The sequence below is a fragment of the Carassius gibelio genome, chromosome B9 (genome assembly GCF_023724105.1).
Source record: "Carassius gibelio isolate Cgi1373 ecotype wild population from Czech Republic chromosome B9, carGib1.2-hapl.c, whole genome shotgun sequence".
Lineage (NCBI taxonomy): Eukaryota > Metazoa > Chordata > Actinopteri > Cypriniformes > Cyprinidae > Carassius > Carassius gibelio.
The window spans coordinates 13,595,995-13,739,408 of record NC_068404.1 but is presented as its reverse complement, the minus strand read 5'-3'; the positions used below and the strand labels follow the sequence as shown (position 1 = coordinate 13,739,408).

General features: G+C 37.2%; 6 protein-coding genes across 10 annotated transcripts in view; 4 read left to right on the top strand and 2 right to left on the bottom strand.

Moving 5' to 3' along the window:
* LOC127965215 (uncharacterized) overlaps positions 1-11,586 on the top strand; it is a 231,803-nt gene extending 220,217 nt beyond the window's left edge. The window contains exon 2 of the mRNA XM_052565892.1: positions 11,287-11,586. The gene's annotated coding sequence lies outside the window, so the exon portion shown is untranslated. The remainder of the gene's footprint in view (positions 1-11,286) is intronic.
* Positions 11,587-24,421: 12,835 nt separating this feature from the next.
* On the top strand, positions 24,422-33,275 carry idh1 (isocitrate dehydrogenase (NADP(+)) 1). 2 transcript variants are annotated; one of them, XM_052566325.1, is made up of 9 exons: positions 24,422-24,583; positions 26,596-26,725; positions 29,298-29,589; positions 29,780-29,885; positions 30,319-30,496; positions 30,710-30,861; positions 31,858-31,998; positions 32,094-32,256; positions 32,489-33,275. In XM_052566325.1, exons 1-9 carry the CDS (start codon positions 24,550-24,552, stop codon positions 32,580-32,582), a joined length of 1,290 nt encoding a protein of 429 aa, XP_052422285.1. In that variant the 5' UTR covers positions 24,422-24,549; the 3' UTR covers positions 32,583-33,275. The 2 variants fall into 2 exon arrangements, with proteins under 2 accessions (XP_052422285.1, XP_052422286.1); XM_052566326.1 differs by lacking the exon at positions 24,422-24,583 and adding an exon at positions 25,898-26,065.
* Positions 33,276-37,701: 4,426 nt separating this feature from the next.
* On the top strand, positions 37,702-85,287 carry plekhm3 (pleckstrin homology domain containing, family M, member 3). 3 transcript variants are annotated; one of them, XM_052565908.1, is made up of 9 exons: positions 37,702-37,773; positions 39,081-39,109; positions 40,628-41,507; positions 46,960-47,895; positions 56,657-56,802; positions 56,977-57,170; positions 66,143-66,206; positions 78,958-79,115; positions 82,608-85,287. In XM_052565908.1, the coding sequence occupies exons 3-9, from the start codon at positions 41,054-41,056 to the stop codon at positions 82,777-82,779; spliced, it is 2,124 nt and encodes a 707-aa protein (XP_052421868.1). In that variant the 5' UTR covers positions 37,702-37,773; positions 39,081-39,109; positions 40,628-41,053; the 3' UTR covers positions 82,780-85,287. The 3 variants fall into 3 exon arrangements, with proteins under 3 accessions (XP_052421868.1, XP_052421870.1, XP_052421869.1); XM_052565909.1 differs by lacking the exon at positions 37,702-37,773 and adding an exon at positions 37,835-38,133; XM_052565910.1 differs by lacking the exon at positions 39,081-39,109 and having other exon boundaries at positions 37,724-37,773.
* Positions 85,288-91,114: 5,827 nt separating this feature from the next.
* Positions 91,115-95,309, top strand: LOC127965138 (frizzled-5). 2 transcript variants are annotated; one of them, XM_052565739.1, is made up of 3 exons: positions 91,115-91,365; positions 91,551-91,683; positions 91,778-95,309. In XM_052565739.1, the coding sequence occupies exon 3, from the start codon at positions 92,044-92,046 to the stop codon at positions 93,820-93,822; it is 1,779 nt and encodes a 592-aa protein (XP_052421699.1). In that variant the 5' UTR covers positions 91,115-91,365; positions 91,551-91,683; positions 91,778-92,043; the 3' UTR covers positions 93,823-95,309. The 2 variants fall into 2 exon arrangements, with proteins under 2 accessions (XP_052421699.1, XP_052421700.1); XM_052565740.1 differs by lacking the exon at positions 91,551-91,683.
* A 158-nt stretch (positions 95,310-95,467) lies between these two features.
* On the bottom strand, positions 95,468-104,971 carry LOC127965140 (cyclin-Y-like protein 1). Its single transcript, XM_052565741.1, has 10 exons — positions 103,990-104,971; positions 99,533-99,607; positions 99,303-99,337; positions 99,108-99,208; positions 98,887-98,922; positions 98,727-98,778; positions 98,079-98,198; positions 97,141-97,307; positions 96,172-96,334; positions 95,468-96,070 (listed from the first exon to the last, which is right to left on the bottom strand). Exons 1-10 carry the CDS (start codon positions 104,141-104,143, stop codon positions 95,954-95,956), a joined length of 1,020 nt encoding a protein of 339 aa, XP_052421701.1. The 5' UTR covers positions 104,144-104,971; the 3' UTR covers positions 95,468-95,953.
* Positions 104,972-107,138: 2,167 nt separating this feature from the next.
* Positions 107,139-119,467, bottom strand: LOC127965540 (cyclic AMP-responsive element-binding protein 1). The gene is made up of 8 exons (XM_052566372.1): positions 119,314-119,467; positions 113,420-113,532; positions 113,110-113,256; positions 112,815-112,915; positions 112,602-112,741; positions 112,215-112,397; positions 111,856-112,009; positions 107,139-109,466 (listed from the first exon to the last, which is right to left on the bottom strand). The coding sequence occupies exons 2-8, from the start codon at positions 113,522-113,524 to the stop codon at positions 109,322-109,324; spliced, it is 975 nt and encodes a 324-aa protein (XP_052422332.1). The 5' UTR covers positions 113,525-113,532; positions 119,314-119,467; the 3' UTR covers positions 107,139-109,321.
* Between the last annotated feature and the right edge of the window lie 23,947 nt (positions 119,468-143,414).

Below are 143,414 nucleotides of genomic sequence, written 5' to 3'. Positions count from 1 at the left end.
CTTTAACATTGTCATGTACATTACCATGCCAATTCCTCTGAGAGTTGTCATAATAGAAATATATAGACGGCAACAACATTAAAAAAATGCATGTGCGCTTTTGTGTCCCTAACTTAACTTCCAGTAGACTTCCAAATAGAATCAATAACAGCTAAGTAGTCCCTCTAGAGTAGATTATTTTTGATAACAAGCCAAATATGTTTGCTGCTTAAATCAGATTTACTGAAAATGCTAATTCAGTCTCTGCCAGCAGGAGGTGCTTTAAAGCGGGAAAAACAGAGGTTTCCCCAGTTACTTAAATTACACAATGCAGGTTTAAGCTCACAAACGCTGCTTTATCAGGCATACAACATGCAAGATGAAATGAAAATGACATGAAACATTTTATAGACTAATTAAAGATAGTCTTCTTTCAGAAATACAGTGATATAAAAACACCAGCGCCTCGTTTTGATTTTGAAACGTGCAGTGCGTGCTCATGATTATTCAATGAAGGCATTTGGAAAATTGGTCAGTTTTGATATTGTGAGCGCCGCAAATAAATGAATGTACTGTATGGTAAACACATCTCACAGCGCAAGGCTTTCTTCATCTGTATCTTGTTTTGCTTTTTTTATTTCATGTTAACTAGGGTGAGTTTAGGAGACTATTCTCCTCTGCACTATTCCAGTTCATTCCAGCTAGTTAAAGGGAATTATCAAGCATGTCTCAAACCCCAATTTGGAAACACTCTTATTTGCTGAAACCAATTGAACGTGACCTGATCAGAGCAATCTCAAGCGCAGAACAAGCACAGAGAGACAGACAGGTCCTCCTTAAATACAGAGGGATTCTTTAGTTGTTGCTAAGTCACATGGTTACACAGAGCAAAGTCGTTCAGTGAGTATCTGCAGAGATACTCATTCCCCATAGGCCCATGAAGAAAATCTGGTTGGTTCGATGATTTGTCCTCTCTGTTGTCAACAAAAATGAATAAGAATTGACAAATGCTCCATAGGATTATGATTATTAGCAAAATTAATGGATATTCCTGAACTGAGTGTGGCTGTAATAATTGTCCGGTGAAATGCATTGTGAGTTTTGAGGATGATTCTCCACTGATAGATATGATGAACAGGCCTTAGCTTCCAAAACCGACATGCCCCATGGTTAAAAGCATTCAGCCAAACAAAGAGCTATATTGTGCAGGCTAAAAGGAATCATTGTCTGCAGTTTACATATTTTTTGTCCTCCGTATTATTCCTCAAAGCAGAGAACAGAGGCTACTGTCAAGAGGTGTAAGTTTGCAAATGGATCTTAAGTAACAGACTTAATTGGATCTACCCGCTGTGGCTGGACTGACATGCATCATGAACACAGCGTGGCCCTGTCCCCCCAGCCATGGGGTTTGCCATGGTAACTCATGAGATTAGTGCAGGTGGCAGACTCACTCGGAGGTACACACCGTTAGTCTTTTTCTCAAGAAATGAGGTCAAATGAAGTTGCCTCAAATAAATCCCTGCTTTGCATACTCTTTTTCAGATTCACAGCATTTGAATTCAGTGAGAAGAAAAGCTAAAGAAACCTTGGGTAAACTGATGATGTCAGAAGGCAGTGCTGTAAAGCATTATGTAATGACAGTGTATTGATTATGCTTGGTATTGATTAGCTGCCCGAAAAAAAGATGCCTTTAATTGGTTACTGAACCAATTGATGAAAAACCAAGAATGCATTAGCCTGAACAGAAACAGACATTACACTTTCCAATTAAAGGGGTCATGAACTGAGAAATCAAAATTCCCTTCATCTTTTAACACGTAAGAGCTACTTTTATAAAAACATCCTGTAAGTTTCAGAAATCAAAACTTTCTCGAGGGCATTATTACTTCTAAATAATGATGTTTTTTTTTTTTATGTAAATATCTTGATAACATTATAAGTGGACCTCAGAGAACAGTACAATATATTTTTAAAAAAGGCAGTTCATGAGCGCATTCAACAAGCTGTGATCATGGTAAAAGGTTAAGCTAGAGCATAAAATTGACAACCGGATGTCAAGAGAAAATCACAAGGTGGCTAATTTGTATGAAATCGTATGGAAACTTATGATTTTGGGGAGAAAAAAAAATAGATAGCAGATCACATGAAAACATAGAAATAATATTATACATATTAGCCACAAATTCATCAAAACACAAAACCTTAACAAACTGTCATGAGAGTGTGTTGAAACTGACAACATCGGCTTCTCAGAAAAATCTCTCATAACCTTGAAAAGATGTACTTCAACTACAGGACACAATACCAAGAACTCTCCTCATCTACACTCATCTGCTGTTCTCTATTAAATAATAGAGAGCCACATTAAAGGTCTATTTGAGTTAATGTTCCTGATGAGACTGTTCCCATCAAATGGACGGTTTCTTTAAAAAAAAAAAATGAAACCGGCATTTTTCATAAATTACAATAACACAAAGAACATTCACATCCTGACAGGTATACCATTATACAGATCAAATTATAGAGTCTGCAGTAAGAAAACACACTAAATAGACCAAACAGGAAAGAACGTTATGCTTTGAATTAATACACGGTGCACAGTGCAGGTCAGCATTACTGAAAATCAGACATGACAGAACAAGAGCCATTTTAACGAGAGCCCGATGAGAATGCATTGTAAGTTAAGGTAAGGTAAGGTAATATTACCACTGATGAAAGAGCAAAGCACATTCTGTGTATTCAGCTCACAGTATAAATGATGTCCTAAAGCCACAAACAGCATAATGGTAGATGGCAATATGACTGAATATAATGAACATGACATAATACACAAATCAGAATAGAGAACAAAATATGATAACAGCTTGGAAAAATATACAAGGTGAACGTTAAGAGTAGAGTGTTGCAGAGATTCTGTACTAATGGAGCTTTTAGTCCATGTCTAGCTATAGAGCCATCTATATGCTAGTGTACTGTTAAACATTGACACAATGCACTTTTAGCAGATATACACTGCTGTTAAAAAGTCTGGGGTATGTAGAAATGAATTCTTTTAGTCAGAAGGGATGCGATAAATTGAAGACTTTTAATCAATGCTGTTCTTTTTTATTTACGAAAAATAGATTGGAAAAAAATACCATGGCTATGAGAAACTGTTTGGTTACCAGCATTCTTCAAAATATTTTTTTGTGTTCAGCAGAAGAAAGAAACTCATACAGGTTTGGAACAACTTGAGGGTGAGTAAATTATAATACTGTAGAATTTTTATTTCTAGATTAAGTGTTCCTTTAATGAAGCACTGTTTGATTGTAACAGTGGAGAACCTGTAACGTCAAGTTCAGACTGTCCGTGATGCATCAGACCTGCTTGTTGTTTTGATTCTGTCACTGACTTGGATAAGAGAGATTTCCTGGATCTTACTCTGGCTTGGACGTCTAACCACATCAATGTTCCATGCTGGAGTTCCACAGAACCAAAGCAAGTGTCTGCCTTTGCATTTCTGTCTACATACAGCCCGAGGGAATGAGCAGAAAGCACCCACACACATACATTGTCCTTAGTGTGTGTGTACATCACATCCAAAGGGAAAGGTTGAGATGAGAGATCTATTAGATTTCTGATTCACATCCGCTGACAGACACATAATACTGTCATCACTCTTGTCAGCCCAGTGTTCATTTTATCCTTGACATATGACTTGTCAAGATGCAGCTGAGTGACAGCTGCTCCAGTAGCACAGGAATACCAAAATAACTAAAAGAGAGATGAGAAAATCAGATGTAAATATTTATTTCTTAAGATGATAACTCTTATTGTCCATATACTATATGTGATGATATTTGAATGTACTGTAAGAAAGCAAGATTTCTCCTGAAAAACAATTAAAATTTGAGTCTGAGAAAGAGATCCAAGAACTCTAAGTTAAAATATCAACTCAAAATCTAAAGATAGACAGTACAAAGACATTAAAGAGGAAAAGGTAAGAATCAAATACACTGAATAGATTGTTAGGCTCAGTTGTAGAGCATTGCATTAGCAGTGCAAAAGTTTGTGGGTTTGATTCCCAGGGAACACACATACTGGTAAAAAAAAAAAAAAAAAAAAATGATAGCCTGAATTCATGTTTGATTATGCTTGGTATTCGTTTGCATTCGTTTGCATTAATGTAAATTGTTGAAAGGGAAAAATATGATACTTGATATTTTATGAAATAGAATATTATTAAAAAAAATATTAAAATCACATATACATAGACAAATCAATACAAGTAAAAATGCTTTTAAATAACTTATGCTTATCAATATTAATCAAAATACAGTAAAAACAACAATACTGTGAAACTGTATTTATCAAAGGTTAAAGTAAAATGCACTTATTTTACAAAATATGTCTACTTGAAAGAAATTGTGTCCTTTTACACTTTCTACATCTCAAAGAATCCTTGAGCACAAAATCAGCTTATTATAAAAATTCAGCTGCTAGTGTTTTAACTTACACACCATCCTGCAGTCATATCACTCCTGTGCTTTCTCAACTACTCTCAGCTTCTAGTTCAATCACATACTGAGTTCTTATCTTATAAAGCAGTGCATGGGCTGGCCCCAGAATATATTTGTAATTTGGTCACAGTCTCCACACCATCTCGCTCTCTCCGCTCTGCTGGTTCTTTTACTCTGTACCATCCTCAGTGTAAACTCCAAACTATTAGTGGGAGGTCATTCTCTTTTATATTGCTCCCAGGTTGTGGAATTCTCTGCCACTTCCTATTTGTTTTAACAATTTCTCAACATATCTCTTTAGTGAAGCTTTTAAGTTATATACAGTTGTTGTTGTTATTGTGCTGTCATTGTGATTGCTATCATGTAGTGTTGTTTCTTTTATTGTTTTATACTGTTGTAGCGCCTTGAGTGTAAGAAAGGCGCATTACAAATAAAAATATTATTAAAATGATTTCTGAAGGATCATGTGACACTGAAGACTGGAGTAATCCTGCTGTAAATTCAGCTTAGCCATCACTAGAATAAACTTGTTAAAATATATTCAAACTGAAAACTGTAATAATATATCACTACTTTTCCTATATTTTGATGAAATAAATGCGGCTTGGTGAGACTTCTTTTTTAAAAAACATAAAAATCTAAATTGCATTCTTAATTTTTTATTTTCTTTCCTGATTGTTCTTTTTTCACCAGAGCATCAATTTAAAAGGGCACAGTGTCTCCTAAACAAAATACTTTGGAGAGAAAGACAAGGATGCAGTCGGACCAATGATATGAGAGGAGTGGGAAGAGGAAGGCAGGAAAAGATGCAGAGAAATACAGCACTCTTTCTGTTTCACAGTCTGTGCATCACGGCCGTACGACCCTTCGATCTGTGGTGGCAGGCATGAACACTTCCTGCTGGGCAGGTCAATGGAGGACACAAAAATATATCAGGGGACACCATTGTATTTGTGGTGGAAGATATCTACCCACCCACCACAAAGGGCTTTTTTTAACTAATCACCACACACGAGAGAATCCCTGGTGTCCATTTAGGGGGATGTCCTTGCTCAAAAGTCTAGAACATCCTCTAGGGAATAATTAGTATGTTTTTCTATCTATCAAGACTTCTTGTTGCTAAATGAGGCCTTTAGGTGGGCTTTGTCATGAACTAAATTACATTTATTCACCAGATGTGCTCTTTCAGCAGTTTTTGTGCTGTATGAGGTCATATGTCAGGTTGGTCCAGGCCTTAGTTAAAGTGAATGGACAAACCTGCAATAAAAGGTGGTCTTGTTTATTGTGTGTGTGTACAAAAGAGACAGGTTTTCTTTTTGGTCCTTTCAGCTCGCTCACTCTTGTTCTTCAGTCTCCTATTAAAGAAGAGAGCATGCTGCTTTCAGATAGCACAGGGCCAGAGAGGGCACAGCACCTCAGATCTGACAAAAACACATAGAAACCCATCTGGAGAACAAACACACCTGGAGAATTGTGCAGAAAGCCAAGACAGACACCCCAGGCATATGTTGTTGAGGTTAATGAAAAGTATTAAGCATGTTGTGTGTGTATTTGGGAATGTTTACTTAACTATACTTTGCCAACAAAATTGCTCATTTGGGATGTATATTTAATGGTAAATACTAAGAATAATGTTGTTTTTATTCTAAAAATATAAAAAACATTGTAATTATAATTGCCTTTATTAAAAAAAACTGAAGTCTAAAATATGTCCTCTTTTTAGACACTGAAGGTAAATGTGTGGGTGGGTTAAAACTGACCAGTTTAATCACTCCTTAAACTTAAATGTAATAAAATGTATTAAAAATGAAAAAAAAAAAAACATTGTTTAACTATGTATTTAATAGATATATTAACATTTATACACACACACACACACACACACACACACACATATGCTATGTCTATTATAATAGATTAATATCTATTTTAAAACGTTTATGTAAGTACAGCTACAAAATGGTACATCATCTCACATGTGAGCATAATAAAAAGCTACAATAATGTTCATATTAACAGATATTATCATCATTAAAAGTAAAACAGTAAGGAATATAATCATTAAGGCCTTTGAAGGTCAGTCTCAGAGACTTTTTAATATGCTTTCATCATCAATTTCCTCTTTTTAAATGCTTTTTATGTGCATTTATTCTAATTTCTAAGTGCTTTAAATAAGAGTCTGCTAAATGAACAATACATAATAGTTTGAACCTTGTAAGATCAGACTTTCAGTCTATAAGACTATATTATACCATATGAAGAGTTTATTTGCAAAAAACAGTTTACTATAAAAAATTCTAAAATAAAAAATGTTTTTATTATGATATCATGTTTTTATTGTGTTTTATTGTGTTAGTTAGCTATTTTAAAGATATTTTTAACCTAGTTAAAATAACCCAACTGCAGTTTGACTGAGATTGATTGGAATGCACAATGGAGCTCCGTCACTATATTCTTTTCATTGACTATTTTTAACTTAAAAATCAATTTTACACATCATTGTTTCCGTTTATATAACGCGTGAATATATCCTCTATTGTATTCTACAACAAAAACAATCAGAGCGCCTCGCTATCACTAGTTTTATTTTGATCTCCCGGGTCCGCTATTAGCTTTTAGCCAGTTAGCATCAGCAAGCGTGGTTGCTGCTAACTGCGCTTACATTGCTAATACTCTATTCTCACACATTACCACTGCTGTACTCACTGTTACTTGCTTTAATGGCGGATGAATGTCTCCACTCTTTGCAGCTCGAGCTCGAGGCCGTGGGGAAGCAGATTCGCGACCTGGAACAGAAGCAGGCCCAGCTGAGAGAGCGGAGAGCTGCGCTGGAATCATCCCGGGCTGACGCTCACAAGTCCGGGGTAAGTATACAGAGTGCTGTTAACAGTCCCACCACGTCTACTCCGTGTGTTTCTCTGCGCAGGCCCGGTGCACCCAGGACGCGATCTTCCCAGATGTCCTTCACTGCGACGCCGGGACACCACGGACCCTGGGTGCATCCACAGCGGAGGACGCGAGCTGGGTCCCGGGCGACGACTTCTCCCCCTCCTGCCTTCGAGATCTCCATCCAGAACCGCTTCGCTCCCCTCCGCGAGACAGGACGCGACGCTGTGATCATCGGAGACTCCATCGTCCGACACGTAAGTGCTACGTTAGCCGAAGGTAAAGTGCACACTCATTGTTTGCCTGGTGCTCGTGTTCTCGATGTTTCTGCGCAGATACCCGCGATCCTGAAGGACGACGAGAGCCCGAGAGCGGTCGTGCTTCACGCCGGGGTTAACGACACCACGCTGCGGCAGACGGAGACGCTGAAGAGGGACTTCAGGAGCCTGATCGAGACGGTTCGCAGCACGACGCCCGCGGCGACGATCGTCGTGTCAGGACCACTGCCCACGTATCGACGAGGACACGAAAGGTTCAGTAGACTTTTTGCTTTAAATGAATGGTTGTTGTCATGGTGTAAAGAACAGAAACTGCTATTTGTTAATAACTGGAATCTTTTCTGGGAGCGTCCTAGACTGTTTCGCGCTGATGGATTACACCCCAGCAAAATTGGAGCGGAGCTTCTCTCTGACAACATCTCCAGGACACTTCGCTCCATGTGACTAGTAAGACAATTCTCAAATAACCATTATGATGAGTTTTGTTCTAACCGCTTAAATGCTAAAGGTACTTGCGCTGTAAAACCTATTAAGACTGTGTCTGTTCCCCGAATAGTGAGGTCAAAATATAAATATAATGTAGGATCTAGAAAAAATCTTATCGTAATTAAACCAGAAAAATGTAAAGTAAATGAACAAAAACAATTTTTAAAGTTTGGGCTCATAAATATTAGATCACTCGCACCAAAAGCAGTTATTGTAAATGAAATGATCACAGATAATAGTTTTGATTTACTCTGCTTGACTGAAACCTGGCTAAAACCAAATGATTATTTTGGTCTAAATGAGTCCACCAAACTACTGTTATAAGCATGAGCCCCGTCAGACTGGTCGTGGCGGGGGTGTTGCAACAATATATAGTGATATTCTCAATGTTACCCAGAAAACAGGATACAGGTTTAACTCTTTTGAAATACTTCTGCTAAATGTTACTCTGTCAGACATGCAAAAGAAATCTAATGTATCTCTTGCTCTGGCTACTGTGTATAGACCACCAGGGCCGTATACAGAATTCCTGAAAGAATTTGCAGATTTCCTCTCAGACCTTCTAGTTACAGTTGATAAGGCGCTAATCATGGGAGATTTTAATATTCACGTTGATAATGCAAATGATACATTAGGACTTGCGTTTACTGACCTAATAAACTCCTTTGGAGTCAAGCAAAATGTCACCGGGCCCACTCATCGTTTTAATCATACACTAGATTTAATTATATCGCATGGAATCGATCTTACTGCTATAGATATTGTACCTCAAAGTGATGATATTACAGACCATTTCCTTGTATCGTGCATGCTGCGTATAACTGATATTAACTATATGTCTCAGCGTTACCGTCTGGGCAGAACTATTGTTCCAGCCACCAAAGAAAGATTCGCAAATAACCTGCCTGATCTATCTCAACTGCTAATTGTACCCAAAAATACACACGAATTAGACGAAATTACTGACAACATGGGCACTATTTTCTCTAATACATTAGAAGCTGTTGCCCCAATCAAATTGAAAAAAGTTAGAGAAAAACGTACTGTACCATGGTATAACAGTAATACTCACTCTCTCAAGAAATTAACTCGTAGTCTTGAACGCAAATGGAGAAAAACTAACTTAGAAGTTTTTAGAACTGCATGGAAAAACAGTATGTCCAGCTATAGACAGGCTCTAAAAACTGCTAGGGCAGAGCATATACACAAACTCATTGAAAATAACCAAAACAATCCAAGGTTTTTATTTAGCACAGTGGCTAAGTTAACAAATTACCAGATGCCACCTGATTCAAATATTCCACCAACGTTAAACAGTAATGACTTCATGAATTTCTTCACTGATAAAATAGATAACATTAGAAATACAATAGCGAATGTAGATTCTACAGCGTCTAACACTTCAGTTTCATCCATCGCACCCAAAGATAAACTGCAGTGCTTTACAACCATAGGACAGGAAGAGCTAAATAAACTTATCACTGTATCTAAACCAACAACATGTTTATTAGATCCTGTACCCATTAAATTACTGAAAGAGCTGTTACCTGTAGCCGAAGAACCGCTTCTCAATATCATAAACTCGTCGTTAACTTTAGGACACGTCCCAAAACCATTCAAGCTGGCGGTTATCAAGCCTCTTATTAAGAAACCAAAACTAGATCCTAGTGTACTGGCAAATTATAGGCCTATTTCAACTCTTCCATTTATGTCTAAAATTTTAGAGAAAGTTGTGTCTGCTCAATTGAGCACCTTCCTGCATAAAAATGATCTGTATGAAGAATTTCAGTCAGGTTTTAGGCCCCACCATAGCACAGAAACTGCACTTGTTAAAATTACAAATGACCTGCTCCTTGCGTCAGACCAAGGCTGCATCTCATTTCTAGTCTTACTTGATCTTAGTGCTGCGTTCGACACCATAGATCATGACATACTCATAGATCGATTACAAAACTATACAGGTATTCAAGGGCAGGCTCTAAGATGGTTTAGATCCTACCTGTCCGATCGCTACCATTTTGTTTACTTAAATGGGGAGTCATCTCATTTATCATCAGTAAAATATGGAGTGCCACAAGGATCCGTCCTAGGTCCCCTTCTATTTTCAATATATATGTTGCCCCTTGGTAATATTATTAGAAAATACGGAATTAGCTTCCACTGTTATGCTGATGATACTCAGCTATATATCTCAACGAGACCAGATGAAACTTCCCAATTATCTAAGCTAACAGAGTGTGTTAAAAATGTAAAAGATTGGATGACACACAATTTTCTCCAATTAAATTCGGATAAGACAGAGATACTAATTATTGGACCAAAAAACACTACACAGAATCTTGTAGATTACAATCTGCAACTAGACGGATGTACTGTTACTTCCTCTACAGTCAGAAATCTGGGTGTTATATTAGACAGCAATTTGTCTTTTGAAAATCATATTTCCAATGTTACAAAAACTGCATTCTTCCATCTTAGAAACATTGCCAAGCTACGAAACATGTTATCTGTTTCTGATGCAGAAAAGCTAGTTCATGCATTCATGACCTCTAGACTGGACTATTGTAATGCACTTCTAGGTGATTGTCCTGCTTCGTCAATAAACAAGCTACAGGTAGTCCAAAATGCAGCAGCTAGAGTCCTTACCAGGTCAAGAAAATATGATCATATTACCCCAATTTTACAGTCTCTGCACTGGCTACCTATTAAGTTCCGTATCAGTTACAAATTATCATTACTTACCTATAAGGCCCTAAATGGTTTAGCTCCAGCGTACCTAACTAGCCTTCTACCACGCTACAACCCATCACGCACCCTAAGGTCACAAAACGCTGGGCATTGGTAGTTCCTAGGATAGCTAAACGAGGTAGAGCTTTCTCACATTTGGCACCCAAACTCTGGAATAGCCTTCCTGATAATGTTCGGGGTTCAGACACACTCTCTCTGTTTAAATCGAGATTAAAAACACATCTCTTTCGCCAAGCATTCGAATAATGTATCTTTTTAATTGTGAGTGTAGTTGCATCTGATCAAAGGTGCATTTTTATTCATTAGCTTGGGTTAAACTAATTTTACTTTGTTGGATCAGCAGCTATGCTAATGATGTCTGTATTTTGTTTCTATGTTTCGCCACGGGATTTACATCCCGTGGTAACTAGGATTTAAACAAGCTCCAGTCTGGATCCAGAACACCTGAGAAGAGATAATGCTGACCCTCAGAGGACCCCAGATGATGCTACCTTGAATCAACAAACAGAACTAACAATTATTGCTAAATGTGTGACTGAATCATATAATAACTTAATTAATAATATTGATAGTTCATCGTCTAGCTGACTACGTCTTGTATTATTATTATTATTTTTATTTTTTCTAAAATCCTGTCAAATGTGCACAAACTACTAGCTACTACTAAATATTGTAGAAACATAATTTTCTGTAAAGTTGCTTTGTAACGATTTATTTTGTAAAAAGCGCTATACAAATAAACTTGAATTGAATTGAATTGAATTGAAAAAACATGACTTTTTAGAATTGTTAAAAACTGAGTTATCTGTTTTTGCCAATGAACTCTTCATACGTATATAAAAAGAAGAGCTACAACATCATCACAGCACATGTGAACATACTAAAGAGCTACTGTGTGTTTATGTTAGTGGACGTTGTCATCATAAAACAATAAGGAAAATAAGTATCAAAGCCATATTAAAACAGAGCAATAGCTCCATTCAAGGGAAACAAAATTCACCAAAGGTCTTTAATAACTAGCTATCATTTCTGACATAAACGCAGTGTTGAAACTGGCACAAGCAAAAACAATCGAGCTTCAAACGTCTATGTCATTCATAAATGATTAGTATTAAATAATTCACACTGTCTGGGGACCAGTGCCACTACTGGGCATTGCTATGTAATGTGAAGTCTTTATTGTGACTGGCTGCTTTCAAGTAAATCATAAAACTGCCTTAGAGAATAGTGATTTGTAAATATACACACTGTGTGGTCACTTTATCCTGGAAAAAAAAAAACACTATGACCTCACTTGAATACACACACACAAACAAAACCTATAGGCCAGCAGCTCGTCCAATTCATGCATAATGAACACACGGTGATGCTCAATATGAACATACAACACAGCTGCACAATAAAATCTCTATCTACCGAGTGTCTTTAAAAGGGCACTCTTGTTTGATGTGCTCTCATAATGCAGCTAGAACTGTATAGTTTTTACCAATAAAGACTGCAGTTAAAGAGCAGAAAGCTTTCACGAGTGGAAAGTCAAACTCGTTGAACATGCAACCTGACCTGGCATGCATTTCCCAAAAGCATATTTGCTAACCTGTTAGCAACTTAGTTGGTTGGCAATGGGAAATTGTATTGCAACCCACAAAGTTGCTAACTTAGTTAGTAACTATGCTTTTGGTAAATGCACTGACCGGTACACATTGCAAACCCTTATAACTCAGCTAAAGTGCTACCTTGATGTGATTGGTTCAGGAAATGCTCATAAATAGAGAAAAATGATCTAGAAGAAACATTCTGCCTGATTCTCTCAGTCAAAAAAAAAAAAAAAGGTTGTGTTTGGGAGTTATATATACATTCATGTCCAAGAGGTTGATTTTTAATTAATAAAGATAGCAGATTTCAACGTATTATTTTTTCTTCTATTTATATTTGAAGGTCACATTAAAACTGTCTCAGAGGCTTTTTAATATGCATTCATCATTTATTTATTCCTTTTAAATGCTTTTCATGTGGAGATCTTCTCATTTTAATATGTATTTTTGATTGTTTGGTCCCTGCCCCAAGGACAAAATTTTTATCTCTGAAAAGAAATAACATTTTTAATTACTGTATGTTGTATTATAAAATGTCATACAATTTCAATATTTATAAGTGAAAATTATTCCGAATTTTACACAAACTTTGACTGCATCCTTTCTATCTTGACCAACAAATTATGTAAATAAAATGTCAAGTAAATATCATGTTAATATCCATATAGTAGGATTTAAATTCATATTATTTTATCTTTTTAATAGTGCATCATTTCAGGTCAAGCTGAAATTTGTTATATATTTAGCATACATAAATGCTAACTATGTAATTGGTCTTTATGAGACAATGGAGATTTGTTAAGATGTAAAAAAAAAAAAAAAGAAGGAAACTCCACCCCCATCATTTGCAACACAAAATTATATATATATATATATATATATATATATATATATATATATATATATATATATATATATATATATATATATATATATATATATATATATATATATATATATATATATATAAACGTAATGTGCGATTTAATGAAAAGGACATTGTGGGGGAATACATTTCATTAGTTGCATAATACTATGCATAACCCACACATTAAAAACAACATTAACAGGACCATGGACAGCGACATTAGTCCACAAACAGGCTTTGTGCTTAATTCTGTGTTTACCCTTCAATGAATGTAACCGCATAATACATTTTTTAGGACTATGTTGTGTATGCGGTGATTAAAACCCTGCTGTAGCTCAATAAGCATTTGCATAATTAACTGCAAGTTCCTTTTTGTGCATTCAGAGCTGGAGCAGAGCAACAGAAGTCTGTATGGCAGAAGCATATCTTCTTCAAAAATCGAAAGCAAAGCGATGATCTGTGCAGAGTTTTCGGGTTTTGCAGTGTCGTTCTCTCCAGCGAGCTGGTGTATGTATTAAGGAGAAACGGTTCACGGCACATTCAACCCTGATGGAGCTGAGGATATTTAATAAAGCGAATTCCATCTGCTGCGGTAAGCATCTGCCCCTGTTCGAAGCGGGGCCAATTACCGACTGATTCGACGAAGCCTGGTCACAGCGAGACACGCAGAAGCGAAGGAACAACGAACGCTTAGCCGAGGCTTAGTGGTTTTTCTGCAGTTTACTTGCCACTTAAGAATGGCCAAGTGATTTCTAATTCTATTCTATGAAGTTTGAGTCATCAGTAAAATTGTACGAATCCAGGCACACATAAAACACATTTAGGTTATAGACAAAGATAGATGTTTTGTATCACAGATGACTGTTCAACTGATAGCATCTGGATTATTCTGTCTAAGGGAGCATATTTAAAGACAATTTTTCCTTTAAACTTAATTACACCCTTTAACCCTTTTCTTTTATGATTTACACCTAATGTCATAAGTAATGTAATAATGACATGAATATTCCCTCCAAACAGAAATAATGAAATACTGATGGCTTAAAGCAAGGAGGAATTACTCTCATGGAGTAAATCGCTGTTAAAGCTAATTAGTATTTCACTTTGAGGGCCTGACATGATGGCTCATGTCATTCAGAATAACACATCGCCATGGGTCTGCAGAGGGGTGTGTTGAGTGAGGAATGCAAAGCAAGGGAGCGTGGGTAGTGAAGTCAGGAGATGCCTGACATTTGGATTCACCATGGGTTTCATTCAAATCAACAGCAGGTTATGTTACGTAACACATGTCTCTTGAACATGGCAACCAGTGTAACTATTAATGACAAGCTAAAGCGAGGAAAATTACCCTCTTAAACACACAGCAGACTATCACCTCTGTATCCCCTGTGAGTTTTATGTGCACATATTCAGAAAACACTTCACACAATCTTCAATGTATTATTTCACTTACTCATAAAACAGATCAGCTTCCTCCACGCTTCAAAACTAAAAAACGCGGCAATGCTGTAATAAATACATTGATCTCAAAAACACTTGTATGCTAAAAATGTGTGACTGTGATATAAATGTCATTATATTGATCACATTAAATGCCAAAATCATGACAGTGAGTGTGTCATTGCTTTATACCATTGAGTAGACAATTCAGTAGACAAAAGTTAGTATTAAAGGACTAATTCACTTCCAGAATAAACATTTTCTGATAATTTATTCACCCCATTATCATACAAGATGTTTTTCTTTCTTCAGTCGAGAATGAATTAAGGTTTTTGAGGAAAACATTCAAGGGTTTTTCTCCATAGTGCACTTTAACAGTGACCAATAAGTTGAAGGTCCTTAGATAAGACTCCGGGATCACTGGGATTGTGTAAAGCCCGTTGCTGCATTGAAACTTTGCAGTTTGGACTTTCAAATCGTTGGCCACCATTGAAGTCCACTATATTGAGAAAAATCCTGGAATGACTCATAAATACAGTTACTTGATAAGTTCCCGAATGAATCAGTGTTTTTTGAATGAGTTGGTTTAATGAATTACTCAATTAATTGCTTATTGGGACACCTATTTGTGTATTGATGTATCCTGCATAAAGAAGCAATTTCAAATCTTAACAAGTTCTGTGTTTTGGTTGTTTGGAGACAGGTAAAGACATCTGTTTTCACAGTTAAAAGTTGCACTGCTTAAGGACTCTACTTCAACTTTTTTAAAAGCTACTTAACAAATTCTAGGATCGCTAAAGTGCTTTATTATCCTGTAACAAGCTCCTTATGTGAGAGATCAACTATTAATATTGCCAGTGAACCGCTGTGCTGTTCTCGTTCTTGTGGTTGATGGTGACTGTGATCCTGGATGACAAACCTGCAGTTGTCACTGCCACTTTTCCTGTCACCTCAAACACCCCTTTCCGGAGCGTTCACAAATATCTCCCTTCACCAGCTGTGAAGAAGCAACTTGAATCACAAGGAGACAAAAGCTAAAAACAGAATTTAACAGGTGCAGGTGTAATAACGTAAATCTAGTATAATTGTACACTGCAATTATGTGCATATTTTATGAATATATGAATATTGATATAGACAGATTGTAGGAAGAATATTTGTGTTTAGATGTCGTTAAACGTGTTAAGCAGAACTGAATTAGACTTAATCAATTTGATGAAATGATTAATGATTTTCAATAACTGACAAATTAGGGATGCTGTCTAAAGTGGATGAACGCTTAATGCCACAACAACAGATCAAACTGATTTGCTACATGGATTATTTGTTTATTTTAAAGTTTGTATTTTCTGTTCTGCAGAATTGCAAAAATAGAGACTTCTAAAAAGTCAGAACATCGACCTGTCTGCCCTTGGGCAAAAACAGGTAGTTCCATCCCTAACTTCACACCACTAGTCGAGCTTATGTTGTTATGTTTGGACAGCATGGTGAGGTTCAGATTTCACTTTTGGAGCTGTATAAAATAAGGAAATTTGAAGAAAAACAGATACAATTTTAGCCAAGATACCAAATCCATCTGGTGGTACAAAGTTAAACTAATAGTCTTGACCTTGAATATGCTCTCTCCCTCAGCATTCACAGCCCTAGGCATGAAAGAGCTTCAGAAGTTTTTATAAATATGGATTCATTGTGATTCAACGAAGCATTGCCTAGTGGAGCCAGGTTATCCCTTAGTGCCTAGAGACCCTGAAGTGCTTCCAAGTTCTTCTCTAGAAGCCTTTGATTTGTTTTCTTCAGTGCTCCCATCAATGACTGATACTTGGTTATTGGATAAAACATTTGGACATGGTTAAGAGTCTTTGTTTGAAGGAAATCCACAACACTGCATTGCATTAGCTTCACAATTTAATGTTATTGGTCCCTGAGAGATGTTTTTAAGGCTTCTGCCGCGCTTTGACATGCCTCTACATCTTTTGTTATATCTAGATAAGTCAGCAAAATGCCTCCCAGAGTTTGTGTAAAATTGCCATGCTAAAATGAACCACTAAAATGTCAAAAACAAGTAAGTTAATCAGATAAAAGCAGTAAAATATGAAGTAGTGAAATTGTAACCCAAAAGTGACAGTAAACAAAAGAGGATGTTGTAATCTTGCTATAATATACAGTAATCTACAGCCCTGGCCCTTTTTAGTGAATGCAATAAACAGGATTGCTTATAAAAATTAAAAAAAAATAATAAAAAAACTTAACTGTCTGCAAGGCTGAAGTCAGATTGCCAGAGGCATTAGAAACACTGCAGTATCATTGTAATTAGTCTCGTACCACAGTTCACAGTCCTGTTCCGAAGGCAGCCTGCTGGTTGTTTTTTTTTTTTATAGTTTCAATGCCATTAAAGTTTCATAGACTTTGCTCTGAATTAATTACATTGTACAGCATCAGATTGCCACAGTAAATGGAAACCTTTATCGATTAATTAAGGAAGTTTTGTCAGTGCTTTGCCAATAGACCAGTGAAAAGGAGTTCATTAATTCAAACCAATTAGAGTCACTGCGAACACTAACTGTCAACGGAATGCCGCCTGTTGCACGACATGTTCGCATCGTGAGTATTTATGTAAGTGTCATGATGTTAGAGATTTTTTTGGGTGAATTACACCACACAGCAGGCTCAGTGTCTCTCAGTTTGATGCTCGTTTTCTCCACTCAACTCTGTTTCTGACTCTTTGTGTATGACAGCCTGCATTTAGTGAGATTTAGCCTTGTACCCAGTCAAAGAATACAAGACACACTAACATATAGATAGACAGATTCTTGACTGGATTACTCAAGACTTTTCTATATAAAAACTATAGAAGATTTTCTTTGCACATGTAAAATTCTATGAAAATGATTTGAATGTGACTTAGGCAATCAACTCTGCATTTTTTAACTAGTGTTTTAATTTTGTGTTATTGGCTATTCCTGCAGCATTCTGCTTGTCGAGTCTGTCCTGAGTGCTTGTGCAATCAAGTGAATGTTTGGTTGTTTACACGTAGACCTCACATTCACAGTAACACAAAGGGTTCTGACAGGGATGTCAATTTTGAAGCTGTGCGTGTTGCCACAGAAGAAGGCTCTATGTGACTTGTCTCTCAGGTCATTCACAGCCTGTCTCTCTCGGTTTCGCTCTGAATTGTTTTCTCACCGGTGGCCAATGTTTTCTAGTTTTCTCTTTATAATGAGGGGCAGATTGTGCCTAACCATGGAGCCAGTACACCACCCTGGGGAGAAACTCTTAGCCACACACACATAAAGAAAAACTAGTAAAAAAAACTCAGATGTCATCATAACTTCATGAGACAGCTGTAGCCTGTGCTGAATCGCCTCGAAAGCAACAAATGGACATTTCAAAATTTTGATGATTACGGTTACCCTATCTCCTTCCATACATGCAGCCACTGCAACCTTTACAAAAATTCACCATGGTAACAATAGTTGCTGGCAAAACTTTCAAGTTTCTGTGCTGACCGGCTCATGTCCGGTTGCTAGTTGGATTCTAACAATAGTAGATTCTCGAACACACATCATTTACTGTAAATCCATCTCGTTTGTGAACTAAAAATCAATGTTGAGCACTGATTGCTAGGGTGTTCTGGATCCTAGGGTATTCTGAATGGTTGCCATATAGCTACTAATGAGCAGCCTAAAGAAAGCCTGTGGAACTGAAGGAGCAGACCTGACTGCTTCACACAGGTGCAAGAAAACTGGCCAAAATGGCTGACTGGAACGAATACAGAACGGGGGTCTCCAGGAGACTTGATGTGTTTAAGTCCGAGAAATGTGTGTGAGTGTGTGTGTTTTGCGACTTGCACACACACAGACAAACAGGAGCCAAGAAAGGGTCCATCTGGTGAACATATTCTAACCTGATTACAGAGAGCAGAAAAACAAAATTAATATAGACAATTCCCTAATACTTGCTGGCTCAATTAGGGTATTTCTGGCACCATGATCATAGCAAAATGGGAGCTGAGGTCTGAGATATGAAATACAGTATCTCTTAGACATTTGCTGAGCAATATGCAACTAATTACCAAATACAAACCATTTAAAAGTTTGGTGTTAGTATGTTTTATATATAGTATAGTATACAGTATATACACACACACACACACGTTGGTATATGTGGTTTATTGGGACTCTCCATAGGCGTAATGGGTTTTATTCTGTACAAACTGTATTTTCTATTGCCCTACCCCAACCCTACACCTAAACCTAACCCTCACAGGAAACTTTGTGCATTTTTGGATTTTCAAAATAAATAATTCTGATATGTATTGTAATACCTGTGTCATACCTATGTCATATACAAATTTGTGTCCTCGTTAACCACATAAACAAGCTCACACACACACACACACACACACACACAATTTTTCTTCTTGACAGATGCTAATGTGTACTTGATGTGGCCTTTTGATGAGTACCTAATATGTGACACACAATACCATTCAGAAGTTTGTATTTGTAGAATTATTTTAGTACTCTGGAAAAGCTTTTCTTATTAGTGTTGAAACAGTTTTCCTATTTTTTTGTTTTGTTTTGCTTTTTGTTTTTTTGGAGGATGTTGTGATGAATAGCACCAGCATTTAGAATAGCATTTGCTTAAAAAAAGTGTGTGTGTATGTGTGTGTGTGTGTGTGTGTGTGTGTGTGTGTGTGTGTGTGTGTGCAACTGTGCGATTAGACTCAGTCTATGGCTCACTCTGATGTTTTGTTCAGTTTCTTTCTCATCTGCTTTGCAGATTTAACAAATGCTCAGACAGGCCGAGATGAATTCTTGACACTGGCGGCTGTTAATTATGATGACTGCACTCGGTTTGCTAGGGGGGTGTAATTAGCTGTGTGTTCGGTGAATGGAAAGGCCTGCATTTATCCTGTCTGAAATGTACTGAATGCTCTGAATGAATGTTTGATTGAATATGGATGACAAAGACCGAATCACATCCTTTTTTTTATTCTCTCTGATTCCGAAGCTCTTCACTGCAAACACTTCGATAGCTAGATTTAGTTAGCTCATATCGAGAATGAGCAGCGGGATCAACACATCTCTGTCTGTCTGTCTGACATCTTCAGGCTCAAGAGGACTAACAAATGTAGACAACAACAAGCTCAGTCAGTATAATATATAAAGACAGGGAAATTATATGCATACTAGCGATATCCGTTAGAGCTAGGGTTAACCTATCAATCCAATACTATGTACTATTAAAGTTGTATGATTTCGGAGAGTAAAACTGATAATTATAGCCAACAAACTTTAAATAGCCCCAAAATAGACATAAACTATTTAGACATAAAATTAGAAGATGGTCTAATTTCCATTTATTAGCAATATATATAGTTTTATTAAAAAAGAAAAAAAGAGAAAACAGTAAGAAACTATAACTAAGACTATAATACAGGTCACATTTAGCTTTGTTGTCATGCAGTGGAGTAAAATAACAAATTATGTAAATGATGCTTCTTTTTTCCTGTCATTACCTCTGGCAAGCAGTGCTCTCTGTGACTGAACACTGTCTGACTGCTTGCGCTTTTGAGCATTTTTATACATGTTCACATGAGTGGAAGGACAGATAGTTTCTATGTTACGCAACTTTTTTAAACTAAGTTCTAACTTTTAACTAAGTTCATTATAAGTTGTTTTTTTTCACAGCTTATGCTGTATATTTCACTATTTATTACATTTGAATATCATTATAATAATAAAAAAGCTAATATTTTTACATTTTATATATTTTACTGTTTCTTATATTATCATTAGGATAAAATCTATATAATAATAGTAATAATAAAAATAAAAAAACATAGGATCAATATTGTGTCTTCTGGCCTCTTAATATCCTTTTCAGAAGAATCATATTTCTACAGATTGATCCGGTCATTCCCCAATGCATACTCTCAAAATATCAGCCACAATAAAGAGTCCATCACTTCCTGTTAGAATGTGTGAATGTGAGGAGCCCCAGAGCATTAATGAAGTCCAGTGTTTATCAGTGTCTACAGCAAATATGCCCTCTCTCTATGGGCCTGTCTTTGAACTCCTCTCAAATGGGAGCACGCCAGCAGCACAAAAGTCTCCTATCTCTCCTTTTCTCTGGCATCAAACAGCAGAATAAAACCTTTGATAGTGCACGTCACATTGAGTTTAAATGCAGCTGATCCCAACCTAAGCGAGGCGATAAAGTGGCAAATGATAACATGAGTTCTTGTCTTTACCAGCTCTGAGCGAAGAATCTCCAGAAGGAGCTTTACTGCAGGCTTTTATTCCAGTGCTATTTTCTATTAACCGTCATCAGAGTCCTTCTCTAAAAGCAGTCCCCCTCTGTGTTTCCATTTATCGCTGATGATCAGTTAAAGATAAAAGCAAGTGGGGATGTGATCTAGAGGCTGCACACATCTCTAATAAACTGATAGTGTGGAAAGTGATGAACCTTTGAGAGATTTCAATTACCAGTCCAGATCTTTAAATGAATATTCTAGTTCAATAGAAGTAATGGGGCCCATTTTTAGAGGATTTAAAAGCAGGACTGTAAAGTTTATAATTTTCCAAAAGCTGTTCAATTAATTCTTCTGTTAAAACTTAAAAGCTGAATAATATTAGTCATTCTGGGGTTACAGGGTTTATGGCAGTCCATTGTCATGGCAACAAAGTTGCATAATTTAAACAGAAAAGGTTAGTAAGCATTTTCTTTTCTTTTCACCACATCTAAATGGTATTAACCTGATGCATATTGTTTATGTTTTGGGCTATACTATTGAAGCAGTTTGTTTCAATGTTTACAGATAAGTTCCATTGCAAGCACCTAGCTAACTATTATTATATTTTTTTATTAATAATGAAATGTTTGTGTTAATTAACATTATAAGTTTGAACTTAACCCAGAGTATCCCAGAATATTAAACTAGACCACTGGACAGACATAGTTGTGGACGTGAAGCTGCATGTTAGCGACCCTCTGTCCACCAACACACCCACGCCTCAGCCGGACAGCACGCAAGTTACTCATCCCTTCTGTTCAAAAAACACATTACAAATCAACTAGATCTCCACACATTCACGCTGTGTAGCTTCAGATAAAAGATCGGCCTAAAGAATGGGAAGAGAGCTCAAAAGTGTGTCTTGTCACACTCATCTGCAGCACTGGAGTAGTGACAGAAACACGTTTTGCTCTTTAAAGGATTTTTGTCCTCTTTCACCCTCCAGATGTCAAGTAAAATGTATTCTTTAGAAAAACTGTGTTAAATCTTATTACGTTGCTTCTGTTCTTCAGATTATGTAATTATTTGAGATGAAGAGATGAAAATGCGACAAAATGTACTAGGGATGCCAGGGAACAGAACAGAACACACCACAGAACATCCCAAACAAGCAGATATGCAGCAGCCTGAACTCAGCAAGACAGGGAAATGAAACTATAAATCCCTTTCTCTAAGACTTAATAACTACAATCAAGAACTACTCAGAGCTCAGTTACACAATACTTGTAAGCTGACAAACGTGGACATTAACTTTAATTCAATACCAAAATGTAACGTATTTTCCATTTAAATATTTTATGTATGTTATGTATTTTAATATATTAACTATATTTAAATACAACTGTTTAAACTTGTTTAAAGTTTGCTTAAATTCTCCAGCAATGTGACAAGTAACGTTAGAAATATTCTATGCATTCTTCTAATTATATGAGGCCATAAAACTGCGTGCGTGCGCATAATTATAAAATATTGTCCAAAATAGATGTAGTATTGGCTGTAGTATGTGAGTATGACTGCTGTCTCTGGTTACCCTGAACAATGTTACGAAGCAATGACCAACCTGCTACACGAAAGGATTTCATATGTTCACGCGCGTGTAATAAGAGATTACAACTGTTCCATTTTACGCACTATTGTAAATAGCTTCGGGTGACTGATAAATTTGCCCAAAACACTTATTTGCATTTGACACTTTGGTGAAGGAACGGGAAGTTGGTACGGTCTGCGCACTTACGGGTGCCATCGAAACGGGTGGCGATGGTGTCGAGGAAGGTGTTCTGCGGGGCCAGCAGTCCTCTCATCACAGGCATCCTGGTGCGGGTCGACTGCGTCCTCCTCGAGCTTCTGCGCCCAGCAGTTGACTCCTGCTCAGCCCCGAACCCGGGTAAGAATCTGGATGTTCCGGGCGCGCATCCTAGACCCTGCAGGAGCGCCCCGATCCGTGATACGCGAGGCTCCACTTTGGCAGCTCAACAGTTACCATATCCTTTAACAAAAAGCCCACATATCTGCCTCACATCGTGTCAAAGAGGACAAAAATCCGCGTACGTGTCTTTGTAAGTCAGGTGCTTGGAGATGAGATGAACCTGTGCGTAACGGCAGCGCTGGAGACCGGAGCTCTGACTGGTAAGGCGACTGCGCACTGATGCCGTGTGGACTTCTGTGGCACCACGATCCTTCCTTTCTACATCTATATTACTGGCTTTCTCTAGTTGCTCATACCAGCAGGTGTCACGTCACGTGGGGAGCAATCTGGTAAGGAGGCTAGAACCCTTGCTACTCGTCTTTTTATAAAAGATTTTGTATTCAGATGAAATTATCTAAAACAAATCAAATTGCTGATTAAAAAAAAAAATCGAGTTTCTAAGGTTTCCTGATTTTACACATAAAAAGTGAGATTGTTTTATTTAAGGGTCAGTAACGCAATGATCATTTACTGGATCTAAGTTGTTAAAAAAATACATTGGCTAAAATTTACATGAATAGTCTACACCTCCATAATAATAAACATGTCTGTCAAGGTGGTGTAACCTTAACTTTTTTAAAGAAATGGTGGCATGAGTAGTTCAAAGAACCAGATAGAAAAAAAAAATCCTTAAAATAAAAATATTGTACAAAATGTAAATATTTTTCAAAAATGGATTTAACTATTTGCAAGAGTGTTTTACTACTACTATTTTTTTTTTTTTTTTTTTTTTTTTGGATTTAATTTTATATACGATCAATGTGTTTGTGGTCAATAATAATAGAACAGAATAATAAGGGAAAAAAGCTTTACTGTCATTTTTCTCCAGTGTGGTCGGAAAAAAATACATTGTCCCCATGGAACAGCCTTTAACAAGAAAAACAAGTGAACGATATGTAATTTGACACAGGCAATAAATACAATGAACTCACCACTTAGAACTCACTTAGGTTAAAACAATAGTCCAAAGTATAAAAAGAGAAGAAGAAAAATAAGTAATATATATGGCAACATTTTGTTATTTTTCTTTTAAATGTTGGTGTCTTGTTTCAGATTGAAAAGCTCACACCCTCAAACCTAAAGTTTAATGTTACCTTGGCCTGCAGACTCACATTCCAGATGCCCAAAATATTCCAAAGGACGACACACTTACATAGATTTTTTTTTTGGTATTGTATTGTAACTTGACTTTATCAGAAGTCCTTTACCATGTCTTGCATTGCTATAAAAATATATTAAATAAATAAAAGGTAGATTTCAAGTATGCTAAACCATTACAATAAACACCGGCATAAAGGACAAAATATTGTGGCAGTCAGAGGGGACTCTTACTACAGACTGAGTGATGGTATGGCGACATCTGCCGGTGAGTCTGAATCCTACAGGAGCTGCCAAACGACTGCTCAGTGCTCACTTTCACCCCCTTCCTACTCAGACAAACTCAGAGGATATGAGCACACCGTTTCAGCAGCACATGAAGGGCAGTGCTCTTGAAGTTGGATTGAGAATATGGACTACTCAAGAAACAGAATGCGTTTTGGAGGTTGGGTGAACCTGTATATATCTGTCTTACATTCATCTTCTGTTTCATCTGCTTTTGTTAATGAAGATTCGCTGGAGGCATGGAAACTAGAAATCACCCTTATATGATGTGTGCAGGGGAAGGCTGGTACAAAACCAAATCATTAACAGTTTGGTTTATGGAAATTGGCACTGGCGTCGCCCTTATTCTGTTATTTTGGTGGCGTCATGACGCACTTTTATGACGCGGTAGTACCAATTCTCTGCATAGCCTACTTGATAAATATATACCTAGGTCTATTTTTAATGAGTTTTAAACAGAACGAAGACCAAGTTTAAGTGGTTGCGTTAAACGACTGGTTTTTAATTTTGATAAAAGTGAGTGGAATTGCAGAGAGGTTCAAAATGGGCGTGGCTTATGGTTCTAAATAATATTTTAGTTCTAAATAAATAATAATCTATGTTTCATTCATTATAATGAATTCACTTCGTGAATAGTTAATTCTTTATTCATGTGTAAAATATTGGTCATATTGCTTTCAAAAATAACGCAGAAGTCACGTGGTAATTATTACTTTTCACCGTGTTGATGAGAACGGATTAATGCATGTTCTATTGGGAGAAATACAAAATGCAAAAAAATAAATGTAATTATAATATAAATAAATGTATGAAAACAAATACGACACGGGTTTATCATCACAATATTATAGGGAAACAGCTTGAAGGTTTTAATGATTTTAAGAAGATTGACAATTACATATGACATGGCCATAACCACAATATTATTATTAACCAACATTTAATATCATAATTCAGTGTGGGGAAATGTATTTGTGTGTGTGTGTGTAGTTTTTACAGCAGGTACTACATGTTTCAAATTTATTTATCATTGGTAATTTTAACGATTCTTGCAACTTGCATTTAATGGGCTAATTAAAAAAAAATCTAAAATTAATTTAAAATATACTGAATTTATACCTACTGCCTACATTTATTGGATATCAGAATATTAAAATGAGTTTTGTGTTCTAAGCTATTGTTTAAATTGATTTATTCAAAGTCATTAAATCTAAATTATTTTTTTCACTTTTTTACAATTGAAATAAAAATGACCAAAAATTTTGAACATTTTCTAACTATTGCCCATTTGATTTCAGTTGTAAAATGTGAATAAAATGGATTTGTGATCCTACAGTTCAACGAATGGTCCTCATTTCTGAGCTGCATAGCGTCTCCTAGAGGAAGACAAGTGTCTGTCTCAATGCAAACAGCTGTTCTACACAAACATATGCCTCTAATGAAGGAGGGACTAGTCGTTTGAGTGTAGTTCCGTCTTCTCTTGGATTGGTGGAGGATTATCTGATTGCAGAAGTACATGTATGAGCAGAGCTGGAAAGAGCCAATGCCATCCTCTCAGCTGATAGGAAACAGCGCCTTCCAAGACTCAAAGTCAACCATCAGATATCTCTCCATTTACTCCAATACAATCTCAAAAGAAAAGGTAGGCGTCGAATATTAAGCCGCGATCGTTCAAAATAGTCGTTAAATCATCTTACAGTCGCTGTTGCTTTATTTGACGTTTCCTGTAAATTGCTACCGGTATGCTAATAGTTCTAATGGTTTTGTTTCGCAACCGGAACTGCAATAAGACTTTGAAACATTTGTTAATAGTGACACAATTGATGCAATACGTCAGGTGTCAGGTGCAGTTACTTTAGTTGCATGAGAATAGCTGATCTTGTCTCTCACAAAAGCTGGTATATCAGTACATAGATGATAACACTATAATTATTGTACTTGCAAAAACTGGTATTAGTATAGCCATTTATGAAAAAAAAGAGACTTTTCACAGACTGAGATTTATGTTTATTAGTCTGCAGGCTCAAAACTGCTGTTCGTTAAAACAGGTTTAAGGCAAAAATGCTGATTCACTGGTTTTGTAACTTTTCTCATTGGAATCTATTCATTCTTCAGGGAGTAAGTACTGGCCTTACTATACATCATAACATCTAGCTGTCATCGGTCTTGCAGGGTCCAAAATGTCTCAGAAGATTAAAGCTGGCTCTGTGGTGGAGATGCAAGGAGATGAGATGACCAGAGTCATATGGGAGCTCATAAAAGAGAAACTCATTTTCCCTTATCTGGAGCTCGACCTGCACAGGTGAGATTAAATGTGTGTGTGTCACTGTCACAGCGGGTGAGCATTTTTTTCATTAAATCTGATTTCCCTTGTGAATACTCAGGTTTAAGCCTGTGTGCTAATCTGATTTAATGTCACTTTGCTGCCAATTAGTCGTTTCATACCCACAGCGCTAATATTAAGGCCATATTAATACTTTATGCACTATGAAATCATTTTGAAATAATTAGTAAACTCCTTTCATAATATATTATTTCTCTATATTATAAAATAATTAATATTCATTATAATTAATATATATATATATATATATATATATATATATATATATATATATATATATATAATTAAAATGTATCGAAATCTCAATAATAAATATACTGTTAATTTTATTTGTTACTATTTATAACCAATATAAACTTGCCACAGACTTATTTTAGTGAAATAACTGTACATTACTATTAATAATCATTCCACTGAGCAGGCTCCTGAAGTTTTACAAATATGACATTTCCTGTTGTACAAATGTGGTAATCCTCAAGGCCAAAGGGAAATGTTATCTTCCCATAATTTAGAACTTTTATTACCTAGCATTACTTTCTGTGCTTTTCTGTGTTCTGAATTGTCAGCATCTGTTCTTTGAACTTTATAAGTTATGGTTTGATCTGAATGGCTCTTTAACTATAATGACCAGCTTTTTTTTTTTTGTAAAAAAAAATCAATAGATAAATCAATCAAGTATTTAGCATTTTGCATGAACTTGACCTAGAGGTTTGAATAATAGTTGCAAGGTAAAAAGTCGGTCGGTTATTTGGCTGATAAGAGTATTATCAGTATGTTAGCAAACAGGGTTTCGTCACTTAAGGGGGGATCTCTTGACGCCTGTCCATTCAGTCACTTTCACTGAACTTTGGACTGGTCTTTGAGCTTGTATCGTAAGATTGTTTGTGTATGCTTACTTGTCGTTTGTGCTTTTGGTTGCATTGTTGAATGCCATCTTTGCATCACAGGTTTGCTTTGATAGATTGAACTAAGTCTATGGCAACTCTATAAAAAAAAAAAAAAAAAAATGCATGTTAAATTGTTTTGAAGTCCTCTAGCGCCACCAACAGTTTTCCAGAATCATTATAATAACAGGGATTGGAAAGAAAGTGGGTGAAAGGTCACAGCTTACTCAACACAATAGTGAGGACACAGAACAAGGAAAGTATGGGAAAGTTCTGTCTCCGCTGGCAGTGATGTGTTGTAGCTCAGGAACGCTCTCTCCAAAGTGTGTGTGAAGTCTGTCACACTCTTTCTAGCTAGATGTTGAGTCTCTGTGAGGATGCTGTGAGGATGCTTCATTAGTTTTAGAAATTATACATATGGAGATACGTATCATTTTGATATGTCGATTTTCTTCGACCCACTACGTGTTTAAGTATCTTGATTCTAATTGTTTTTTGAAATACAGTGGTGGCTGAAAAAATGGTTTTAAGTCAGTTATTTTCTGGAAAACGCTGCTGGCAATTTCAATGGACTGCTCGAGGTCAGCCTAAAAAGGTGCTCAGTACAGTTGACGGACCAAGTCTGCACATTGTCACAAAAGTAATAAAAAAAAAAAATTTAAATATGAAATATCTCCCTTTTGGAGTGGACTTCCCCAAACATGCACACTACACTCTGACTAAAATTCAAAAAGTGAAAAAGCATAAGAGGACCCCTTCAAGTCAAAATAAACAGTTAATCAGATGTGTATCATTGCATTGTCTCAAATTAATTTAATTTGGGATTTTCCTTAGCTCTAAGTTATAATCATCAAAATTAAAAGAAATAAACATTTGAAATATATCAGTCTGTGTGTAATAAATGAAAATAAGATAAAATAGGAGTTTCACATTTTGAATGGAATTAAGGGGGAAAAAACAACAACTTTTTGATGATATTCTAATTATATGACCAGCACCTGTATAAACTACAAACAAATAATAATAATAATAATAATAATTCCTTACATTTATTTACACAAATAATTTATTTGTAGATGATATAACAGCAACTTGGAAAACTAAGAAGTACTGATATAATAGCCATAGCGGAACTAACTTTACAAAATATATTCAAATTCAAACAGTTGTCTTAATTGAAATTTTAAAAAATCTGTTTTATCACAGTAAGAAATTAATTGTTCTATTTCAGTTCACTAGAACAGTGTGACTTTCTGCTACATTACCATGGCACTAGTTTCCCATTGACCTCATTTAAAGCGTGCCATGGGACGCCATCTGTCTGACTGGGAGCATAGTGTAATGTAGGTCTGAGTCCAACATCACCAATTTGGCTGCCACTGTGAGCTAGGTTGTAGGTTTTTTTTTTTTTTTTTTTTTTTGGACTCAAAGCAGCTCATAGGTGTACTACATGTATAAGATATGAAATGCAATTTTGCTTTTTCCATTTGATTCAACATCAATTAAATTTTCTAGAATAATAGACCTTTGGAAGTTGGAACTGTTTTTTTGTCCACTGAAATGGAATTTGCAATAAGAACATAATCGAATGATTTACATAGTTTAGCAAAACTCATGAGATTTCTGTTTTGCTCTCTGTGTGGTAGCTATGACCTGGGAATGGAGAACCGTGATGCCACTGATGACAAGGTGACTGTTGAGGCAGCCGAGGCTGTGAGGCACTACAACGTTGGCATCAAGTGTGCCACCATCACTCCTGACGAGAAGCGTGTGGAGGAGTTCAAGCTCAAGAAGATGTGGCGCTCTCCCAACGGAACAATCCGGAACATCCTGGGAGGAACTGTGTTCCGAGAGGCTATTATCTGCAAAAACATTCCCCGCTTGGTCCCTGGTTGGATCAAGCCTATAATTATCGGCAGGCACGCACATGGAGACCAGGCAAGCAGCTCTTACTCATTAGAATATCTGTAATTAAACCTAACTGCGGATTTGTATGAATCTTTTATCATACTTTCTGCTGTTTTATCAAAGTTCACATTATACCTAAGCAATCATTCTTTAATATCGGTGAAATCACATTACAGGTAAAAGGTCTCCTGAGATAATCTGTCCATTTCAATTTTAACAGTACAAAGCCACAGATTTCGTTGTTCCTGGTCCTGGAACCGTGGAAATGACATACACACCTAAAAATGGAGGGGAGCCAATCAAATTTGTTGTCCATGACTTTAAAGGTAGTCTACATTGATTCCAAATTTCCATTGGAAGTAGTAAGATTTTGCATACTATTTTATGAAAACTGTGAATTTGGACATACTATTCTTTTCACATACTGTTTTGCACCTACTTTATAGTCAGCAAGTATGTGATTTTAAATGTAGTCTTTCTGTATGTCAAAGATGTTTCTGTCTCTGAATGGTGATGTCATCACAGCGGATGGTCACCTGTGAGAGCATTGCTCTGTATGGTGATGTCATCCTAGCAACATTGAGCATGTTTGTCTCGTCAGTGTTACAGTTTGAGGCCCCATGGCCAGATTAACACTGATTTGGTGTTTGATTAGAAATTATTGGAACATATCCTAGTTGTTTCTAAATAGAACTGGCACAAGCTCATCTGCTTTTAGACCAGGTTTTCTTGACCGTATGTGTGATTATGTATGTTTAGGTACTGGTGGAGTGGCTCTGGGGATGTACAACACCGACAGCTCAATCCGGGACTTTGCTCACAGCTCTCTCCAGATGGGGTTGAACAAAGGCTGGCCGGTGTACCTCAGCACCAAGAACACCATCTTGAAGAAATACGATGGCCGTTTCAAAGACATTTTCCAGGAGATCTATGACAAGTGAGTCCTCAGGGAAACGGTTGTTTGTCATTTGTCATTTAATAAATTCCCCCTGGTAATCAATCTAGTTACTCAGGGTTTTTTGAACGAACGAAAACCAAACCTGTTTTAAATTTCAACTTACAGGCTTGCATGTATACGGCAAACACTGAAAAGTAAATTCAGGAAAAAAATTATGAAAAGCATTCTGACAGTGTGTGTTTGTGTGTGCAGAGAGTACAAGGCTCAGTATGAGGCCAAAGGCATCTGGTATGAGCATCGGCTGATTGATGACATGGTGGCTCAGGCCATGAAGTCTGAAGGTGGGTTTATCTGGGCCTGCAAGAACTACGATGGAGATGTGCAGTCAGACTCTGTCGCTCAGGGTGAGTAAAACTGCTGTAAAATGACAATTGATATTCATCTTTTCTTTTGCACCCCACCAATGCCAAAACATTGTCTGAAAACAGTTACATGAATGAATAGTTTAGCATTGATTGAACACACACACAAAAGGAGGATAAGCTCAATGTATGCTTCTGTTCAAAAGTAATAACATTTATTTTAAGTATTTATCATTTATTTATTTTTAAAATAAATTAATGCTTTTATCCAGTATATTGAAATAAAAAACAGCCTTTTAATTGTAAAAATATTTTGGAATATTAGTTATTACTGTATTTTGATTAAATAAATGGAGCCTTGGTGAACATTAGAACTTATCTTAACTTTTTATTGTATGATATTGTTTAATTGGTTTAAAGGATTAGTTGACTTCCAGAATAAAAATTTAGTGATAATTTACTCAATTTACTGGCTGTATGTGATCCCAGCCGAGGAATAAGGTTCTTCTTTAGTGAAACAATCAGTCGTTTTCAAACAAAGAACAAAAAAAATTAATATACTTATACAGTGTGAACGTGCAAAGAAAGTCAAATGTCATTTTCAAAAAAAGGTAAAACAATATTGGAATTTTTTGGTCACCCTACCTTTTGAACCAGACTACAGATGAAAAATCAACCACACGTGACGATGCCAACGTGATTATGTAATGTGTGAAGTCACACTAGTGCAAGATGAGCATTGTGGTTAAAAAGTATAGCAATAATTTTTTTATTAAAATTAAAATATTTTTTTTTATTATTGGCTAATCGTTTGGCTAGATGAGCCCTTTTTCCTTAAAAAACAAACCTTTGACTGAAGAAAGAAAGACATGAATATCTTGGATGACATGGGTGGGGGAAGGGGTGAGTAAATTATGAGGAAATTCTAATTCTGGAAGTGAACTAATCCTCTAAGACCTTGCATTTGCACAATATTACTCGCTGTAAAAGCATTCTGAAAGAATTATGAAATTTACAGAGTAAACATTCTGTTTCTAGGTTATGGCTCATTGGGTATGATGACCAGTGTGCTTGTGTGTCCTGATGGGCGTACAGTAGAAGCTGAGGCAGCCCATGGCACTGTAACACGGCACTATCGCATGCACCAGCAGGGCAAAGAGACGTCCACCAACCCTATTGGTGAAGAAAACACACTTCACTAACCACTCTTAATGATTTAAATACACAAATGAGGCACTGAAAACTGTTATTCATGATCTTGTATGTCCCATCAGCCTCTATCTTTGCGTGGACACGAGGGCTGCTGCACCGGGCGGAGCTGGATAAGAACGCAGAGCTGCGGGTGTTTGCTGAAGCACTGGAGGCCGTTTGTGTGGAGACCATTGAAGCTGATTTCATGACAAAGGACCTGGCCATCTGCATCAAGGGAATGTCTAGGTACAGCCATTATCTTGCTCTAAAACTTTTGGGATTTATTGAGGGCCTTTTTTATTTATTATTATTAGTTGGAGTGGGGTTAGATTTATAATAGACTGCATCAGTGTTAAATGCTTGATAAAAGTATAGCAACAAGACTTTATTAACATGTGTTAAGTTATTTTAGATATTACAATTTTTCCGAGTTTTATTATTTATTTATTTTTTTCATCCTTTCTTTTTTTTTCCACAGTGTCAAGCGCTCTGATTACCTCAACACTTTTGAGTTCTTGGACAAACTGGCTGAGAATCTGAAGATTAAGTTGTCAAGCCAACCCAAGCTATAAAGCTGCTGGGTGTTTGACGGGGTGTTCACCCACACACACACACACACACACTGACAATCAGCCCTCAACCCACCTCATGCCGCAGACTCTTTTAGTCTAATTTCCTGTCTTACTGGGAGCAAAGACAGAGAAATGATTGACTTCACCACTAAAACCAGTAGGGGGAGCAGTGCACTTACAACTGGACGATGAAAGTGCTATTTTAAATGCCAGGAGCCACTGTTATGCTGTAACCTTCATTATGCTTTTAAAAACAAATGAGAAACATTCATATAGTAAATTATATCATTGTTTATACATTTTATCATTGCAACAGTTATTTTCTTTGAGACATATTCCCTGTAGTGCATAAATGCATATTTGTGTGCTACTGCGATCTCTCAGGTGCTTGAACACCTGTTGCCTTATTGTCTGTGTGTGTAGTTGTCTTGTCTTTCGAGCAGCCACTCTCGAAGCCATCCCAGGTACAGTGAAATTAGGTTTTAACAATGTAAATACCTATTTTTAACTGAAATACTGGTAGTTTATTCCAGGTAGACATTCCTGTTCATTCTTCACTCAGTACAACTGTCTGTCACTGCATTACAAATGAATTTCCTTATATGGTTCTGTTTATGTCAGTCTGTGTGATTCTGTGATCAGGTCTTGTGTTATTATGACATCAATAATAAATTAGACTTTTTAAGAAGAAAATCTCATATGTTTTGACATTGTCTGATCGTGTTACGTTGGCGAGGATGCTTTAAATTGATCAAGAGTGATAGTAAAGATGTTAATAATGTTTAAAAGATCTTTTAGACCAGTGCCGTTCTTTTAAGATTTATATTTTTCGAAGAATCTTGAAAAAAATATATATATTACAGTTTCCACAAAATATTACAGTACAACTGTTTGCAGCATTGATAGTCGGCAATCACCAAATCAGCATCACAATTTCAGATGTCAGAAAGAGCATTATTGCCAAGTATGTTTCCACATACAAGAAATGTATAGTGTCTCAAACTCCCAGTACACCGAGACAACAACACACAGATAATAAAAATAAGAGTGAATTAAATACACGTTTAAATATAAATAAACCAAATATAAAAAGTATTTTCCAAAAAAAATAAGCCCGTCAAATGTTAGTAATAATTCACAATATTATTGGTTTTAATTAAATCATGTTGTCACTTAAGGAGGTTCACGCTTCATTCACTAGATGGCAGTACAATGACGTCAAGACGAACAGCCTTTTAAACGGAGCCTGAACGTTTTAATAGCGAATAATACAACAACGGAGAGTTTCTAATTAATTAATTTCAGTAGCATTATTTTATTATTTGTATTATTATTCAATATTAAATATATATATATATATATATATATATATATATATATATATATATATATATATATATATATATATTTGTTTGGATAAGTGTGTTTATAATGTTCTACTTGAAGGTAAAGTAAAGCAAAATATGAAAAGCTTCATGCACATAAACGTGACTTCTACCAAGCGACCGGTAAATTATTAGAGTATGTATGAGCACCAAACAGTCTGAACTCAGACTGCTACCTACACTTAAGTGTTCTTGACTTTATAAGACAATGGTTTACCCGAGAGAGAGAGAGAGAGAGAGAGAGAGAGAGAGAGATCATGCCTCAGACTGTCACCATTGTGCCGTGATAATTGGATTCTCCTTGTGTGAATGGACACTCATTCACTGGCTTTGTTAGTGTTAAGATTACTATTGTGCTGCAGGAAGTAAAGACTTATGAATATGAAATAGAGGCCAGTGGTGATTCCGACGTTAATGACGTAAAACATGCACAAGCGGAGGTCACTAAAGGTCACTGCTATTCAAACCCCGCCCACAAAATATCACATTGGGCAATTCAACTACTCATCACCTGACAAGAAAAGTTCAGACTATGGATTCAATTAAGAAAAATCTGAGAAATTGATCAAACTGCCACAGTAATAATGCTGTCTATTGGTACGTGCAACCAACCATATGCAACTGACATGACCAATGAATTCTTAAATGAGTTTTCACACTATTATAGATATTCTAACATATATTTAGACTAATTTTTTTTTCATATAATATATTTTGGCCTGAAAAAATGTTAGATGACAGATAATGATAAAAGCAAATGCAGGCCACTGAATCACAGATAGGCCTATATCTGATGGGACAGTGTTAAAAAATTTTCTCATAGGTCACAAAAACTGTCAACATCGAAACTGCATTATTTGCACCAAGCACCTCAGCATGACTCTTCAGAGCCTTAGGAAGGACATGCACATTGAAAATGAATAAACAGATGAATGATTGAGATATGGCTTGATGTTGTCTCTGCTCTCTCTTGTCTGAGAGCGCACCTTACCCCTGTAGAGACAGTGGTTTCCATAGGGACGCATAGCCACTCTACTCTTCAAAAGCGGGCCGAGCAGAGGCAGAGGGGCCCTTTGTGTTGGAGAGGAAAGCATGGAACAACGCTGGGCAGATGAAAGCCCTGCTATCCTTATGTCCAATCATAATTTAGTCATCAGTGCAGGAGCACAGAATCCAAATAGACACTGAAAACACAAACATCGAAAAGGAGAGGCTCATGGGTCAAGATTTGAGCAAGAGAGAGAGATGGGAGGCTGATATGAGGATAAATTTCAAAGAGATAAAGGAATAGTTGTGCTGTGGCTCAGACTTGTTATTTTTTTCATGCTGATGATCAATTCTCTGTGCTGTAGTTTGTGCTGAAATGATGCCGCCCACTTTCATCCAATTTGAGGAAATTATGATGAATCAGCTACATTGTTCAAACTAAAAATAGCAACCTTGTTTATCAGGACATACTTCTTTGTCTATACACAGAGTAGGAGTAGGAGAAAAGTAGAGGTGGCTTTGGCCGATAGATTTGTTTACTTATAAAATTAATTACTAATTAAAAGTATTATGTAAACATTATTAAATCATTACAAGTACAATCCATAACTGTTTATAACATACTGTAGCAGACTTATAGGGGTAGTGCAGCAACCAAAGCCTTAGAAGAGCAGCAAGATGTACGTATAGTACTGTATTAGTTATGATAAAGCCCAAAAAACTGTTATTAAATCAGAAATGCACCACCATTCAAAATGGGGGTCAGTAAGAATTTCTATATCCGCTTATGTTTCATTTATTACGGTAGGTCAAATATATATTTAAAATAGCAATATTGTAAAATATTATACCAATTAAAAAAGCTATTTTCTGTGCCAGAATTTAAACGTGTTTTTTTTTTTTAAACTATTGCTCCAGTCTTCAGTGTCACGTAATCCGTCAGAAATCAATACTGATTTAATGCTAAAGAAACTTTTTTTATCATACATTGTGGAAAGAGTTGTTCTGCTCAATGGGGTCTTTTTCAGGATTATTTGATGGACAGAAAGTTTAAGGAACAACATTTGGTTGAAACGGTGATATTTTGCATCATTATGCCCTTACCCTCACTTTCAGATCATAGAATTCTGAACAGCAGAGTAAGAGCTGAGTTCCAAAAAAATTAATCAAATTAAAACAACCAAAATGGTGTAAAATCTATGATAAAATTACTGAAGACCAGCAACATCTGCGGTATATGAGATGAAATGGCATATGAACCTGAATCATACAATAAATCACATTTAAAGATACATTTATTTTTATCAACCAGTTGGATCATTTCATTTTTGCTGCCATTTGACAAGGATAGTAAGGTCAACATTTCCCTACTAAACATTTATTGAAGATAACTTCATAACAAGTGGAGTAACATTTCAAAGAGTTGCTGCCATTTGTCTAAGGTTAAAAGGTTAACGTTGCAACACTGTTTGCTGTGTCCTTTTAATATATATATATTATTTTCTCCTCCCTCTCTACATGTGACTTACAACAGCGCAGCCTGTCCAACTGCTGACTCTGTCTCAGAACAGCATAAAATAAGATTGAAAAAAGAAAGCCTGAGTTTTCTGGGGCGAATAAGCATTCAGCATGGGTTCAGATGATGGTCTATGTAGGTCACGCACAATATGGCGCCTGCAAGTTTACAGCTGGGGCTCGTTCCACCATTATCCCACAACAATATCACGGAGAGGAACTTATTTGAGCCCATTAGCCCATGTCCCCTCCTCCTTCATTAACGAAGCCTTTCTTTAAACAAGCCAAGACAATAAGCTCTCAGAAAGGGTGGCAGGGGGGGGCAGGAGGACTGTAGGGGAGGTCGCCGGTTTAGCCTGGAGCCCACGATAATTACTGTGTTTCTGTCTGTTGCCTGAAAAAGACTTGAATAATGTTTCTTTTTCTGTGGGGACCCGAACAATACATGCAGGCCTGGCTTCAAGAGCGGCAAGCTTTTGGCTATTGGCTATTACAAAAAAATCTCATCTTTGCCACTCACGCCCAAACCTCTTGTCTTTATTATCACACAAAGTCTTAATGTCGACCACAATTTGCACATTAAGAATGCATAGATCTTTTATGCAGTTAGACTTCTTTTGTCAGAATTTGTATGGTAACTCTTTCCAGGCCCATGTGGGTTGCTAATGACTGTGATATATGTGCAGTTTGTCTGGGATGTTGGCGTGTGTGTTTGTGAGTGGAAAGAGTCTCTACAGAATTACAGTGTAGCTGATTTTACACACTCCTACACAACACCAACTCATGTCTTATTCAGTATGTATAACTGCTATTGATCGTAATGGAAGCTTGGTCACGTAATATTACCACTGTTGTTATGACTTTTAATACCCCTCATTTTATAATCATTATTTTAAGAAGGAGACAAATAAAATATATTGCAGCCTAAATAAAAATAAATAAATAAATAAATAAATAAATAAAACCCTTAAGAAAAAGTACTGTGGTGGCACCTTGATGCTGGGCTGGGGTGTCATATAACACAATTGATAATGAAATATTATGTCCATTAATTTAGTGGTAGTCCATGATACATTAAACAATATCAAGATACGGAATATATATATATATATATATATATATATATATATATATATATATATATATATATATATATGGAATAAATAATTTTAATCATGACATAAAATTAATTAAGAACTTGTTATAAAAAAATGTAGTCGGAACCACTTATCACAGGATGTTGTTTCACCCGGTGCGCATTTCCGCTGACGGAACTGAATGTGACAGATTGTAAACAGATGCGGGTGAGTCATTTTCACGTACAAATAACATATTATTCGCTCTTTGCATGCGTTGACTCTTTTTATAGTGATTCTCCGATTATCAGTGATACATATACATGTTACATTCGCTGCGAGTTAAACACAATCAGATGACACAAATGTCATTGGCAGATGATGTAGCGGACTAGCATCACGATGAAGTCATCGGCTGAATTCATAGAAGCAGCGACTTAGATAAAAACACAATCTCTGCCAGAAGAGGGGCAAACCTAAATATTAGAGTTTGTTCATCGTCTTTTTACTTCTGTTTTCGTTGATGTTGTATCTTGTTTGTGTGTGTCAGCTGCACTTGGATGAACTACCAGTCCGCATCAACTTACAGTAATATTATTCAGGATACTTCTCGATTTAAACGTTATCTGTAGTTTTTATTCAGTGAAGAATGCCTGGTGTTAGCAGTCAGCTTTAGAAGGCAACGTTGTTATTATTCAGAATCAGCAATTATACAGCTCAATTCATGTTAATATACAGTTTTATTCTCATTTGATAGTCTTAGTGCAGTCAAATTGATAATATTTCCTGAATGTCTTTCAAAACCCAACATAGCAAGGCAAAAGCAAAAGTAGCAAAGAACCAAAACTATGTAAATACTAAGTATTATGTTTATTTTATTCAATCTTTTTTTTTTCTTGGAGATTTACAATTGATTGTATTCTTTGAAGATGGTTGTATTATATTGTAACAAGTAAAAAAAGATAAGCAGTGTTGGTTACTGACAGGGTGACTGGTTTCCTCTCAGTCAGATCTATGATAATATGATGTCATGTTCCCAGATGATGACACATACCTTTTTGCTCATCACAGAATAACAATTATTCTTTGTAGCATCAACTTGAATATATTGTATAAAATGGCATTTAAGAATGTGCACATCTACAGTATTCTGCTGTTTTCACTTTAGGATTCTCACACACTACTTGCAGGCTGTAACTTTGTTTTGTCACTACCTCAGTGTGGAGATTGATATTTGCTGTGAGATGGCTAAAAATAAATAAAAAGGCAGAGAAGGGCCTCCACATCTCTGTTTGAATAATTTGTTTAAGCAGAGGTGTGAGCATCACCGGATCAGTTTTTTTTTTACTGTAGCAGATCTGGTTCTTAAGGCTGGCTGTTGTCCAAAAAAGTTTTGCTTTGACTGTTTTAAATGGATAGTTCACCCAAAAAGTGAAGAATCTGTTGTCATTTACTTTGGTGGCCATTGATTTCCATTGTATGGACAAAAAAAACACTGCAACTTAACTCAAGATTTCTTCTTATTTGCTTCACAGAAGTTGTACAGATTTGGAACAACATGATGGTGAGTAAATGTATATTTTTGGAGAACTATTACTTTAAGTATTGATAGTCAAAATATTTTTTTGGTGTCATTTTGAAAGCAGTTTTAATGACTCAATAGAAAACAGCTGTCTGTTGGTCTCGCTTTCTCTATTTTTCCCCATGGGACTGGAGAGTCTCTGATCTAAGATGATGTCATGGTCTTTTAATAATTGATGGTATAAAGAAAGTGAAAGACCCTGAGCTGGAGTGCAGAGGAAATCGATGTTAGTGTGGGAGGAGGTAGACATGAGTAAGATGAGAAGAGGCTGCAAGATCCTGTGAAACGAAAACAGAAAGAAGCTGTGCTCAGGTTTAGCGAGGCTGGGAACCCCGCCCCAAGCTGGAAACTTCCAGTGATGATGTTGGTTTGTCTGCGTAGCAAAGCTCTGAGGCGTAAGGTAGGCTGCTAAGTGGATTCCACAACCACCATGGTAGTTGCAAGAAATTAACGGTGCCTTTCTATGAGTGTTAACACAGGTCAAGGTAAGTTGAGTTCAACTTCTGAATATGTAGCTCTGTTCCAAAAGATAGAGAGCTGTTTTTGTGTAAGATGCAGTGGAATGGAAAAGAACACATGCTCCCAATACTTGAGCTTTACACAGAGTTTTATTTGATGTTTAAAAATGGCAAGATGTGATGCAACAGAGAAAGTTGGCTGTCTAGTGCATGTTTGCATAGAAAATGCTAACGGGACCTCATCTGAAATCCAATATGTTTTTGTTAAATATGTGTAATATGAACATAATCTAGATGTACTACTTTTTATCATGTTGTCACTGTTACGTAACCTACCTGTGTCACTTCCCTGCCTGGCCTCATGGAATAGTAAACTGTCCACTGGATGTGGATTTGAATTCTCAGCAGAAGTAGTAGGTCTTTCTGAGATTTTTGATATAAGTTTCACAAGTTCACACTTACATATAATTAGCTGAAGTATTATAATGCATATTTGGCGTGCTGTCCAGGGAAGGGGCTCCGAGCTCGGGAATGGCCTAAACCTAGAGTACCCCTCTGTATATAAAAGTGTAAAATGGAGGGGGGATGCTGATAAACAGTCAATGGAGACAGGTACGCTAATTCAGCTGTATTTATACCCTAAGGTTGATTATCTTATGTGACCACCTGTGCTAATTAATCTAATCTGACGTGCTCCTCCCAAACCTTGTTATGAAACTACATATTGTGAATGTATACATAATTGTGTGGTGCACAAAACCAGTCATTTAGGACCTTCTGTTTCATTTAGGATGCCACCTTAGAAGAAGGATATTGTCTATATAGGTGGTAGACAGCAAGGAAGCTAAAGCAACCTTTTTTTATTGTTTCCTTTTATTGTTTGTTTGTTTTTGTTTTTTTTGAGGGGTGGGGTTTCGACTGTTGTACAGTTCCTGTTGTCATACTTTTTGCTCAAAGGCTCCTCATACTAGAGCATAAGCTGTCCATGGAGTTGTATTTGCTGACCGTCATGTACTTTTATGTCTTGTTTGTCTAAATTCAGGATGTCGGGCCCTGGGGAAGGACGTCCTGGTGCCACATTGCATTTATCACTCGCTGAATTACTGCCGTACTACAGACTGCAGTGATTTAATTGAGGGACTCATCTGAATGAGGCAACACCTGTTCTAGACAGCACTGTTTGCACTCACCTTTCCCAGTGCTGATACTGATAGCTGGCACAGCAGCCAGTTCTCATTAGGTTCTTGATTAACAACATTGGCTCATAAAGTGACAGTCCTGGAAGGGGTTCAGGCCTTTGTGGACCATCTGTTTTGCTACACTTCTTTTTTGGGTTCAGACAGCAGATGTTCAGCCTGCGGTGCCCTCGGGCCTCACGATCTTGCTGTGTCTTCCCTCACACATGTAAGGAAACCGTCTGTTTGCTCCACCCCTCCGCTTCCTCTGTGACGCCGAAATTGTCAAGGTGATGGAGGGTCTTGAGGTTGAGGACATAAGCCCCGCCCTCGAGGCCACTGAGGAGTACTTGCACTGCCTCGATGACAATCAAGGAGATGGCCGGGTACATCAGCCCAAGCTTAAAGAGGCATCCACCATGGACAAGTTGAACTCCAGTGGGGTGTGGGGGCTACTGACAGGAAAGCAATCTGAAATATCACCCAAAAATATGGCCTGGGCGGAGCAGTCATCTTTCACTGTGCTAGGACTGCGACATGGAAAAAGGAACCGGGCCCGATCCACCAACGATTTGGCGGCTCATGCCAAAGAGACAAACTCCACCACCAATACATCCAGCGGCGGCTTCAAGCGTGGCCACAACCGCTCCCGTTCAGACGTCAACAACCGCACTTACACCGATAATGGCATGCCTGCCATTGACAAAAATACACTCAAGAACATGGCGTTGAATGACCACAGAGATGGTAAGAATGAACTAGTGTTTATTGTCTTTATTCATCATTTATGCATTTATCTTGAATCGATGTGTGGTGTGATCAAAGGTTAAATCAAATCTTATTCAAAACCAGGTGTTTCACTTACAAGATTTTGTCTACACTCAAAGTGAAAATGCTAAGTGATTCCACATAATCGCAGCCAATCAGAACTTTATTCAAATTTAGTAGTGGATCCACTTTTTCAGCACCCTTTTTCAGCAGAAGTATTCTTCCATTATTTTTCCAACAGGGATTTGAAAAAAAAAAAAAGTTAAAAAGGTACGAGGTGAAACACAGCATTGCAAAATTTAAAGCAAATGTTTAAGATTTGAGTTTAAATGAGGAAAAGAACTATAATCCAGTTAAATATCGCAAATTACATAATCAAATAAAAAAGTGGAAATGAATAAACAGATTCTTTGATAGTTGACAATGCATAATCATTGCTAATGTAGTTTTTTTGTTTGTTTTTTTTTAATCAAGAATTCCACTGTTAAACACATTATTAAAAAATTAAGTTTAAAAAAATGATGTGGGCTGATCTGGCTATACCATTGGTTAAAATACTCATAGCTCACAGTAGTTCTGCAAGTTATTGTTAGGACGAGAGGGGCACTCTCTCACTTGTCACGTGTTGTGAATGACAAAACATGAAAAAAAAACAACCTCCCTGAAAATAAAATTTACTTGCTAAAATTATAAAATAATTTCACTACTGTGTACACTTAAATAATAATAATAATAATGACAATAATAATAATAATAATAAAAGTAATGTAGTGTGGTAGCTTTTATCTCCTCACACCTGTGATTTGTTGTGTCTGCGTCTCTGTCAACACCGCTCACCTGCACTCTTTGCAGGAATCGCCTCCTTTTATGTCGAGGGGGTTCAATGAGTTTTGGCTTGCTTATGGTTTGCCTTGTTTGTTTGTTTCTGTTTGTCTTCATCTGAAAGGCTCTATTCAGACAAGGTCATACCAGAACAAGAACAGTAGAGATCTAGTGCAATATTAATAGAGATTAACGTGCTTGCTATGATTTAATACAATACGTTTACCAATACAAACCGTCACATTGTTTTAAAGCTTTTTATATCCACTGTAGTCTGGTTTAATTTTGTATTAACTCATTTTGAAAAGGCTGATTTATTTCTACATCCAGTAAATCAGCACTGATTTTGCAAAATGGCAGGTGATACCAATCCTCTTGGTTGTCCTTGCCTCTATGTTAAAACTTAATGGGGTAAAATGTTAATTACAGAAATGTGATTCTGTAAGGGAGCAACTGGAAAAGTTCCACGCTCGAATGCCCACCGTTTCTTGAGTGACTTGAGATTGAATCCTGGGTGACATTAAGATATTGGCAACCCACCCAGTGTCTAATGCTGATTGATCTACTGATTAAGACTGGAGAAACCCCAACACCCTTCACTGGACAGGTCTCCGTGTTTGTGTTATGCTTGACTTGCCTCTGTAGTTCATTACAAGCGTCAATTTTAATATAGTCTGCTTTGTTTTATGCTTATTATTTGATATCTACATTTTCAACTCAGAATGTTTTCACACCAGGAAAATTTGCTAGTTCACTTATTTTGGTTTGAGACCAAATACAATATTTTATTTGTTGTTGTTTGTTTGTTTTTTTTTGTTTGCTTTCACATTGTCCTTTTTGCAAGTGAATTAGAAGTCGTAAACAAAACCACACATGTGCTAAGGTCATCGATTCATTGGTTCATCCATTCAGCCGTACCAGAGTTTGTTAGGAACCGGATCGAGACCATCTTCAGCTAGGTCACAGTATGGTTGTTTGGTCTGCACCCGACGGGGTTGCAAGGTCCCAGAAAAATTTCCAGCCCAAAGCTTACTCAAAACCTGCCCAAAAGGAATGAAAACTAGCCCAATTTTTGCCCTGTACAATCATAGCTGACAGCAGCTTTATTTCATTAATGCCCTTTAAAATAAACATTTTGATAAAAAAATTTTGAATCTTAGCAAGACATATGAAATTATTTTATCTGTATTTTCTTTTTTTCTTTTACCCTTTCTTTCATTTATATTTTCAGCATTTTGTTATAGTAAAACGTAAAAAAATTACATTCTAAAAAGTGCTGGGTTAAATTAGGGCTGCACAATAAATTTGGCCGATAATTAATGCGCATTTCAACAGTAAAGCCGGTTCTCTAACAAGCTGTGCAAATTCACGTTCATTATATGAAAACACGGATGAAAAACATTTGGGTTGAATGATATTCCGTACAGATAATAGTATAGAATTGGCCTATTATTTTGAGACATACATTTTACTATATCATAATCAGTAATATATTCCTGTAAAAATTTCTTTGGATTTGTCGTAAAGTTTTTCTAATAATATGTTGAAAAGCTCTCTCGGAGATGTTTTGGAGATAAAGTTCATAAAGTGTAATGCAAATGCAGTGTTTGAGTTTGTTTAAATAGCTTAGTTTTGTCTACTACACAGAGACTCTCAAAACATGCAGAATTATAAGCGACATGCTTTGACTGGCTGTTGTGTTCATTTCTGCTGTGTAAAAACCTTAACATCTAATTCTCTGGGTGAAACTCGCGTACTAGTTTGTGATGTGACATCTGCCTCTCCGATCTCAAGTTGCCAGGTATATATTCCAAGTATAATACGCATTAGTAAAAGGATCTGTTTTAATTTTTATTTGTCTATAGATGCACTTTGTGTGGCCGTTGTACATTATAAAAGTAGGCAAAAAAAAAACAGCAACCTGCATTTTTAAAATAGCTCAATTGTGCGGGAAAACCATGACCCTGGCAACACTGGCACTTGAGTGCAATTGCTGTAAATAGAGCTCAAAATCTTAGGGTCAGTAAGATTATTATTATTAGTTTTTTTTTTTTTTTTTTTTTTTTAGCAAGGTAGCCGTAAATACATAAATAATGTTACAATAGATCACAATTAATCAAGCAATCCTGACAAATTAAAAAAAAAGTATAACATGGTCTACACAAATATATTAAACAGCACATCAGTTGATGATAATAGGAAATGTTTCTTGAACAAATCAATATATTAGAATTATTTCATGTATTCTGGCCTTAGATTAGTAATATTATTACCACACAAAAGTCAGTGATTGGCAGATTTATATTTATTTCATTGTGGTCTCTGACAGTCAGTACAATAGAACTTACTATTTGTCTTTAATTGAAGTGCAAAGTGGGTAGAGAATATACTCTTAGCTGTATTCATGATGTCAAAGTTATGTTGTGACTCTTCCCTGAGTGCTGCTTTCTGTGTTTGATTATAGAGGGTTTAAATTTGTGCCTACTCATTTGCATGTTTATTGAACCTTAAGCAATACAATTTTATTGTTATATTGTTGAATATAGTTATACAGGTCTTACTCACCCAAAACTCTTGACTGGTAGCGTACATTTAGAACTCGTTTGATTATGTTTTATATAAATAAGTTCCATAAAACCTTACTAGTTTGGCCTTTAAATTTGTCCAGATTAAAATTTCACTCAACTCAATTCTAGCCCACTGTGTGTATCTGTCTGCTTGTTTCCTTTTGAGTCATCACTGATTCCCTCATGCACATCCATGAGTGGTAGCACCACTAATACTGGTTTGTCTGTCTCAAATGGGTATTTTAGTCTTAGAAAGGTTCAGGCTCTGCAGGCAGACTGGCCTTCCACCAGCTCTCTAATTGGGTCATGTCAGCACGCCTCACGTCCTCTCTGCCGTGAAATTAGTAGTGACTCGTTCCATAGCTGCAAGCTATGCACCTTTGAAGACCTTCGAGTGCAAGGAGCCCCTAGTCATCCACAACGTCGCTCCAGAGTGGCAAAGCAGTTCATCTGTAGTAGCTTTTGCTTGCTACCCAAATGAACCCAACCCTCAGAGCTCACAGCTTATCAGCACAAGAGGGAGGGACTGTCCGTTATAAGTTACAGATGTATAGGAAGGTGCAGGCTTGACTGGTACATTAGAGATAAGTCTTAAAGAAAACAATACAGTTTACCCTCCTCCTGGCCTCTGTCTGTTTCTTTGGGTCTGGCCAGACCCAGATGGTCGGGGCACCCAGCAGGTTCCCGAGGGCTGAGAGGAAAATGGGCAGTTGCCAGCTAAGGAAGTGTAGGGATGAGGGGTGTTGTGGACCAAAAGAGGAAAGGAGATAAAGAAGGGTGTATGTTCAAGGAATGGACATGGAAAGGAAGGACTGAAAAGGAGTGCCAAAGATTAGGGGTCACTCTTTGCCATTTTGTTTGCACAGCAGCCTGACGCACAATAATGTTTCTTCCTGCTTTGAGGTGGCTGGATAGACTGCTATCACACAGCACAATAGCGTCCATCAAAGATGATGTGAACATCTCACACACACAGGGCTCCAGACTAACATGTTGCCAGCAAGTTCTGCAAAAGGAGGTAGTAGTGACGGGGTGATGGGCATATAAAATTAAAATGTATAATTAATTGATAGGTAGCAATATGTGGACAGAAAATCTAATTACTAAGGTTTTTCCTCATGCATACATTTAACTTTATAATTATTTCACACAATGTCTGCTAATTGTTCTAATGTTTATATATATATATATATATATATATATATATATATATATATATATATATATATATATATATATATATATATATATATATATATATATATATATATATATATATATATATATATATATATATATATATAATATAATATAATAATTTTCTGTTGTTCAACAATTCTTCTTATTTATTTGGCCAATTTTGCCTTTACGTTGGTAGAATAAAAAAAATAAGAAGAAAAAGAATAACCCTTTTGCTAAAGTCCTCTGAGAAATGTGATCCTCAAAAAAATCTCTCTTATAGTGGTTCTCATTTAGTTTTTTTTATTTTTGCTGATCTTTGTTGGTAAATTGTCTCAAATTATATATTTATTTAAAGTCATCTAAGGATCCTGAAAGCAATTCTTAAAATCATCAAAACAATCAGTTTTTTTTCTTCTTCTGTAATGCTTCTCATTTTTTGTGTGTGCCTTTTTTGTTGGTGAATTGGCTAATCAAAAATAATTGTACTTTATTTTCATTTATTAATTTATTAATTTTTTTGCTAGAGACCTCTGAGAAATGTAATCCAAAGAGAGCAGTGGTTAGTTCATTTTTGGCATTTCCTCCAGCATAAAAGGAAAATCTAATCATTTCGTTTAGTCTGATCACAAATTAAATTGTTTGTATTGTATAATTCGCCAAGAAGTACTTGATCCACAATAATTTCTTCCAATTTTCCTGTGCAATTACAGCTCTTGTTTTGCCATTAGCTTGACATGGTGTAGCCAAAAGCCCTAGTAATCATATTTACAGTTATTTAATAAACTTTTTTATTTAAACATTATTAGTCTTTAGTTTGTTATTGCCATTAAAGGTGCTCTTTCTGACTTTTTTTTTTCTAGCTCATAAGGAGAGCAGCCCTAGTCTGGTGAAGCAGGGAACGCTGGAGCACAGAGAGGGCCCATGGGGCCGTTGGACCACCTGTCACGTGGAGCTTACACCCTGTGAGCTGCGTCTATACAGCCTGGACAGCAGTGGCAACCAGCAGCTATGTGCCGCCCTCTCACTGTCCCATTGCCAAGGGGTGAGCGCACCGCAGCCGCAGGATGGACGTGTACTCCAGGCCGTCTTCTTTAACAGCACTCGTGTGCAGTTACGCGCACCCTGCCAGTGGGAGGCACTAGAGTGGCGTAGACTCCTATGGGACCGTGTCTTGGCTGCCCGTCCAGTCAATCGCAAAGGGGAGCCGGCCCGTGCCATCTCCCCTACCCCTCACGAACCTGATCCAGATGCGGCCACGGTGCCAGCCCCTCGACCCCTGGTACGTCCCACAGCCCTACCACTGTTCACCCAGCACTGTGCTGATGTTCTTAAGGCCGGTCTTCTGCACCAACTCACCGACCTCAATAACTGGAGGGCCTTCACGTTTGTACTGAGCCGCACTGAGCTGCAGGCCTTCCCGACTGAGGGAAGAGGCCCAGTGTCGGAGCCGTTGTTGAGTTACCCTCTGGCCTCCTGTCTGGCTGTGCAGCGGGATGATGAAGACGGAGACACCATCTCCCGCTTCCAGGCGGTCTTCCCTGATGATGTGCTGCGCTTGCGGGCAGAGACCGAGTCCAAGGCCCAGGACTGGGTGGAGGCCTTGCGCACGGCAGTGACGGCTCAGCGCCCACATTGGGAGAATAACCAAGTGGTGATAAGAAGTAAGCCAGGCAGGGAGCGACGGCACAGGGAGGCCCAGAGAGCTAAACGACAGTCCGTCACCACTAGCTTTCTCAGCATCCTCACCTGTCTGGCTGTAGAGAAGGGTCTTACTGCTCAGAGCTTCCGATGTGCAGGTGACCACTTTTTACAGTGCACTTTCCACATTTCCTAATATTGTAACGGCTGTTTTAGAATTTGGTTCCTCATCAGTAAAATTGTCAGTGAAACTCACTAAGATTCAGTTGGCTGATTGCACGTTCATTTTATATCCATTGTGGTACAAATATTTCTGAATATTTAGTTAATTAGTCTTGATCACAATGGGGCCCAAATGTAACACTAAGTTAATCATTCGAGAAATTAAAATAAATTAAAAGACCTATAAATGCTTAGAAATCTAGATCATTTTACATTAATTGAGGCCTATGTGCAATGATAACATCAAAAATGCCGTAGACAAATTGAAAAACCTAAAAAAGGTAAAATGAATTAAATGTCTTATTTTTTTGTTTTTGTATATAACTAATTGATAAACAGATTTTTATCATATTTCTTGAATATTAGTTATTTAGCATCAAATATTCTATATTTTCAATCTGCTCATTTATCTACAGTTTTTTACTAGAATATAATTATTATTATTATTATATTTTTATATTGTATTAAAATTGTGAAACTTTGTTTTGTTTTCATTGATTTATCAATTCCTCAGAAGAATATTACATCTGGTCCCTATAATAAGTTCAGTCCCTCCAGGATTTGCCGATTTTGCTATCGTTGAATTTATCGCAAAATCAAGCAAACTCCGCAATTTTCACAAAAGATTGCAAATTTTCATAATTGCCACAAATTTTACGCACAATTTGGGCTTAGAAGCGTCCCTTGACATCATCGTAGTGCACATTCAGTCAAAGAAAGGCCTTGCGTTCTCATCAGGTCCGATTTACAAGAGCTCCATTGGATAAACAAAAGCACAACGAATCCGTGCTACCAGTTCGGGCTGCACAGACAGTTTATGTGCTCGAGCTGGAGCCGCAACACTGTTATACACAGTTCTGGGAGATACAGTGAAGACAGCAGTCCAATTCACCACAGTATCAAAATCTCTGTGAAATCTTGTGAGAAGCATTCAAATTCGGTGAATAATTCCGTTAAAAAATCCACTGATGTAGAAATCAGGAAAAACATTGTTCAATAAACACAAAATCTCCACCATTCACCATGGATTTAACAGTAAACTACAGGGACAGCTTGTGGCAGAAATGGTCTAATGTTTTCGTTTTTTTATTTTAAATGCTTCACATAACTTTTCCTAGCACTTCAATGCTTTAAGTATTACCAAATTTCAAAGTTATTTATAATTTGACGATATTTGTTCATCCTTAATAGGTTCCCCCAATGTATAAAACTACAAATTTTTTAATGTAGGAAATCAAACACTTATTAAAAAAAATTATATATATATATATATATATATATATATATATATATATATATATATATATATATATATATATATATATATATATATATATATTAAATGACCAGTAGTAGATGGCTGCAGAGAAGTACTTATAGGCCTTTTCCACTCCCTAATGTAGCCTACATATTTTTGTATTCATTAAATTATATTTAGACATTATGAATGACAGTAATAAAAGTACATTTTATCAGATGTAATCTATTTATTACATCTGTAAGACGTCTGCTAAAGATTTGACAATCAGCTACTGTGTACTCTGATAAATGTCTCGGAAGCAGTTTTACATGCATACTAATAAATGCCTATTTGACATCTGAAATTGGATCTCTCTGAGATGTACATGTGTGATTAGGGTGAGTGCTTTACTGTCAGTTGCTGGAGACACCTTCTGTAGAACTTAATTGCACTAGTGCTGGTGTCCTCAAACGTTAGTTGTGAAAATTTTGAAAAAAAGCCACAGTAAAATAAATTTTGATCACAAAAATCACCAAAAAAAAATATTTGTGAAATCCTGGAGGGACTGAATAAGTGCTCTATTTATTCATGTGATTAGAAAGCTCCTGCTCAGTGAAATCCAGTGGGCACAAGACACATTTGAGATGTATATTTATATCAGGGTTAAGCACCACTTGTGGTTGGATCATTCATAACAAATGTATAAAAAGCAATTTTTCTCTCTGATCTGGATTTTTGACTCCTTAAATTTGATCTTTGCCATTCGAAAATGCCATGCCTGTTTGAACTTCAGACTTCTTCGATGAGTCAAATGAATCAACAAGCTCGCTCAAACCCCAAAGAAATAAATGTTCCACTCACTAAATAATTGTTTAAAACCAAATGTCACATTTTTCAACACATTCCACATGATCTGATCACCCAAATAAGCAGGCAACCATTATACAAAGACAACCCTCAACGTATGTCTGTAATTTGACATCTGTCATCTCTCCATTCCAAATACAGGTTATTTATTTTTATGTTGATGTCTTTGGCTTTGCAGTGGTGGCCTGGTAGATATCGGAGCCCTTATAGTTATGTGAGTTTAAGTCTATCACTTTCTTTCTCTGGTGTGAAATTTCCACCCTCTAAGTGGATATGAATGAAACGCTTTCCTGCCTGGTTGTAACAACCAGCTTTTTAATGCAGGACATTTGAAAGCCTCACCGAACAAGGACAGCAGGCACCTGACGATAATTGGCCCATATAAAGCGGAAAAAATCTCCTTTTAGAATCAAAGGCTCCCTGGATGCTGCGATCTGTGCGGAAGCTAATTGTTTGATTCAAGAGATTTTTTTGAATGGGACGTGTCGGGCTAAATAGAACAGAACAGCTGGGTACATCCCTGCGTTCGGAACTCCCTCTCTCTCTTTCTCTCTCTCACCATATTTTTTTTTTTCACCTAAAGAACGTACACTTTTATGAATCTTTCTTTTTATTTTTCCCCCCCAAACAGATTCTCACACGTTATTTTTCTTTTCTGTGTTGATGAGTTCTGTATTGCATTTGACATTTATATTGCGTATTTGTTTGAGTACATTTTTACAAATTTTAAAGGTGTAAATAGTGAGTGCTTATAAGGTAGAACTAGAAATTAAATAGTCTTCATTTTTTTCTTTTAAATTAGTATATTAGTAATATCTATCTCAGACCCTAACCCACATTCAAAATGTCACATAAAAGTGGGCCGATCATAACATGTTGTGGACATACGCCTTAAACATGCTACTGATAACACGTAATATATTGAAGAAATGTGCCTGAGACTCCTGTGTTCTAATGTCTGTTTTATTCTATAGTTGATGCTAAAATTAAACAATTATTGTGTGCATGTGCAATAAGAGGACTTTTATCTTATGTGGGAGAGAGCATCTCATCCAAATGCAGGGTAGATGGAAAGAACAACCGGTCCAGTCTGGGCTCAGAGGGCTGATGGTTAAAGGTGGTAGTGGCTCCTCAGTATGAAGAGTTTTGTCTCATTACTGTTGCAGTCTTTTATTATGTCCTGCTTTGTTCTCTGTCATTTGTTCACTTTGCAATACCTCTTGGCCCCAGTTTTTCTGCATTTACAAAAGGTTTTGTCAGCAAACCCAAATCCTATGTGGGTGTTACTGAAAGGGGTTGTGATACATTCACATTGCTTAAAGATGACCTGGAGATGCTAAGGAAGGGAAGAAAAGCTATTGGAGTGTGATAGAAAAAGAAGGAACATTAGTCCCTGCCTTAGTTTGAATATGCATATTTCAAACTTAAACCATCTGTTGTTTCTATTAAGAATTTGATTGAGCATTTTGCCAGTGTTCCTTCTCTTTTTTTTTTTTTTTCTGCAGAACAAAAATGTAAGTTTTGTCATCATTTACTCACCTTCAAGTTGTTGAAAACCTGTATGAGTGTCCTTGTTCTGATGAACATACAGTACAAGACATTTTAGTGAATGTGGTTAACCAAACAACATGGGGATGTCAGTGGGGAACAGATACTGTCTGGTTCTCAACATTCTTCAAAACATCTTCTTTCATCCAGTTCATTTTAATAATTTCTAATTATTTTCATAAGTATGGTGCATGTATTTTATTTCATTATTTTGTATTGTTTAATTTATATTGTTATTTATTTATATATATACATACATACATACATACACACACACATACATACATACACACACACACACACACACACACACACACACACACACACACACAGTACAGACCAAAAGTTGGGACACACCTTCTCATTCAAAGGTTTTCTTTATTTTCATGACTATGAAAATTGTAGAGTCACACTGAAGGCATCAAGGGCTATTTGAGCAAGAAGGAGAGTGATGGGGTGCTGCGCCAGATGACCTGGCCTCCACAGTCACCGGACCTGAACCCAATCGAGATGGTTTAGGGGTGAGCTGGACCGCAGACAGAAGGCAAAAGGGCCAACAAGTGCTAAGCATCTCTCGGGGAACTCCTTCAAGACTGTTGGAAGACCATTTCAGGTGACTACCTCTTGAAGCTCATCAAGAGAATGCCAAGAGTGTGCAAAGCAGTAATCAAAGCAAAAGGTGGCTACTTTGAAGAACCTACAATATGACATATTTTCAGTTGTTTCACACTTTTTTGTTATGTATATAATTCCATATATAATTCCACATGTGTTAATTAATAGTTTTGATGCCTTCAGTGTGAATCTACAACTTTCATAGTCATGAAAATAAAGAAAACTCTCTGAATGAGAAAGTGTGTCCAAACTTTTGGTCTGTACTGTGTATATATATTTGTTCAATATTACATTTTGGTTGGGTTGGTTTGAATTGGATCACAGTTGTCCAGTTCCCTCTAGATCATCTCTCATCAAAACACTGCTGATCAGCACTTAATGAGCAAACTTTATTCAAATCATTACAGAATAACAGACCTTTGTTTAAGAGGGTCATGCATGCCATCCATTTGAAGCAGAAGGGGAGACCATCCTCTTTCCTCCTCTGTCAAGTGCACACACACGGACACATACACCCTTTTTCTCAAGCCAAATCACATAGTTTGCTTGAACCCAGCTTGGGCTTTTTTTCCACACACTTCTACTGAAGTACCCTGTGGAGCATACAAGGACAGCAGATCAAATGGGAAGATCCAGCTCTAGGTGGGAAAAGAGGGAGTGTAGGGTCAGGTGGAGAGAATGGGGTCCAAGGGACTGCTGTTTACATCAAAAAGATGGGCAGTGCATCTGTCTCAAGCAAACACATGTGTGAACACACTTACGCACGCACAACCTTATGCCATCTTTTTTTTTTTTTTGAAGTGGATGTCAGCTTGAATAGGAGACATCAAAGCTGGGGCTTTGTCGTCTTTTACGCTTATGGAGCCACAAAGCCCCACCCTGGGGTTCTTGTCCTGTTGAACTCGGCGGGCTGCTTGAAAGTGGAGCGAGTCGTAGTCTTTGCAGCAAGAAAACTGAAGGACCGAACACCTCCTCAGGAGCCATAACGTCTATTCTGCTAGAAAACCATTGTGCAAGTGGCACCTCAGAGAACCCCGCTTCACCTTTCTTCTTCCTGCAAATAGTTGCCATTTTAGGGCAACAGGGTGCTGCTGAAAATGAAAGGGGAATCTTGCGGACAGTCACGGAGTGAACACATCAAACGCCTCTTGTTTGGCACAGCTCCCTATCTTTCCCACAGTCCCAGGCTGGCCCCACTTTTTGTTCAAGGAACATGCCATTCCCCTGCACTTATGCTTGGCTATGGGATTGGGAAACGTTGAGAACCATATTCAGTTGTAATTGAGTGGGTGTCACATTTGTGTCAGTTGGCTCAGAGTGGTTTGATGTCCATAGACATCACTGTACCTTCAACCTGGGGATATTTTCTGTGCGGTCTTTCTGTCTGGCTGTGTTGTGCAAACTTGCACCTTGTGTGTTTGAATGTATGTGGGAACTCATGCATGGGGCTGTGCTTTACTGGCACAGGCTGTGATGTCCACAGTACATAGAACCTGTGGTTTCCAAGTGGCCAACTCTTTCCCAGAAGTGATACGCTCTCTGGCCGCTGTCCAGAAGCTCTCTAGCCTGGAAATGTATCAGAACTTTGCTAGAAAGCTCGTTCAGATCATCTTGTTCTGTGGCTCATTCATACATAATTGTTTTGGCACTATGTTTACATGCAATTAAAACCATGCATTTGCATGCATTAAAAGTTCAGTAGTGGGACTAATTTGAAAGTCACATAATTTATTTCACAGTGATATTTAAAATACAGTGATATTGTTGGTTATATTGTTGAAGTTGGTCAAACAGACCTAGGCTTATTTTGTATGTTTAACAAAAGTGTGTTATATTGCTTTATATTGCAAACTGGTCTTTATCGTGTTATTTTAAAGAATAACCATAATCATAAATGGGTTTGTAGCATAAATAGTTTTACTGTTTACTTGAATATTCTTCTAGTTATTTACCTACAGCAGCAAATGTATTGGAAGTTTTACTTATTCAAAGAAAAGCACAGTGTGTTATTTAGTTCTTTAAAAATCCATCAGCCATCAGCCTAGTGGGCAGTGCGCCGACATACAGAACAAGAAAAACTGTTGTGGCGAGTGGGGCGGGGCCGAGAGACGTGGGACTCGATACTAGCGGTGGGGCTCAGGTGTAGCTCATCTCCAATCACTACACCTGGCCTCACTCCTCGTTCCCACGCCTCTCGGCCCCGACCCACTCGCCACAACTGTTTTATGCATTGTATCATGACGAAGATCAAGACTGTTGCTCATCTACTAACTCAAATTTGAACTTTGTTGTCCATATACTCTTTTTCATACCAGAGTTTGAGACATAAGTGAGCTGTTAGCTGCTGATTCTTCCGTTATCTTATACAAAACTGTGCCAATTGAATGGATACAGACATTGCCAGTTTTGAGTCAGTGTTTCTCCTTTAATTTTTGCACAATTTTTGTTTTTCTTTTGCTGAAAAGCACAGCCTCAACTAGCTCTCCCTTAATAACAGTCTTTGTAGCATGAGCGCTATACAACGATGTACTATTTTTGGAAAAAGGTGGTATTTGTGGGTTTACGCTCTGCATGTTTGCTGATTACAAGGCAGCTCTGACACACGACACCCTGCTGCATGGTCTGTGGTTCAGTCCAAATATCAGGCACCCATCAGCTGTGGCATGGGGGACACCACCTCTGACTTTTTATAGTCTGGGGTCCCTGCCCCTATAAACCTCAAGTTTACATTGGCAGCACAGTGCAGCGCATGATGTTAGCGCCTAACCTCAGATAGAACAACCCATTACGTATTGGTTTGGAAATGGAATAGAGTGAATTTTCTTTTCTTGGTCCGAAATGGCAGTATTCCTTGGCAACGTATTGTGCAAGAGTCTTGGTCACAAAATAACATTTGACCAGTTTTTAAGTATTTTATTATGCTTCCAAAACAGCAAAAAAAATTATAGTTCTCCTTTAAAATCTCATAAGACGTTGCAGGGCAATCATAACGTTAATGTCATCATCAAATTATATATATATATATATATATATATATATATATATATATATATATATTCTTAAAAAAAACATTAATCTGGCCAATCTTACTGACCACAACATTTGAACGGTAGTTTACATATTGCAGTTTATTTTTTGTTGTTGTTGTTGGTCCTTATTCTTATTTTATTGATGTATTTTAAATATATTTAATATGTACATTTACAATATTTAAAATGTAATGAATTTATGGTAATTCGCTGATACAGTCATTTGTCACAGCACTATAGTGTTGTGAATATAAATTGAATTGGAATATAATGCACACATGTTCACTTTTAAATTAATTACTTTGTTAATTTTGGGGTTTCCAAACTCAACAGCACGTGTTCACTGTAATTTTTATGGAAAGAATAGTTTGAACAGTCTGCTAAACATCTCCATTTGAACTGCACAGAAATAGAATGCATGAGGTTGAGTACATGATGACAGACTGTCATTTATGGGTGAACTAACTGTTTTGAATCTGATGGTAAATGGTGTAATTTTGCACGTACATCATCCCTGTCTTCGGCTTGGCCCTTTACAGCCAACTAACAGTGCATCAAAAAATAGACCTACAGCGTTGCCTGTAAACACTGTAATCAGTGTCTCCCTCTACAGATATTTGTAGCGATAACATTCTACATCCTTCTTTTGGAGACTGTGTTTTCTGACTTGTTTTTGTCCTCTCTATCCTGCTTACCATCTCGTCCACATTTCTTCTTCTCCCTATGAAGTGTATATCTGCTGCTACGCTCCACTGAAAAGATTGTACAAGTCCATATCCGTCTGTGCCTGTTCCTTTCATTCTCTCGTTTTATTCTTTGAACGTCCACACTGTCCTGGCTCTGGTTCTTCCAGATGGTTAGGATAAGGGACACCTGCCATGTTCACAATCACCTGTTTTGGTTCCTTTGGGATAAGCCCTTTGCTAAACTGTTTGAAGACATCTTGAACAACGATTAAAAGACAAAAGCGACGCACTTTCATGAGATATCTTGTAATAAATGTGCTCAGTATTTATGCCTGTTCCGTACTAAGAAGCATTTAGATTCCTTCTGTTGTGTCTGGGAGGGTAAAAACACCTTTTTAGTTTGGGTTTTTATCAGCGACTTTATCGCTGCCTTTCATGTAGTACAAATCTTTTGAATCCTCTGGATCATCAGTAATATGTATCTGTGTGTAGCCAGGTTTGTGTCGTAAACCTTGACATATCAGTACACAACCCAAACAGATTGATCACCTTCTGCTAATGATTGTCAAATTTTAACAGGGTCGTGCCCTCATCAGTAGATTAGGTGATCATTAACGCTGTCTTTAACCCAGAGTTGATCTCTCCTGTCCCAGGTTTGATTTGTGTTGTTTGAGGTTCTTCCTTTTTATTGTTGCTTTGTTTTTCCATTCAGGATGCCAGAGGCCAGTGGGTCTGTCACGGTGCAAGGCCAAAGTTTGCTCTTATAGCGGTTGGTACTACTGCCCAAGTTGTCACCAGGACAACCTCTTCCTCATACCTGCGCGTCTACTGCATAATTGGGACACTAACAAACACAAGGTATGTGCATAGACCTGTATATCCAATCCATTAATAGTATCATTAATAAATCTGTACGTTTTCTTGGCGCATTTGAGTCTAGAAATCAGCTTTTGCACTACCCAGCAAAAGAAACCAGGCATCCAACAGAAGCTGTAAGTGATGATGATTAACAACACCATTTTTGTGGCCCAGGTGTCAAAACAAGCGAAGGAGTTTCTGGAGTTTGTTTATGAGGAGCCCCTGTTAGATGTCCAGCAGTTGAACCCGTGTCTGTATGAGCATTGCGAGGCATTGGCAGCCGTTCTCAAATTGAGACAGCAGCTCCAGTCTCTCAGGGCTTACCTCTTCAGCTGCCGGGCCACAGTGGCAGAAGACCTTCGCCGCAGGTGAGCGATGCCAAGAGCAGGAACAGGAAAATTGGGAAAGTAAAAGTAAGACAGGTTAAACATGATAAAATGGTGCATTTTCATAATGCACATTGTATGTGGATCAGCTTGTGCTGGATTTGAAACAATGTGAACCAACCACTGTGTATAGCGAACCAACAGATTATTAAAGGGGGGGGGGGGGGGGGTGGAATGCTATTTCATGCATACTGAGTTTTTTACACTGTTAAACTGCTAAACATGGACAAAGTTTCAAAAATTAAGTTGTACGTTTGAAGGAGCATTTCTGTTCCAAAAATACTCCTTCCGGTTTGTCACAAGTTTCGTAAAGTTTTTTTCGAGTATGGCTCTGTGTGACGTTAGATGGAGCGGAATTTCCTTATATGGGTCCTGAGGGCACTTCTGCCGGAAGAGCGCGCGCTCCTGTATAGCAGAGCACTGACTGAGAGCACAACAGACTTCACTGATCAAGGCGAGAGCGTCGCGAAATGTCACAAAAGAAGTGTATTTTTGGTTGCCAGGGCAAGACAACCCTGCACAGATTACCAAAAAAAAAAACAGAATTAAGGGACCAGTGTATGGAGTTTATTTTTACAGAGCATCAACGGAGTTGTGCAAGTGTTTGTGTTTGTTCCCTGCATTTCGAAGATGCTTGTTTTACAAACAAGGCCCAGTTTGACGCCGGATTTGCACATCGTTTATTTCTTAAGGATAATGCAATCCCAACGAAAAAGGGTCACGATCGTGTGTTGGAACCGCAGGCGGTGAGTAAAACTGCTTAAAATATCTCTGCTTTCTTGTTAGTGCGTCCGCCTCCCATGCCGGAGACCCGGGTTCGAGCCCCGCTCGGAGCGAGTCGTTGCTGCTGCTGCTTTCGTTCAGTTTCAGCCTCGGGATCTGATTCTGGATCATAAATATACGCTGAATCTGACTGTTAGCCATGGTTTGTTTTGGATGTTTTTTTCCTAAAGGTAATGTCACAGCTTCCAAACGCTCTCAACGCAAAAGCCTACTGGCGCTCGTGATTCTTTAGCTCCGCCCACACGTCATGCCTCCAGCCGGTCGTGTTTTTCCGGGAAAAATCGGTACAGACTATCTTTCTCTTATGAATATAATAAAACTAAAGACTTTTTGGAGTTATGAAGGATGCAGTACTACTCTATAGGTACTCAAGATTAACAGGATATTGAGTGAAAACGAGCATTTCACCCCCCCTTTAATTATTTATTATTGTGAGTTACTGCAGTATAGTGATCAACCAGTAATGATGTTTCAGTTGGCAGTGTGATGTCACATGATCTTATGTTAGTAAATTTCATATATTCAAAATTGCTGATGTTAAGCGGGTTATTGAATGATGTTAAATGGGTTTGTGAAACTGATCTCAAATTGGACCAATATAAAAGTGAGTGTTTTCTCACCTATTTAAAAAAAAAACTCTATGGCTGATTATTGTGACAAAATTATATATTAAGAAAATCAACATGGAGCAAGAGCAAAACTCACTTGGAAGACTGTAGAAGAAAAAAGTTGTTTCATCATATGTTTGATTTTCATTTTTTTTTTCTCTTGGTAAGAGCCCGCTTACATTTTTTTTATTGTTGTTAGTTACGTCAAAACAGTTGGAGTTACAAAGTCAGTAAGATAAGGTAAGTTCAGAAATATTTCATTGATATCAGTGCATGAGTGTATAAATATTTCCCAGTTGTAGTACTACAGTGATTCTGATTACAGTGTTTGATTTAGGCCAGCAGGGACACACACCGAGGTTTTCCTCTTTCTGCTTCGTAGATTTGTAAGATAGGACTGGAAGTTAATATATTGTGGAACAACATAAATATTTGTGAAGTCTTGCAAGGCACACAGAGTAGTGGATGACTGCCGCTGGTTGCATTTGGTTTATTGCCCTGCCAGTATGTACAGAGGGAGCTTGCTTGTAATGTATTAAGCTTGTAGCACTAACAAAGTATGAATTTTTAAAAGCTATTTCAAGGAATGCATTTGGTTGCTGGGAATAAGATCCTTAATGCAGATCTTTTGTGGATTCCTAAGGGCCAGGTTCAGCAGGAATGTAAAGGAGCTGTGTTTATGCAAAGGTTTTGGCACTAAAAGGCTTGTCTATGTGATGAATGCTTCATGCTCTTACCAGGGTCAGTGTGGAGACCACAAGATTGCGCTAAGAGGCCTTAAACATTCACACCATGAGAGACGAAAGCGTGTACAGCTCTGTGATGAAATATTACATAATGGAAAGCTATCTCCAGCTCTTTCCCCAAAAAATGACTCAACTTCTTTTATACTGACATTCAATCATCAGAAAAAGACAACTGTTTACTTAATTTAGGGATAAGCGGAAGTTTAGGATATTTCACACAATTTTTTTTTTTATCACAATAAAGTTTACTCACCCGTTTGTCACAATTTTGTGTGTGTGTGTGTGTATATATATATATATATATATATATATGTATATAGGGCTGGGCAAGTTAACGTGTTAATGCATTAACACATTATCGCATTAATTGATTAATGTTGACCATTATTTTAGATCGTAAGATCGGTACTGGCTTGGGATGGGTGTCATTACGCATATCAATCAATGAGAGCATTTGGGTTAGGCCTAAGACTGCAGCAGCGCTCGCGACTTCATAAGTGGGAGGTAGGAAGTTTCCGATGACGTAAAGACAGCCCACATCGTGACTATATTAATATAAATACAAATTTTTGTAATTCAATACAGTTAACGGTGGGAACTTTTGTCAAACATTTGCATATTTTTTTTCTTTTTCTCATTAAACCAAAGGTGTTCATCAGTGATTGTATATCAAGATTTTGTTTGTTCTTTTACCAGAGCACTCCAACCCTACATGCATACGAGCATGGCACGGACCGATCACACATACTCGGGCACGGATAAGATTGCCTAGTGTGAATACGCAGTTTTTCTCCCGCATCCTGCACACACACGAGTCTCTAACAGCCTGCACCCGTACTCGCCCAACAAGTGTTGTCTCGCGCTGCACTTTGCATTGGGTCCCGCAACCGTGACGGTTTCTACTCGGAAGGTACCTGTTGTGACATACCGTGACATGTGAATGTTATGATCGAGGATCTGTACTCTTGAGCATAGCTTGTTATAAAATATAAAAATGTTAATTCCCTGGCAGTGGCAAATAGCTTTGGACATATATTTAGTTTGATTACATTACTGTTATAATTTGAGATTTACAAGAAATATTTGAACTGCTGTAAAATGAATACTGCTATAAAAATGCACCATATTTGATTAAAGTGTTGACAAACAAATGCTATTGCACTTCTGTTAATATAGCAGTAATTTAACTAAAAGTGAACAGAACACTACTTTTGAATTCATTATTGAATTTTGTGCATAACAATGCGATTAATCGCGATTAAAAAAAGTAATCATTATATATATATATATATATATATATATATATATATATATATATACATATATATATATATATATATATATATATATACATATATGTGTGTGTGTGTGTGTGTGTGTGTATTTAAGCAGCACAACTTTTCTCAACATTAATAATATTAATAATAAATGTTTTCCCCAATATTGAAGTATTTACTGCATTTTTTACTGTTTGTGTCCATACAATGAAAGGCAGTGATGTCTAAAACAACACTGGCCCCTATTGTGTTCCACCGAAGAAATTAAGTTGTGCATGCTTGTATCAACATGAGGTTGAGTAAATGATCACAAATGTTTCAGTTTTTGGGTAAACTATGAGGAAACTGCAGTTTATTTCTCCCAGTGTCCTTGAAACACATCCTTGGAATGACTTTGAATTTTTTTGTGGTAAACTTGATCTTTTTCTATTGAAATAAAGTATGGCATGCCAAAAAACGTCCAAAAAGGAACAAACTTCAGATGTTGACTTAATGGTTGCTAATGCACTCTTAGCTAAATGTTCAGAACACTGTTTGTTGTTTGAATCACTGAATTATTGAATGGGCCAGTTCCCTTTCCTATGTATTGGCTCCTTTGAACTCCATGGTGACGTAGAAGCAGGATGGCCGTTTGAAGTTCAGACGTGTGGGCTCTAGCAAAGGGAACCTCAGTTTGAACTGAATATCTTCCCAAAGTTCATCTGGTTGGAGCAGTCCCAGCTGCCTACTGAGTGGTGACTTTATCTGGCCGCTGTGTTTACGGGGCGCAGCAGCGGTGAACCTAGCAGGAGGCAGAGCTAGAGGACTAGTGTTTATGGCCAGGCTATTAGCAGGCATCAGGCTAATGCTTCACTTTTCCAAACAGTGTAGGATTGATGAAGGCGGCGGCGCTAAAATATTACCTTAGCCATTCATTGCCCAGGCGGGACGCTCATCAGTGGTTGTGAAGAGGCCCACGAGTGTTTACACTAGACCACAGAGAGAAGGAGGAGAACAGTCACAGTCCACACTGTTGAGCCTGATCTAATGCACCTCACTGATCCACAGGGCATCCACATTCATGCTTTACTACCTTTGTCTGTACCTTTCATTAGTTTTCACTCATGTCTCGGGTTGGGAAATGAGAAACGCTTTTAAAATGCATTGCAATATTATTCATAGATACTTCAATACTGCCACTGCCACATTTTGAAACAAACAACATAACCAGTATAGTCCATTTCCAGAACTATTATGCGATTATGTTATCGGTGCGATCAGTATATTAAAAATGTTTAATGAATTGTTCTTATGAATCGGTTCTTTTTAGTGAATCAAAACCACACAGTGTAGTCCAGGTTATTCCTGAATGAATGTTTTTAGTGAATCAAGCACCTACACCTTGGTGTTTTTTGTAGTGTTTAAGACGTGACAGGCATAGTTCACCCAGAAATGAAAATTCTGTCATCATTTACTCACCATCAAGTTATTCCATACCTGTATGAATTTCTAAATAATGTAATGAAATGTGAATTATACTCTACCTTTCAAAAGATTGTTGATGGGAAGAGGTTTTTTTTTATTTTTATGTTCACGAAGTGCCTTATTGTTTACTTAGGCTGCTAAATTTTTAAATACAGTAACATTGCAATCCTATCCTATTATGTAATATTATAAAAGTTAAAAAATAGCTGTATATTTGACATGTAAATTATTTAGGTGTTTGCAAAGCTGAATTTCCAGCAGCCATTACACCAGTCTCCATTTTCACGTCATCAGAAATCATTCTGCTATGCTAATTTGATGCTCAAGAAGCATTTCTCATTGTTCTCAGTGTTGTGCTGATTAATATTTGTGGAAACTGTAATGCGTTTTTTCAAGATTCTAGTTGAAAACAGCAGCATTGGAATAGATTTTTTTTTTTTTTTTGTACAATATAAAAATATAAAGCTTTTGAACGGTAATGTAATTTTTGTTTGTTTAGTAGTGTTTTTAATATATAGTTAAGGACAATTATTGGATTCTATGTCACCTCTTAAACATCTGTGAAAAGGAGTAAATGTACTTTTTACAAGAATTGCCTTACATTTAGGCCCAATCCCAATTCTACCCCTTAGCCCTTCCCCTTCGTGTGGTCACGTGAAGGGGTAGGGCTGTCTCGATTCTCTTTTGGTTGGAGATGTAGGGGTAAGGGGAAGGGCCGAAGATTTTTCGGGACCACACTTCAAACGAAGGGGTATGAATTATCTTGGCAACATGGCTGCCTACAGCGAACAAAAAGACACATAAATGTAAGCTTTTTTGGCACAAATAAAGATTTTAACGATAAGTAATCATTTGTTTTATGTTACATTCAATTGTGAGTTCATATTAACGGTCATGTAACGGTCATTGCTAAACCATTTTCTCAAATATTGCCTATTCGAGAGAGTGAGAAAGAGAAAGAGAGAGAGAGAGAGAGAGAAATGGAGGTTGCGTGTATTTGCGTCTGTTCGTTTATCTTTTTAGAGTGAGTTTACTTAAAATAGAATTGGAACTTTCTTACCATTTTTGTTTCATACAATGCTATTTTTCATTTGTCTAAATAGTTGGTTTGTATAAAATTTGCACAATTCTCTGTAACTGCTACAATAACTCTGTTTACATAAATATGGTGCCTCCAAACTTTTCTTCTTTCTTTGCTTTTGACCAATTACAGACTGCAGCATATCCTACAGTTTCTCTGTCATAAAAGTGTACCTATCCACAGGCAGTCGAGAGAAAAGAGCAAAATCAGCATACAGTCTCTTGCTTATGGGTTTCCTATGTCCACCCTCTGATTACTGCGGACGGATTTGGTTCTCTTTTGTTCGACAACAAGCCCCATATCGCCTGGTTACCACCACTGTAAACACTTCTATGTATTTACCCTGAGAAAGGACAAAAGATATAGACATGGAGCTCTGCCATGAGCAGAGATGAATTTATGCTTGAGGAGATAGAAGGCCAAAAGATAGACTGTCACCATAACCAGAAGTAAATGAACACCCCGAGAGATGCAGGTTTCTTTTCACACACTGTCCTGACTTGAACAAGCTTGACAAAGGCAGGCAAATCAGCGTAACAACACATCCGCAGGGATTAAGTTAGGATTTCATCTTGTCATACAGAAGATAGCGCATTAGAGCTTGGAATCTTGTCAGTGCAATATCTTTTCTTTGTCAGCCTTCCTAAGATGTTCAGTAATACCTCACTTGTTATATCAGATTTGCGGGTATGTAAAGCCTTGAGCTCTGTGGTTTCCAGACTCTTTATTAGGCAGTCACGCCTCTCTTAAGGCCGCAAATCTGTCAGGTGTGATCTGTAAACACTTCAGTGGAAAACTCTTTATTATTACAATAAAGATTTGATTTATTTATTTTTTTCTGGTTTAGCATTCCTCTTATTAATTCAGATTCTTTAAAAGTCTCATTTACGATTCTTTTAGTAATCTTAAGCACTAAATTTGTTAATAAAACCAATAATATTTTGGGGGAAATTTAATTCCATTGATGAATTTCACGATTTTTTAATGAATGTCAATTTTTTCCATTACGAGTTATGAGAACATTTCGATAACAAATACATTCAAAGCAAATTTTGAAAAAAACTGTGTTTATGTACGCTTTTTTTTATTGACTTCAGGCTCTATGTGTAGATACACTACAGAACAAACTCATAAGAGCCATTGGTTCTGGAATCTGACTAAATTGTTTTTTGATTCACTACAATGGTTCATGAGAATCATTGTTTGGGAATTAAACTACTCTTGTCATACTTTATGTTTCTGATTTACTAAAAAGAACCAGCTCTAAAGAATCATTTGTGTAGGAACAAGTTGTATTACACTGGTTGAGCTGTGTGATTTGGATTCATTGATAAGGTCATATCAATCAAAGTAATTTTTTCAGCAGTCAAACTTCAGTAAGCAACTATACACTTTATGCTTTGGATTTAGTAGTGACGTGATTGCTGTTTTTGATCAAAATTGATCTTTGTTTTTCATGAATTAATTTCTCTGACACATCTGAGAACCATAAAACATGGTCAAGACAGCACATTTAAACTCAGTCTTTGGGTTTTAATGCATATATTTCGTAAATCTCAAACAACGCACGACATCTCTTGAAAAAGAACACAACAAAGCAGCTGTCATCAGCTCTATTTGTACTAATGAGACCTGCTGCAACTCTCTTGTCTCTTGACCCTTAAGCTTTCCATAAACAAATGAAAAGAGATTTCATCCCCATCTTAGTAAACATCCCACCCCCTGCCTCCATGCCTCAGTTTAGACTTAGATTAGCACCGTAATGAAGGCTTGGCCTAATGAGGCCTGAGGGATGAGCTGGGAATGGGGCTGTCTGGAGGATAGCCATGAAATCATGGCAGCGAATGAGAAAAACGGAGATCCACCACAATCCCCAATGCTGAAAATTGAGGTGATGTCCAATGATGCACACATCAATGTGGGCCACATGCATCAACACAAACTATTTTAAATCATATGTGATTTTGTGTATATATAATATAATAGCTACATTTACTTCTAAATGCCCTATTATAGCTCAAAACTACCCAGCATACTTTCCTCCCATGTCATAATGCCATGAATTCCCTCTCTCCTGTCTCTTAGCTGTGTTTGTGGCCTGTAAGCCTGTGTCTAATTGGCAACATCTGTCTGACGGGTTCCTAATGATGGACCCAAGCCGCTGAGGAAGTGGAGTGGATGAACTATTAGTGGGCAGGAGTAAAGATGCACTGGTTTCCACTGCCAGACTACTTAATCGATCCAATTTTCCAGCCTTTTGTGGTTAAAAAAGACTGGATCCTGTTCAAGTAGCCAGCTATAGTACTGTGTCTACACCAATTGGATTGTGTCTGAATGAATAGATTTTTTTTTTGCATCTCCAATGAGGATCGTTTCATTTGAAGGATTCATCTGTTCTGTTTGCTAAGTTGTCAGTGGATATTATGCATTAACTAGTGGCGTGGTTAAGATGAGACCGATAACGCTCAGTTTTTCATTTCATTTGCCTCCTGTAACCGCGTATCATCTCTTTCTCGTCATCTCACAGTATGCCTGTTGCTTTCCCCGTCCCCTCTTTTCTGGATAATTCTGTGGGCCCTTGAGTTGTAATGTGAACAGGCGTGGGTGAATGAGAGCGGGAAAGAGCGAGTGTAGGCTCATGGGAGGAGAGAGGTGAAGAGGGCCATAATGGCTAGCCAGATGGAGAGAGAGAGAGACAGAGCCGCCCCACTTCACCCATAATAAGGGGTAGTGCTTTTAAATGCCTATTTTACAGCCTTTTTCCAATTCAATTGAATTAACCCCCATTTTCAAGCAATTTGGAGCCATGTTGTCATGGTTACAGAGGTGGGATGATGGGATTCTAGCGTTCCACCTGAAATGGATCTGTATGTATATGTGTGCAGGCTAATGCAGTTTTTATTTTTTTTTACAGATATGTGCAGGCTCAGATATGATTTGAGGTAATATGCATATGCTTTTCATTCTAATGTGATTTTTCTCGCTGTTTCTGCAGGATTTTTCCGAGAGAATACCTGCTACAGCATGTGCACCTCTACTCATTGGCAGACCTGCAGCAGGTAATTTGATCTCTTTTCCTTTTTCTTTATACACTTACACATGTAAGTAGGCTCACATGCTTATTTTTGATGCTTATTTCATGCCATGTGGGAAAATATATTACTTACTTAAGAGTACTTAAATTAACAAAGATTTCATAAGCAAATGCGCAGGATGTAGAATGTTGGAGATTTCAAGCTCAAAAACAAAAAGTATTGAAATGAAATGTCATTGCAATAGATGCAACATATCAACCTGAATGGCACTGACAATCAAATTAGTTTTTCTTTAGTTTTTTTTGCTTATGTTTGCTTATGTGTGTAGTGATTTATCATTAATTTTACATGGTGTCCTAGCATAGTAACCACAGATATTCATCAATGTGACAATAAATATGATCTAATAATATTTTTTTTCCTTGCATGTTTAACAATTTAAGTTTTTTTTTTTTTTTTTTAGTTTCTTTTTTTTTTCTTTTTTTTTGTATTTAATTCAGTGAGCATGCAATAAATCTGATCAGTAAAAAGTGTAAAAGTGGGAAAATAAGTGTAAAAGTTTTTTTTTTAAATAGCCCAAGAAAGTATCATGGTTTTCACAAACATATTAAGCATCACTGTTTTCAATAATAAGAAGTGTTTCTTGAGTACCAAAACAGCATATTAGGGTTATTTATGATGGGTCATATGACACTGCTGAAAATTCAGCTTTACCATCACAGAAATAAATAACATTTTAAAATAATTTACAGTATTTTAAATTGAATAAATGCAGTCTTGGTGGGAATAAGAGACTTCTTAAAAAAATATTTCTGATCCAAAACAGTTGTCTTTGTTGCCTTTTCGTTTAAAACAAAATAAACTTTTTTTGTGTGTGTGTGTGTGCTTGACAAAATAAATTAAATAAATGCTTGACATCCAGGACATTCGTGCATTTTTGTGTGGCTGATGTGTTAACATCTTTTTCTGGGCCTGTATGTTCACATTCCTCCTCGTCCCACCTGATTCTGATAAAAGACTTCATCACATTCTCTCTCTCACACACACACACACACACACACACACCTGTAGCACACATCATCGCCATGCGGAGTGTCTGTTCAGTGTCATGTGGCAGTGGGAGTTGAGAGGCTGTGAGAGTGAACTGTGTTTTTCACACCCTTCCTCTCAAACCCTGACGCTCACAGAGTCACTGTAGATCTGTGTGCAGCCTCAGTGTCAATGACACATTAACCTTCTGCTTTTCACTTTCTGTTGTGAATCCATCTGTTAATACGGTTAACCAGATTTCCGCAGGTCTCAAAAATGTCTTGAAAAGTAATTTTCCCTTCCACAGATGAAAGTCTTAAATCTAAACAGAAAGTCTTAAATTCATAAAATCGTGGCATTAAATGTTGCATAAAAGAATGCTTTTGTTAGTATTTTTGTCTTTGTTTTTCAATACAAATATCTAAACTACTTTAGTCTTGTGTAATCAAGATACATTTACATTTACAAGATAAATTTACAAGATACATTTACATGAGATACAGAATTAAGATATACACTTTTTAAAAAAGTTTTTTTTTTTTTTTTTTTTTTTTTTGGCGAAATGAAGTGACTTTATGCTTTAAAGTAAGAACAAGCTTATTTTTGTGACATATGAAAACTTGTTTTGTGTTTGATTTTAGTCAGTTTCTCAGAGCCCACTGGAAGATATTTGTCATTTTTTATAATCATGAATTCACTTTTTATTTAATGAACTATTCCCAGAAAAAAAAATCTTAATTTAAGATTCATTTGCACTGAAAAACAAAACAAAGGTACTTAGAAGGATCAGTTTTGTGCAGTGTGATTACAGTGAAATTAATTTAAAAATAATGGAGATCAGTTGGAAGTTGTGCTGCAATACAACTCATGTTCTCTTTAGATATTTATATTTAGAGAACATACTGACATATTGCGCTTCCTTTAATGTATACTTTAAGAAGTCTTAAATTAACCTTCATAAAACTTGCAGAAATCCTGGTTACTGCTCATACTTTGATCAATTTTAATTAATTTGCTCCTGTTTTTTGGCTTATTGTAGCATCATCTTGTTTCTCTATTCTCACAGTCATTAAAATTCTCAGTTGAACTAAAATTAAGAAATTGACATGCTTATAAGAAACTGTGCTCTCATATCTCTCTCTCTCCTTTCCTCAGCCCCCTGTTATCATGCATGAATTTTTGTCACTCCTCTGTTTCTAAGGAGTGACCCTTGCCCTTATTTTTCTTTTGCTCTCAGAACATCTATTCTCCTGTCCCACATCCCCTCTCCCTTCTGTCTCCTGGTGGGAGTCTGGAGTCCCTCTCCACCCCAAGTTGCCCCCACCCAGCTAACTAATTACTGCCATTCAGAAGCAACAGGCAGAAAAACAAAGCGTGACAGTCCTGCCTCTGCTTTCATTCCATTCTATTCTTCCCCAACATCCCATAGCCTGACACTACCTCTCTGACCTATTTTTAACATCTTTTACATTCTACATGTCAAGTACAGCTTTTCTCTTTTTATTATTAATTTATAGCAAATTTAATTTATGCATGTATTTTTAATTGTTAATTAATTCAAATAAATCAAGACATTTTTTTAATATTTATTTATTTAATATTTTTTTTATTTTTGCCACAAAACACAGCAGTTTCTTTAAACCTCTAACACAAAGTATGATGAATTGTAATAGAGGTGCTTTCTCTCTCTCTCTCTTTGCCAAGGTTTTGATAAACAGGTTTTGATTGCTCAGTATTGGGACTGTGAGTCTTAAAACAGAGTACAGTCTTACAAACACATCTGGGTGTCAAAAAATGTGTAATATTTTCTGTTTTATCCAGTATATTTTAAACCTGTTATCTTTGTCACAATCATTTTTCTCGTACTTGCATCTATGAAGTGAAATGGCGCAATTCTCTGCGGTTCTAAAAATGCTCTCTGTACTGTCAGTACTTTGTCCCTCTTCTTGTGTACCTCTTATTCATGGCGTTCACCGCAAGCCTATTATTCTGTCTCCCCCACTGCCTCTGTAAGGCCCAACTTTGAGGCATTTCTCATTCACGTCACATTACTTTCTCTTTCAGCTTCTTAATTGGCTTACCTTATTAAGGAGCCATTTTCTTTTAGTGTTGCTACTTAATGCCGGTTCCTCCACAGCTCTGGAATGCTCGCCCTCCGTGTCGAGGTCATTGAATGCTGAACTATCTCCAGGAAGACTCCAAACACTATAGACCAAAAACAAATGCTCTCCCCATTTAGTTCAAACAGTTAGCACAGAGTTTTGGGCAGTCTTCTTTTTTTTTCTTTTTTTTTTTTAAATGACCCCATTGACCATATTTGTTTGCCCAGAGGCCAGTTTTGTTTGTCCACTGCCTTTTGTTTGATATCTCCACTGGAAGAGTAAGAAGAGTTAACCAAGTGTACCAACATGGACACGAGTACGAGTGCAATATAAATGCTAATTGTATGTTTTGTACCGAAGACAACCGCATTGGTCTTGCCAACAATATGCACTTAATTGAGCTCAAACGACAACATCCGGGTCCTGATGAGAAACATCAGCTTTCAGTATATCCATAAAACCATCGTTCTTCAAGTATACCTACATGGAACTTGGTCTACTGTGACCAATACATTCACGGTCCATGTATATGATGAAACTTCATGCCCACTTCACACTTCACCCTGGCAGGCCGTTTCTCTCTCCCTTCTTCACATGCTGGTTGTAATCCTGTTTTGCGAGGCCCTGGCAGGGAGGGTGTTATCCAAACAGAGCTCACACTCTTTTTATCTGTCTAATCTGGGCCCTTTCTCTGCCGTTTAATGGAGCGGGCAAGGACATTAGGGCCAGGGCTGAGGAGGGGATGAAGAAGTAGGCGCTAAACTGTGGTTTTAGGGGATTAAGCAGTTAACGACAAAGCATATGCAAGATAGGAGCAAGAGGTGGGGGATTTGGGGGAAGTTGAATTGGCAGACGTCACCCATGCCCCCCACAAAGCCACAAAGATGCTGTTTTTAGTGGGCTACCTGACTTTGAAGCATCTTTAGTGCTTCAGTAGATGAATCTGAATAAATATTTCACTTTCAATTCAATTCAATTCAAGTTTATTTGTATAGCGCTTTTTACAAAACAAATCGTTACAAAGCAAATTTACAGAAAATTATGTTTCTACAATATTTAGTAGTAGTTAGTAGTTTGTGCACATTTGACAGGATTAAAAAAAAAATAATAATAATAATAATAAAACAAGACGTAGTCAGCTAGACGATGAACTATCAATATTATTAATTAAGTTATTATATGATTCAGTCACACATTTAGCAATAATTGTTAGTTCTGTTTGTTGATTCAGGGTTAGCATCATCTGAGGTCCTCTGAGGGTCAGCATCATCTCTTCTCAGGTATTCTGGATCCAAACTGGAGTTTGTGTAAATCCTAGTTACCACAGGATGTAAATCCTGTGGCGAAACATAGAAACAAAATACAGACATCATTAGCATAGCTGCTGATCCAACAAAGTAAAATTAGTTTAACCCAAGCTAATGAATAAAAATGCACCTTTGATCAGATGCAACTACACTCACAATTAAAAAGATATATTATTCGAATGCTTGGCGAAAGAGATGTGTTTTTAATCTAGATTTAAACAGAGAGAGTGTGTCTGAACCCCGAACATTATCAGGAAGGCTATTCCAGAGTTTGGGAGCCAAATGTGAGAAAGCTCTACCTCCTTTAGTGGACTTTGCTATCCTAGGAACGACCAAAAGTCCAGCGTTTTGTGACCTTAGGGTGCGTCATGGGTTGTAGCGTGGTAGAAGGCTAGTTAGGTACGCTGGAGCTAAACCATTTAGGGCCTTATAGGTAAGTAATGATAATTTGTAACTGATACGGAACTTAATAGGTAGCCAGTGCAGAGACTGTAAAATCGGGGTAATATGATCATATTTTCTTGACCTGGTAAGGACTCTAGCTGCTGCATTTTGGACTACCTGTAGCTTGTTTATTGACGAAGCAGGACAACCACCTAGAAGTGCATTACAATAGTCCAGTCTAGAGGTCATGAATGCATGAACTAGCTTTTCTGCATCAGAAACAGATAACATGTTTCGTAGCTTGGCAATGTTTCTAACATGGAAGAATGCAGTTTTTGTAACATTGGAAATATGATTTTCAAAAGACAAATTGCTGTCTAATATAACACCCAGATTTCTGACTGTAGAGGAAGTAACAGTACATCCGTCTGTTACATTGTAATCTACAAGATTCTGTGTAGTGTTTTTTGGTCCAATAATTAGTATCTCTGTCTTATCTGAATTTAATTGGAGAAAATTGTGTCATCCAATCTTTTACATTTTTAACACACTCTGATAGCTTAGATAATTGGGAAGTTTCATCTGGTCTCGTTGAGATATATAGCTGAGTATCATCAGCATAACAGTGGAAGCTAATTCCGTATTTTCTAATAATATTACCAAGGGGCAACATATATATTGAAAATAGAAGGGGACCTAGGACGGATCCTTGTGGCACTCCATATTTTACTGATGATAAATGAGATGACTCCCCATTTAAGTAAACAAAATGGTAGCGATCGGACAGGTAGGATCTAAACCATCTTAGAGCCTGCCCTTGAATACCTGTATAGTTTTGTAATCGATCTATGAGTATGTCATGATCTATGGTGTCGAACGCAGCACTAAGATCAAGTAAGACTAGAAATGAGATGCAGCCTTGGTCTGACGCAAGGAGCAGGTCATTTGTAATTTTAACAAGTGCAGTTTCTGTGCTATGGTGGGGCCTAAAACCTGACTGAAATTCTTCATATAGATCTTTTTTATGCCGGAAGGTGCTCAATTGAGCAGACACAACTTTTTCTAAAATTTTAGACATAAATGGAAGATTTGAAATAGGCCTATAATTTGCAAGTACTCTAGGATCTAGTTTTGGTTTCTTAATAAGACGCTTGATAACCGCCAGCTTGAATGGTTTTGGGACGTGTCCTAAAGATAACGACGAGTTTATGATATTGAGAAGCAGTTCTTCGGCTACAGGTAACAGCTCTTTCAGTAATTTAGTGGGTACAGGATCTAATAAACATGTTGTTGGTTTAGATACAGTGATAAGTTTATTTAACTCTTCCTGTCCTATGGTTGTAAAGCACTGCAGTTTATCTTTGGGTGCGATGGATGAAACTGAAGTGTTAGATGTTGTAGAATCTACATTCGCTATTGTATTTCTAATGTTATCTATTTTATCAGTGAAGAAATTCATAAAGTCATTACTATTTAACGTTGGTGGAATATTTGAATCAGGTGGCGTCTAACTAGTTACTAGTTAATAGTTGGTATAGCCTACTTATCACAACATTGTCAATCGCTAATTTATTCAAACATCTCTCTACCGAACTACCTACAGTAGCTTAATTTGCAGAGGAAGAGGAGAAAGCACCCATTTGGTAAATAAGCTTATAAGCTTATAAATAAGTTATTTATATCTTTTGCTGTAGTGTGTTAGAAGGAAATATCAGTTTGCCATTAATTTTAATAATAATCTAGTGCGATTTTGAATGCACAACCAGTCTGACAATGGCAAAATGAATATTTGGAAATGTTGTGTACAGTTCATGGAGCTAAAAGCTATAGCCCCGCTAAAAAAGCCTAGCGACGCCTCTGCTTCTTTTTTACATTTCGGAAAACCAGGACAAACATTTCAATCGATTGCTTAGGCATTTAAGAGGTACCGAAAGGAGGCACGGAAATCTGCGTCCTTATTCGGTTCGGTGCATACCGGTTCCATACCCAACCCTACTTATAAGAAATATATTTTTTGATAAACTAACCCAACACTGGCTATGTCCTTGCAGGAGTGTGATTTGTGTCATGTGCTGGTGCGATGGATCGCGTACAAACCAATAGTGTCGGAATGGTATATGTTTATACTTCTCATCCAAGCACAATCCAATTCACCTCATCTGGATGGCGCAATTTATCTGGATAGGTTTTTTTTTTTTTTTTTTTTTTTTTGAATGATGACAAGCTGGAATGAAAACAAGGCAAAATGAAATAGCAGTAACGAACCTATTTTTAAAGTGTAATGAGTAGAAAGTACAAATAATTGCGTGAAAATGTAAGGACTAGAATTAAAAAGTCAGCTGAAAAAAAAAATTACTCAAGTAATGTGTAGATCCAAAATTTCCACTCAAGTAAGGTAACAAAGTATTTGTACTTCGTTACTTGAGACCTCTGGTGTATATACAGTACAATAAGATTTTTATGAAGTGCAAAAATTGAGGTACATAAGAAGAGACCAGCTTGATGCAAGGTTATAAACACAAGGTGCAAAAGGGGAGGCATCAACTCAGTAGATGCATTATACAGAATAAGTATAGAAGAAACACGTGTGTCTGTGTGTGTGTGTGTGTGTGTGTATGTATGTATATATATATATATATATATATATATATATATATACATACACACATATATATATATATATATATATATATATATATATATATATATATATATATATATAGATACACATATAATGAAATGGCATTATGAGTTAGAAATGTAAAGGTATGTGCAAAACCTATCCTACTATTATCCTACTATTTAACTGACCTCCCTGCATTTTAATTACTGTAACTCATTTTAATCAGTTGAACCTGTAGCTTTTCATGCATAAATTCACACTTTGACTACTTTGTCAGTAACTCTCTTTAAAAGCCCTCTAGCTCTTCACAGTCCCTCCCCATCAAGCCTGGTGCAAGTGTATGGAAGCATATGGGTAGCATTATTCAATTTGGGATGTAATATGCAAAATGACAATGCAATATGTAAAATGGCAATGCATTTCTGTATTTACATGTACATTTTCCAATACATTTGTGCAACGTTTGGTGCAAAATGAAAATGAAAATTAAATGACATAATTTTCATTTGCCATTTACTACACCAGTTTTAAAATGTAAAATGAATATTAATTTTAACGCTTTATAAGTTGCAAAATGAAAATGAAAATGTATTACAGAAATGATTAGATATGTCTAACATGTTAAAGCAAAAACTGTGGCAAAATGATCATTTAAATGCTATTTTTCTTAATTGCATTAACACTCACAGTCAAGACACTTATGATTGCATTTTCATTCGGTGTCCGCAATGAATGTAGCAAAACTCAATGTGCACATTGAAAATGCATTCCGAGCCGATCACGTGTCCCCGCCCTCGCGCCACGTCAATCATTGTGTGAACAAGGCGGGGCTTACAGACGGTCAGAGACTCAAGTCTCAAGAAGAGGATTCAATCAAGTGAGACAACATGGACAAGACAGTTGGTCCGTGTATGTTTTGATCATTTCGGTTTATGGCTTCAATATTTCATTCGGACTTGTGGGCGGAGCGGAAATGCTGCTTTCATCTGATTGGTCGAATCGGATCGGTTTTCATCTGACAGCCTTCAGCTCGGTCTTGTCATTCTTTCAGGCAAAATAAGAGTCAGTGCGAGTGAAGCACTGAAATGTCTGAAACTACGCTCACTGTTAATTAGCATAATATTTGAATCAGATGTAGCTGGGCACATAATTCGTGCTGCTGAGACCTGCAAATTAGTTCTAGGTTGTAGTATTGTATGAATATTGTCCCACTGATAAATACAGTGCAAATAGTTCTGTCCCTTTGGATAACAGTGAAGTGGAAATTAAAATCAATAATAGACTGAACAGTTCCATGTCTGTAACATTTACCACTCTCATCTTTTAAGTCATAAGGCACTAGGTATGTGTGTGTGTGTGACATTAATAAATAATTGTAAAAATGAATATAGTTACATTTCTAAATAAAAATAGTAAAATCAGTGCTCCTGTAGCCTACCCCAGAGCGCCCTCTCGCGGCTGTAGACGGTAATGTTTTCTCTTGGTCTTGAATAAATGTGACATATAGTCCAGTGCGACTTATATATGTTTTTTTCCTCGTCATGACGTATTTTTGGACTGATGCAACTTATACCGAAAAATACAGTTAACATTATTATTATTATTTATTATGAGAGTAATTGACACAGACTAGAACTTTAATGTTTCACCCAATTCAGCTCATATCTTTAGACTCGTCCGACTCGTGTTGCTTGTATAACTGGCCAGACTTACCTTCCCAAAAAATCCTATTTAATTTTATTTCATAAATTTAACTATATTTATTTCCACTTTACTGTTATCCAAAGGGACAGAACTATTTGCACTGTTTTTATCAGTGGGACAATATTCATACAATACTACAACCTAGAAATAATTTGCAGGTCTCAGCAGCACGAATTATGTGCCCAGCTATATCTGATTCAAATATTATGCTAATTAACAGTGAGTGTAGTTTCAGACATTTCAGCTGAAGGCTGTCAGATGAAAACCGATCCGATTCGACCAATCAGATGAAAGCAGCGTTTCAGCTCCGCCCACAAGTCCGAATGAAATATTGAAGCCATAAACCGAAATGATCAAAACATACACGGACCAACTGTCTTGTCCATGTTGTCTCAATTGATTGAATCCTCTTCTTGAGACTTGAGTCTCTGACCGTCTGTAAGCCCCGCCTTGTTCACACAATGATTGACGTGGCGCGAGGGCGGGGACACGTGATCGGCTCGGAATGCATTTTCAATGTGCACATTGAGTTTTGCTACATTCATTGCGGGACACCGAATGAAAATGCAATCGTAAGTGTCTTGACTGTGAGTGTTAATGCAATTAAGAAAAATAGCATTTAAATGATCATTTTGCCACAGTTTTTGCTTTAACATGTTAGACATATCTAATCATTTCTGTAATACATTTTCATTTTAATTTTGCAACTTATAAAGCGTTAAAATTAATATTCATTTTACATATTAAAACTGGTGTAGTAAATGGCAAATGAAAATTATGTAATTTAATTTTCATTTTCATTTTGCACCAAACGTTGCACAAATGTATTGGAAAATGTAAATGTAAATACAGAAATGCATTGCCATTTTACATATTGCATTGTCATTTTGCATATTACATCCCAAATTGAATAATGCTACCCATATGCTTCCATACAAGTGTACTGGCTGTTTCACTCACCCTGCCTGCTAAATTATTGAAATATTTAATTACTCCCTCTGTCAGCATTGATCAAGGGGAGTATATATCATCTTTACCAAAGACGGCAAGTGTGCTCACCCCGCCTCTTTGATTGGTGGCTTGCAGCGTTTCTTTAATAGCTTGCTATATTACTCCTCCACATGGGAAAAGGCAGGGTATTGCCTTCATGTTTCTGCCAGCCAAAAACAGAGAAAAACGGGTGTCTGAACTAAAAGCTACTTGATGGATGGATGGTTAAGGGCTCTCCTGGTGCCTCTACTGAGAAAACCAATAGCATCACCTCTATGTTCATTAAGCAATGACAGTGACTGCTTTATAGCAGTGTGGGTCTTCTGCCTTGAGTTCTTCTTGCTTGCGAATTGCTTTGGTGGTTCTAATAATGAAATGCTCAAAAGGGATATAATGAAAATATTGTTAAAATGGATTTAATTTAATTTGATTTTTTTTAAGTTTCATTCTTTTTTTTCTTTATTGATTTTATTCATATTTCTTAATTTTTATATAATTTTATTACAATTATCTAGAGAAGCTACATTTAAATGCACTGTATAAAAATATAGATAATATAGATTATTATTGTAATTGTATTTGTGTATGGTAGGGCTGGGTTTTGTGTCATAAAGAATCTCACTATTTTTCAACCTTTTGACTATTTACTATCATTTAAAAATCCTATATAATATCATATAACAATATTTATATACTATATTATAAATATACATCTGCAAAATGATTGCTATGAAATGGCCTATAATGTTTTTTTATTATTTAGTTAGTTATGTGTTTATTTACAATTAGGAACCCTCTGTTTCATAAAATTAATAGATTCAGATCGTTTTGGGTTCATGAATCCTATATTGCCATAAATCATAGTCTTAGAGTGCAGTTCATAAACTCCCAGATTCTAAAATAAGGTATTAATGCACACATGCAAAAAAAGCGTCCCTCAAATATAACCTTACAAACCATGTTTAAGTAACTAAACATGATCCGGCAACTTTAACCATGGCTGAAGAGTCTAGATTCCCTGTTCCCACACAAACCTTCCCCTTTTCAACCCATTCTTCCTGTTCACGCTGCATATGTGTGCGCGCGTGCGCGTCTTTCGTGGGAGACTGTGGTGGTCCTTCCTTTATTCTTTCGGTCCCCCAAGCCCTCGCGTCCCACCCTCCCAAGCTCTCCTCTCTGCTTCACTGTCCCCTCTTCTCCTCCTCCATTCTTTGGCTGGCTCCTTGTGGAAGGGCTGAAGAATGCTGGCAGGGCCTTTAATTGGTGTGCCGCAGTGCTGCCAGGTGTAGCCACTTGTCTCTGCCCCCTTGGTGAATATGCACTGGAGGTCTAGGCCCCTTCCCCTGTCTCATTCAGCTGCCCACAATACGCCTTCTTCAGCGCCCCGCTTTCAAAGACCAGGCCGATTTTTAACTACTCTGGCCGATAAATGGCATTCACATATTATTTTTTGCAAACAGTCTCCCAAAAGGAATTACCCCACCCTCAAGCCGTAGCCAACCCCCCACTCTCGAAGCATTCATTAGTTTTCATGTGGATTCCTGATGTGATGTCTTTTTTTTGTACTTGGCTCCCATTGTAGCATGTTCTTAAGTGTTAGTCCAGTCGCTGAAATTCTCAGATAAACCTCTAACTGTTAACAGGAGGATTACTGTCCATTAGATAATGGAATTTATTTTAGATTTTTGCATGGATATTTTGAACCTGCTCCTCTCTCATAGCTGTTGAACACATTTAGTGAAGCCCATTTTATGGCAGAATCAGTTAGGTCACGTTTTACACTTCCCTAGGTTCCTCCTCCATGCTTTTCCATCCTATTTCTCAGCATGTTTAAAGCTTATAGGTTGGCCTGCAAAGAATCTGCACCTGCAAAATGTTCACAGAAAATTCCACAAACTTTAGATAATCATCTTTCAAAAAAGTTCTACACATCCTCTGTTTCTTTGCATTTTTGTTTATTAATGTTTTTGTGAATTTGCATCAGTGTAGCACTCTATTTTACACATATGCCAATGCATTCTGCAGAATTGTAAGATTCTGTCTTGGACAATAAACTGGGAGAAATTTGTCAGCTGTTAGAGTTGCGTTTATCACAGTAGTTGCTGTCTGATAGATGGTTTCTATGCACATACATCTGGAATGTGTGCACAAAAAGCTGACTGTCATACCGTTCTATGTACTACATTTCTGAAGTATTTCATGAAAAATCTAAAGCACTCTTTATTTAGTTTGTATCTTTACGTTTGTTTGTTTGTTTTTGTCCCATTGCTTGTAATTAGATATTTTTTTCTTATTTGTGGAAGTGGACCACAAAACCAGTCATAAAGGTACATTTTAGGAAATTGATTCATACGTCATCTGACAGTTGGATGAAGAAACTTTCCATTGATGTATGGTTTGTTAGGATAGGACAATATTTGGCTGAGATACAACTATTTGAAAATTCGGAGTCTGAGGGTGAAAAAAAATACATTAAAAAAAAGATGTGTGTGTGTAATGGTGCCTAAAGTGCTGACATCATAACAACTTTATTTACAGCAAAAATGACTTTGTGATATATAGTTAACGTGAAATACAGTGACATATCACCCACCTCTGCATTCCACTATTGCTATATATATTTCTCTTTCTTGCAGGTCATAGATGGAAAGCTTGCTCCCTTCCTCTCTAAGGTGATCAAGTTTGCCAGCTCTCACGTCTATAGCTGTAGTCTGTGCCGGGAGAAGGGCTTCATCTGTGAGCTTTGCCACACTGGCCAGGTCATCTATCCCTTCCAGGAGAATGCCACCAAAAGGTGAGACCTGTAGCCACTGCTTCACCTCTAAATGTCTCGTGATCTTGGAGGTCTATGAAAGCTGAGATGATGATTTTTTTTTTTATACTAATTAGTTTCTAATGATTTTTAGTGGATGCATGAAGTCATTTTGGAAGTGTCCTAGCACAGAAATCACATGTGGACATCAAAGCTTTTCTTCATCATTGATGATGATGGTATTATAATCCCACAGCTCTGTACACTGTAAGTGCCAGTTGTCTGTCAAATGGTCTGCAGCTCATTGCTGATGATTGTCCAGCCCCTGTCTCATGTTAGTCACACCCAGCGGGCGGTGGATTGGGGTGTAATGGTGCAGTGATAGGCCACCCTGTGTAAGGGGACAGTTAATCCCTCGAGCATCTCAGCTTTTTTCCAGCATGCTGCGTGTTGTCTTCTTATGGCCTGCAGCTGATAAACCACTCTCTGGTCTTCATACCATCAGTGTGACTAGAATCTCACAGACTCTCCAGCGAAGTGGAGTGCAGTTCCCAGAACAGATGCTGCTGTTTAAACATAGCTACTCACACAACAACACTGATAAAGCCTCAATAACGATTGGTTAGGGCTGCTAGCCTGCTACAGTTTTTTTTATTTCATAATAAAAATGTTTCATATTTTATTCTGTACTGTGTGATTTTATGGTCAACATGGTAGATCATGGACAAAGACCTTTTAAAACATTTTCTATATGTATTTGTGCGTATATATGTGTACACTGTATGTGTGTGTGTGTGTGAGTGTGTGTATATATATATATATATATATATATATATATATATATATATATATATATATATATATATATACACCGTTCAAAAGCTTGGGATCAGTACTGTACTGTATCAGTACACCAAACGCAAATGTTATTATTTGTGCGAACTGATTGACATACAAAGTCAATTCAAAGACGCAAAATTCACAAATAGAGGTGAATTCGCACCAGGTAACATGAATGATGCGAAAAGCGCGACGCTGAGAATGGGAGATATTTGCCTCAATAAAAACATAACATGATTGAAGCAAAAAAACATCCTGCGAGTAATCTAGAGCGAGGGACGCGATGGGCATATTCGCTTCACATTAAAAATATTAAGCATACAAACAATATTAAGCAGCACAATATTTTCAACACTTATAATAAATCAGCATATTAGAATGCTTTCTGAAGGATCATGTGACACTGTAGACTAAAGAAATGGCTGCTGAGAACACAAATAAATTCTATATTAAATAAGGGGAACCTATCTATCTATCTATATTATTTTGAGCACAATGTAGCAAAGGACTGAATGCACAAACAGATTAATTACATGCAATTATATAAATCAAATTGCTGCATTACTGTAAGTAGATATTTATTCACTAATAGATCCATTCAGGTCTTTCCAGGCAGTTTGAGTGTGTCTGTTAGTTCAGCTGGATCCAGGTGTTGCACTAACTGCTTCACTGTTTAGTTTATCCAGAATTTTCTGGGTGTGTTTGTATGCACTTCATGTTGTATCTGTAACAGTACATGCTCGATAGGGCTCAGACGTGTGGTCATAAGAGCAGAAGGTGTCTCCACACCCCACTGTAAATCCATAAATTCCACAAACCACCACCACACCTCTCTGAAGAGCAAGTACACCAGAGCCCTTATGGCTTTGGATCCTTACTGTTGGAAAGAATTATTTATTTATAGAGACCAATTTAAAATAGACATCCCGTCAGCTAGTATTATCTTGTTAGCGTGCTTTAGGTTTTATTCATGTTGGGCGTGCTTCAAATTGTAAGACATTTTCAGTTCTAATAATCTGTTTAACTCATAATTTTCTGTAAAGAGTAAATCAAATTAAGAGTTTTTAAAAATTGTATTAAAAAATGAGGCCTTTTTAATGCTTTTGTGCAACGTATAGACCATTTCCTGGAACAGACCACCAGTAGTACTTCTGGTTAGTATGGCACAACCTCTTGGCCAACAGTGATCTTGGGTTTTAGTCTTGGCTTGGCAGGCCAAAAACTTTAACCACTGGGCTACTACCGCCCATGATGGTGCACAGAAAGAAATTGTTGCTCTTTAGAGGACTTAGGAGCCCTGGAGCTCCTAATTGTTCTAGTAAAGAAGGAGCTTTAAATAGGCTGTGATCTTTTTTAGCCTATGGTATACACACACACACACACACAGACATAGAGAGATATATAGATAGATGGGTGCATGTGTAATACAGGCTAAACATACTGCACTTATTTGATCAAAATACCATTAAAACAGTAACATTGTAAAATTGTATTCCTGTGATAGCAAAGCTGAATTTTCAGCAGCCATTTCCTCAGCCTTTAGTGTCAAATGATTCTCAGAAATCACTCTATTATGCTAATTTGGTGCTCAATAAACATTTCTTATTATTATCAATGTTGAACAATTGCTGCTTAATATTGTCTGTTGAAACACACACACACATATATATACTTTGCTAATATGTATACATATATATTTGTATATTTGTACTCTGAATGTCATTGGGTATTCTGCCAAAACTTATGACTGTATGATCCTTCATGGAAAAATAGCATATAATTATATGTTTGGGATAGTTTACCCAAAAACTTAAATTTGATGTTTATCTGCTTACCCCAGGGCATCCAAGATGTAGATTACTTTATCTTCAGTACAACACAAACTGAGATTTTTAACTGAAACTGTTGCAGTCAGTCAGTGTTATAATGTAAGTGGATGGGAATCCCGGCTAAAAATATATTGATGTGTAAAGACACAAAACGGTCAATCTGTGCAAGAAACTGAACGCTGTTTATATAGTTTTTCACCTCGAAATGTACAAAATGCACAAACTTTTCTGAGCACATTCTCAGCAGCAGGATGCATCTTCTTCTTCTTCTTGCTTTATGTCTAAGACTTATACGTGTATTATCGCCACCTATCTCTCAAGTGGGCCATTGACACTCCTAATTGAGATTGTAGATAGAGTCAGTGATCCATTTGAGAGGTATGTGGTGGTAATGCACTTATAAGTCTGCCATCCGCTGTAAAGCAAGAAGAAGAAGAAGCTTCACATGTCTGCAGCTTATAACGCGCTTAGGAGGACATGCTTAGGAGAGTTTGAACAGTTTGCAAATTGTGTAAATCAGATGTAAAAAAAAAAAAAAAAAAAAAAAAATACTGTTAAGTTTCTTGCACAGACCGATCGTTTTGTGTCTTTACACATCAATGTGTCGTTATGAGCCACAGGGTTTAATTTGGTTTTGCTTTGTGTATGTTTTTTTTTTTTTTTTTTTATTGTATGTTTTAGCAGTGAGTCCCATCCACTTAAATTATACGACTGACAGACTGCAACAGTTTCAGTTAAAAATCTCTGTTTGTGTTCTACTGCCTTGAGGGTAACATAACATTTAAATTTTTGGGTGAACTATCCCTTTAATCCTCATAACTCAATCTTATGAGTGTCATTGAATGGGTTTTCATTTTAAATGCAGGTGTGAGGGCTGCGGTGCCGTCTTCCATGCCGAGTGTCGGATGCGAGCCCAGCCGTGTCCACGATGCGTGCGCAGAGAACTGCACAAGAAGCCGGCATCATTCTGGAAGAGACACGGCCCTCAGGACAGCCCTGATGACGAGGTGCTGGACTGCTTTGAGCTGGACACCTGAGACGGTTTACGGAGAGCCGTGCCTGAGCACACTGCACTAATGAAGTCCATGTGCTGCTGTATCCACTAAGGACAAGATTCTGTGCTCCCTCAGTGGAAGTGCTCCATGAAAACCGAGGAACAGAGGCGTTTTTGTTTTTTTTACATTCTCTCTCACCTGAGAGGGATGGGCACAGAGACAATAATTCAGTTCCCGAAGAGCAGAGGCTTCATAATGATACCAATTTACCCTTCCCTTTCATCTACCAAATGACAGCCAGGGCCAACCGACAAATACAGGCAAAGTACGCTCACACACTTGCACATAAACACACTCCCACTGACAGATGTAAAATAATGCACTTTCTGGCAGACTCACAGTCCAAGAGCGATGATTCAAACCAATTTCTGGACACAAATAGAGCTTCTAATCCATTAATGGTTCAGTGAAAATGAGCGCTGCAAGATGGGAGTCTGGCCCCTCTGTTTGGTTTCCATCCACACTGTAGTTAACCTACTACGCCGAAGACCCTTGATTTGGAGCACATGAAGGCTGAAGATGAAGAACTATTTTTTTTTCCTGTTTCACATGTTTGCATTTTTGCACTTTACATTTATGATTTGTCCCTAAGTTAACATTTTTTATTATTATTACAAGATCATTGCACTTTCAGTCAGAGCATGTTGCCATATCCGTTTTTATCTCAATGCATTCAGCTTTGGTTTGCATTGTACTGTGAAGAAGGATTGGTGTCTCGTCCCGTCCAGCTGGAGTTGAAAAAGTTTGACTGTTTATCAACACTAAATGGCACTGCCTATACGCAGCTGAACCACGTTGTTCTTGCTAACCGCCTGCTCCATGATTACAAACTACCCTGGGCCACCAAACCCCGAAATTACAGTCTAGAGTTCCAGTGCTTTGTTTAGCATTCATTCGTCTTTTTAACAAGAAATGTAAAGCGAACCCGCCGTGGACAAGCTCATAATTCATGTCCATCTAACCTCTGCTTTGGATCCTTGGAGCCTCTCTGCGTTCATACTAAGTTTTCTTGCTTCTTGAAATTAGTATTGGCAATAAAGTCACTTCTTTTGCTGCCTTATTTGACTTCCCATTCTTTGGCCAGACCTGTCATTCTCCAGTTGGACAATATGTGCGAAATGCACAATAAGAAATACAAAAAAAGACTTTTTTTAATCTAGAAAAACCCTGCTGTATACGTAGCAAGCTGATTTGACATTTTAGGATGTTCACTGGAATCTATAATATCACTGTTATATCTAATTTCCCTGTTTTCTTTTGTTCTTCAGTTTTATTTAGTTTTATTCAATAACCATACAGAAGTAAATAGCAGTGTACATCTCTTCCTTGACATCTCACCAGCAAACAGAAGCTTCAGATATAAATCACATTCAACATTACTGATATAAAACACTTGCACATTCAAAAAACTGTTACATGTTATACTGGACTTGAAACGTTCTGGTTGTTTTGAGATTTAGTGGCCGACAGTGTCACTTATTGAACTCTTTGAGATGGTTCTAGGTCAACTTGCATATCATTTGCTTACCATGTTACATTTCGTTTAATGAGAAATTGTTTTAATTCCATTGAGCTTATGTTTTGCACCAAGAAGTTTACTTCTAAATGAGATTCAGCCTTAGTTTACATATGGTTGGTGTGTGATAGGACAGTGTAGATGGATGGATGATCGTGTTAGCTGTTCAGAATATTTTGTTGTATTTATTGAATCTGTGTCTTTTTGCCTGCCTTAAATGAAAAGCCAATGCATCGGCCCGTTGATGTTCTTTGATTAGCAAGCTATAGTCACTAAAAAAAGGTGTTTCAGTATTTATTAAACTAATCAGGATATCAGGCTATATAATATATCGTAATATAATCACTTAGTGTTTTCGTTTTCTGAAAGCGAAGACCTTTACTTATACCTTACTAAAAAAAAACAATAATAATCTCCCTAGAATCTGACGATCTCTTGTTTTCCCATAAGAGAACTCGTCGTTGTACTGTTTTAAGCTTGAAGTGAGCTAAATCCACCATGTTTTACATGAAACTATAAAATATAGTGGTGTGTTTGCAGTCGGTTTGCTTTGAAAGTTTGATGTATTGTTACGGTGCATTATTCGCACTGTTCTTTAAAATCAGGGATTCTTAACACACTGAATAATGGTCACGGAGAGACAAACAAAAAGGGAACTCAGTGGATGTACCTTTGTTCTTTCAGTACACCAAATCTGTCTTTTATTTTGTATGTGTTTTTCTCTGCCGTCACTTTGATCTCAGTTGTATATTTACATATGGGTTTTGTTTCAGAAGTATTTATTGTATTTATATTCTTCACTGTAATTTCTGTATCAGTTTCTGGATTTTCCCTGTGCTTTCCTGTATCCTGCAAACTCTTCATTACAGACAACCTCTTATGCAACTACAAATATTTGTGTTTCAGTACTGGTGCGGGTTCTTCTTTTCTTTTCTTTTTTTACCACTGTTGCCAATAAAGTCAATTGCTTAACACGTTCTGCGCTTTTCATGCTTCAACACCAATGCAGTCATCTGAATTGATTTTAGGATTTTGCAAAGTCATTTAAATTCTTAATAGATTATTTTCTTGGTCAGAATCCAAGGTGGCAGCAGTGGAACAAATGGCCGTTGCTGTGCTTGTGGTGTCCTTTTTTAGGTCCTGGTGCACCAGAGAGGGTCCAAGCACTGACTCATGAGCTAATCCCAAATTAAAAGCCACATGCTTGTATCTGGTTCTGTCTGGAGTTTTACCAATAACCATTGGACCTGTTAGAGACCACAGCATGAGGCTTCTAATTTTTTGCACAGTGGTACCGGCGTATAAACGTGGAATTCAGTCTAGTGATATCATGATTCTATTGAGAACAGTTACCATGGAGGTGTTTTCTTCATCTTCAAGGCATTTTAAATATTTGTTCAACCTATCCAGGGCTCAACAGTAAGGATGCTCCGCTGGCCCAGGGCCACTGGACTGGAAAAACACTGAAAAGGTCACATTCATTGAACTTAAACTTTGATGTTTTTTTTTTATATATGTTATACATCTTTTTTTTTTTTTTTGTGAATTATTTTTCTCTACATTTTGAAAGCTCTGCAGATTTTTCAGTTAATGATGTTTAGTTTGATAACATAAATGGGATTTGTTCAAATTGCAAAAATGACTTAAAGCATCAGTGAGAACGTCTTTAAACATTTTTAATAAAGAAAATAATGTAAAGAAAAAATTAAACTTTGAACGACCAATATAAATATAATATATTTATATATATATATATATATATATATATATATATATTGATAAAATAAAAACAATAATTTTGCGATTTAAAAATCAAAAATCCTCATTGTTGAGCCATGCTATATCTTGTTTTTTATTTGTTCTTTTGAAAAATACAGTTTTAAAGTTTTAAGCATATATATATATATATATATATATATATATATATATATATATATATATATATATATATATATATATATATATATATATATATATATATATTTATTTATTTATTTATTTATTACCGTAAAATCAGCCACAGAAGCTGGAATGGCATGAAAATCAAACAAAATATTCTTTTGAAAATGAAGATAAACTGTATTTGGACACTTCCCTCTTTTTATTCGTCTTTTGAATTAATATAAAAAGATTTTTACATTAATTAGATTTTTCAATATTCACCGTTTTTTCCAAGCTAAATATTTCACTACATATACATCCAACCATATGTATGTTCTCAGTGAACACCTGTGTGATTATTTTTAATTTCTCTTTTGGTCGCATATTTTATGTCTATACCATACACCTTCCATGTGAATGAAAAAAAAGGACCAATCTAGTTTAATATTTTTTCGCAAACTTCAGTGATGTCTCGCTTAAACGGGTTAAATGTCTGGCCACCCCAGACGCTTCCTCCCTGGTTTACTTTTTCAACACTTCCCTCGTGTTTTGTCCTCCTCCCCTGCTTTTTTTTTTCTTCTCTTGAAAGAGAACAGTAATTTGTCCTGGCCTTAGAGAGCTCTAAAGCCTTTCTCTGACAGAGAATAATCCACCAGGATCCAACCACTGCCGATGGGCCAGAACATGCCAAGTCTTCCCTCTTTTGTGTGTGTTTTTGTGTGAATGTGCTTGTTCACTAACTCTTAAAGCTGGTTTTCGAGCCCGGGCTTAAAAACGAGGCGTCCTGCTGATCCCAGACTCCATTACGGTCTTAATGTGTGACAGCTCAATACTAAAGATGCCTTTAAGATGGGTGTTTTCACACATATCAGGACTTGTCGCGTCCTTTTTGGAGCGGTGGAGATTTTTTTGTGTGTCAAGAGGATGTTTTTAGGGATATGCTGAGATTTTTTTTCACACACACTGAACAATAGGTGAATTATGGTGAAGTTGTAACTCAAAGAAAGAGAAACAACACTATAGATGCATTGCTTATTGCTTACCAAAGCAGAATTTTGATCAAATCTTTTTTCAGAAAATTAAAATTGAAAGCGTCCCAAGGAAAATATCTTCAGGACAAGCTGAACAGTCCATTCTTTTGTCCATCCATCATCCTCACAGTACGAGTCTCCCTTTACACCTAATATGAACTTGCTGAAGCGGTGGAAGCGTATATTTGGTAGCTTGGTGCTTACGAGGATAGCTGTTGTTTTAGCAGGACCGTGTGAATGTGTGTGTGAGCTGCTATGCACGGTCTGACTCATTTGCCTGTGATTTGTATTGAGGAGTGGGCAAATTGAACCTGAGTGTTGGTCGTGCTTAATTGTCGTCGCCAATTAGTGCATTGTTGAAAGCCACAATGGCTCCACTGTAGCGAGGGGAACGTTCTCCTTTGTGCTTCTCCAGTGGCCCACAGGCCAGTCAAGACTCATTTAGGACTCTGACAACAAGGGGCCAGAAATGCCATCAGAAAAAGACAACAAAAGGGCGGTTTAAGGAGAAAAAGACGACGGCAGAATGGAGGCATGAGGGGTGGAGACAACATGGGATGGAGCACCAGGGTCCAGTTTTCGTGAAAAGGGGGTTAGAATGTCTGATTCAACCCCCTGCTTCCCTAACGTCCACCTGCCGCAAAAACACACGATCAGCACCGAGTAATAACAAATCTCCACTTCAGATGTTTTTCTGGTTTTCTATGTTTGTATGCATCATGTTACACACACATTTTGTCCATAAATATCGATGTTTAACAATCGAGCAATAGTTTATACTTAATAGGATTTCTTTTTTTTTTTGTTATATATAAATGTACAAAGCAGTACATTGTGAGTGCATACAAATTATATGGACTTAAGCCACAAATGAAAATGTATCTTTTCATTAAATCAAATATCAAACACAGTCCATTTGTTTATTTAAAAATATATATTTTAAGTAGTGCTGTCAAAAATTAATTTTGATTAATCACATCCAAAATAAAAGTTTTTGTTTACAGAATGCATGTGTTTACTGTGTATTTTTATTTAGTATGTTTATATAAAGACACACACATACAGTATATATATATAGTATATATATAATATATATATATATATATATTATATATATATATATATATATATATGCATATATATGCATGTTTATTATATATACATAACAAATATACACCATACAAACACATATTCTGTAAAAAAAAAAAAAAAATATTATCATGATTTTCTGATTCTAAAATATAAAATTATGATATAAAAAGTATAAATTTTTTTGTAATTTTTTTTTTTTTTTTTTTAGTGCTGCAGTTTTACAATGGTACATTGGTACATAATCATGTTAAAAGAGCCTTTCCAATTCCATATACTATTGCTGTACTTCACCAAAATACAACAAAAGCACCCCATATCATCTCATCTTCTCGAGACAGAGACGGGAAAGCCAACGCAGATGATTAAAGGTCAATTTAGTGAGATTGCATCACATTGGCTTTGTGTATGAATTGTCCATCCACACACAGACATGGAGAGCCGATTATAAGATAAAAGCGTTTGCCCAAACACAGGTTCAGGCATGTAAAGAAAGAGAGGAGGGAGTGGAGAACTAAAAAAGAGGAAAAAAACAACCACCATGTGATATTTTCACGCCCAGGAGACATCACAAAATATAACAGACGCTTCAACGTCATTTGATGCTGACAGCGCTCTACACCTCTCCAAGCCTGACTAATCTAGAACACGACTGAGACTGATTTGAATCAGGTTATATTTCCTCACACAGGTCACTATTTCAACAGACTAGCTAAGTACTATGGATACAAGAACGCATACTAGCAATTTCCCTATTGCAAGGCCTTACATACCATAGACACAGTATACTGAAAGGAAGTCAGTTGGGGCTCGTGTGACTCCTTAAGGTGGGGTTTTGGAGTTAATGTGTGACAATGTGCCTAGGTAACCTATGAAACAGGTGCACAAATGGCTGGAAAGATTGATTCGGTTACCATAGCATTTAAGACACAATCAAACATCTCGAGCATTACAAGGAAAACAATGTAAGCAGCCATTTGTCTCAATGATCGATTACTAAGCAAGTCTGTGGCATGTAGAGTTCTGTTTACTCTCGTCTTCTCAGACTTTCAGTGAGCTGATGTCATCTAAGTGTTAATCGAGCATTAGAAATACCTGACGGAGCAGCCGGATTGGTCACTTGCACTTTTAAACACACACATATACTGGCACACACCCTGTGAGACCTTTGGACTTATAGAAAGCTGTGAGATTACAGAATACTGAATCAACAATGAGAGAGAGAGAGAGAGAGAGAGAGAGAGAGCCACCCTTCTGTGAAGAATTCCTAAACATGCTTCCTGTCTGAGTAAGTAACTGGTGGAGTTTGTAACAATCTGTCTTACTTTTCTCTGCATTTTTTGCAATGACTTTTAACTCGATGATTCCAAAATGATTTCTAGAGAATGTGATGCCATTTTCCCTCTGTTTACAGATAGTTAATCACATTAACTATGAATATGATCCCCTAACATCTGACAACTTGGGTGTCTTCATTTTTAATGGTATATCTATTACATTATCATTTAAAAACTAATAAGCATCTTTCTATGAAACATTTGGCTTAAACAAATGTTAGTGCTGTCTTTCTTTGAAATAAATGTCACTTGATATTTCTCTAATTCAATGCTATTTATAGATTTTTTTAATTAAGCTGACAATGGTATTTTTATTCTATTATAGTATTAATTGCTTTTATTTTTTAATTATTAGTTTTCATTTTCATTTTTTTTAATTGGTTTACATTATTAAATGGTTTGTCAGTTTTTATATTTCTATTTAACTTTATTTTTTATTTCTGTTTTAGTCATTTTAGTATATCAACTATTTCAGCATATTTAATTTTCAGGTTTTTCAAGTAATATTTTTATTTCTATAGTTAATTCTAACTATAGGTCTTTATATTTGTATACTTATATATTTATAAAGATAACAACAAGTGTTTAAATTATTCACAGAATCGTGGATCCAAAAATGACTCACTCAGATTCACAGCTGTAGGTTCAGTGCTTTACCACAAAACAGGACAAAAACAAACACCACCTTATTTGGACTCGTTTTATTTGGTTGATGATTCCAAACATCACAAAAATCCAAACAACCTCTGAACTCTGACCTAGAGATAGCATCCTAGTGCACACTAGCTGTTCGCAAACAGAGCATCAGTGTGTCAAGGTGCTCCTCTCCGCTGCTGTCTTTGTCTCGTCCAGGCGTGAGTGATTAAGCTTGCGTTAGGAGTCATTATCTGAGTGTTTGCACAACTCCGTCTGTCCTGAATGGGCCCAGTGGGTAAACACGAACGCAATACAGGATACACTTGCACAAGAAACTCAAGGTCTTTTCATAGTCAAGCACAAACACATCAACACAATCACCACTAATGCCCCCCCCCAACCCACCCAATAAAAAATCTCCACTGACTAATTTAAACATCCTCATTACAGTTAGATGAGTAACATGTGGCATCTTCGCAGTGATTTTTTTTTTATTAACTAACACAAAGTTTCATTTTGTTTATTTGTTAAGCTATTTACCAGTAAGTCTAATCAGGACTTAAATGATTGAAAGCTTAATTTCATACAATAATATGAATAATGGCACCTGTAATATGAAATATGAAATATAAATATATATATATATATATATATTAGTTTCATAGATAGATAGATAGATAGATAGATAGATAGATAGATAGATAGATAGATAGATAGATAGATAGATAGATAGATGGATGGGGCCATTTTTCCACACAGATGACTGTCAGTGGCCCCTGGTAAAAAAGGGGTTGGGGCCTGAAGTCGTGGGCGTGTCATTGCGGGTGGAGTATTTTCACTCCACTGAACCTCTACGGAGTGAGTAATTACTGGCTGCGCAGCCAACAGAGGGAACACACGCTCTGATACACAGAAACAAAATACGGTCTCGACAAACTAGTAGAAGAGTTTGGCGTGGAATTGTGCAGTTTATACCTGGTAAAGTGCTTGGAAGGACTCTAATGGACTGCTAGGAAACCCACTGAAGGAAATGGCAGGGAGCACCTGAAACCTGTTGCTCTGAGCACTAATGCGAAAGGTGACTTATTTTTGTTTTTATATTACCCACCATTATTATACTTTAAAAAACGAATACATTTTTGGACGCCAGGTATATTTCTCTTATTTTCTTCTCGATTTTTCGGCGTCTTTTTTGTTGTTGTTGTGAATCCGCCGGATTGCATTCATCGGATACATTCACCTGCCATGTGGAATTCAAAGCAGATCAGAAAGGAAACCGACGCTTAAAATGTTACTTTGCCACAATGTATCCGCGGGAAATGAACTTTCGACCTTAACACAGTTTACTCAGTGAATGATTGACCGTTTAGTCCACGGATGCGCGTGCTTTTCCATGGTACGTTCTGACGCTCTATTCTATGTTTATGATTTTCTGTAGAATTATTAAGCTATTGTTCGATTTAACTGTAGTTGTTCTTTTACTCTTTCAGCCCGTGTTTAGGATCATGGTCTGTATGAAATGCACTCACACAGTTGGAAGAAAGTGCGCTCGTGATCTGGAATGAAACTTCACTGTGATTTACAGCCTTGCGGACTGTGGACATGCTGCTGGAGCAATTAAGGTTTCCTTTTGGGATTTCTTCTTTCCGAAACGCAGCCATAAATTAAAAGAAAAAAGAAAAGAAAAAAAAAAGGAAGGAAGGGGAAAACCTGAGCTGAGAAAATACTCAAGAATTGAAATTCATAGTTTTCCAGTATGGGGAAACCTGCAGTTAAGTATCATTTCACCATGGAGACCTCAGGGATGCACCTGGTCGGATTTTGGCTTCACGTTCTGCTGCTGTTGCAACTGTCTCAGCTTGGCGATGCTGCCTCTAAGGATATAGTGTGCGAGCCCATCACTGTACCGATGTGCAAAGGGATTGGATACAATCACACCTACATGCCCAACCAGTTCAATCATGACACCCAGGATGAAGTTGGTCTGGAAGTGCACCAGTTTTGGCCACTTGTCCGTATCCGTTGCTCCCCGGACTTGCTTTTCTTCCTGTGCAGTATGTACACCCCAATATGTCTTCAGGACTACAAAAAGCCTCTGCCACCGTGCAGGTCTGTGTGCGAGAGGGCTAAGAGGGGTTGCTCCCCCCTCATGATCCAGTATGGGTTTGAGTGGCCGGAGCGGATGAGTTGCGAGCAGCTGCCTATGCTGGGTGACACCGATCGCCTTTGTATGGACAGGAACAGCAGTGAGACCACAACTCTATCGCCTCCTTTCCCCAAACCCACTCCCAAAGGAACACCAAGACATAGAGCCACTGCAAAATCTTCTCCACCGCAGAAGTGTGACCGTGAGTGTCATTGTCGGAACCCCTTAGTGGCAATTAAGCAGGACGCACATCCTCTTCATAACCGGGTACATACCAGCTCTCTACCCAATTGCGCTATGCCTTGCCACCAGCCCTACTTTTCACTGGATGAGCGTGCCTTCACAACCTTCTGGATTGGCCTTTGGTCGGTGCTGTGCTTCGTCTCAACACTCACCACAGTGGCCACTTTCCTCATAGACATGGAGCGTTTCAAATATCCAGAGCGGCCAATTATCTTCCTGGCTGCTTGTTATCTGTTTGTGTCGCTGGGGTACATCGTGAGACTGCTTGCGGGCCATGAGCGGGTGGCTTGCGAGGGCTCCGGCAACCAACAGCACATCCTCTATGACACCACGGGTCCAGCCCTTTGCACGCTGGTTTTCCTGCTCATATATTTTTTTGGAATGGCCAGCTCCATCTGGTGGGTGGTGCTATCATTCACCTGGTTCCTGGCGGCAGGAATGAAATGGGGGAACGAGGCCATCGCGGGTTACTCGCAGTACTTCCACCTTGCTGCTTGGCTCGTCCCTAGTGTCAAGTCCATCGCTGTCCTGGCCTTGAGTTCGGTGGATGGTGACCCCGTGGCTGGGATCTGTTATGTCGGCAACCAGAGTTTGGAGAGCCTACGTGGCTTCGTATTGGCACCACTGGTCGTCTACCTCTTCACTGGCTCCCTCTTCCTTCTGGCCGGATTCGTTTCACTCTTCCGGATCCGTAGTGTTATTAAACAGGGCGGCACGAAGACGGACAAGCTGGAGAAGTTAATGATCCGGATTGGGCTCTTCACCGTCCTTTACACCGTGCCTGCAACTATTGTGGTGGCTTGCCTGGTGTATGAGCAACATTACAGGCCAGGTTGGGAGCGGGCACTTGCCTGTTCTTGCCCATCCGAGCGCCAGCAGCTCGGCGTGGGGCCGGACTACGCTGTCTTCATGCTGAAATACTTCATGTGTCTTGTAGTAGGCATTACCTCAGGTGTTTGGATCTGGTCCGGCAAGACTCTGGAGTCCTGGAGACGCTTTGTGGCGCGGTACCTCCCCTGTAGGACACGGAAGCCACCTGTATCAGGTTCGTCCATGTACAGCGAGGCCAGCACCGCTCTCACAGCCCGAGCCGGAACGGCACCCACTGGGACCTATCACAAATCAGCACCTTCATCACATGTCTGAGCATTGGCCAGAAAGCCCTTGTCCTTTATAAACCCTACAGCTGTCAAATGAGTGACGCATGAAGTGTGCAGGTCATGACTCTGAATGAGCAGGTGTCTATTCGACCAACATCACTGGATACGATGGACGGAACGAATACATTATGAAGGATTTTAACAGACTAATGCTTGTTTCATTGTAGTCAAGCTCTTCTCATTCACTGGTCCAATTTGCAAAGCAATGAACATGTTGATACTTTGTGAGGAAAAGATTATCTCTACAATCGTAGCAAGCGTGGTAGCCATCTTCTATGTTTTTTAGATCGTGAATGATTGGAAAAAAGATCTCAGAAGGTTAATACTTGATATGAGTCAAGACAAAAGGGGTTGTGGAGAGATTTTATTTATTTGTGTATTCTTGTAAATAATGATATTCAAGAACTTTGTGGTCTCTCAGATTACAGTCGCTCTGCTGTGTTTGTGACTTTATCAGCATTTTACAGGATGTCAGTAGGATCATTTTAAATATGGTCTCCACGCTTCTAATTTACAAATTTGGACGTAGGATGTAAATGGGTGCTTCCATGCATTCTCTGTCACAAAGAACAACACTTTTTCAATTTATATCGTGCAAGTGGAGGTCTAGTAAAGAAGCCGTTCACATTCACTTAAAGTTGTTGCAGGCATTTCTGCACAGGTTAATGCTGACCGAATGTTCTTCAGTGTCCCTCAACAACCACTTAACAGCTTGTGTGATTCAAAGCTGTCTCTCCACTGATAATAGATCGTGTTTAAGCATCTATTGGGCAGTGATAGGCATCTGAATGTACCATCAATAGAGTTGTTGGAAGAATCTGTAGGTCTATGGTGTGAGCTCGACTCCCCTCTTGTGGTCAGTGTCCAACTTTTATGAGGTTCAGGTGTTAACCAGCAGCCTAGGATTGTTGAGTAGAAGGCCAAATATGAACTGGTTTCAAAATAGTGGAAAAACATCATTTCTTTTGGTTTGTTCATTTCCCTGTAAAGCCTCATTATCCAGTCTTTGGTTGTTTTGTCATTTCACCTTATTTGTGTTTTGAATCAGAAAACCAGTGTTGGGTATGCACTTTTAGCAGACAGAATCTGTAAACACTTTTTTTTTTTGTAGATCTGTGTGAAATCTTTCAGTGGAGCATTAAGCTATAAGTGTAAGCATTTTTTGGCTACTTTTTACTCTCCGAGTTGTAGAAATAACTTTTCCTGTCTCATGCCTCATGATTTTGCTGCATGTCTGGTTGTGTGTACATACTCGTTTGGCTTTATTGATATGTAAATCTTGTAGAAGACGTGTCCTATTAAGAGTCCAGACTGCAACTCTGTATATATGTTTTGTAAAAGATATGAAATACAGTGCTTCAATTTTAAAGAGATTCTTAGATATTTATAAAAAGTGTATTTTACATGTTTCTTTTGTTTCTCTTATTGGTAGAGAATAAAAGTGAGGAGCAATTTTTGAACTGGCAAGTCAAACGTTTGGTCCATCATTAATTGTGCTTTTATTTATTCTGCTGCTCTGGAAAGAAAGAGAAAGAGAGAAAAAAACTGCTCACCCCACTGATCTAAAAAACAAATCCAAAAAATGTTTAATTTTTTACCTTTGTATTGTTTCGTTAGTAGACTGCTACCAATTTCAGATTTTGTAACCGGCACTTTATTCATATTTTCATATACATTGTTAGAACCATATTTGTTTTAAACAAAGTTAATTAGCCCTAATCGTGAAAGAAAGATGTAAGTGTTAAAATCCCTGGATTCATTTTTCAGTGTAATCTGACAAAAACACAAAAAAAAACAACCATTTTGACAGCTGACCTTGTAAAACATTCTTCAAACATAAATTCAGACGTGTTACATGATTAGTGTTTATTTAAAATACTCCATCTGCAAATGATTTCAATTAAAAACTGACAGTTCACAGCTAGAAGCCTACATAGTAAGCAAGAAAAAAAACAAAAGAAACCATTTAGTCTGTTTTTGTCTCAATGTTGTTCGGCATCGGTTGGGTAAGGTGTAGGATCTTTCAACCGACGGAACATCGCCAAAGGCGGAGGAAAAGAACACGTTTTTTCCATTGATCTTCATCTGGGAGTGGCCACGGTTCCCAGAAAAAATCTCTAAGAAAGAACGGCATGGGATCTGCGGATGCCCACTAGGTTGTCTGCGCTGAATGATCTCCTCATGGCCACTCTGCTCAGATCCTTGTACTTATCCTCACATAGTCTTGATATAGCCTTTAAAAGAAAGAAATTAAATGAGAATTTTTGCAAATAAATTGACCCATAAGAAAAAGAAGCATGGCTTTACATTAAAAAAATGATGGTCTGCTGCCCACCTCTAATTTCTGCGCTCGTTCGTTGCTCAATGGCTCCAAAGGAAAGCTCAGGTTATTGTCGTCTGCTAAAGAGCGCAGGTCAAAGTAATACTTGGCGTAGACGCTGGCTGGCACATTGATGTTAAACTGTAGCAGCTCCAGAAAGTGCCTTTCCATCTCATTCCTGAATAAATGAATTGTGTCACTACTGTTATTAATTCAAAACACCCTTGCTGAATATAATTGTGTGTGTGTGTGAGTGATACATACACATACATATATGTTAATGTTGTTTTTCCCACTACTTTATTACAATGGTAATATTTAAAATCTTTTAAACTCCCAAACCATCCTAGAGATTCTCTGCTGCGTCTGACAACAGGTACGGAGACTGTCACCGTGTCACCTGACTGTTTTGGGAAAAGCAGACATTAGGTGGAGGTTGGTATGGGTGGTGGGGGGGAGGGAGGTGGTTCAGTCGCTAGGGGCAACAAATGGAGTGGGCGAGAGCCTGGACCATTCTAGAGGAGTCTGAGAGCACTTGAAGCCCGCCAGCCCAGAGGCTCACAAAGACAGCTTCAATGAAAGGGATGAAAATAGAGCGAAGGGGCAGAGAGGAGAGAAGAGGGACATGGCCTTTAACATACACAATCAGGTAGAACAGACACGTACACACACAAACCCTGTCTGTGTCATTTATATGGATATTGAGACACGAGAACAAACAAAAAAACAAGGTTTTGAAGTGTATGGCTTCATTTTTTTGAAAATCGTGCCATATGTTCTATGGGATATCTGAGGTTGTGAGGTCTGTAGGAGACTGGAATGAGTTGGCAGGGGAGTGAAGTGACACGCAGTACTGTCTCCTGACTGCAGCACATATTGGATTTTGGATGGTGTGTTGATGTATCACATCAAGAGGTTTTGTTCTAGATTATTTCGGCTGTAACTTTTCAGCAGAACGGCCAGTGACTAGATCATCTCACTCACATGTCCTCAACAGTGATGTCTTTGAGGATCTGACAGTAGTCGACGTTCCACACGGCCTGATCGTCCCAGACTTTCGAGGCCAGTAGGATGGCTCCCAGAACAACCCTCTTCCAGTTAGATGGGCAAATGTCCAGCTCGGCATACGTCAACAGCCTCTCCAAATATACCTGCAGCAAAGACCGTTGTTTTCAAAAGATGCTTCTTACAAAGGCCACTTGCGATAAACAATAGATATCTATTATCATGTGCAAATAAGAATTAAGAAAATCTTTTTAATTACATTTGGTTCAATAGCATAAGCTGATGCAATACTTAAGAAATAACAATTGCTAATACTTTTACAGCGTCTATTAATTTCAGGAAGAAAAACAGAATGAGTTTATAATAATATTAATAAATAGAACTTTTCAGCATCACATGATCTGTCAGAAATCATTCTAATATGCTGGTTTGGAACGAAGGTAAAAAATAAATAAATAAATAAAAGAAAACCTACTGAGCCCAAACTCTTGAATGATAGCGTGTATAAACTCATATAATGTTGTTTAATGAACATTAGTTCATGTATCAGAAATGAATCTGAATAAACAATGAACAAAATAATATTTCTAAACTAGCATTAACCTTTATTAATAAATGCTGTAAAAACAGTTTTGTTGTTTGTTCATGATTCCTAATAACTAATTATAACAACTAAACCTTACTGTACAAAGTTTTATCACAATATTTGATTGTAAATAATCGGTTGTTTTGTGGTTGTGGACACCGGTTAAACAAACACATGAAGATCCATTCTCTGGTGCTCTACTGTCCTCTAGTGGACATCAGGAAACTGTACCTCAGCACCTCCATCAAAAACCAAAGCCACTGCTGTCTGCTATTGTACAGAATAAACAGAAAGTGGACCAGACCAGTAAGAAAGGCTGCTATTCTCTTACCAGAGTAACGATTGCACACTCGGCTGTGAGCTGTGCAGCGCTGAACAGTGTCCGGACGAATCGATAGATGAGTTTGTGTTCGGGGTCTGTGCGGGAGTAATCATCAGGAACCTGCTCCCTCTGTCAAAGGAAGCATTCATACACATCATATACTAATATGTTCAATTAATATTTTCATAATCATAAGTGTTATGTTCATTAGTAATGTCAGTATGATACCAAGAGATCTTCGGCCTTCTACTATAACAAAGAGTCCCTGTTATTTGTGGCGAGTGGGAGAACATAAGCTAACTATATGGGCTAGGATCGAGAATAATAACTGACTTCCCACAGAGTGTATGTTATATGTCAAGTCCCAAATAACAAACTGAAAAGAACTGACTGTTCACAAATGCTTTTCCAAAAATCCATTTCAAATGGATTTTAAACCACATATGAATCAGATCAAATGTACAAATGGGATTGCATAACATTTTTGCTACTCAGACTAAACAGCTAAACGGATTTAATGCACACACACACAGACACACACACACAAAATAGATATTGCAGCCTGTCTGAACAAAACCAAATAGTGACTATAAAATGTGCAGTTGTCTGACAGCTGCAGATGTTACTGAAAAAAAGAAAAAGAAGGGGTTAACTTACAGATAAGGGGTGCATTTTCTCATCAAAGATGTCCAATGACCTATCGGAATCCCTGAAAAAAAAAAAAAAAAAAAATTATCCCAGAACACTTTTTATATGCAAAACCTTTTCAAAATGTAGGTCAAATGATGCTTGTGGAAAAGAACCTAATAAAACGTACCTGTTTTTAATGTGATAATATATTGCTAATGTGACACTGGAAACAGAGAGCAGAAAGGTGGTCAACATAAAAAACAAAGCAAAATAAAACAACCAACAGCCCTCCAATTATTTTTACATGCATTCAATGCTATGCACTCAATAATGTGTATATATTTTACTATAAAAAGTACTGTAGAAAGAGTTTTAAAGAAGTATAAAATAACAATGAACTTCACTGACCATTTGATTGTGCTTTTCAGGTTGGGCTGACTGACTGTACTGTCATCAATGAATATCGTAGAGCAGGAGCTGTACTTCTTTGAAAGCAGACCAGGTGAGACCTTCAGAAAGGACCAACTTTTAATACGCTTGCAGAAAGACTTTCATTATAACCAAGCACAACCTCAAAACGAACTCCAAAACACATTCACTCACGTGGTTTATGTGATTGCTTTTCCTCCTGTCCCGTACTGAAAAGAAAGGCAGGGGTTTTGTCGTTAAACATTTCTTCATCAAATATCGTCAAGCTGTGGCCATTTACCAAAGTGTCTTTCCAGCTATTAACAGTATGGGTTAGGACACTCGTTAATATGCAGCTACTAACAAAGAAGTAAAATGAAATGATAAACTCATTAGATGAGTGAGCAATTTTTGGAAACACTCACCATCTGTCTGTGACTTGCTAAGGAAGATCGTGCTGGCACGGGCATGATCTGATGGGTTGGACTCTAAAGCCAAATCTAGAAGACAGATAATCAGTCAGTCAATCAACAACATAAGGCCATAATTACAAACAACAGGCAAATAAACATCCAAGAACTGGTGGTATGGTCGGGGGAGAAAACACTCCGACATATAGTGCGCCATTGCGCTATAGGCATCCAGAGTTCAAATCCCTTCCCGATCCCACTTCACTCCCTGTCCCTTCTACACTGTCCTATACTAAAAAAGTCACACACACACACACACAAAAAGGCAAAAATAAATACAAAATTAAATAAAAAAAAGAATGGGTGGTATGTACTTAAGTGTTAACATTTCACATATTTTACATACACAATACCATTTGCAGTTTTCAAAAGTTTTGGGTTAATACATTTTTACAGTTCATGTGTCTAATGTCTTTTTTGCTCAACAAGATTGCATTTATTTGATCACAAATACAGTAAAAACAGTATAATTATAAAATGTTATTATATATTTTTTTAAATGTTTATTCCTATGATGAAAAAGCTGAATTTTTTGCAACATGATCCTTCAGAAATTTGATATGCTGATTTGTGGCTCAATAAATATTTCTTATTATCAATTTTAAAAACAAAACAAAAAAATAACAAAACTCATTTGATGTAGAAACGTTTTAAAATGTGTTTACGTTCACTTTAATGCATCCGTAGTGTACTTCTATAGCATAATATTACATTTTTCCTGTTCATTATATTTCCCCAATAACAAGGCAAAGCCAAGAATAAATGTAAAAAAAAAAAAAAAAAATTATCTAGAAGTGCACCAGTGGTGACATACATAATCCTTCAGCTGTCCAACAGAATAAATATTCATCTTTCTACAGAAACAACCCCCCGACAAGGGAGATAAGGTGGTATGTGGTCCTGCTCTGAGCGCTCAAACTGATTGGCAGGGGCATGCTGCTACCCGCTCTGGCCACAGGAGTGAGAGGAGTGGGGGCACAATAAGCCTATTGTATGGGCACTGCAACAGAACAACGCGAGCTCACATCCTGAGCTCCTCCCACACCGCCATGTGCCACAGGAGCCATGCCAACGGATAAAAACGGACCTTACTACACATTACTGAATCCACTAGGAGATGAGTTTGAAAACGGTTTTAAGTCTACAGCTATAAAATGTACAAATATCCTACCCCAAGTGTTGTTCAGAACATAAGTATTGAGTATATTGCCCAGGCCAATTCACTGAAAGGTGTCTACATCAGCCAATGAAGAGACATTCTTCTGGAATTACATGGAGACAGGGTCAAAAGATTTGTGCCAGTGCTGCTAAGTTGTACAGTAAACACACTCCAAGGAGATGTTTGGACAGCTGCAACCATGTCATGGGAGCTACAAAACTGGCAGGAGGTGTAGTGCAGGTGCCGGACAGAAGAATTCTTGAGGAAGTACAGGGTACCCAGCTTTGGATGATTTTACTTTACAGTCTTTGGCCGTAAATGTACAAGCGATCACAAGGCAAATCCCGATGCATGTAGCATTCATAGCATTACCAAAGAGTCACTGTGCCCACGAGTACGCATTGGCATTTTTTTTTCTGGCTGCTTTGAAACAACAGCAGTAAAAGTTAGTTAAATAGTAAAGTTTTTAAAGAAAGTTTATAGCTAGTTAAATTAATAACAATCTGATTCTGTTTAATGGGGAAGATATCTATCAAAATGTCACTCGTAGACCCTGTTCTTGCTGCAGTTCACCTTCATGTTAAAATATAGTCAGTGCAAATTGCAGATAATTTCTAAGAGACTAAATTTAAGTACATCCATACATGTACTCTAATAAATGAAAACCTCAGAGCCTGGCAGTACCAGTCTTTATATCTTTCTTCAACACAAAAATTCACAGTCATTTCCTACCCAAGGATACCAATGGCATGGCAAAGTGAGAATGACAAGTCCAAATTAATTGGGCAAACCTGAAGACTTATTTCTCAACTGAACTCTTGTTGGAACTGAGGCCCAGATTCCTTCCCCTGAGATTGATGGACATGGGTGAGAGAGAATGCTGACCAATAGGGAGGTGCAGGAACGCCTAGTGACAAAGCAGCTTTAGTCCAAGGGTGGCAAACTACAGCCAATTATACGTTCGCTAACTCAGTGAAAAAACAAAAAGCCAATGTCACACTGCTGGTAAATACAAATGCGTTATTTCTTAGTGGATTGCACATAAAGATTAGATAAAAATCTTGAGGCCGTGCGTTATAGTGAATTTTACTCCACCTGACTTAGTGCTTAAGAACACTCCTTCACTGTGGTAAAAGCCCCGTGATGACCTCCCATGAATTATTGCTTTAAAGGATTAGTTCAATAAAAACTAACAGTTCTGTCGTCATTTACTCGTTCTCATGCTGCTCCAAACCTGTGTGACTTCTGTGGGAATGGAATACAGAAAGAAAGATCAGTCACTCTCTCGGTTTTGTATTTTTTTTTTTTTTTGAACTCTCTCTTTAGCATACATAACGGTTAAAATTTGGCTGTTCTAAGAATATTTAATGCTCACTGAGGCTGTTTTCTGTTAATATATTTTATTCTCAATGTTGAAAACAGTTGTGCTGCTTAATATTTTTGTAGAAACAGTGATACAACAATGTTTGAAATATAATTTTTGTAGTCATCCTTACTGTCGCTATATCAATTTAATATATTCTTGCTGAAAGCAAGTATTAATTTCCTTCCACATTAAAAAATTTGCGTTTACACAGCCAAAAGTTTTTAAAAATATGCGTTTTCAGTCCCCAAAATGCCATTGTCGTGTAAATTAACAGACAAAACGCATAAAAAGTTTCCCATTTTTGGCAGAAAACATTGTCGTGTAAACGGCCACCGAGATTCATTCATTCCATACATCTCTAGAGCTCATGTACTCAACTGACACTCCCATTCCCCACCATCAAAGTCAAAAATAACCCCTGGGGGAAGGGATGCCGTCCTCACTGAGGAGAGTAACACACTTGTAGTGTGGCAGTGTGGCATAGCACAGGGATTCCCAACAAGGGGTGTGTGTACCTAACAGATAGATTTTGTTTTACTTAAAGAAAATTCACAACTTGATTTTCAGTGCTACCAGTCCTAAATTAAATCAATATCATATCAGCAATGCTTGTCTTTCTTACACTTCACCCCTCTTCTGTTTTGGTGTTGATTATGGAGAAAGATTGGGAAACACTGGCATAAAAAAAAACATAGAAGTGATTCTGTACGTATTGAGACAGTTCAATACAGGAAACCTAAGTTTATCCAAACTTAACCTCTAAGCACCAAAAGGGAACAAAACATGCCTCATGGAGATTCCCAAAGAGAGAGTGAGATAAGGAGAGAATGCAGCTGTCCCAGGATCTACATCACTGGGATGCCAGGAATTCTACACATTGTTGATCGTCTCTGCAAGTTAAACTTAGAATCGTTTTATTATTCTCTGGTCCAACATTATTCCAAATTAACCATGACCTGGAATGTCCCAATCATAAAGGATTAACCGCAGCCGCAGTAGTGGAGTTTACACTGCTGTTATATGTGCTTCAAGCTAAAGATGAAGACATGTTTCTCTAAATACAGCACTGGGAGTTACTTGTGTGTGTGTGTGTGTATGCATCTCCACTGACGGTAAAATAGCTCAGGCTAAATAAACAGCAGTAAAGACTACAAACAATCCCAAGAGGCATCATCACACACATCTCAAATACTAACTAATATCTCCATAAACCTTGTTTCTTTCAATAACGTTAATAGGTTTAGCTAATTAGTAAAATCTTCAGTTATTTAGACCGAAAATGTCATAGGCCACCCATTTTCAGAGCAAACCAATGGCACTTAATAAAGTGTTCAGCTCTTAAAAGAAACCCGACCCGTGCGACGAGGAGGTCAAGGCATCGGATCACAGCAGTAAAGTTCCTCAAGAAGCTTTGCCACACAAATGAGGAAACACAGTATAGTAAAAAACAGGACGGAATAGAATAGAATTTTTTGGTGACCGTTGCTGTCATGGAATAACACTTGCAGGATTTAAAACCTACAACATTTTGGTTAAAGTTTTAGATTTAGCTCACAAATCTGTTTCTAGATTACCCCAGAACAGCACATTTTGGATACTAGTCGGACACATCCAGTTCAGACTCACACTTTGAAACTATTTCTAATAAACAGACAATATAAATCAGGTTAATGTGTGGAAACATCTAAAATGTGCAATTGAGAATCACTTTTGGTTTTGTTAGTTGAAGTCCACCTCAAAAGTTAATTTCCAACACATGTCTGTATCATTATCAAGTACACATTAAGAACTTGATGAGGTAGTTCAGGTGTGCTTGAACAGGGTTAGTCCAGAAGGTTGATCTCCATCAGCAGGACTGAGCAACCATGGTCTCCTGCTAGAACTTACCATCGGGGACCTCTCGGTCACTGATGTGCTGCAAGTATGGACCGGTGTCATCACTCAGGTCTGTGTTGATCTGATAGTCCTCCAGACGCTCCACCTGACGGGGTAGTTTGGGGCTCCCATTGGGAGACACGCAACAGGATGCTGTATTTCCCATGATGATACACAGTAGATGCTCTACCTGCTCAGGTGGTTAGTCTAAGCTGCTTCTGTCATCAAATGAGAATCAGTGGATCCAATGAATGAACTCAAGCTAAATGAAGGGGCATGAAGGGCTGCAATAAACACATAGAGTCAGCATTTACTGCTGTCTTGCTGTTTCAGACTCAAGAGATATTATACTACCTGTGCCAGTCATATAACGGGACAGTGCAACAGAAGACCTAAGGATTTAGCACCCGAGCAATCAATACAACCGGATATAAGACACGTGACTGACAACATATCACTAGATAATATCAGTGTGAGATAATTTAATACTGAGGTATTCTTTTAAATTAGCCGCACATGCTAACTGCTAACGGCTACTATTGATTCATTGTGAATAAGCGTGTTATTAGCCGCCGTGCTAACTGAGAAAAACCATCCCTCTGATTCTGTTTTGAATGTCCGAATGTGTCCAAAATTAAGCCGGTTTGGAGTTTCAAATCGGGAACAGATGAAATAGCCCCTGAAGAACAGACTTCCAAGCATTTATCCGTCATGTATATGGCAGATCTCTGTGTTGGCTGAAACTCTGGATCCAATAATCACTCAAATCCTCAGGCCTTCGGGCCCGCAGCGAGAGAGAATGAAGCTTTTAACGCAGCAGATGAATAAAGTCCTGCCCGTTTACACGAGCCTAATTCAAGCCCCGGGTTTGTTTTTATTTATTAGATTTTGTCCAGCGAGTCTCGTCGGAGAGTCCCCCGACCCCCTGTTCTCCCCTCCTCCTCGCCGGCCAGTGCAGCAGCGATCTGCTTCGAGTGACGCCGGTGAGGGCCCGCCCATTTTCGACATTCCATCAATTACGATTGGATGAGAGACCAAAACAAAATAAATATATATTCAACGATTGGTAATTATAACTGTCAATCACGCCGGCAAGGCACATATTAAAACACCGCCCATTTACACACCTCTTTGTGAATAGAATGAAATGGAATACTAGCGTACTGCATAATCCATTTTTTTACGCCTAACCCTTATTTTGTTCTCTCTCTCTCTCTCTCTCTCTCTCTCTCTCTCTCTCTCTCTCTCTCTCTCTCTCTCTCTCTCTCTCTCTCTCTTTCTTTCTTTCTTTCACACACTCATAGTTTATAGTTTATTAACCTCTTCACAACTTATGAAAATTTGACACCATCCAAACACAAATGCACATTGGAGCGTTTGCCAGATATTTTTCGCCAATATCAGATGTATATTGTATAGTATAGTATTCTGATTTGCTGCTCAAAACTGTTTATTTTTATCATGTTGAAAAGAGCAGAGTATAATTTTTCTGGTTTCTTTGATGAACAGAAGGTTCTGAAGAATAGCATTTACCTGAAATACTTTTGATAATTTTAAAGCATCCTTGCTACATAAAAGTTATATATATATATATATATATATATATATATATATATATATATGTACACACAAACCCAATTCCAATGTATTGTGTTCACAACAATCTTTTCTGGAAATATTCCTGAGCCCATGTTGTGTTTTCCATAAACGTAGCATTACTGTATGTGATGCAGTGCTGTCTGGGCCTGGAGATCATGGGCATCCAGTATGGTTTTCTGGCCTTGACCCTTACGCACAGAGATTGTTCCAGATTCTCTGAATCTATGGATGATATTTTGCACTGTAGATGATGATAACTTCAAACTTTTTGCAATTGTTATCTTAGAAACTCCTTTCTGATATTGCTCCACTATTTCTCGCCGTAGCATTTGGGTATTGGTGATCATCTGCCCATCTTGACTTCTGAGAGACACCGCCACTCTGAAAGGCTCTTTTTATACCCAATCTTGTTGCCAATTGACCTAATAGGTTGCAATAATAGGTTGTTCCGTATATGTACATTTACCTTTTCCGGCCTCTTATTGCTACCTGTCCCAACTTTTTTGGAATGTGTAGCTCTCATGAAATCCAAAATGAGCCAATATTTGGCATGACACTTCAAAATGTCTCACTTTCAACAATTTATATGTCATCTATATTCTATTGTGAATAAAATATAAGTTTATGAGATTTGTAAATTGTTCCATTCCTTTTTGTAGTGTCCCAAATTCTTTGGAATCAGGTTTGTGTGTGTGTGTGTGTGTGTATATATATTATTGTCTAAGAATAATCTTGGCATCTAAGTCGTGGTATCGCTGGCCCGAGGCTCAAACCCACAACCTCATACTCATACTCTGTAACCACTAGGCCACGACTTCCCCATACAGATATATATCGATACCACGATTTAGGTGCCCTTAGGTGCCAACGAACCCCCACCTGCTCCCCGGGCACCGCAGCATAAATGGATGCCCACTGCTCTGGGTGTGTGTACATGGTTTATGTGTGTTCACTGCTGTGTGTGTGCACTTCGGATGGGTTAAATGCAGAGCACGAATTCTGAGTATTGTTCACCATACTTGGTTGTATGTCACGTCACTCATTCACTATTTATACTGACTACAAGCTTTGAATAGCATAGTGTATAATGTTATAAAAGCTTTTTATTTCAGATAAATGTTGATCTTTAGATCTTCCTATACATTAAAGCATCCTGAAAATGTGTATTTATATAATATATTTTGGATCAAATAAATTCAGACTTTGCTATTTGAGGATTTTATTATTATTTTTGCCTCGTTTGCTTCTATAATTGAAGAAAGATCTGATTGTTTTAAATTCAATTTTGTGAAAAATAAATGTAAAGTCTTGGAATGTATATTCATTCAAATAAAGGTATTTATGAGAAAAGGTAATTATTGAGAAAAAAATAGGGTTAATAATGCTTCAGGCTCATTCGAGGGTCTCTTTCAGCTCCCTAGCATTTACTTTGAAACAAATTTGAAGTAATACTTTCTCGTAAAGCATACTCCAATAACCTGTTTAATTCACAGCTTTGAAAAATCACTCGAGTATATGGTGTTCAGCACATTGCATTACAGTATTTCCAACCACAACACTCATTGTGCAGTATTAGTATTTTATTAAAGATTTACATGTGTACAAAAGGGAGGTGGGTGTACAACAACAAGTATACACAATTGTTTTGACAGTAATAGAGTGCAAAGCTTCTAAAAATGTAAGCCAATTCACAGGGTATATACAATACACTTCTAAACGTTTGAAACACTATAAAATCCTACCAGTTCTGTACATAGTGTCCAAAAGATGTAAGCTATCGTACAAAAAGTGCATGATGTGTTAATCCAAAATGAGTGGGATCAAACATTGCTTTAGATTGATTGGTCTTTTGTATGCATGAAAACAAATACACATAGTCGCATCTTTCGGAGTTCACTTAGGCCAGCATGGCAGTAGTTCAGTCTCATTGCATACAGGATGCATACAAGAGGGGGGAAAAGGTTACTGTCAGTTCAGAAAAATGAATAAAGATTCTATCACTGAAAACAGACAGAATTTGCATGTCTCTGAAAGCTGAGGTCAGTTTGTCCTTCGATGGGCCAATTCAGATTCTTCTGTCAGAAAATAATTGGTTTTGTGAGGGAAATCAGGTTGCATAAGCAGTTAGACTGCAGATCTGGACCGTGAGCGCCTGCTGAGGAAAGATTGCTTCCCTAATTTGTCACGCTTGAATGCGTAAATGACACGTCAGGCAGACGGTTCGAAGTTAAAGAGTAGCAGCAGATGATGCACTTGCCAACAGATGACACGGGTACACTTCAGTACATGCTGGAATTGTTGATGGGCATTTTTAATTAAAAGTCTCTTTGGCTGCTAACATCTCTTAAAACTTTCTGTCCTCAGTGCAAAATATATGACATACTACAACCAAAATGTGAACCCTTTTTGCTTTAAAACAACTCTTGAAAGTCAGATAATTGACAGATAAAAAAAATATATATATATTATACATCAAGAACTTTAAAAGCCTTAAACAGTTTGGGTCAACTTTGTAAACAAAATACAACTTACGTCAATGAAGGCAAACTGAAACTTAAGTTACCAACTGTTCAGTTTTCTCTTGAATTTTCAGAAGCAACTGAACGTGAAAGGAAAAATGAAACCTTTTAACATATCTATACATATATATGAAATAGCTGCCAAAAATGCATATGCTGTAATAGATAACATGTATTCTTTACTTATGTTATCACATTATCAATTACAAAGACACTGCCTCCCAGTTAGTAATGAAATAAAAAAATCGACCATATAACAATAACAAAGCTTATGTAATATTTATAAAACATGCTTTTGTTTATAATGCCAGAGATAGAATGTATTGGATTGTATTTCATCCAATTATAGCTCTATGATACACAAGCATAACATCAAAAGTGATCTGCCAAATATGATCGAAATAATTGTGAAGAAATGTGTAACCTGAAAAATATTTCCTGACATTGTAATGTGAATTCTGGGGTATATTTGACCAAATATCTGCAATAACATTACCTTTTTATATTGAGTTTGTGCAACTGTTGCTACTGCAAAGGCAGTATTTTATTAAATTAAATGATTTATGTCCATTTCTGTCCTCTAAAAATGAACACAATGGCAAAATCGAAACATACACAGGCTATATTGTAGCTCTGTATACAATACACAATATTTCTGTTCATAAATGGCATAGATTCTGTAAATTCTGCTTTAATTATTTTATATAGCTTGTTCATATTTAAAGGTAAAAACACAATAGAGCACTAATACACCAAATAAAAGTAACAGTCAGACACGTTAAACCTTTCGAACCTCAAGAGGGAATGATGCCAACTCCAAGACAAAAAACCTGAAATGTCAGTTAAATTATTAATATTGTACATTATTTGTATCTCCTTGACGACTTGTACACCAGCACACTGGAGAAAAAAAAGAGGTAAACATTTTCCCACAAACCCCTCATTTGAGTTTCGGTTTGAGTCCAGAAGTGAAGATGGCTGAGAACATACTTGCGTGTTTATGTCCACAGTAAAGTTTTCAGCATTTTTTTTTTGTCTTTTATGACATGGTCCAATATTTCTCGAGGAAATTTGTGTTCCTTCATGTACTTGTGTGTTAAAACAGGCAGTCTGCAGCCATTTAAAATAAGAAAACATTTAGAAAACATGCGTCCGTGTCTGGCTGACTCGTCCTTTAGTCTCTGTACACATAAGTCCGCCAGAATGAAGGTAGAACGGGTGGTACATCACTCTGATTTGTGACAGTACAGGTCTTTGAGTGCTTTGAGTTCCTCGATGAGAGTTTTGTTCTGGTTCTCCAAAACGGCCACACGGTTCTCCAGACACTTGACATATTCCTTTTTCTTTCGACGGCACTCACGAGCAGCCTCTCTAAAGGGGGGAAATATATCTGAGATCTACTTAGCAGATGTTTTGATGAATCTTTTTGGTCCAAAATGGGGTTGACACAGGCCCGTCGTCAAGGGGGGGCATTGGGGGGCAGTGCCCCCCCAAATGACTTTTTGTGCCCCCCTAAACGTAACGCACAGAACAATTAACCAAACTTGCATTACTGTGCATTCACACCGCCGGCGTCGAGAGCGTCAAAGTGGCCGGAAGTCATTCATTTTCAATGTAAACCAGAGAGGAGCTGCGCGGCGCGACTTGGCCTTTGAGAGCGTCGAGCAGAGTTTAAATCAAGGCAACTTTATGGTAATGAGCTATGACGCAGTTGGGCAGCAATCAATCGGAACGTAAAAGTCAACCGCTTGAGAGGATTCCAGAGGACGCAGCTCCGATCATATTAGTTCCAAAGCAAAATAGAGGACAGGTTGATTATTTCTGTTTCGCGTTTGCAGTAATCTATGATGTGTCCCTGTTTGCGTACAGGGACATAAAAAAAATAATTAAAAGTGATACGTGTACCAAGGTGTCTGAGATCGTTTATTTTAAGTAAAGGATCTTGAAATTTCGTCCACAACAACATTTAATGAGATCAACTTATAACGTTAACCTCCTTGTGGTTAGTCCGCATAAGATCAGCAAGTCTGTTTGCTTTGCGGCCACTTTTAATACAAAATAAGAATTCAGTCTACGTGACTACGTCAGACCATCTGAGCGCTCACGAATCTTTCTGCAGCATCGTGAACAGAACAGCAAGGGCGAGTTTTCACGCTCCCGACAGCGCCGGTGTGAACGCGCAGTTAGACGTATAATATTGAATGTTATTGAATTAGATCACTGCCCTAATAACGTTATTTCAGCAGAACTTGGCTCACATGAACAGTAATCACTACAACGGTAACACTAGAAATGCATAACACATTACCTTCAGAAATGATTCAGACGATTCATTATTCAACGCATTATTACACAGAACATAATTTTAAATATAATTATATTCATAAATGACTGTTAAAACATCCCAAAACAGCACCCAAACCTTGCAAAGACCTACCTCATTAATTATTCAAATACAACAGCCAATGGCAAGTCTCCAGCAGCAGACCTTTCAATATGTTATTTTTGTGTTAGTAGTTTTATTAATTCAAATTACAATATGCAGTTTGTGTGTAAGTATATGTATATGTATATATAAATCACGCAATTCATTTAGTTAAGCATAAAGTATTGTATTGTTTTTTTGGCGGTTTTGGAAATGTTAAGAGACAATAAACAGAGACGTTGAGATCAAACGGTGAAGTATTTTATTTGAATAATTGAACAAAACAAGACTATTGTGGTCTATTTTAGTTATAGCCTAATATTGGTTTATGTTATGGTCTGTCTCAGATCATTAAAAAAAAGTGTGCCCCCCTATGAAAATTAAATGCCCCCCCATTTGGTTTGTTCTGGCGACGGCCCTGGGTTGACAAGATCAATTAACAGAAATGTCACGATTCTCTGTGTTACAGCAAAAATTCCTTTATTTAAAGAGAAATATTATACTGCACATGCCTTTATTTAAAGATGAATGCTATTATACATATTAACAAACAAAATTAAAACAATTAAAATTACATGTATCCTTCAAATATTACATGTCCTTTATCTCTTTTGTTTTGTTAATTATATTTATTCATGTATATTATCAACATAATGAAAAACAGCAGGTATTTTAGGATACATTTACTATAAATTCTAATGCGCAGATCCAATTTTTGTCTGTGTTTTCACATCACACAGGCTATATTTACACTGCCTTGCATACATCTGTCAGATAGCTCTCAAGTATTGAAATTAGTCAGTAATCTGTGGCGCTGACACAGTAAAAAGATATTGATATTGTATAATCAAAAGTTTAGATTATAAGAAATTAATAAGTCTGTTCAGCAAGGACATATTAAATCGATCACGTCTAAGGGTAAAATATAAATAAATAAATGCTGTTCTTTAAAACATTCTGTTCATCAAAGAATCCTGAAAACAATTAATCACCATTTCTATATTAAGCAGCTATTTTCAACATTGATAATATTAGGAAGTGATCACTCCTTGATCACAAAATCAGCATATTAGAATGATTTCTGAAGGATCATGTGACACTGAAGACTGGAATGATGGCTGCTGAAAATGCAGCTTTCCCAATATTTCACAATAGTCCTATTTTAACAGTATTTTTAAATGCATCTTTGGTGTGTATAAGAAACTTCATTCAAAAATGTAAAAATAAAAATATTAACAACCCAAATGGTAATGTACATACACAAGAGTATCAACCGGTTCAGAAGGTATGAGCATAAGGTTGACTTTACGTTTGCTTTTACTAAAAACCTGTTACCTGTTCTTCATGAGGCGGACCTCCCTCTTGCGCGTGGCCTCTTCAGCACCTCCTTGGCTTGGCAGGGCCGGAGAGGATGCCATCACCACACCTGGAGCAATAGTGCTAGTTGGGGCAGTACGAATTTGATAGGCCTGAACATCTCCAGAAGCAGCTTACGGACAGACAAAATGCATCCAACAAACAATTAATCCTTAAAGCATAGAAACATGATGGATATCTTTAACACGGAATAGCCCAGAGTGAGACAGCAGGGCAAATAGTTGAAAACAATATAAAAAAGGATAGTATTTACTAACTTTAAGCAATTTCCTGGTTTGTATCTTTGTAAAAAATCAAGGGAAAACAGTCCAGCTCACCTTGTACTACCACTTGATTGCTGGGCACCAGTATCTGTTGACCGTCACTGGTCTGGGCGTACTGCAGGATGGTGGTCCCCGGCTGGGCTGCTGCTGCATTGGTCATGGTTAGAGTCTGCAATCCCTGCACTCCATCTGTACCATTATTTGCAAGCTGAATGGCTCCACCCTGTGTAATGGCGACTGAAGAAGAAACGGCCATCAAGAGGTGGTTTGGTGACAATTTGCCAAAAAATTGGTCTTGATTTGGTGACAAGCTGTGCACATGGAACCAAATATTTAGGGAATTATGGTAAAATGGTGCACCAGACATGTTGAGCAGTGCTTATAAAGTGGGAGGTGTAAGTCTGAACCTCAAAATATCCCAAACTTCAGTCATGGACTTACTGTACTGGCCACTGCTGGTCTGATATATTGGAGTTGGCACGGTCACTGTAGTGATGGCAGGCGCAGCGTCCTCCTCAGATTTCTCCTCTTCGATTCTCGGAACTCCTGGAGCGTCTGATGACAGGTCATTCAGGATTTTTCTGTAGATCACAGACAGCTGTTGGCTTGAAAATGTCCTTAGTTATGTGAAACCATTGAAGACCACATACATACCTATATGAGGGGCGTCTAGAAAGGATCTCTCTTCGTTTTTGAGAGTCAGCCACACTGTCCACTGACTCCTGTGAGTCCTCACTCTCCGCTACTGTGGAAATCTGATCAACAGATTTAGATCTGACCACATGGCACTAATTTTACATAACTGCATGTTAAGAGAACCATTGCAATTGAATAAAATGGAATGGAGAATGGAATACAAATATTGGAATCAAAACTGAAATTCATCTTTTCACTTGAAAATCAGTCATAAACATGAGATAGAGATATTGGAAGTTTTAAGCTGTCTTACCTGGACAGTCTGCACCTGTGGAGACTGAATGACTGAAGGTTGAGCAGCCTGAATCACTCCATGCACCTGTACTGTTTGACCATTGGGCAGCTGCACCAGGGTGACTGTGGGTCCTGTGGCACTAGCGTGTCCGGCAGCCATTGTTACCTATCCAACATCACACACACATTAAAACACAGTCATCCTGTCTCTAATGTCAGACTCTAGATTCAATCTTTTAGCTCTTCATGATTCAAAATAAACAGATTACGATAGAGCCTGAATTCTCTACATGGTAGTGATTACCATTACCAACTGATTATGTTCCTACCTGTGCAAGAGTGGCGATTTGGGCCTGTGTGATCTGTTGGTTCTCAGTTTCAGAGACCGCAGTGTCTGCACCCTGCTGGGCATCGGCTCCCGACTCCATGGTCATCGAGTTAACTGGTAAGAAACAGGATGGAAATGACAAAACATTGAGTATACATTTTTGCCACATGTACAAAGAAACAAAGTGCCATTATTTTGAAGTAGACAAAAACAATCAAGAGCTGATACATATATAATAGTTTTAATCATCATATATTCTTATATAATTTCATCCCACTGTTAAATTACATTTAGTGTTCCATTTAAATTTTGTAACAATCTTATTAAAAGGCAAAAAAAGAAAAAGAAAAAAAAAAGTTTAATGTTTGTTAATGGCCCACATCGTTCAAAATATATTATTTTGTGTTCAACAGAATAAATAAACTCAGGTTTGGAAGAAGTTAATATTGGTGAACTTGTATAATACTTGTTAATATTGGTGATCCCTTTAACATCCCACAAAACACTTTAGAACTATTTATAATATATTATAATAATAAATTCTTACACTTAATTATGTTGTCGTTGGCTAATTTCTGTGATTGTTTCATGTAAGCATCATCTTGCTGAAGAAGAGAGACTCGGGAGGTATGGATTTTAAAATGATGATAATAGGTTTAAAATAATGATGATGATAATTTGAATAAATACTGCAATAATTATGCAAAAATAAGAAATATGATTTCACAGTGACTTGAATTACATACATATATTAATATATGTCGAGTAAGTTAACACTACTTCCACAGCCTCACCCTGAAACGAATGTGGCATTGCCAGTGATGTAATGTAACCATAGACAGTAAAATAAAAATGTAACGAAGTAAAAATACTTTGTTACAGTAGCCTACTTAAGTATTTTTGGGAGTATGTGTACTTTACCTGAGTTTTTATATTTCAGCCCACTTTTACTTTTACTCCACTACATATCCTAATTAAAATGTATACATTTACTCTGATACATTTCCCCTAAGTATATTCGTACTTACTGCAAAATAGTCAGAAGAACAGACTGCAGGAAAGCAGGTTTGACAATCAGTGGTTTGGCGTTTGCAAGTTAAAGCCCTATTCCCATGGGATTATTTTTATCTAAGGACCTTGTGTGATTTTGAAATTACCCCACCCCATATCTGAATTTCGTGTGAAGCATTTGTACAGGATAAAGCCTGTGATTTTACTCAAATTTACTGATTTATCTCCCGGATACCCGTATGTCAAGGCTTTGGGTGCTTTCACATCTCTAGTTCGGTTAATTTGGTCCGAACCAAGGGCAAACAATTATACATTGTAGCATTTTTCACATTTTTGGTTCTTTTTCACACCACACTGATTGCTTTGGTCCGAACCAGTTGAAACGAACCAAAATGCAGTCACATGACAACATCCACATCACTCATTGGCCATGATGTATTTCCTAAACTGCTTTTCGATTGGTCAGAATTTATTAATTCTTCTTAACTCTGACATGCTCATGGTCATCAGACAAAATTCCTATGAGGCTCTGCACCTCCTCACTACTCCAAGTTTGTCCACGAGCTGCCATGCTAAAGACATAGACAGTAAAAGAAATGGACACAGCGACCCCATCGGATTGTTCGAGGTCGGATCACATTCTAACCACAAACGAACAGCTCCAGAGTTTGTTTGAAAGCGTACCGAGACCACCTCTTCAAGCAGGTCTCAGTACGCTTGTTTGGTCCACCTTTGGTTCGCACCCGAGTGCGATTGCTGCTTTCACACCTGCCCAAACGGACCGCACCAAAGGGGGAAAGCACCCTTTGAGAGTCCTGTTCTATGGTCCAGATCAGGGATGCCCAACCCTGCTCCTGGCAATCTCGGGACTCTCAAAGGGTGCTTTCACACCTGCCTCATTTAGTTTGGTTGAATCGTACCAGAGTTAATTTCCCCCTTTGGTGGACCAAACAAGCGTACCGAGACCTGCTTGAAGAGGTGGTCTCCGTATGCTATCAAATGATCTCTGTCTGGAGCTGTCCGTTTGTGGTGAGAACGTGATCCGACCTAGAACAGACCCAACTGCAAAAAGTACTGATCATTTTTGGACTAAACCAGCTGCCGCACTTTGCAGTAGAATCGATAGCCAGGAGCAGAATTGGGCACCCCTGGTCCAGATGGATTAAATAAAAAAATAAATAACTAGTTTCTTGCGATATGTCATATACATTTCACCAGGTTAAAATAATATCTCAAGCTTTATGCTTGATTTATTTGTAACACATCAACCTCAAAACCTTTTCAAGCTTCCTCTTTCTGCAAACTGTGAACTATGGTGTAGTGATATGAAGACAGCACCCAAAATACTATCAAACACTCCAACGCAGCTCCACTCTTCTTAAAAGATGGATAAAAAAGGTGCACAGGAAACAAAAACCTCAAAGTTATATAAAACCTGCCAAATCCCGCACATGCCAATTAGCACGGGACTATATTGTCACAGCACCTCGGTGTTCGGCAAAATATGGTAAATTAGGTCTTTTGCGGGGTAATTTTTACTTTACAGACATGGTTGATTCACACGGGATTAAGATCATAGACATCGGTAATACTAATTTATTTAGACTCCTGAAAAAAAAAAGTGCTTATGTGCTTGTGAGCACCACAGACAACCGCGGATGATTTCATTTTCCGCTCAAGTTGAGGCTGGGGTGTGCGATATACAGCATCGTCTGCGATAATATGGTAGTGTTGTTGCAATGATGCGCAATCAGACGTTATTTAAGTCGGCTATATCACCAAATCACATACAGAGAGAGCACGCACATTGATTTATTAGTCTATTAAAACTTAATATTCCAGGTATTCTAAATGTTCTTTATGCTTTTTATATTTATATAACTGAATTAAGCCTAGTTAACTTAATCTATATCACACAAAGAGTACAGTTTTTCTGCAGATGCATGAATAGCTTACATTTAATTATCATTTTTTATAAGTTCAGTAAAGCAAAATAAAGTAAAAGTAAAATATAGCTTTTTTTAATAGATGATTCAGCGATTCACTCATTAACAGAGTCAAATGCTTAGTTTCTGAATGAATCAGCCGTTGAATCATTCACCTGCTGTGACCTACTGGCGGTTTTAATTTCACATTTCGACTTTTTTTCATGTTTTAAATTATTAACAATAGTTAATAATTAACTAATTAAATAAACATACATTTTCATACATAAGTATCTGCCGTTTAAATGAATCAATGTCCTCTATGAGATACATAATCTGTATAAATACAAGCTATTTCAGCTGCTGATTCCAGAAATGTTTTCTTATGTTGGAATGAAAGACACTATATCGGATGAAGTGCTTTTTATTCTTACCCAAAAATACAAAACGAAAGAAATAGTTAAAACTGAACACGAACTTGCTACTCAAGCGTTGTATGAACACAAAATATCTGTACTTTTACTTGAGTATGTCTTTCTTCCTTGTTACTGTGACTTCTTTCAATAAATGTGCATTAAGTTTGATATAAGTACCATCCTAATGCCAGCACATTCATTACTATTCTAAAAAAAAATCACTGCATCCAAGCCAGGGGTATTGTAATACTAGGTATCACAATGTAGTTTAGCTGGTATAATATTGTAACATGATAAGAATATGAAAGCCCAACCCAAACAAAGTTTAATACCCACTAAAATGTCTTGTTCAGTTTTATGAGACAAGCAAATGAAAATGAAGCTCTAGACTTTCTTGGAAAGAGAAGCTAATTTTAGAATACACAAATATAGCCACGCATTAGTTAAGTATGACTAAATCGTTCCTGTGCTGCAACTCTATATAGAGCTTTAATTTAATCATTTGACATCACGTCGGAAATAAGGGCGCACATTTCCTGCACTCGAGACAAACGCAGTTATGAATCAATACAATGGGTGTTTGGTATAAAAACTGAGGCTGCAACACTGCATGTCCATAGATAAACGTTTTTCCCAGAAACCGATCTTGTCCATGGAAGAAACGGCATCAAATTTCTCATGTCTTCATTTAAAGTTGATAAATTTAAGATACAGAAACAAACTGGTGAATCATTGCTGAACATTTTTACGTTCAGGATACAGTGAACTCTGATGAATTAGCACAGAATATTGGCAGGTCTCTCTTGAAACATACGCCTACATAGGGCGATGCAATGCATTACAGTGCAAGTAAAAATTAATCAAAATCCCAGTGTGAATTTAAAGAGTTTGCAGGTTCTCATTAAATAAAGTCCCAGTGCATAACCCCAAGGTGCTCTGAATTTTTTTTATTTCTGCATTGGTCTACAATAGCATCTAATATTCGAGTGTAAAATTACTAGTGCACTGGCCAGTGATAAAAAATTAAGTACTGCAATAAAGGTGTCATCATATAGATTTTTTATTATTATTGAAAGTGTATCACAATATGCTGTCAATGCAGTCCTGGCTTCCCTTGACTGTTCAGCATTTGTAGATTTTAGAGTGCCTGTCCTCCAGGCCTCTTGGACACTGGAGGCTAAAGCTGAGTTGAGGAAAGTGGTGCTTGTAACATCCCACCACATTTTATTTTTAATATAGCATGAATTTTTTTTTTTTTCATTTAACATCACCAATAATAATGCAATTTACAGACAAAATAAAAAAGAAGAAAAAACGTCAAAAGGATATAAAAAAAATACAAAATAAAGTTTTTTCAATTAAAAAAATAAACAGTTTAAACAGTTTTTTCTTTAAAAAACTTCCCTTATTTGCTATTGGCTGAACCAACAAACAGAGTTTGAGAGAAACATCTTAAAATATCATAATGTTTTGTGATTATATAATATTAATATATAATGACAAAATAAATATATTAGAAATAACAAAATATTTTATTAGTGGCTGTTTTCCTCTAATTGTGTGTGAAACAATAAGGCCAATAAAGGACTTTAAAAAAGAAAAAGATGAGAAAGGGACCAACATGGCAGAAAGCATGAACTGACAGTAATGTGATCTCATGACGCTCAGAGTCTATCTGTGGTTTGATTGGTCATGCATAGTTCTCCCTCTACTTTTCAAATCCTATTTTCTGCCAGACAGATTATTCTAGGAAGCATGTAGTTGTTGTGCATTTATATATCTTTACATCTAAAACTATAAGTGAGCATCCATAAGACAGACTACAGTTATTCCAAAAGATAATAATAATAATAATAAATAAATAAATAAAGCTTATTTGCTTTTTTGGCATTGTGGACAGAACAGGAATAATGTCTTAAAATTCATAATCAAGTTGACTTGTATTTGAATAGATCTGTGGAATTTAATATAAAAATATGCAATACAGTACTGCATTTATTAGGCATATGCAATGTAAAGAAGCTAAATAGTTTTCAATATGTGTATTTGCTTGAGGGTGTGCAATCACAGCTCTTAGAATACAATGAAACAGTGCAATAATAACCCAGTCCTAAAGATCTGTAATCTAATCTGAGTGTGTCCAATAAATCGCACAATGCATCAAGGAAATCAGAGAAGATTAAATTATTCCTGGATGATATTAGAGTATTGCACCCTGAATCCACCCAGCAGCATACATTTTGTCTAGCCAGTGTGTGAAAGAAGCAAACAAGAAAGGGGAAAACCAACATATATGATCTGCACAGGTGCATTGAGAAACCCAGAGATGTTGTGCATCCATATTTCCCTGCATTTTAAATGATCAGCCATGCATCAAGATTTCCCACCCTGGGTTTGTGTTGCTCTAACGTTTGCATCCCCACCCTCTGCATGCAACAACTACAGCCGCCATGATCTCTTTGTTTCCAACGGGCCGAACCCAAACCAGACTCTTATGCCATTCGAGACGAGCCCTTTCCCTCCGGACACTTGTCTCCGCTTACCGATACAGACTCCCTCCGTCACTCTCGAGCCCTCGGAGCTCCACTTTTATTCAGGCCGACACGTAAGAGATCGCGTCAGGCTACACCTCCGTCGCGTCACCGAGAACAACAACACAGAGAACGAGACGAAAATCCGATCATCAACCCCAATGCACTGAGCGAGAGCTGCCGAGAGTGTGGCGGAAAAAGTCGAGTGGTGACGGAAATGGACGAAGCAGTGACGAAGCTTAACGAAACAGCGCGAATATGACATACGGTATTTGTACAAGACTTGTAAATGAATCTCGGCAGATGTTTTTAAACGGAACATTGTTGAGCGTACATAAAATTACCTAATAAATATAAAACATAAACGCTAGTTTTACAGCCTGGTGTTCAGCTTGTTAACTGGTATCCAATCATTTTAAACCAGCCAAAACTCAGCTTGACCAGGCATGGATCAGCTGGAACCATCAAACCATCTCATAGCTGGTGAAAAAAATAGCTAAAACCAGCATATTCATTAGAATGCTTTGCAATCCATCATATGCAAAATATTGCAAAACGTCATGTTCACCAATTAATATTTAATTCAACATAAATAATCAAGACGGAAAAGACAAAGCAGCCCTATTATTAGCGCTATGGTCGACTCTGGCTTTTCCAAACTAATATGCAGGGTTGGCAAACACACTGTGACAATTTTGTTAAATTGCTACAATATTCTTATTAAATGACAATATGTGAATTCATAGCATTTCCTAGAAATGTATCAACGTCAGACAAAATATCATTTTTTCTCTTTAGAGGTGACCATGAAATACAGTGACTTCTGGAGCCACAGTGCAGAACATGTTAATAAAAATAATACTACTAATAAAAAAGCCATAGAGAAACACTCAACATGAAATAAAACCCCATAACTTCAGGAACAGCAATTATATTCAAATTTAATTCTGATGGCAGACAATAGAGGATTGTATAATATCAAGTCCACAAATGTATTCGCTGAATGTTTATTGTCATGATATTGTTTGTATATGCTGATATGATGGATGACTAATTATTATTTTTTTATTTTTTTTTTTAGGTTTGAAAAATACATGCTGTCATAAAGCTAAAATAAAATCAACCCTTGGGGCAAATATTGCCTTTTAATAATAATAATAATAATAATAATAACAAAAGTTAATTTCACCACAGGTGCTCAAATAACTGGTATCAATAGCCTATACATAAAGACAATATACAATAATCTCGTTATACACAATACACAGAGTACACACAAACTAGACAACACGCTGCATGAAAAAGTATTTTCAGCCTTTTTACCCACAGTGGAGCATCTGCCAAACAAATGAAACCAGTGATGTTGCCAGTCTGGATTCTCTCCACACAATGTTGTGTTCATGCTGGCTGTTTTGAGTCTCCTGGAAGTATGGGGCCTTATTCAACATAAGGAGGAACAATGGGCTGGACACCATGGAGTCCAAAATTACTCCTTGGGTTTTACTGATATAAAGAGACAAATTGTTATTGCTTCACCAGAGCATGATGGTCTTGGCTGTTTTGTTCAGCTGTAGTTCAACAATTTCCAAAAATCAAGTTTTTACATTGTGCATTCCATTTAATCTCAAACTGCAGTTGGCTTATTCTGATTAGGTAAAAAAAATAATATAAACTACGCTAACTAACACAATAAAACACAGTAAAAACATGATAAACATGATTTTGAGAGAGAGAAAAAAAACAGTTATCTATTTTTGCTAATAAACTCTAATTCTTTTGCTAATTAATTTGTTCAAAGGGCAACATTTTAAATTGTACAATTATCAGTATTATAAGGTTAATAAATATGATAGCGAATAGTGTACTGTAATCTTTCAGCTGGACAGTGTATGTGCATTTTGCCATCAATTTATTAATAAATAATAAATATTTAATTTTGATTTATTCATTCATTAATTTAATCTTGGACACAATTACATTTCTCAGAAATGTTCCCATTTTTAAAAGTTAAATAAAGTCACACACTTAACACTTGGGGGCAGGAGTAAACCTCTTTTGAGAGAAAGCTCCTCTTTTTCTCCTCAATTACGTGCTGTCGCGGCCGCTCCGAAGTCTTCCTGAGAGGGGCAGCATTTACGCATTTTTTTCAACATGCACTCAATAACCCCTCTCTCTGAATGGCTATGGGTTTGGGGTGTGTGAGTTTATTCGTGTGGCAGCCCTTTTTATAATCCTCCAGATGCCCGTTTGGTGTGCTTTATCTGTTTAATAGCGCTTTACTGCTACAAGCCATAAAACCTGCTTTTTATTGTGACATGAAGCACATTGTTTGGGGAATTGACCGTCTTGTTAATGAACAACCATGAATTTGTGCCCGGTGGATGTCTTTAGGGAAAAAGTGACAAATCTGTGTGCAATATGGGAAATTATCTTTACGAGGCTGCGTGGGCTGACACTAGCCCCATAGAGTGATGAGAAGGCGAAACTCTTGTGATATACACCAAAATCAATAAAAGAATTTGCTCCGTTATCACAACGCCAGCACGTTAAAATTGCTCACGTCATGCACGCCGCTCAGCCCCGATGATACAGAGGTAATGGCGGCTGTTATTGAAAACATAAATCTAGAAGAAAGCACCTTTTGTAAAGCTATTCTCACTTTCCAGTGAAAGTGCACATTGTAGGTAGCCTGTTTTTATTCTGATTTTGTATAACCGCTCCAATGTGAATGGGGTTGACCTTGAAAAAGAACTACATTCAGAGTTGGCCATAGAGACTCTCTCCTCCCCTCCTCCTCATCCTCCTCTTCTTCACCCCCTCCTCCCTCCTCCACCTTCTTCTCTCCTTTGAGCTCCTGCTGTGCATCATCCCTCGAGTGAACGCACACTCTCGCTCAGTCTCTTGTCTGAGTCTGGCACGGTTGTATCTCCTCTCAGCATAAGAGGACCCATTAGGATAAGCAGGACTTAGTGCTTGAGTTTTTTGGGGAATAGTTCCATCGATGGTGCAGTGAGGGTGCTCAAAAATAAAAAAAGAAAATGAAAAAAGAAATAGAGAGAGAGCAAAACCGAAAAGAATACGTGATACATTAAAGCCTTTACAATACTGCAAACCCTGCACATCACCAAGAGAAAATTCATCTAACGTCGTCAGAGGAAGCAGAGGAGCCGGTGGCTAGTTGTGCTACATTTGTGATGTGAGCGGTACAGGCCTTCAAACACTGCTACTCGGGCTGTGATTCGTAAAGTTTTAATAATGGAAAGTTAACAAATTAAGTCTGTGATCATCTTATTTGCATCTTATAGAAAATTCTCTTCAACATAGTCATACAGAAAGAATCAGAACAAATGCTAATGTGTTTAGCACTTAATGGCCTACCGTTGGAAATGCAGATTGGGTTTTGTTCACTGATTTATATTCAACTAATTATGCAACCCAAACAATTCGAGGAAACAAGACTGCGCTCTCACAGACGAGCAGCAACCCACACTGTATCGTGATTTAACACAGATTCGTGGAAGGTATGACAGCTCTGAGTCTTTCTGGAAAAAGGTGACATATTTTCCTTTCCGGGGGTGGGGGGAGGGGAGGGGGTTAACATCCACAGAATATTTCCATTGCACAAAAGGTTTTCTATAGTGCAAAAAGTATTATTATTATGTATTATTATTCAAATGTTCTTCTGTCATATCTGCATAAACCTCTTGCAATGTATAATACAGCCTACCATTAAATCAACATGAACGCAGTATAAAGTTGCATAGAAATCTATTAAGTCATGAACTTAAAACAAGTTAAGTTCAAAGTCAAAGTTGTTTAGTCAAAGTTTTTGGCCAAAATTCATAAAATCATAAGTTTCTTTGTTCTATTATTTTAAACATGGAAAAGTTTGTTTTTCTTGATGGACATTTATGCAGTGGGTATGTTCCCCAGTTCTCAGTGATGTCCTTCTCTCTTGTTTGTGTGTGCAGTGTTGATATCGGTAGACTCAGAGAAAGTAAGAGCCACAGTTTTTATTGATGCGTGGGCTCAAAGGCAGCCTCAGTGTAGCTGTCAGTGAAGTTGCACTCGCTTTTTATATTGTGCTGTTCCTTATAATAGGCACTAGAACTGCAATGGTGACAACAGTAAACAGAGTACATAGAGATTTTGTATACCCAGAGGAAATTTCATTGGCCTTTTCTGTTGTTTAAAAGACAAAGTTGGTGGTGCATGCAAAGTTACCACAGCCCCCACAGAAACATCAACTTGAATAAGTAATATGTAAATCCGTATCAAGGTACCAGACAGAATATGTATAACAAAACATATCAAGCACTGGATGTAGCATTGGATAGAGTTGTTTGCATCTCTACACCTTGGGAACCGTTCAGAAGGGGAATATGAACACAAATGTGTTTTTATTAATAAGTAAGCCATAAAAAAGCTCAGTGGGTTGGGATCTTCTTCGACATCTCAGGACGATGTTTCCTCGAGCCGCCTGACCTTTTCTGATCTTAATATCTCTGGTAAAATGTTGTGTGCGTGTGTATGGGTGTTTGAGTAATAACCATCCATGCTCGGGAGCGAAGGAGGACGGTGCGGTCGTAAACAACGAAGCATGAGCACCGAGGTCTGCGTTTCTATTTTTACTGCTGCGCAGGAGGAAGCAGCATGGAAATGCAATCGCTGCATAATGCATGGCCCCTGTGGAGCGGCACTGGGGTGTTACACAACCAGGTGCTCTCTCTAGACCTGAGCATCATGCTGTGCTGACCGAACCCTTGCTTTAGACCTAGTTTACATCTAATGGGAGGTGTGATGTGTAAGCCCCGCTGGCAATTAATTCAAAGTTAGCTCAAACCTCAGTAGATGTTTGTTTTAAATGGACTATAGGAGTTGTCAGAATTCAAGGCAGTATGCTCTTCGAGGGCAATGGAAGTTTGTAAAAGTCTGCACTGTACACTGCACTTGGAGTCAGCATCAACTGAGGCAGATACAGACAGATGATCCATTAATGTTCACAAGGGAAATTCAGCAGAAATTCTCTGTTAGCTTCATTCAGTCTTATCCTAAGCCGTTCACATCATAACAGGAATTTTGTATCAGTGCTTGTGTATGGAAAATTAACCCAGAAGCAAGGTGTTTTCCAGTCTATGGACAGGCTACTACAGACACACACAGGGCCTAAAACACAAGGGTAGTCAAGAACTGAATACAGTCTGTTACGTGGGTATAGCCCACACTTACAGGGATGGGATCACTGGGCAACACACTGGTACTTTGATAATCTGACTTGTAAATTAACTTTCTTAAAAACCCTTTTCAGTAGTTCAGTTAATTTGCCTTCTAACAATGTCCAAAACAGGTGGAATTTTGTCCTGTTTTTCTGAAAGCCATGCATTTTTCATCAGATTATGTATTGTTTAATAGCAATTAGTGGTGGAATTACATTTTGCACTTAATATATATATATATATATATATATATATATATATATATATATATATATATATATATATATATATATATATATTAAATATTACCACCTCCTTGCTAAGTCTAATTCCATATCCTACATAAACACAAATAACATAATATTTTCACACATTTTGCATAATTTGACTACAGCTACATTTTATTTATAAATTATGCATAAAAGATTCTTTGTTTCATATTTCATATTTAATCTCAAGCTCTTTAGTGACACTGTTGTATCTTTATTAAAAAACATGTACACTGAACAACTTATATATGCACTGCACATTTTCTTCCACCAACTAATCGAAGGAATAAGAATGGCAATTCAATTCAAGATGTGACTTTAAAATCCAAATTTGAAGCATATTTTGAAGCATGATTTTCTTTCTAACAATAGCCAAATTGCCAATTTCTAGTAACTATGGCAACCTCCATGGTTTCTCCGAGATAAACCACACCCCCTGTATATGAGGTGTTGCTGATTTCTATGCTTGCAGCACCTGCTCTGGTCTCCATTACCTAGTGTAGAGTTTTTTGCTTGAGTTTCGATTAGTTTTGATCATTGGTGTTGAGTTAATAAAAGCTAGGCATTAATTAGTCAACTTATAGTGAGTCTATATGGGAATTTAATGTCAAGTGACATTGCCTGTCTGAAGGTTTTGTTTGTTCCAGTAATAGTTAAGTGAAAGCGGTCCTAGATCAGCATATTAAGGGCATCTAGATAGGAGGTCATCTGGATCATAAGCTTGACATGAATAATGTATTAAATGTGATAAAAATCCTCAGTAACTCATTACTCATAAAAATAAGAAAGAAATTGTTGTATTTATGTGCATCTCTGTGCCCAGTATGTTCATTCCTTTTTGGACATGACTGTTGACCATTGATCATTCGTCTGAATATGAATTCATTTCAGCACTCTGTGAGTGTGACCTTGTAATAGATCAGTCATTCATGTCATGAACACTTTAGACCCAAAGGGATTTGAATTATAAATTTTGCTATTCTCTCAGCAGCACATGCTGAAAATCCCTCTGACTCCAGCTGTATTCTTCAGCTAGGCCGACAGAAATGTCAAATATACTTCTGAATGCACCACCCAGCTAGAGCTCATTAAAACCTGATGTATTTATAAACAGCATACCTTCCATGTGCTGTTAAAAACCATTAAAAATATGCACAGGTCCCAACAGCAACATAGGGCTCCAGACCAAAAAATTACTTAGCTAAAATATGAGTATTTTATCCACAATCTGCTTTCTACTGTGAAAAAGTAATCTTGTCTGAATTAGGAGATAAATACAGTTTCACAAGATGTTAACTGATGGACTGGAGTTGTATCAGCTGTTTTGGACTGTTCATTCTGACGGCACCCATTCACTGCAGAGGATCCGTTGGTGAACAAAAAATGTAATGTTACATGAATCCAAATCAGTCCTGATCTTGGATGGCCAGGGGATTAGGAAAATTAACAAAAAAGAAAAATAAATATATATTTTTGGGTGACCTATTCTTTAAAGTGTGTAGTGTTGTACCTTTGTATTTTTGATCAATTTTCATCCCCTATTACAGTTTGTAATGTTGGTTCATGGCTTACAACAGTTAAACTGCATTCTATTGCATGTAAATAACTCTCTTTGGAGTGTTACAAGCTCTTGGTGCATAAAGAAGATCTGTAAAGTTGCAAAGACTAAAGTTTCAAATCCAAAGAGATATTCTTTATGAAAGTTGAGAATCAACCTCCTAAAATGGCTCGTTTGAACATGCATGGTTATTTCATGATGTGGGAAGATTTGCATAATGCCCCCCAAATGTTCATGCAAAGAAAGAAGGTGAAACTTTTATTCTTGCTGTTGGTTCTGCTGTGTCGTGGAGATGTTGTGTGTTTCGTTGTGAAATCGAAACTACTTTGTTTGGCCCTACAAAGCGTAAAAAGACAGTATAAGTCATTATAATCAGTAATTATGTTTTTTAAAATGAGTTTTATTGGTTCTGTATCATCGTGCCGGGACACACGGCATCACAGTGTTAAGGGGCGTAACATTTATATCACACACTTGAGGCATTCAGCCAATCACAACACACTGGATAGCTGGCCAATCAGAGCACACCTCACTTTTCAGACTGATGAGCTTTGTAAAAATCGATGCGTTTCAGAAAGGCAGAGCATAGAGGAGAAACAATGATGTACAGTATGGGGAAAATAATGTTGGGGGAAACATTGCATTACACCAAATAACATTCTTTTTAGCAATGTCATAAAACCCCTTTAATTTATAGCTGCATATTTTTTTCTTTTAGGGTCTATGGCCCTGAAACATGTTTACATTGTCTCTAACAGGTGTTTATCGCAGCTTCATATCAAGATAAAAAAATTAAATAAAATAATAAATCTGGTTGCAATTACTGAGCAGCCTGCAGCGTGTGCAGTGGTGACCTATGAGAGCGCTGACTATCTTCCATGTCAACTGGGTTTTAATTACCACAGGTCTGCCTGACACTTTGTTCGATAATTGGAAATATTTTACCCTTTCTCTGCTTTGGGCACTTCGTGAATGAATACATTACAGTCAGCAAGGAAACAATACACAGCCAAAGTGACCTACAAAGAGGAGATCGACCACATTTTAACTTTATATCCTGAGGTGTCTAATATGTTAAGGATATCCCCTCTGGTCCGAAGGAAACAGGTAGCAGGTGTGAGATTCAACAATTCATTAGGAAAAGACACTTGCATCAAACAGATGCTTGCTTTATTGCCTACCATATCCATTGTCACAAAAAGAACAGTTTTAAATCTGCTTCCTAAGGCAGTTAATCACCAGGCTTTATATTACAGGCCTTTATGTTTTAATGTCTGTATAGTTAAACATATGGTGCATTACGGCACAGTGTGTCCGGTGTTACTGCTGCATTGGGATTTGAGGCATTTATGTGATTTTAATATTCCGAGCCATGTGTGCTTCATTCATGAGACAAAAGCTGATTGCTCATTCCTAATTAAAGTGAGCTAGAATGAAGCATGTAAATCAAGCAGTACATCATCATGTATTGATAGCTTTCAGTCACATGACCGGTTTGCAGACCAGGAGGGCAAAACATCTATAGAACTGCAGCACAAGCCTACAATTTCCCATCTGTTTCACAGGCTCAAATATTTAGATCACCTCTTAAAAGAATAAAACAAAGGTATGTGAACAAAGTGCAAGTTTTGTCCATTTGCAATCCATATCAAGCACCTGCGGCAATATTTTAATCATTACACAGTGTCAAAAACGTTGTAAAAGCACTTAAATTGCCTAAGTATATTTAAAACAGTAATACTAAAAGGTCAAATCCAGTAACCACTATATTAATGATGCATAGTTTACATAGGCAAGAAGATGAGGTCGGAATATGAACGCAATCCGCTGAACGGTTCAGTGTTTTCTTTATAATGGTTTTCTGTGGGAAACCATTTAAACGGTAACTTTACACATTGTGTTTATATTGTGGGTTCATATGCTTGCCTGTACAAAATATACATCATCAATAAGGTGTTTACTGAATTTCACCTTTTAATATCTGCGTTTTACTACATTACTACTAATGCAAAGTGTGTAAAAATAACTGGTGGTCAGTGAAGCTAAGCTTTGTTTTGCCCTCCAGGTGGGCGTTCCTATGAGTGTGTGACATGTGTGGTGTTTCTACGAGTGTGACCATGTGAAAACTATCAGTTGGCACTCGGATGTTCTTAGATCCTTGAATTCACAGTGCATCATGTGGCTTCAACATGCTGTTGTGATGCTGTCACTGATGAGGAGCGTTCCTCCAGAAACCCTCCTGTAGAGGAACAGAGTGGTTTGCATTATCTGCTTTGACTGAGCAAAACTCTTACTGTCCCTGTGGCAAGAATATGTAAGGTGAATTGTGCACTGTATCATTAGCCATTTTCACACAAGAAACCTGCTAAATTGCAGTCAAACTGACATGTTAAAAGCTTACACATGCAACAGCTTTAGACTTTTGTTAAATAGCATAAAAACATGTATTTTTTTAATGACCTTTAAACTGCTGCACCAGAAACGTAGTAAGATTGTCAGAAAATTTCTGTTCAAGTAATATGCTGACCAATATGTTCATCCAATATCTTCATCTGTTCAGACAGAGAGAGCTCTTTCATTTCAGCGTCTGTCTAGTTTTATGAAATGTCTTGCCTTAAACTTAGATAATCATGATTCCTGCATCATAGTCTAGATCAAGTAATAGCATCAACTTGAATTGCATCATTTTGATCTCATCAACCCCCTAAACCGAAAAATGCTGCAAAAGTTACAAAAAAGGCTGTACCTGTGAAAGTACCTAACGTTAGAACATGGTATCAGTCTACACTAGTCAACATATGAAGTGGATCAAAAACCTTTCATCAAAGTTGTCCTAAAACCTAAATCTAAATGTGCTCTTGTCATAGGACGACTTTGATGAACTTTTCTGATCCACTTCAAATGTTGACTACTGTAATGCTCAGAGATAGCCAAGTAAGGCATTCACAAGTTGACTTCATTAACTCTATAAAGCCTATAGTGTATCATATTTCATTTATAAATTTGTAGGACCGTAACATTTAAAAACATGGGCAATTTTTGTGAAGGTTCTGCCTTCTGACTATCTATAGGCCTAATAGATTGGGCTTACTTTTTAGTAAAATAAAAGTGCACTTTTTTTTCTTTGAGGAATTTAGGAATTTTATAACATAAATGTAAGAATAATATATTATTTTTCATATTATAATATATTTTATATTGCTATTAATATTTATAGGTGAACACTGGCTGAGGTAATTTAGGCTTAATACCATCCATCTTTCCACCCATATGTCTGAAAAATCTGGCATTTATTATATTAACATTCATTAACCTATACATTTATTGTAATTTTATTGATTTACAGTACTTTTCCCCTCACATTTACATTACTCACATTACAGAGCATAAAACAAGCATTTAAAAATCATCTTACTTATTGGGAGACATTTGAAAGCATTTCATGTATAGTCTGCTATAAAAATCTTACTGATTTACTGTAGATTAAAAGCTTTTAGATTACAAGCATTTTATATTTGCCATAAAAGTAATACTTTTGTTGCTTGGTTTGGGCCTCTGAATAAAATTGCACCAATATCAAAATTCGAATCAATGCTGATAATTATTTTCATGTAATGTCTGATAAGGGGTGATAAAAGTGTCTGGGAACCTGTTTGGAAACTTTTGCAATTATGTTTTGGGCCACTGGTGGCACTTCAGTGACACACTTAACATTTAAATGAAGTCTTAGCATTGTAAAACGATGATCCTCTGTGGGTGAGTGTTGAATTTACAAAGCAGAGATCACAGCAAGGAAGATTCTTCAATATAAAAACCCTCTTTTGTCCAAGACTTTAATCTGTGGCATTAATTAATAATCATTAATGTTGCAGCACATCCCCTACAAAGAGACTGGTGTTTTCTATGAATAGGCTCATGCTATTGGACACAGCCCCATCCCAGTGGTGGACAGTAACGGAGTAGCTTTACTTCGTTACTGTACTTAAGTACATTTTTCAAGTATCTGTACTTTACTGGAGTAGTTTTATTTTGAGCAACTTTTACTTTTACTTCACTACATTCCAAAGCATAAAATCATACTTTTTACTTCACTACATTTCATAAAACATATCGTTACTCCCTATAATATATCACGTGCTCCGACACGCAGAAGCGGTGTCTGATTCATCATGAACGAACTGAGTCTTTTCAAAATATACTTTTAAATCGGATCGCGAATCACACCAAACAATTCGTTTACGAATTATAATGATCCGATGGCAGCTGTTCTGGAGTCGACCACTCACTGATTCAAATGAACCGTTTAGTGCGAGTCACCAGAAGTAAGAACCGGGAGATCTTGTGAGCGCGCGTGCGTCTGATGTTGCTAAAAGTAAGTTATTAATGTCGGAATTTTGGATTAATTTTTGCAACTGAAAATCGTATTTGGGTCAAAACTGTCAGTTGTTTGGTAATTAAATCCGCTGTAAAGAGTGATCTATTTAAGCCCACTGAAATGCTCGAGTGCAGACGATGCAGACACATCAATTCTAGGTAAAACAAACAACAACAACAAAAAAACCCATAAAATAACACAGATTAAATACAATAATTTGTGCACGTTCAAATTCACTGCTGCCGTAATGTTAACAGTTTAATTAAAATGTCCTTTGTGACGTCTGTTTTTATATTGTTTATCGACAGTAACGTTATACATATGTATATTGTTTGGATTAACTAGACGAGTAGACAGACATGAATGTTCATCGTACTGAAAATAAGTAAATATTGTTAGCTGATGCTAACTGTCTAGCTAACAAGCTTGTTGGTGCTAAGTTGATGTAATTTTTATAAATAATGTCCATATATATATATATATATATATATATATATATATATATATATATATATATATATATATATATATATATATATATATATATCTGGTTAGAAAAGAAAGGATGTGATGTTCAGAACATGGTAACTACAGTAATTATCAGTGGGAAGGGATGCACCCCATTTGGCCATAGGTGTTTTTAAACCACAGACAAGATTTGAGTAGGAAAAAATCATTATGAAAATTCTTTTATTATTTTTTTCCTTAAAATGTTCTTTCTAACTTCAGGCCTTATTATCATGTCATATATACAGTACAGACCAAAAGTTTGGACACACATTCTCATTCAAAGAGTTTTCTTTATTTTCATGACTATGAAAATAGTAGATTCACACTGAAGGCATCAAAACTATGAATTAACACATGTGGAATTATATGTGGAATTATATTAATAACAAAAAAGTGTGAAACAACTGAAAATATGTCATATTGTAGGTTCTTCAAAGTAGCCACCTTTTGCTTTGATTACTGCTTTGCACACTCTTGGCATTCTCTTGATGAGCTTCAAGAGGTAGTCTCCTAAAATGGTCTTCAACAGTCTTGAAGGAGTTCCCCGAGAGATGCTTAGCACTTGTTGGCCCTTTTTCCTTCTGTCTGCGGTCCAGCTTACCCCTAAACCATCTGGATTGGGTTCAGGTCCGGTGACTGTGGAGGCCAGGTCATCATCACTCTCCTTCTTGCTCAAATAGCCCTTGATGCCTTCAGTGTGACTCTACAATTTTCATAGTCATGAAAATAAAGAAAACTCTTTGAATGAGAAGGTGTGTCCAAACTTTTGGTCTGTACTGTAACTTTGATGTTCTGTAAAACAACTAACTTTAAAATACTTTGTTCTTACTGGTGAAGATCAGATGGTCAACTTTGTTTTCTCTCAGGTACATCACAGTGTAAGCTTCACAGTGAACATTACTCTCATCAGCGTAGTCCATATCAACAAAAAAATATATCTTGACTCCATATAGTGGTTATTTTGAAAAAATCCAAGGTATTTTGAGCAGTAGGATTATAAAAAAATGTGCTAATATAAAATTAAATTAAGTAGCCTATATAAAATTGCAAACATCTATCTTGCAGTACTTTTTTACTTAAGTACATAAAAAATTGAGTACTTTTGTACTTTCACTTGAGTAAAATTGAAAAAGGAGTACTTTGACTTTTACTGGAGTAATATTTTACCATATGTATCTGTACTTTTACTCAAGTACTTGATTTGAGTACTTCGTCCACCACTGCCCCATCCTGAGCACCTGCAGAGTGTTTTGTGGCTATAGGCTTGCATGTGCTATCTATTTCCAGAAGCTGTGCTTGTAGACCCGGCTCGATGCCAAGATAGTGTCCTTAATCTTCTCCCGACAGCCTGCCAGAGATCTGACAGTCCCTACTGATTCTTAAAAGCAGATAGACACAATGTGTCTGATAGGAGGATGCAGTGAATTACAGTGTGCTGTTTTGTCCAGCGCTCCTCCTTGTATTCTCAATTTATGAAGCTTCCCCCAAACCGCTACTGCAACACTTTCTTTGTTTGCTGTGGAGTTGTACAGACAAGGTTTGTGTTCAAATTTGATATGGATTGGACTGATAGTAATACAGTTCGGAATGTTCCAGACAGGTTAGTCTAACAAACCTGATTCAAACCTTACTCCTATTCAAGAATAATAGGCTTTGTCCAGACAGGGAGCAAAAATCATATATATATATATATATATATATATATATATATATATATATATATATATATATATATATATATATATATATATATATACGCCTTGATTTCTACAAAGCTCATCGTTCTGAAAAGCGAGGTGTGCTCTGATTGGCCAGCTATCCAGTGCATTGTGATTGGCCAAATACCTCAAGCGTGTGTCCAAAATGTTACACCCCCCACTCCTAGCATATCTTCCCACTCCTAGCATATCTGACTCTTTTTTTAGAGTTTTCATTAATCCATAATCCAAAGGTCACAGTGAGTGCACATCACACACACACAGTTTTCTGTAAAATCTATCAACTCCAACTGCCCAAAATCCGCAGACTGACTCTGATGTTTGGCAACTAGTGTCGACTGATAAATCCAGACTGCAAATCAAAACAAATCTAGGCAAAATGTTTGCAGTGTTTTCCTGCCTTTAAGGTCATTGCACACAGAGTCTGAAATTTTTGCACGTCGAAAAATAAATAAAACCTCACATTTTGTCAATCATGTTTACACTTACCTCTGAAACTTTCGTTCGTCATAAAAAATTCGGTTTGGGTTCGATTTTCTGCATCTTTAGCATCTGTAGCATGCATTTTGAGAGAGGACTTTTGATAATTCAGAGCCACCATACAAGCGAACTTAAGGTTACTGTTGCTGCTGCAACCGCCATGTCATGGAGACTCTGTGTGTTTCGTTTTGAAAGTGAAACTACTTTGTTTGACCTTAAAAAATAGGGCACAACTAGAAATCAGTGGTTAAGTTCCACTTAACTTCTACTCCAACACTGTTCCAAAGCAGTTCAGTCCAAATATTTGTGCGCGCGCAACCCATTTAATGGAGGACTGTTTCCTGATTCTACAATGCTGGCTGTTCTGACACATAATCTGTAAGTATGTTTTATATTTAAAGAATTTGCCACTAATTATTCAAATGCGAGTTTTGAGTAGTGTAGAGTAGCGCTTGTTGTTTGTCTTTTATCCAGTCACAAATACAAACAAAATGTTTTATGTTTACACTGCGAAATATGCGACGCAACATATAAAAATACAATATAAGTCATTATAATCAGTAATCATGTTCCCACTGGATGCCACAAATGCCTCGTTTATAATGGGTTTTATTGTTTTTGTCTCGTCGCGCCGGGACACACTATCACAGTATGGGGAGGGGTGTAACATTTCCATCACACACTTGAGGTATTTGGCCATTCACAACCCACTGGATAGCTGGTCAATCAGAGCACACCTCGCTTTCAGAACGATGAGCTTTATAAAAATCAAAATGATTAAAAAAATCAGGGCATAGAGGAGCAACAATATTTTTTTTTTTAAATTTAAAATTATTTTTCCTTAAACCAAATAAACACATTAAACCAAATACACAAAATAATGTTATATAGCAATGTCATATGACCCCTTTAAAAACCAAGAGGACAACAAAATCAACAAAATTATTTTGAATAATGAATGAATGAATTAATTAATTAATTAATACGCATCGGATTCAGTGTGCTACAAATTTTTATAATGACAAATATAAAAAAACGCATATGAAAATTTCAGACTCAGTGTGCAAGGAACTTTAGTGTTCTGCTGACTCTTATGTGTACAGAATTTAGTAATATTTCACTGTACATTGTCACATGACTTTACTAGTACACTGGATGTTTAATTCAACGTGTGACATTCAACTCATAAACTGGGCTCTTATATTTTTCCCCCCAAATTCTGTTATCCATTTTTAAATTCTGAATTCCATTTTAATCGTTTAATTAAATGTTAATAATTGAAAAGCTCATCCAATTCATTGAATTCATTAAACTTTAACCATTCCATAATTTATTTTAAACATTTCAATCATTGGGCCCTATTATTATTATTATTATTTTATTATGTATGTATATATATATATATATATATATATATATATATATATATATATATATATATATATATATATATATATATATATATATATATATATAAATTGTGTAGTCTTTATTTTTATGCACTCTGAGTTTTATGATGTCATGCAAATGTGTTATCACAAAATGCAGTTAGTATGAAATTATTGTATACAATAAAGAATTTAATTGCATTTTATTTATACGTTGAAAAGTGCAATCTACTGTACAGTAGAACATATATTTTCTTTTATCATTTCAAGTTGAATCTTTTTTTTTTGGTCACAGAAAGAATTTTTTTTTTAATACAGTGCACATTATACGACTATGCCATTTCAAACAAATGCTGTTCTGCTTTTCATTTCTGTCTTTCTCTCTATGATGGGATGCAGCCGGTGGAAAATGGAGACAGGAAGAGGGCAGGTAAACAGTCATTATCGTGACATGTCTGTGAGACGCCCCCATGTGTGTTCCAGTGACATAGCTTGGGAAATTGGCTCTCTGTTACTACATATGCAATGCGAGTCGCACATGGGGCCACGAAAAAAAAAAAAAAAACAGAATCATTTTCTGGCATGGCTTGCAGTGCGCAGTCTCTTGAAAAGAGAAAAAAATGGAGTATAATTGTGTGCAACAAAATCTCGCCGTTCCACCCTCCTGCTACCTATCACTCCACAATCTGTCCGGAGTGTGTGACTGCTGATGCTTGAGTAGCAGGTGGAATGTTTTGGTGAGCCCCATGTGGTGGACGGAGAGAGGAAGAGATGTGTCCTCCTCCCTCAATCAAGTGTGCTTGAGTGCACAGCACAACAACATGTCGTCAGGCAGGGGCCTCTAGGGCCATCTGTGGGGATGGGGACGGGGACGGGGAGGGGATCGCTTGCTCCAGACCTGGCGCAAAAGATGCCGCCTGGTCCACACATGTTCTCTGAGAACAGCGGGAGGCCGAGATAGATGCTTGCGGATGGAGAAAACTTTGAAGGATGGATGCTCTTAAAAGAAGAGCTGATCCCCATGACATCTTTTTTTCGGGCAGGATATGTAATTTGACGGAGAGTTGAAGTCGCACGCCAAGCCCCAGCATGCCTGGGTGGGGCACATCACCCAGTTTGACTAGCGCTCCTCCTGATTCAGATGTCATTTGTGTATTCTCTTTGGATCAAAGGCAGGTCACGTTAATTAGCAGATTTCACACTCCTCTGCCAGCAAACACCCCCATCTCCCCCTTCTCAGCCGTACTGTCACTGAGGCATTAGACATGTTAATCGTCTACACAAGCCTGGAAGTGTAATAGTAGCTCGTCGACGCACGTTTCTGGAGGTCATGTTCCAGGCACCTTTGTGATCCTTGATCAAACCAGCACAGGTGTGGCTTGGTCAGTCCATCCCGTGGGCTTCCCATTTAGGATCGCAGGGTCTTAAAATGTTGCTTTGATCCACACCTGGGCTTCTGGGCCCTCCTGCTGGGCAGGAACAAAAGCCACCATTGCTAGGGACTGGTTCTGGAGGCTGGCCCGAGTGCAGAAGCCCTTTGAGAAATTTTGCCCAATCCAATCATTTTGGCACTGATCTCATATCCCTCTGCTCTCTATGGTGCATCAGTTCAAGGGCGAAGTAGAGGACACAAAGGATGATCATAAAGTTTCATGCTAACCTGCTGTACCAGGGGCCTGTTTTATGAAACAAATTTACCAAATAAGCCAGGTTTGATTCAGTTAGTCTGACTTATTATCAGTTGATTTGGTTCAAAATAAGTCAGACTGAAATAAGCCTGGCTTGTTTTTTTTTTTTTTTTTTTTTTTTTGTCAAATTTTGTTTTATTAAACAAGACCCTGGTTATGTACTGTAACTAATCATGGGCGAACTTCAATGTGGAGAATACATTAAAACATACTGTACCGTTCAAGAGTTTGGGGTTGGTAAGATTTATTATTATTATTTTTTTTTTTTTTAGTCTATTATGCTCACAAAGGCTGTATTTATTTGATTGAAAATACAATAAAAGCTGTAATATTGCGAAATATTAATTCAATTTAATCTAACTGTTCTCTTTATGAATACATTTTAACGATTTATTTCTGTGATTGCAACGATGAGTTTTCAGTGCTCATTACTCTAGTTTTCTGTGGCATATGATCGCTATATAAATGCAGTCCATTTACCATTTACCATATGATCCTTCAGAAATAATTCTAATATGCTAATTTGGTGTTAAGGAATTTATCAATCTTGTCAATGTTGTGTTGCATTGTTGTGTACATTTTTGACGGTCTTTACTGTTATTTCTATACTGTTATTGATCAATTTGAAGGAATACAGCAGTTTACCCAAACATGAAAATTATGTCATTTAGCTACTCACCTTTAAGCTGTTCCAAACCTGTCTCTGTTTCTTTGAGTAAATGAGATCATTTTTATTTTGGGTGAATGCACTCTTGATGAATTGCTGAAGTGTTCTTTTTATATTTTTTAAAATGGATTCCAAACTTTTGAATGGTAGGCTATTTTTCTAAGGCTGTCAGTTTGGATCTAATTACAGATACTGAAAAATTATGCCAATATTTGCAAATAACCCCCCCTAATTAAAGAGTCAACAATTCTACAATGATGTTAAAAAAAGTTGTTGTAGAAGTCATGCTGAGCCTCTGAAATGTGCAATTAATGCAATGACTACTTGGTAAATACCAAGAAAATTGTTCCTTGTGCTAATTGTATTTGTTTGACAACACCAGTGTACTGTACAGTAGCTACACTAATTTGGGGTCAAGTTGATCTACATATTTTGTCTATGCCATGATAAAAAAAATAAATAAAAAAAAATAAAAGGATTTCATGGAAACTTTCACCTAAACTGAGATTAATAAAGCGTTGAAGTGGTGTGCTTTCATATTGATCTCGTCTCATTTTGATACAATGCACATATCAACTCAAATCAATACTCAGCTTGGAAGGCGACATTCAGACCAGCATGTGTGCGTGATTTGGGAGTCAGCTGCCCTCCAGCACTAATCTGTGAATAGTTCAGGCTTTGAGTTCGCGATAATGGTGCAGAGATGCAGCCAAAGCCCATGAGAACATGGGCCCAATACAGAGAAACCCCGGAGCCCTCTAATCCCTATTAGAACCTGAAAGTTTTCCTGGATGTGTATTTCCTTCCTGTCAGTGTGAGGAATAGTTCCGCCCAGTATCTTCATTAGGAGCATCATTTCCATTCCAGGTCTGTCAGGGTGGTGTGAGTGCCATCTAACCGTTCCCAGCTGCAGGTGAATCAGTGTGGCAATTAAGAGAGACAATTAGAGCCCATTCACTTCTGCAGGCTATGGGCGCAGAGATAAGCTCTAAGCCTGAGCTTAATTGGATCATTGTCTCTGCAGAATCACAAAATACTAAAGAAAAAAAAAAGGAATTAAAATGTGATTAGTTCACTGACAAAAACAACATAAATAGGTTTTTAACTTCTTGGAAAGCTAGTCATGTCTTGCGGCTTTTTGGACATTTAGTTTTACCCAAGTGGGCGAAAATATGCATTGAATTTTAGATCACATATCGCCACCACTTCTCTGCCCATGGCGCCATTTTGTGTTGGAAGATGAAATTAGATAGTCGTATGTGCCCTGACAATTAGATAATGGAATAATTACATCCTCATACTGACTGTCCTCTGCCCTAGCCATTGGCAGCTTGGAATATTATTTTCTTAATGAACTGTTTTTTTTTTTTTTTTTTTTATGCCCTATTGTTTTGCTGACATCCTAAAATAGTTTAGAAAAACATCTGTAATTGTGTTTTTCTTTTCTTTTCTTTTTTTTTTTTAATGAGCCTCTCTGTACTTAAACGTGCTCTTCATATGTGAAATCAGATACAGGTAATTGCTGAAACCTGTTCTTACAAGCTGCATTTCCATTACAGATTTGTGCAATATGTTTGCAATATTTTATAAATGTTGATTAAAAAAATTGCAACTGACGACATTTCCATTTAACCAATGTCATGTGACAAAACGTCATAACGACTGGTGGTATTGCCCCTTATACACTTACTGTTGATCGGCACTTCCTAAAGACTGAGGGGGCTTTCACACTGGCAGTTTAGTGCGGAACGGGGCACAGTTCGCATGAAAAATCGCTAATGTGAACGCTGTCTCCGGACCCTGGTGCGCACGGGGGTACCGAACTCGGGTGTGCACTTGTTCAGGAAGTAAAGTATCCCGTGCATGCGTAACACTGCCAATATCATTGTTTCTTCAACACACGAGAGAGCTGAGGTTGATTCCACACACTCCTAAAAGTCAAAATTAAATTAATTAAAATTAAATAATTAAATTAATTAAAATCAATTATTATACTGTGCATAATAGCACCAAAATGACAAAAAAAATTACAACTCAGTCGCGTTGTGTGCGTTTACCATGTGCATTTGCGATGACGTAAGCTGACTGCAAATGCACCTGAGGTCGATACAACTATTTGAGTACGAAAGCAGACCAACGCTGCGGGCGGCGCCAGGAACAATCACACTCGAGCTCGGACCACAGCAAACGAGCCCAGTGTAAAAGCCCTCTGAGTCTAACATAGCTTAGTGAATGTTCCGAATACATTTGCCTTGTTTTTGGAAGAAGAACATATCAGGTGGGGAATATCCAAAACAGAACAAGGCATCAGTTTACTGTCTGTTTCTTGTTGCTCTGTGTGACATTCGATGTAGATAGCATTAATGATTATAGCTGTTGCCCATTTGCGTCCATCATAGATATGGTGTAACACCCTATCTTCTTAAAGGGGTCATTGAATGTCCATTTTCCAAAAGTTAATATGATACTTTAGGGTCTTCATGTACAAGCTTTGGTTAAAATTTCTCAATGGTAGTGTAAAGCAACACCCTTTTTATACTGTCGAAACAGCTCTGTTTTCAGCAGCTGTTAGTCAATGTTCCTTTAAATGCTAATGAGCTCTGCTCACCCTGCCCCTCTCTTCCGGAGGCTTACTTTAGCCACGGAACTTGCTGACTAGCACATTATTAGGAAAGGTGATTTGCAAAGATTCATAAAAACCCCTTATAATCACTTCTGCAGGTGAAGCTGGATCAAGAATGACTCAGGGGTCCCCCCGGCCCCACCTCTGGCACCGGGCCTGATCACTTGGTAAAACAATGGCGGACTGATGACAGCTCACTAAGGGTGAGTCTAAGGTAAAACACCAGTGTCAATCAACAATCGTGGGAACAGCCTTGGTCTGTGTGACGTCACAGCTAAGTGTCTGAGAATGGCTTGATTTGAAAAAGGAGTTATTAATATTGGGAATTTTTATAATTATAGGCTGGATGTGTACACACACTGCCAACACACATTTGTTCAAACAACATATAAAAAAGAATTTTGCTTCCAGTAAACTCTTTAACAAGATCCAAACTACTCACACACTGATGAGGTGGCTTGCTTGCTTTTCTCCTCAAACATAATGTTCAGCTGCATTTGTAACTACATTCAGTCATTGCCTTTAGTCCTTTTTATGATGGATAGCAAACAGCATTACGATGCAATACTGTCACCTACTATGCTAAAGTGGATGGTTTATGGAATTATAATGTTTTTATTTTTACAATAATATTGATATTTAATATTTAAATATCTCTGTTATTGTCAATGCTGGTATGACACACCTACTATTTATCTAGCTTTCTTGCCATTTCTTCATCTTCTTTGGGCAGGCAAAGTTTCTGAATGTTGAATACGCTGGTGGTTGATAAATGGTCTTTTTTCCCCCACTGGATAAAAGTTTTGAATTCTAAAAGTTATAGTATGTTTTTCACAGAACAGAGAACACAGAATCTCCAGAGATCAAGGAAAAGTTTTATTTCCCATGATGACCCCTTTAAGTCATATAAAAAGACATCCATTTTGGCCAGAGCCTTCATTATACTTCTTCAAAGGACGTTTTCCTTTCTCTCTTCATATTGCTCTGGTCTGGTCACCGTAGATTCACCCAGTGGAGAGTGGACTGTGCTCATAAGCCAGTTGCTTTTAGGGTGCCATTTGTTATTGGTCAGCCTTATTTTGTTTTTAGTTGAAATGCAGACTCTTATAAACATTTGAAATTGAATAATATTATTTGTATATAATTTTATATTACATTTATTTATAAATAAAAACAATATCTTTTATTTCAATTTGTTTTATTTAGAAACTTTGTGAAAATGCATACTTTTTTTTACTATATATATATATATATATATATATATATATATATATATATATATATAACAATTAATAACAGATAACAATAAATGATTTAAATAAATAAATGAATGATTAAATAAATGATTTAGTGAATTAGATGGTAATTAGGACCAACACACACAAACTCACACTCACCATAACAGAGATAATGGTGATAAATATTTAATATATGTATAATTAGAGATAACAATTTACATCAATACCACTTACTATTGTAAAAAAAATAAAAAATAAAAATAATTATATATATATATATATATATATATATATATATATATATATATATATATATATATATATATATATATATATATATATATATATTTTACAATAGTAAGTGGTATTGATGTAAATTGTTATCTCTAATTATACATATATTAAATATTTATCACCATTATCTCTGTTATGGTGAGTGTGAGTTTGTGTGTGTTGGTCCTAATTACCATCTAATTCACTAAATCATTTATTTAAATTAATTAAACTCCTTTTTAAATGACACACTAGCCGGGTTTCCATCCAGAGATGTGAATTTAACTTGTTTGCATAATTAGAATGCAGCATAAAACATTTGTGAAAAAGCACAAACCGTTTCTATCTGGAGAGTTAAAGAGAACAAAAACGTCATTTCCTGAAAAAAATTACACTAAACATGAAGGAAAGGAGGGAGAAGCAACTGAATGTAATAATTTGAATATATAATAAATTTGTGCCTCAGAACGAGCAGACGAAACACAATGAATGCGGTCGTACTTTGATGACAAACTTTGCTTGGACATTTGTGACCCTGGACCACAAAACCTTAAGTGTCTTAAGTGTCAGTTTTTTTAAACTGAGATTTATACATCATCTAAAAGATGAATAAATAAGCTTGCCATTGATGTATAGTTTGTTAAAAGAATATTTGGCCGAGATACAACTATTTGAAAATCTGGAATCTGAGGGTGAAAAAAATCAAAATACTGAGAAAAATCGCCTTTAAAGTTGTCCAGATGAAGTTCTTAGCAATGCATATTACTAATCAAAAATTATGTTTTGATATATTTAAGGTAGGAAATTTACAGAATATCATCATGGAACATAATCTTTACTAAATATCCTAATGATTTTTGGCATAAAAGAAAAATGTATAATTTCGACCTATACAATGTTTTTTTGGCTATTGCTACAAATATACCCCAGCGAATTAAGAATTTTTTTGTGCACCAGGGTCACATTTCAGATTCTGTGCAACAAGATCGGTCCACTGGTTAGTCAGGTTACGTTTATGATGAGGTTATGACTTTTTGGATGCACATGGAGTAATTTATTCGGCATATGCGTTTCCATCTCCAATTATTGGTCTTTTTATTTATATTTGGCATTTCCATCACTTGTTTTTCATTCGATACTTCAAAATGTGCATTAAAACAGGGTGATGGAAACATAGCTACTGATAGACCACAGATTGTGTGAGACTCAGATACGGTGTTTCACCAGGTCAAGCACTGTGAATGGCATTTGACCTATAGCTACTAGTAGCTGGTAAGGGAAAGAAATTGCGGTTTTCGCCCTCTGCCCTGCACCTGTGGCCACAACAATACACACAGGCCTTGAGAAAAAGGAAACACGTGTGACTGTCAGCAGAGCCTTTTCTCTGAGTGTGTGCTTCCTTTTCCTCTGCCCTCTCAGGCTTGCTTGATAAGAGACGGGAAAAACAGGATGAAAGACAAGACAAATGGCAGTGGGGCTTTTTCTTTTTACACTTTTTCTGCCAAGGGGATTAGTTCTGAGGTGAGTTTGGTGACAAAGGAACATTGTTCACCTCATGCTCTATGAGGCTGTATGTATGCGCAGTGCTGTTTTTCCCGCTAGAGGAACCAGGTCTGGATTATACTTTTTTTTTTTTTTTTTTTTTTTTTGAGGCGTACTTGTGAGTGGGACAAGTTCCTTTTAAGTTCATGTTCAAAGGCTCATCTAATAGTTGAAACCTGATTCAAGGGAAATTAATGGCCCCACGCTCTTTTTGAAGACTGAGAAGATGGGGGTGTCCATTTCATTGGCAAATTCTGCAAAAGATTTTCCATTTTCTGTAGAGCTGTGTTCTGAGTGACAGTCTAAAACTCATTTTGCTATACAGTATCATTTCTTATATTGAGGTTAGATAATAATCTGTCAAATAAATATAATGCATCAAAATAGTGAGAGCTTAAAGTGGAGACATTTTTAACGTTATGCAAATTAGAGATGAAAAGTGGCAGGCAGATTTTAAATGCAAATGCTTTATTGGACATTTCAAATGTATTTTGGATTCTTGCATTATGGATGACTGAAGCTAAGCCAACAAAAGTTTGAGATGTAGCGCAAAGATCGCTCTTTTCAA

Coding starts and splice junctions, on each gene's coding strand:
- idh1 (XM_052566325.1), top strand. CDS start 24,550: ATGGACTACTCAAGAAACAGAATGCGTTTTGGAG. Junction 29,886..30,318: donor TGTTGTCCATGACTTTAAAG/GTAGTCTACATT, acceptor ATGTATGTTTAG/GTACTGGTGGAGTGGCTCTG. Junction 31,999..32,093: donor GACGTCCACCAACCCTATTG/GTGAAGAAAACA, acceptor ATGTCCCATCAG/CCTCTATCTTTGCGTGGACA.
- plekhm3 (XM_052565908.1), top strand. CDS start 41,054: ATGGAGGGTCTTGAGGTTGAGGACATAAGCCCCGCCCTCGAGGCCACT. Junction 41,508..46,959: donor GTTGAATGACCACAGAGATG/GTAAGAATGAAC, acceptor TTTTTTTTCTAG/CTCATAAGGAGAGCAGCCCT. Junction 79,116..82,607: donor CAGGAGAATGCCACCAAAAG/GTGAGACCTGTA, acceptor TTTTAAATGCAG/GTGTGAGGGCTGCGGTGCCG.
- LOC127965138 (XM_052565740.1), top strand. CDS start 92,044: ATGGGGAAACCTGCAGTTAAGTATCATTTCACCATGGAGACCTCAGGG.
- LOC127965140 (XM_052565741.1), bottom strand. CDS start 104,143: ATGGGAAATACAGCATCCTGTTGCGTGTCTCCCAATGGGAGCCCCAAA. Junction 99,209..99,302: donor AAAGCAATCACATAAACCAC/GTGAGTGAATGT, acceptor TCCTTTCTGAAG/GTCTCACCTGGTCTGCTTTC. Junction 98,923..99,107: donor CTGAAAAGCACAATCAAATG/GTCAGTGAAGTT, acceptor CTCTGTTTCCAG/TGTCACATTAGCAATATATT.
- LOC127965540 (XM_052566372.1), bottom strand. CDS start 113,524: ATGACCATGGAGTCGGGAGCCGATGCCCAGCAGGGTGCAGACACTGCG. Junction 112,398..112,601: donor GACCAGCAGTGGCCAGTACA/GTAAGTCCATGA, acceptor TTTCTTCTTCAG/TCGCCATTACACAGGGTGGA. Junction 112,010..112,214: donor CAATCAAGTGGTAGTACAAG/GTGAGCTGGACT, acceptor TCTGTCCGTAAG/CTGCTTCTGGAGATGTTCAG.